Genomic DNA, 144179 nt, shown 5'->3' with positions numbered 1-144179 from the left:
TGAATTGCTGTTATTTCTGTATTTTGTGTTCTTTTTCGTAAACAAGCATCTGCAGTTCCTTCGTTCTATTGATTGTTGGGTCTTCCCTTGTGGAAATTGGCACGTGTTTTCCACTTCATGACTGCACTTCGCCATCATTTCATTGGTGCATTGGGATGTCATGGGAGGAACTACCCAATTGGAATTTATTTCCGTTCAGTCTGAAGAACGGTTTCGGCCCGAAACGTTGCCTATTTCCTTCGCCCCATAGATGCTGCTGCACCCGCCGAGTTTCTCCAGCACTTTTGTCTGCCTGTAATTTATTTCCTCCTTCCAAGACATGCTATAAAAACCCAATAGTAACTCAGAAGGGCATAACGTACAAGTGACACCCATTCTCCAGCGATTCCTGGGGGCTCTGGGTTCATCGCTGCACTGATTCAGTGGATTATTACATCATTGTAAAACAGTAAACGTGAAGCATTCGCAGCAGAGGAAACAGACCTGACTGGAATCATCTCCACTTCTGTAAATAGGAATAAGCAAGCCAAATATAGCAGTGGCAGATGGCCCAGTTGTCATGAAAACTCTACAATGCAACCGTAGGAAATGGAGCAAAATAAGCACCGCAAGGAATGGGTTTCCCTCGACATGATTCAAACCTGCTATTTATATTGTCAAGATGATACAACTGAGAACTCGGGGTAAGAGTGGGCCATATGGTAATTGCATAGTTTCAACAATAAGATTGTGATTGACAGGAGAAGCAATCTTTCAGGAGAAATGAATTTTATGAAACAACGTTAGCTATAAAAGATCTCGAAGCACTAATGCATATTCCAGATGCCATTAGAATAATTGTCGTGAATGAGTTTGACGTGATTCAACACGAACAATATCTATAACTATTTGCTCAGAAAAACACTTAAGTGCAGACGTGCATACAAGATCCCTGCTGGAAGAGCACAGTAGGCCCATTATTCCTTTCAATTCATGTTCTTTTGGCATTTAATGGAAGATAATCATTTGATAAATTAACAGCTTGTATATCACGATTTTAATGCTATGGTGAGCATAATTTATCGGCACTGGACCTTCTGCTGATATGATTGATAGTTATAGGCCACAGGATGTTATTGATCAGTTGATAAAATAAACATAGCAATGACAGGTGAAATTCAATGCTGGTCAGCATGAAGATACATTCTGGGAGTACTGTCATAGGTAGACAATCCAAGCTCCATCCAAGACCACAAGAAATTGCAGAGAGTTGTGACATCACATTAAGAAGGGTCTCGACCCGAAACGTCGCCTATTCCTTCACTCCATTGATGCTGCCTCATCCGCTGAGTTTCTCCAGCATTTTTATCTACCTTCACATTAACCAATGACCCTTCTAGTCAAGTCAAGTCAAGTCAAGTTTATTCGTCACATAAACATACGAGATGAGCAGTGAAATGAAAAGTGGCAATGCTCGCGGACTTTTGTGCAAAAAGACAAACAAACAAACAACCAAACAAACAATAAACACAATCATAAACACACACATATTCTTTTACATATTAAATATTGGAAGGAAAAACGTTCAGTAGAGTTAGTCCCTGGTGAGATAGGCGTTTACAGTCCGAATGGCCTCTGGGAAGAAACTCCTTCTCAACCTCTCCGTTCTCACAGCATGGCAACGGAGGCGTTTGCCTGACCGTAGCAGCTGGAACAGTCCGTTGCATGGGTGGAAGGGGTCTCCCATGATTTTATTGGCTCTGGAGTTGCACCTCCTGATGTATAGTTCCTGCAGGGGGGCGAGTGAAGTTCCCATAGTGCGTTCAGCCGAACGCACTACTCTCTGCAGAGCCTTCTTGTCCTGGGCAGAGCAATTCCCAAACCAGATGGTAATATTTCCGGACAAGATGCTTTCCACAGCCTCTGCGTAGAAGCACTGGAGGATCCTCGGAGACACTCTGAATTTCCTCAATTGCCTAAGGTGGTAAAGGCGCTGCCGTGCCTTACTCACGAGTGCTGCGGTGTGTGATGACCATGTCATATCCTCAGAGATGTGGACTCACAGACATTTAAAACAGTTCACCCTATCCACAGGATCCCCATTTATCCTCAATGGAGTGTACGTCCTCAGATGATGTGCCCTCCTAAAGTCCATGATCAGCTCCTTCGTTTTTTTGATGTTCAAGAGGAGGCTGTTATCCTGGCACCAGAGTGCTAGATCAGCCACCTCCTCCCGGTAGGCCTTCTCATCATTGTCTGAGATCAGGCCCACCACCACAGTGTCATCAGCAAACTTAATTATTGAGTTGGAGCTGAACCTAGCCACACAGTCATGTGTGTACAGGGAGTACAATAGGGGGCTGAGGACGCAACCCTGGGGCGATCCTGTGCTCAGGGTGAGGGACTTCGATGTATTCCCTCCCATCTTGACTACCTGGTGCCTGGCGGTGAGAAAGTCCAGGACCCAGGCACACAGGGAGGTGTTGAGCCCCAATTCCAGTAGCTTCCCGGCCAGTCTGGTGGGGACTATCGTGTTGAAGGCTGAACTGAAGTCTATGAACAGCATCCTCACGTAGCCCCCCTTCTGGCTGTCCAGATGGGAGAGAGCGGTGTGCAAGACCTGGGAGACCGCATCGTCCGTGGACCTGTTCGGACGGTATGCGAACTGCAACGGGTCCATGTTCCGAGGGAGGAAGGCGCAGATGTGATTCTTCACCAGCCTCTCAAAGCATTTCATGACTACCGAGGTAAGGGCCACTGGACGGTAGTCATTCAGACAGGTTGGGGAGGCATTTTTTGATACCGGTACAATGATGGATTTTTTTAAGCAGGCAGGGCCCACGGATTTGTCCAGGGAGAGGTTGAATAATGTAGTGAGCACTGGAGCTAGCTGCGTAGCACAGGACTTGAGTACTCGCCCCAAAATGCCATCGGGGCCTGGAGCTTTTCTCGTGTTCACCCGTGTCAGAGCCGTTCTCACGTCGTGCTCGGACAGCGAGAATGTGTGCACATTCCTCCCTTCAGCTTCGGTAGCCAGCCCGCTGTCGGTATTGTCGATAGTCGGCAGACCTGGGGTGGTGTTGCCCCTCTCGAAACGAGCGTAAAAGGAGTTCAGGTCATCAGCTAGGGAGGTGCCGGCACTTGCGGATGAGGAAGGGGTGCTCCGGTAGTTGGTTACAATCCGTAGCCCCTGCCACAGGCTTCTGGTGTCCTGCTGCTCTATCTGTGACTCCATCTTGTCCCTGTACCTCCTTTTTGCGTCCTTCACCGCCCTTCGCAGTCGGTAGGACTCTGCCTTGTAGACGTCCATGTTTCCTGTTGCCAGGCCCAAGTTGTAGGCAGCGGTGCGAGCATTCAGGGCTACACAAACAGACCTGTCTACCCAGGGTTTTTGGTTCGGAAAGGTGCTTATCCTTACCGTGGGGATGATGTTGTCGGTTATTGTTGCGATGAAGTCCATGACTGCTTCCGCGAACTCACTGACGTCACTGGAACTTGCTTCAAACATATTCCAGTCGACATCGCTCAGTGCATCTTCCAGCATGGCCTCTGACTGGTCAGACCACCGCTTTACGTCCCTCGTCTCTACCGCTTCCCGAACTATCCTCTGTTTATACTCCGGCAGCAGGAAAATGGCAGCGTGGTCATATTTTCCTAGGGCAGGTAGTGAAACGGGCTTGTAGCCTTTCCTGAACGGTGTGTAGCAGTGGTCCAAAGTTCTATTGACTCCATCTATACTCCACGCTGCCTCAGCAAGGCAACCAGTGTAATCAAGGATGAGTCTCACCCCGTACACACCCTCGTCTCCGTTCCCCCATAAGGCAAAAGGTACAGAAGTTTGAAAATGAGCATCTGCAGAATCAGGGAGAGTTTCTATGCTGAATACCTGTATGATAACGAGAGTGAGTTTGAGTATTGTGTGCAATATTAGTCTCCATGACAGAGATTTGGAAATAATGTAACATTAATGCACTTGGAAGCAGCCTAATTTGAGACCGCAAATATGAAAGTGGAATTTAATATAAAATGTGGGTCTTTTTGTGTTATGAGGTGCCGTGAGGGAGCAGCTGTACTAATTGCACCACTGCGCCATTATTACATTATGTTCATGGCAACCACTCAGACTGGCATGAAGGAATCGGATATCTTCTTCTTTAGGATTGGTCCTACAATGATTCATGTTTACAACTTAGATTAACAACTTGATCTCAAGAATCGGAATTTCAACACCTACTGACTGACAAATGGAAGTGCGGTTCAGAAAGGAAAAATGTGGAAAAATACAGCTGGAAAATTAACAAATACGGAACAGGCGCATTATTGACAAATACAAACATTTGAGACTTCGATTAGGAGCAGAGGATTGTGGCCTCACAACTGTGCATTCCCACGTATTCCTGTTAACCTTTCCGCTTCTCGCTTATCAACAATTCAGTGATCTCGTCCTTAAAAATATTCAACATCTCTGCTCTTTCAGAAAGCAACTTTGAAAGGTTTGCAACCCCCTGAGAGAAATAATTTTTCTTCATCCGCGGCTCTGACAGAGTGACCCCTTATTTTTAAGCAATGACCCCGTGTGCATTATCCTCCAGCAATTGAGTAATGCCCTATCAAGACCCCCTGAGGACACTTGCCGATTTATTCAAGTCCCTTTCCAAAGTTGTAAACATTAGCAGAAACAACATCCATAATTTGGCTACTTTTCTATTCATTTCCCACAGCAATAAATGATAACATTTTCTAATTAGTGTCTGATTTATCTAATTACTTGCTACACCTGCACACTAGCATTTAGCAGCTCGTGCAGTTGGGTACATAGTTTACATTCCAGAGGTGTGTTATCTCTCAGCGTTATAACCATATAACATATAACCATATAACCATATAACAATTACAGCACGGAAACAGGCCATCTCGGCCCTACAAGTCCGTGCCGAACAATTATTTTCCCTTAGTCCCACCTGCCTGCACTCAGACCATAACCCTCCATTCCCTTCTCATCCATATGCCTATCCAATTTATTTTTAAATGATACCAACGAACCTGCCCCACCACTTCCACTGGAAGCTCATTCCACACCGCCACCACTCTCTGAGTAAAGAAGTTCCCCCTCATGTTACCCCTAAACTTCTGTCCCTTAATTCTGAAGTCATGTCCTCTGGTTTGAATCTTCCCTATTCTCAAAGGGAAAAGCTTGTCCACATCAACTCTGTCTATCCCTCTCATCATTTTAAAGATCTCTATCAAGTCCCCCCTTAACCTTCTGCGCTCCAGAGAATAAAGACCTGGTGTGGGTCTCTGATGATGCTGGCGGCCTTTTTGAGGCAGCGACTCCGATAAATCCCTTCGATGATGGGGAGATCAGAGCCGGTGATGGACTGGGCACTGATCACAATTTTTTGCAGTTGACTGCAAAATACTCACTGCAAATATCAGCCTGAATAACACAGTTTCACCTCCCGCACTCCTGCCCAGCATTGGCCTTGGAGACTTTACAAAACACAGTTGAAATTGATGTAAGGATAAAAATTGATAAATTTATTTTTAACTGAAAATTGATCAAAAATATTGATATCCAAAAGAGAAAAATCAACAAGTCTTATCTAACGTTACCTTTTCAATTAAGGTCAGTGAGCACACTGAAATGAATGAAGCTGGGCTAAATACAATAGATACAAGAGTATGGTACACAAACATGCTGGAGAAACTCAGCGGGTGCAGCAGCATCTATGGAGCGAAGGAAATAGGCAACGTTTCGGCCCGAAACCCATCTTCAGACTGAACGAGACTGAAACCCTTCTTCAGACTATTTCCTTCGCTCCATAGATGCTTCTGCACCCGCTGAGTTTCTCCAGCATTTTTGTGTACCTTCGATTTTCCAGCATCTGCAGTTCCTTCTTAAACACAGATACAAGAGTATGTTTGGCATCTCACACCAGGACATTACACAATATCCATGGGTTATTTTTACTTTAGACTTTAAGCTTCAAAGATACAGCACGGAAACAGGCCCTTTGGCCCATCGAGTTCACGCCGGCCAGCAATCACCCTGTATACTACACTATCCTACACACTAGGGACAATGTACAATGTTACCGAAGGCAATTAACCTACAAACCTGTACATGTTTGGAGTGTGGGAGGAAACTGAAGCACCCGGAGAAAACCCATGTGGTCACAGGGAGAACGTACAAACTCCGCACAGACAACACCCATAGTCAGGATCGAACCCAGGTCCCTGGCATTGTAAGGCTGCCGCTCTGCCGCTGCACCACAGTGTCACTGTGCCGCCCCATGCTGACTCGTTGGTGAATACTGGGTTGAGTTTAATAGAGTAGTGCGGGGCAATAAGTTTGTATTTTACACAGAGAGTGGTGGAGGCCTGCAATGCATTGCCAGGGGAGGTGGTGATGGCAGGTACGATCGTGGCACATATAAGGTTTTTAGATAGCCTCATGGAAATGCCGGGAATAGAAGACTGAAGATTCTGATGAAGGCTACCAACCCGAAACATCACCTACCCTTTTTCTTCAGAGATGCTGCTTGGCCCGCTGAGTTACTCCAGCACTTTGTGTCTATCTTTGGTATAAACAGCATCTGCAGTTTCTACTGAACAGTTCAATGTTCTATGAATGAGGGTACAGATGCACCAGAACCTGGTGTCCTGCACACTCTTTATTCACACACTGCAGTGTAGAAGAGTTGAAGTCCAGAACATACTGACTCATGTGCCCCAAAAACTAACTGGCAATTATCGATATAACTTTTTTTTTTTTTTTTAATTTCAAAATACTTTATTCAAATAATAAATATATATAATATGTGTACCGTGCGAAAAAAAATTCATCCGACATTGATGAAGCCGAATTTTAGTTAAAAATATAAGAAGATATTAAATTGGCTTCTGGGCTAGCTTACAGCTTATATTTAGTGTCAAATTAGGCTTTCCTCAGGTTGCGGGGTGTGTGAGATAACATTGTCTCCCAAGTGAAGGAGCTAGAGAGATATCTTTGAAAGTAAGATGCCATAAAACAAATGACCAATGTTTATGGGGGAGGAGGCAATGTAAAGGAAAATCCTAAATAGAGGGAGTCACATCTTTGTAAACAAATGACAAACCTATGTTTTGAGTGAGGGAAGCACCCGGAATGACCAGGGGTCAAGGGAGCGAAAACTCCGCACAGCTAGGGCGGGCGTTGTATTTGGATGATAAAGCAAAGGGCCAATGTTTTTAGTATATCTTGTACCATGTAAATTTTACAAAAGGGTTTGATGTGATGCATTCTGTGGAAACCTTTTCCTGTACCTCTGACCATGGGACTAATGTCTGTGGAATGTGCTAAGGGGGAAAAAAAACCTACCCTTTTTCTTCAAGATGCAATGTAATTCTGTTGTTGTCTAAGAGAAGGCAGTTTCTACTGAGGACAGTCAAGTGTCTGTGTTGGTCACTTGACTGGAGTTCTCCCTCCCTTCCATCGGCCGATGTTAAGTAAAGTTTTGAACTGGTCTACCAAACAGTTTGTGTGGTGTCTGTTTATTAAGAAGCGAACCTGGTTTAGTAGTTAAGATAAGTAGCTTTTTCAACATTTTCGGAGGCTCTACAAATTGTTCAATCGATATAACTATTAGCTGATGTAGGTGGAATTCAGCCCATCAGCATCACAGAAGATGGAAAAGGGTTTATTAACAAGACTGAATGAGTATACTCATTGGGAAAGGCTGAAGAGCTTGGAAGGAAGGAAAAGATGAAGGAATGGCCATACGGCAACATTTAAGATAATGGAAGTGATTGATAAGGTAGACAGAGGGAAACTATTTGCACTTTGGGGAATGTTCCTAAACTGCAAATTAGCATTATTAAATAATAATAGATCCAGCGGGGAATTCAGGAAAAACTTCACCGAAGCAGTGGTAAGTCTGTGGAATGCACCAAGGCAGGAAGTAGATGATGCTAATACTACACACACGTTAATTTAGACTTTAGAGGATACAGGCCTTTCAGCCCACTGAGTCCGTGCCAGCCAGTGATCACCCCGTACACTAGTGCTATCCTACACACTGGGGGCAATTTGCAATTGGAGATTACTATTTACAAAAGGAGATTAGTTTAGTTTAGTTTAGTTTAGTTTAGTTTAGTTTAGTTTAGTTTAGTTTAGTTTAGTTTAGTTTAGAGATAAAGTGCAGCAACAGGTTCTTTGGCCCCCTGACTCCATTGCGACCAGCAATCCCTGTACACTAGCACTATCCTACACACAAGGGACAATTTACAATCTTTACCAAAGCAACATTAACCTATCAACCTGTAAGTTGGCGGAATGTGGGAGGAAGCCGGAGTGCCCAGAGCAAACCCCTCGCGGGTCACAGGGAGAAGGTAAAAACTCAGTTGAGGCAGCACCTGTAGGCAGGATGGAAACCTGGGACTCTGGCGCTGTAAAGCAGCAACTCTACCGCTGCGCCACCGTGCCAGCCTTCTAATCTTAAGATCGTCAGAGAGTGGCATGTGCAAGAAGGGAAAAATAAATGGAAATCACCAGGTAATTTCCTTTCTTTACAGAAAAAGTGATTTCTAAAATCTTCAGGGGGATAAATTGTTTACCCCCAGTAGTGGAATTATGGTGCAGAATTAACCCACATCTATTCTGTTGTTGCTAAATAGATCACCGTCAGCTCATTCATGTGACGTGCTGTAATGTAATGTGATGTGGGCAGCCAGCATCTCTCAGCAGGCAGCCCTAATATTAAGGGCCAATACCAGTCAAATCTGAGTTACTCCAGCAAAAGACAGAGAGACACGGCGAGAGAGGGAGAGGGGGAGAGGGGGCAAGGGCGAGGACGAGGACGAGAGGGAGAGAGAGCAAGAGAACACTAAAATAACGTGGAATAATAAAATAACGTGACTACCTGCGCACCAGAAGAAGCCCAAACTCGCGGTCTGGAGCAATTACATTTACTGAGGAATGTGGGTCGATGTATTGATGACACATTGTATAACTACGTGTTAAATACTGGTTGTTAACAAGTGCTAACAGCGGTAGTTAACAAATCATTTTCATCTCATGGCCGGTGCAGCGTGACTCGTTGTAACGATTATCCATGGTCGTTTTATAAAAAATACATATTTAACAACTCTGACTCCCTTCTTGTACAGAAATTGGACATAAACTGGAAACTGAAAAGTAGGGGAACGCCGTCCCCTGCGTACCCCCCAATTCCATCACTGCTTGTAGGAGAAAGCAACGGCAGATTTGAAAAGGAAATACGAGAGGCAACCTAAACGAAATGATGGCACGCCTGGATGGGGAATGGGGAAGGACTACAGGCAAGAAGATGTAATGATCAGTGGTCTGCAAGGACTAAGCTGGAACTAACTGTGGGTCTCACAGGCAAGATGTCCTTGTGGGAACATGACAGGAGATGGGAGAGAATCCAGATAAGAATATATGTTGTAGGCTGAGGCAGAGGCACTCAGTGAGAGTTGAGTTGGTAGGATATGGGAGTGGTAGAAACCAGCAGAAATAGATAAACTCGTAAACTTTGATTGCATGATACTGATGAACGTGATCTATTCCTTTTCTCCAAAGACGCTGCCTGACCCGCCGAGTTACTCCAGCATTTTTGTGTCTTCCGGCATCTGCGGTTCCTTCCTACACAAGAATAATCCATGGTCTGTCTTAGTGGCAAAATCTTCACAAGTCATCTGCGTTTGTTTGTCACCATTACAGTTTTGTCAAAAAGAGAAGTGTGAAATGACAAAACAAATTAAAAAAAGAGAACAGTTGCTATTTTTACACGGTGCACAAGACAACAGATCTCAGATGAGGTTTCAGTTCACTAACATTACTCAGGGTTAAAGGGACAACAACAAACTGTTTTTGCAATTTGACAATCTGCTCCTAACCCCTGGAGGACTGAAACACATGCATATGTTTTGCCTAGGAAGGAACTGCAGATGCTGGTTTACACCGGAGATAGACTCAAAAAGCTGGAGTAACTCGACGGTTCAAGTAGCGTCTCAGGAGAAAAGGAATAGGTGACGTTTTGGGTTGAGACACTTGCTTCTTGTCTAAAATATAAAAGTGCAATGTTAAATGAGGCTGGTCTTGGTTTGAAATGTGGGTTGGACAATTATTACCCCTGACTATAGTCTATCACATGACTATAAGTACACTTACAGTGCCACTCAAATGATGGCTTCACAGATTAGATATGCCACCTGATCCTGTATTAATTTTCTCCAAATACATACAATATTACCACTCTCTTAATAGTGTTCACTTGATTAATAAACAGTTCAGTATTTCTGGGAAGAAATTTTGTTTGTGCCAGCTAGGAATTTGTGGACAGAGTTTGCGTCAGGCCTATAACGCAGATGTCAGCGGCAACGGAGCAAGGCAGTAGGTGGATTTGGTGGAGAAGAAATAATGTCAATTGGGGCAGAAAGGAAATGTATGCCATGCAGTATGTGTATTTCTTTGTAATTGTAATCTGTGTAAGTGTTTCCGGGTCTTATGCAAGGGTGATATTTGTGGTGTTACAAGCTTAATGATGGATTAGGATCATTTGGAAATAGGATGCAAGTGATTAGCATTTGTGAGGGTGAGTTAATTGGCATCAGCTTCCTTTATTGGGGATGATCAGCCATGATCACATTGAATGGCGGTGCTGGCTCAAAGGGCCGAATGGCCTACTCCTGCACCTATTGTCTATTGTCTGCACATGATAGATATCCATCCATTCCCTGCATATCTAAAAGACTGTAAACTGTCGCAAACATACTTGCTTCCACCACCACCCCTGGCAGTGTGTTCCAGGCACATACCACTCTCTTTGTAATGAAAACCATTCCCACACATCTTCTTTAACACCACCCCTCCAATGTATATATTTCTAGTTTCTCACGACCATAGGAGACCTCTCTCGACCGTGGTGGTGAGAGGTCGCCGATGGTTGTGAGAGGTCTCCAAAGCATCTTTCTGGTCGCCAATGAATTTTCAACATGTGCCAGCAGTCGCCTGTAAAGGTCGTGAAAGAACAACAGAACAACAGAATAGGTGAATATGTGAATGTGTAAACATTGTACATAACGGAAAAGAAAAGGAAAAGTTCAATAAATAACAAGTATAGTGGAAATCACAAATGATAATATAGTCGCTTGCAGTTCAGAGCTCAGAGCTTATTCGTTGATGTGTTTAATAGCCTGATGGCTGTGGGGCAGAAGCTGTTCCTGAACCTGGACATTACAGTTTTCAGGCTCCTGTGCTTTCTTCCTGACGGCAATGGTGATATGAGTGTGTGGCCAGGATGGTGTGGGTCCTTGATGATGTTGGCTGCCATTTTGAGGCAGCAACTACAATAGATCCCTTCGACGGTGGGGAGGTCAATGCCGGTGAAGTGGTCACAACTTTTTGTAGTCTTTTTCACTCCTGGGGGTTCAAGTTGCCAAACCAGGCCACGATGCAACCAGTCAGAATGCTCTCTACCATGCACCTGTAGAAGTTTTGGAGAATCCTCTTCGACATGCCGAATCTCTGTCGGCTTCTCAGGAAGTAGTCGCTGATGTGCCTTCTTCATAATAGCATCGGTGTGCTGGGTCCAGGAAAGGGCTTCTGATATATATCCCTCTGGTCTCTGACTATACCGCAGAAGGTAAAGGCGAGTACAGTTCTATTCATTCGATCAACAGTGGAGAGGTGTTAGAGAAGGATGGAGAGGTGGACAGACAGACAGAACTAGACTACGCTAACCACAAACACAACGTCAAGAATAACTTTGAACAGATTTGTGCCATAGCTGAAATCCAATCAGAGAGATTCACACAAGAAGCACTTGACCAACACTGTCCTTAAGGCGACTAAACATCTTCAGAGTTGCTGCAAAGTGCTTGCGGTTAATATATTTCTATAGTGATGCTGGGAAAGGATTTCCAGGATGTGGATGTTTTCAGTGCAAGAGTGGTGACTTAGTGGTGAACTGTGACATGTTGATGTTCCCATGCATTTGGAGATCTTTACCTCCTGGTTGACAGAGATACAAGTTTAGAATATATTGCCAAAGACAACTTGGGAAGTTGCAGCCGACATTCCCACTGAAAGTACACTCAATGCATTTGCCCAGTCAGAAAATGGAAACATTTCTACTTCATGGCAATAGATATAGATCCGTTTATGATAGCTCTGCTCTTAAAGTCTTCAAGACGGAATGTTATTAGACTTATCGGCGCATTCAAATCAGTGGAGATGATTCAATTTACAAAGCTGGCTTCTCTTCTATAGACAGGGGAAAGGTTTGGGAAGTAAGATGATTGCAGGCCTCCATCTAGTTGTGTTATATCAGTATTTCTGTATCTGCTCTGGTAAGATTTTGGAACAAGGTAACATAACATTTGATAAAGGGATGCTCAGAAGAGGTGGCTATGTTGGTAGCTTGTCAACATGCCACAGGCCGAGCCTGCGTTTACATTCTTCGGGACCCATCCAAATTGCACAGCACAGCCTCTCTTGATGGTGGACATTATAGATTCCAACTCCAGCCACTGTCTGTCTATTTACTGTGTTCAATGCTACAGATTGGGTTCAACTGGAAGGAGTGTTGTTCCATCATTTGTGTCAGGGCTTTAGTACTTGCCTATATTGTCTTTGACATGGGACCTAGAGTCAACACTGAAGATATTGAGTCTGAAGAAGGGTCTCGACCCGAAATATCACCCATTCCTTCTCTTCACAGATGCTGCCTGTCCCGCTGAGTTACTCCAGCATTTATCTTTGGTATAAACCAGCATCTGCAGTTCCTTCCTACACATATTGAGTCAATGTTGTTCTGTCCATGGCATAGAGCAATTCCACAGAAGATGATAGCTGTGACCAAGACATTGCCTAATTCAGCATATATACCAAGTTCCTGCTTTAATATATTTCTGGAACCACCCTCTCAATGTTGGCACATCCCAGGATATTTGTGAGGAGAACTTTATCTTGTCTCGATGTGTCACGGTCATTTCTGAATGAGTGGCGTGACTGGACTATCCACAGTCAGATTTTTTTTTAATATTCTTAGCATGCAATTTGCTTGGGCACTGTAGAATCTACCACATGATGTGGTTTTAGTCATATATATACTAGAATGGGTAAGAATGGGAGATTTCCGTCCCCAAATGTCAGAAGTGGGTTTTTACATCTATCTGGTCACCACTACTGATATTAACGTTAGAATTTTACTGAGCATTCAATTTTACGGGGCACTAAGTTACCCGTGCTAAGTGGAAACTATTGTATCTCGATTGTTAAAGGCGACCTCTGTACGATGGGAGCTATTTCCAAACATCGTTTTGCTTCCTCTGAATTGTTAAGTGCTTTTCATGTCATTATATTACTGTCAATGTTGACATCCATTGTGCTACCCACATTTTGTTACTGCTTCCTAATGTAACAATATGAATTATGGTGAGAGTCTGTGTGTCGCCAAATGTGCGGCAGTAATTATTTTTCTGCTTGTATTTTTGAAGTGGCAAAATTAGGTTATTAGGTCCAAAATGTATGTAGATTAAGGAAACAATCCATTTGCGACTGTATATATTGGTATACTGAAAATAGCTAACGGGGTCAGTTCTATTAGTACATATTTGCTGTCCACATCACAGGGATCACTTCTGGAGGGAGGCTAATCTTCTTCTCCTCAGGATTATGTGTTGCAGGATTTTGTGTGAAATAGAAAATGACAAATGAAGTCTTAATCAAAACTCAACCCAACTTTAACAATCAGCTATGTTACATAATACAAATTAATCAGGTACCTTTAATAAAAATCAATGACCTCGAGAATAGTAACAAATAACAGCACCTACAATAAGAGAGAGAGAGAGCAAGATTAGACATCCAGGTGCAAAGTGTTGGAGTAACTCAGGGGGTCAGGCAGCAGTTCTCAAGAACATAGGTAGGTGATGGTTTTGGGTCAGGACCCTTCTTCAGTCTCATTGTGGTTGGTGACTGAGGGGCTGGACAAAGCCAGGCACATAATATATGAATAGAGACTAAGTGCTGGACTAACTCAGCGGGACAGGCAGCATCTCTGGAGAGAAGGAATGGATGACTTTTCGGGTCGAGACCCTTCTTCAGACTGAGTCAGGCAAAAGGGAAACGAGAGATATAGACGGTGATGTAGAGAGAAATAGAACAAATTCATGAAAGATATGCAAAAAAGTAATGATGATAAAGGAAGCAGGCCATTGTTAGCTGTTTGCTAGGTGAGAACGAGAAGCTGGTGCGATGGGTGGGGAGGGATGGAGAGAGAGGGAATGCAGAGGTTACTTGAAGTTAGAGAAATCAATATTCATACCACTCGAACAAAATATGAGATGCTGTTCCTCCAATTTGCATTTAGCCTCACTCTGACAATGGAGGAGGCCTAGGACAGAAAGGTCAGTGTGGGAATGGGAAGAGAATTAAAGTTTTTGGTCACCGAGAGATCAGGTAGGTCCATGCGGAAAGTGCAAAGGTGTTCCGTGTCACAATCGCCCGGTCTACGTTTGGTCTGCATAAGGGTCCACATTTTGAACAATTACGCACCATTTTTTGCATATCTTTCATTCATTTGTTCTGTATCTCTCTACATCACCGTGTATATCTCTCATTTGCCTTTCCCCCGTCTGAAGAAGGGTCTCGACCCAAACGTCACCCATTCCATCTCTCCAGAGATGCTGCCTGTTCCGCTGAGTAACACCAGCAATTTATGTCTATATTTGGTTTGAAACAGTATCTGCAGTTTCGTCCTACACAAGTAATGGATGAATACAGGTGGGAGGGGGGTGATAGGCAGAGGGGTGGATAAAGCCCAGAGATGAAAGGACAGAAGCCAATAATATAAAGAAGGATAGTAAAAGCTTCTTTAGGCATGTCAAGAGAAAAAGATTAGAAAAGCCAAATGTGGATCCCTTGAAGGCAGAAACAGGTGACATTTTTACAGGGAACAAGGAAATGGCAGAAGAGTTGAACAGGTATTTTGGTTCTGTCTTCACTAAGGAAGACACAAACAATCTTCCAGATGTACTGGAGGACAGAGGATCGAGCGAGACAGAGGAACTGAAAGAAATTTGCATTAGGCGAGAAATAATATTGGGTAGACTGATGGGACTGAAGGCTGATAAAACCCCAGGGCCTGATGGTCTGCACCCCAGGGTACTCAAGGAGGTGGCTCTAGAAATCGTGGACACATTGGTGATCATTTTCCAATGTTCTATAGATTCAGGATCAGTTCCTGTGGACCGGAGGGTAGCTAATGTTATCCCACTTTTCAAGAGCAAGAGAAAAATGAGGAATTGTAGACCAGTTAGCCTGACATTGGTGATGGGGAAGATGCTGGAGTCAATTATTAAAGAGGTAATAACAACGCATTTGGATAGCAGTTAAAGGATTGGTTCAAGTCAGCATGGATTTATGAAGGGGAAATCCTGCTTGACTAATCTTCTGGAATTTTTTGAGGATGTGACAAGTGACATGGATGAAGGAGAGCCAGTGGATGTAGTGCATCTGGACTTTCAGAAAGCCTTTGATAACTTCCCCACAGGAGATTAGTGAGCAAAATTAGAGCACATGTTTTGGGGGGTAGGGTATTGACATGGATAGAGAATTGATTGGCAGACAGGAAACAAAGAGTAGGAATAAACAGGTCCCTGTCAGAATGGCAGGCAGTGGCGAGTGGAGTGCCGCAAGACTCGGTGCTGGGGTCGCAACTATTTACAATATCTATATAACTAAAAGTCTCATCTTGACCACTTCCTGTCTGCGCTGTATATTGATTTTAGAAACAAGGTGTCCTTGTACACCAGTCACTGAAAGTAAACATGCAGGTACAGCAACAGTGAAGAAAGCTAATGGCATGTTGGCCTTCATAACAAGAGGAGTTGAGTATAGGAGTGAAGAGGTCCTTCTGCGTTTGTACAGCGCTGGTGAGACCACATCTGGAATATTGTGTGCAGTTTTGGTCTCCTAATTTGTGGAAGGACATCCTTGCTATGGAGGCAGTGCAGCGTAGGTTCACGAGGTCAATATCTGGGATGGCGGGACTCTGATATGAGGAAAGAGTGGAAAGACTAGGCTTGTATTCACTGGAATTTAGAAGGATGAGGGGATTTCTTATAGAAACATATAAAATTATAAACTACTGGGCAAGCTAGATGCAGGAAATATTTTCCCAATTTTGGGGGAGTCCAGAACCAGGGGCCACAGTCTAAGAATAAAGGGAAGGCCATTTAAAACTGTGATGAGAAAAAAACTTTTTCACCCAGAGAGTTGTGAATTTGTGGAATTCTCTGCCACAGAAGGCCAATTAACTGGATGAATTTTAAAGAGAGTTAGATAGAGCTCTGGGGGCTAGCGGAATCAAGTGGTATGGGGAGAAGGCAGGTACGGGTTACTGCTTGTAGATGATCAGCCACGATCACAATGAATGGCAGTGCTGGCTCAAAGGGCCAAATGGCCTGCTCCTGCACCTATTTTCTATGCTGCTATGTTTCTAAGGTGTGAGACAAAAGGATTGAAGAGTAGCAAATTGTGAAGTTACAGGAGGAATGTAGGAAAGAGAGAAGGAGGGGGGAAATAGGTGGGTCATTGGGGAGAGAGCACCCCTACTTCAGTGTGAAATATCATTTGTTTCACTCGGTGGATTTCCTCTCTGCTACAGATGCACTTTGCAAACATGCATTCAAGTAAGCAGTCTTTATCTCAAGAAATATGGTGGAATGACAAAGGGACGCCATTTCTCCTTCAACCCTGACGACATGCAGCTAGTTTCTGTTCAGCCACACCCAGGAGGAATGCAGAAAGTTCTTGTTCGTTAGGAAACTGTTGCTGTTGTGTGCTGACACCTTGGGTTCAAATTGCGACAGTGCAAACTCATTCGACTGACTAGGACACCATCTCCTTTAACCAATTCAACATCTTTGAAGATACGACTGTGTGCACGGGTTGAATTGTAATGGGTGCAATGAATGTGATTGTTTGGACATGTCCTGTAAGCTATTTTACAGAAGATTTACAGCAAAATAAAAATGATTGGTATGTCCATCGTGCCTAGAAAATCACAATAGGCAGGCACTAAGGTATTAAAGGTACACAAAAAAAGCTGGAGAAACTCAGCGGGTGCAGCAGCATCTATGGAGTGAAGGAAATGGGCAACGTTTCGGGCCGAAACCCTTCACGGCCCGAAACGTTGCCCATTTCCTTCGCTCCATAGATGCCGCTGCACCCGCTGAGTTTCTCCAGCTTTTTTGTGTACCTTCGATTTTCCAGCATCTGCAGTTCCTTCTTGAACACTAAAGTATTAAGTCTGAATAGCATTGGGGGGGGGCTGGGAGTGATGTATCCCAGGGTTTAGCACTAGAACCATCAGTGTTCTGCGCATGTACAAAAATGTTATCTTATAAAAGGTCACACCTAATTATTTTCTACAACACAAAGTCATCTTTTGTCACACAGGAAGGAGACTAATGCACACAATAAGCCGGGCCAGCTTCTCAAGGGCATCTTAGAAGAAAAAAGCATTCAATAGCTTCCTAGAAGACCAAACTTGAAGATGCAAAGTGACAAAAGATGAATAATATTTTGATTGTTTAAATAAGCCCACATACTACAATAAACATAGGTATACAGTAAACTCATGAGTAATATGATACAACTTTAGTAAATTATACCAAGTGTGATACAATTGTGATAATATAGAGGTGGCCACAAAAATGGTAGTCGTGAATGATAGTCCCATCGAGCTGTGGACATGGTCTAGGAGGAATACAAAGGCTACACATGAAGGATCCTGACCCAATACATCAGAAGGGTCCCAACCCGAAACGTTACCTATCCATATTCTTCAGCGATGCTGCCTGCCCCATTGAGTTACTCCACCACTTTGTATCCTTTTTTGTCTAAATGTGAATATTTTGTTCAGACGAACAAGCCTGGCAGATAATGAGACAAGTGCAAATAAGCCCACAAGAATCAGATTCAGATTCAGATTCAGATTATTTAATGACCACACAGTCAAGCTGGTGGAATTCATGTTCAGTACAGGATGTTACACAATAGGCTGATTCCCGTCAAACATAACATAAAACACAACAACATACAGTATACAGTACATGCACGAGGTGGCTATGTGATGTTGTCATAGAGTGTTCAGAGTTCGAATTGCACGTGGGTAGAATGTTTTTAAATCGCGATGTTTTGGCGGGCAGTGAGCTGTAGCGCCTCCCTGACGGCAGCAGGTGGAAGATGTGGTGAGCTGGGAGGGAGGGATCAGAAATGGTTTTCTTCACCCTTGACACGGCCCGTTTGAGATTGAGTGATTCTATTGATGGGAGGGGAGTGCTGATCATTTTGGATACTTTGTTGACAATGCGCTGTAGTTTATTACGGGAGTGAGTGTCTAAACTTCTGTACCAAACTGTTATTGATGAAGTGAGCATGCTTTGGATGATGGCTGTGTAAAATCGGATTAGGAGATGTTTCCTCACTCTGTAAATCTTGAGCTGACGGAGAACGAAAAGTCTTTGGTTGGCTTTTTTATAAATGTGACCTGAATTGATTTTCCATTTGAGGTTATTGCTTATGTGAGTGCCAAGAAATTTGAATGAGTCAGTGGTGGATATGGGTTCGCCTGAGATGAGTAGGGGGGTCTTGGGTTGTGCCTTACATCTGAGATCAATGATATGTTCATGTGTTTTTGATGTGTTGAGTAAGAGGTTATTGTCTGTGCACCAAGTGACTACTTTGTGTGTTTGAGTGCGGTATTCTGTTTTGTTGTTGTTAGAGATGAGACCTATGATGGTTGTGTCATCTGCGTATTTATATATTTTAACTGAACTATACCTATTCCTTCGCTCCATAGTGGCTGCCTCACCCCCTGAGTTTCTCCAGCATTTATGTCCACCTACAATAGTAATGTGCTCTGGCAGTTCATTCCATATGTCCACCACACCCTGCTTCCCCTTGTTGTTCCTATTAAAACTTTCCACTCTCAACTTAAACATAGTAACATAGGAAATAAGCGCAGGAGTAGACCATTCGGCCCTTCGAGCAAGCACCGCCATTCAATATGATCATGGCTGATCATCTAAAATCAGTACCCCGTTCCTGCTTTTTCCCCATATCCCTTGATTCTAGCCCTAAGAGCTAACTCTAACTCTCTCTTGAAAACATCCAGTGAATTGGCCTCCATTGTATTCGGTGGCAGAGAATTCCACAGATTCACAACTAGAGACTGGAATACACTGGAATACAGACTCTACACATACATCCTATCAATTCACATCATTATTTTATATACCTCTATAATATCTCTACACAGCCTCCTGTGTTCTAAGGAATAAAATCCTTGCCTGTTCATTTAGAATGTAGGCATCTACCTGACAATGCGAAAAATTGCATAATTTCCCTGTCCCCTTAAAAGAAAACTAGACTATTCCAATTTAGGTAACTGTTGCCCTAACAGCCAGGTTTTAATCATCACTAAAGTGAAGGAAGATGCCATCGACAGTGCTGTCAAGGGTTAGTTCATAAGTTCATAAGTCATAGGAACAGAATTAGGCCATTCAGCCCATCAAGTCTACTCAACCATTCAACCATTGCTGATCCAGCTTTCCCTCTCAACCCCATTCTCCTGCCTTCTCCCCATAACACCAAACACCCTTACTAATCAAGAATCTGTCAATCTCTGTCGTAAAAATATCCATTGACTTGGCCTCCGCAGCTGTCTGTGGTAATGAATTCCACAGAATCACCACACTCTGATAAATAAATTACTCATCTCTTTTCTAAAGCTCAGTGGATAATTTTAAGGCAGAGATAGATAGATTCTTGATTTGTACGGGTGTCAGAGGTTATGGGGAGAAGGCAGGAGAATAGGGTTGGGAGGGAGAGATAGATCAGCCATGATTGAATGGCGGAGTAGACTTGATAGGTTGAATGACCTAATACTCTTATTCCTTCTGACCTTATGTCCTTTCATTCTGAGGCCGTGTCCTCTAGTCCGAGTCTCTCCCACTAGTGGAAACATCCTCTCCACGTTCACTATATCCAGGCCTTTCACTAATTAGTTCGGCACGCACACACTATTGCCCAGGTCCACTCAGCTATAGATTTGATCACCCAGAAGTCAAGACAAAGAGCTGAATTTCATAGGTGAAAGTGACCAGCCTTGATCGAGTGTAGTATCAAGGAGGTCTGATGAAGCTGAATATAATGGGCATCAAGGGCGAATGCTTGGAGTTTTATATTTGCACGAGGGCAAATATTTGCGATTATTGTCCAGGCCCAGGATAGTGCCATGGCAGACACAAGAGACTGCAGATGCTGGAATCGTGAGCAAAACACAAAGCGCTAGAGGAACTCGGCGGGTCAGGCAGCATCCATGGAGAGAAGTGGACAGACAATGTTTTGGGTCGGGACCCTTCTTCAGACTGAGGATACAGCTCAGTTCAGTTTATTGTCACGTGTACTGATGGTACGGCTTAAAGCTTTTTTGGTGCATGCTAACGAGTCAGCAGAAAGACAATACGCGCATACAATCGATCCATTTACAATGTACATGGATACATGATAGTAGAATAATATTTAGTGGAAGGTAAAACCAACATGTCCGATCATGGATCGTCCGAGGGTCATCAAAGAGGTAGATAGTAGTAGGACAAAGTCTGAATAAGGATTCTTATCCCAAAACGTTATCTGTCTATTTCCTCTCCACAGATGCTGCCTGACCTGATGATCTTTCCAGCACTTTGTATGTTGAGGCAGTGCCCAATGCACAGCCATCTTCACGGAGGACTTTTCTTCTCCCAGAAGGTCAGAAGAGGAGTGTTTTAGTGATGATTGCACCCTGATCAATTACATTCATGACCATGCAGCAAGTCTCAAGTGTGTGCGGACATGGCCTGATAAGTGGCAGCTGACATTTGTGCCATGGAAGTGCCAGGCAATGAGCATGCTTGTCCAATAAGACAATTGCCAACCTTATGCCCGTGATGTTCAATGATAACATGTTTCACATTCATTAACCACTGGATGACCATTGATCAGCAATTCAACAGAACCCACCACATCAATACAGAGGCGATGGACACAAAGTGCTGGAGTAACTCAGCAGGTCAGGCAGCATCTCTGGAGAAAAGGAATAGGTGACGTTTTGGGTCGAGACCCTTCCTCAGACTGAGAGTCAGGGGAGAGGGAAAAGAAAGATATAAAAAGGTACAGAACAGATCAGAACTGGCATCGACTGCCAAAGAGCCCACAACGATCCATTGTTGGCTTGTAGGAGGTGACGACGAGAGGATATGAACCGTAAAGCTAGCAGGATGACTAGGAAGGGGAAGGGACAGAGAGAGAGAGGAAATTTGCATTTGCATCAGAGTTACTTGAAAATAGAGAAATCAACATTCATACCGCTGGTAAAACTGGGGCTGCAAGAGGAGGCTAGGAGCTGGATATATTGCTTCATGACAAATGTCATGACATCCAATGCTTTTTCAGCATCTGCTAAGTATAGGTTGGAAGATTGCTAGACTCCTCTCCACTTGTCTGAATGAATGCTGATCCAACAATAAGGAAGTTCTCTTCATTCATGACAAATCAGCCCACATCATTGGCACCACAATCAGCTCTGGTAAGGAAATGTTATTTCAACATCAGCACCCGACAGCTCTAGACCATCTACAACATGCAGTGCAGATGTCCTAGCCTACAATGAGAATTTCCCAAATATGCAACCTCTATCACCAAGAACAAAGAACATTCAGCACAGGATCAGGCCTTTCAGCCCACAGGGTGAACGTGCTGAACATGATGCCAAGATGTTTTATTTAGCGAATGCAAAGTCCTTTAGCCAAGCAGTTGCCTCTTGGTTTGCTGTATGAAGGGTGACAAGTCCTCCTTTGAGTCTTTGTTGAGGGCATGCTTCAATGATGTGTTGCATTGTTTGCTGCTCTCCACAAGCACACCGTGGGGTTGGACTGCTGCCCCATTTGTGAAGGCTGGCCAAGCAGGGGCCATGTCCAGTCCTGAATCTATTCAGCGTCGTCCACTGCTTGCTTGGGAGATTGGTGCCAGGGACCAGTAGGGTGGGGTCTGACACCAGATGTTTATTTGGGACGTCCTTGGACTCCCATTCCTTTTTCCAAGCTGATTGGATGGTGAAATCAGCTGGTGGTAGGTTCTTCCAAATTGGTCGTCTAGATGGAAGTCGAGCAGTGGGTGGGTTGAAGATGTCCATGTGAATTGGCAGGTGAGGGGAGTTTTTGGTCTTTTGGAGCATCCTTTGAGTGAGGACTACTCGCCGGATGTGTGGAGGGGCTATGTTGGATAGGACAGGGAGCCAGGGGAGTGGTGTTGAGCGGATTGTTCCTGTGATGATCCTCATTGTTGGGTTCAATTGGGTGTCCACATGGTGTGTGTGGGATGACCTGGACCAAACAGGGGCACAATATTTGGCTGAAGAAAATGCAAGGGCTAGTGCTGAAATGCGCAGTGTGGGGGCTGCTGCCCCCCACTTTGAGCCAGCAAGCTTACTGAGGAGATTGTTTCTGGACTTCACCTTAGCTGCCAAGATAAACTTATCTCATCTACCTGCACATGATCCATATCCACCCATTCCCTGCATATCCACAAACCTAATTGAAAGCCTCTTAAACTCCACAATCAAATCTGTCTCTACCATCTGACCTGGCAGCACATTCCAGTGCTGGAGCAACTGGACAGGTCAGAAAACATCTGTGGAGGGAATGGACAGATGACATTTTGGGTCCAAACCCTCCTTCAGATTTCCACTTAACAGTTCTTCTGGCACTTCCAACAATACACCAACAATGTATTTTTTTATTAGAGGTAAAGGTGCAACCAACTGGGTCCTTAAAGCAACTATAAAACAAAAATAAGTAATTTTAAAGAAAGAGGTCCAATTCCTGACGATTTCATCCAAGATGGTGCACAACCCAGGTGATTCTTTGTGTGCTGGTCAGAGAAGTGGATCTGCAATCATGCATTACAATTGCTCCACTCTTTTAAATCTCTATTCCTACAGCAACATTTCTTATCAATACACTGTGAATGGCTCGTTTGTAATTGTGTATTGTCTTTCTGCTATCCGGTTAGCACGCAACAAAAGCTTTTCATCGTACAAGTTGGGAAAAGGGGAAGTACAATGGGATCTGGGGGTCCGTGTACATCAGTCTAATAAAGTAAGCATACGGGTACAGCAGGCAGTGAAGAAAGCAAATGGCATGTTGGCCTTTATTACAAGAATAATCGAATATAGGAGCAAAGAGGTCCTTCTGCAGTTGTACAGAGCCCTAGTGAGACCACACCTGGAGTATTGTCTACAGTTTTGGTCCCCTAATTTGAGGAAGGACATTCTTGCTATTGAGGGAGTACAGCGTAGATTTACAAGGTTAATTCCCGGGATGGTGGGACTGTCATATGCTGAGAGAATGGAGCAGTTGGGCTTATACACTCTGGAGTTTAGAAGGATGAGAGGGAATCTCATTGAAACATATAAGATTGTTAAGGGCTTGGACACGCTCGAGGCAGGAAACATGTTCCCGATGTTGGGGGAGTCCAGAACCAGGGACCACAGTTTAAGAATAAGGAGTAAGCCATTTAGAACGGAGACGAGGAAACACTTTTTCTCACAGTGAGTGGTGAGTCTGTGAAATTCTCTGCCTCAGAGGGAGGTGGAGGCGGGTTCTCTGGATGCTTTCAAGAGAGAGCTAGATAGGGCTCTTAAAATTAGGAGAATTAGGGGATATGGGGAGAAGGCAGGAATGGGGTACTGATTGGAGATGATCAGCCATGATCACATTGAATGGCGGTGCTGGCTTGAAGGGCCGAATGGCCTACTCCTGCACCTATTGTCTATTGTCTATTATTGTCTGCCTCGGTACATGTGACAATAAACTAAACTAAAATGACAGATGTTGAAAGTTGAAAAATCCAAATGAACATGCGGTGTTAATTGTCCGATAACCATCCTGTTAGAATCATCGAGTGTCAAATACTGGCACAACTTCATCATCTTCTTCTTCTTGCGAATGAAACATAAACCAAAGGAATAGTTGGATCTCAAGCCGGGTGTTGAGCAGCCAGGTTGTTGTCTCTGTGTCAATGCCTGCCAGGCTCTCAGCTCCATTTGGTGGGTGGTAGAGCGGGCACCCAGAGATGACTCAGATTCAGTTTCAGATTCATATTCAGATTCAATCTTTATTGTCATTGTGCGGTGTACAGTACAGAGACAACGAAATGCAGTTAGTATCTCCCCAGAAGAGCAAACATAGAATAATGAGCAATATATATATATATATATACGTAGCAATAGATATATATATGTAGCATATATATAGACATGGTAGGCTGTCTGTTGACTAATATGCTCTGTTGTGCTGAAGCAAAGCAAGAATTTCATTGTTCTATCAGGGACACATGACAATAAACTCTCTTGACTTGACTCTTCTCAAGAAGAAGAAGAGGATTGGGTGTAAAATACCGGTGCAACACAAACACAACTATCCATGGGATATAAATTGATGGTCTTGGTGCTGTACCTTTCCTCTCAGGAGTACTCCCATCTCTGAAGGGCAAATGTGTTCTCCCCATTGTGGAAAGCAAAATAATTCAGCACTTCCGATGACAGACACAAAACGTTGGAGTAACTCAGTGGGTCAGATGGCATCTATGGAGAAAAGGAATAGGTGGCGTTCGGGTCGAGACGCTTCTTCACTCTGAAAGTCATGGGAAAGGGAAACAAGAGATATAGGAGGTGATTAACGCAGTGCTTCCTAAAATGGTGAATGGCTCACCCAAGGGTGAATGAAATTATTTTGGGGTGAATGAGTTAATTTATGTTTTTTGCTCATGTGACTAAATAAATTATATATATTATACACAAGATAGAATAAGACGAAAATTACCAAAAAACATAAGAAAATTTAGTCGAGGGTGAATGAAATGTTTGTGATAAAGACTCAAGGGTCTTCTTCTTGCATGTGGTGTGTAAGGACAACTTGTTCTATTTGATCTTATTTGATTGTGCACGCTGGGTTGATTGCATTCGTCGAAACACATGAAGGTTGCAATCTTCCACCCAAGACTCAAGGGTGAATAACACTGAAATAGTTTAACAAGCACTGATATAGAGAGATATAGGACAAATTAATGAAAGATTTGCCAAAAAGTAACGATGATCAAGGGAACAGGTTAGCTGTGGCCTAGGTGACAATGAGTTACAGACAATGAGATAGCAACAAGACGGCTTTGAAGCTAGTTTAACGACTTGGGTGGGGGATTTTCAGAACGAAAAATGTTCAATTTATTACCTGTGTAGGAAGGAACTGCCCAAACTGGTTTAACCCGAAGTTAGACACAAAACGCTGGAGTAACTCAGCGGGACAGGCAGCATCTCTGGGGAGAAGGAATGGGTGATGTTTCGGGTCAAGACCCTTCTTCAGACAGAAGAAATGTCTCGTCCCGAAACGTCACCCATTCCTTCTCTCCAGAGATGCTCCCTGTCCCACTGAGTTACTCCAGCGTTTTGTGTCTAACTTCAATGAATTAAGTAGTTTAGAATGGGTGGGGTGTTTGTTTTTTAAATTATAAACACGTTGTTGTAAAGATATTAGTTTCTTGGCGGTGGGGTTGGTTTGGGGAATCCATTATTTGTTGTGTTTTTCTTTGATAACCATTAGAAGGAAACTAGTAATGTCAATGAAGGACCATTTCCCCATTGATGAGCGCTTGTAACTTTACCACAAAGCCGTTTTGGGGACGTGATTTTGAGCCGCCAATGAAAATTGACACATATTTAAAAGGAAACTTCGAAACGGGCATTTTATGAGCGTCTTCTTAGAAAGTGCGGCGGGTTCTGATGCGTGTGTGTGTCTCTCCAGCGTGGCGTGAACTTTGTAAACTCACGTCCTCTCCCCGTGAATCTCTCTCTCTCTCTCTCTCTGTGCCGCCCACTGTGCGAAACTTCGGCGGAGTTTTCCTGCCGTTTCCCTGAAATAAGGACCAGGCGAATGGAGCGGAATGTGGGAATTGAGCCGGCGGCGAAGCGAGGGCCAAGGGGAACGGAAAGAGTAGAACTGAAGGGAAACTGAAGAACGGTGGAGGCTGAAATTAAAAAGGGGAGGTGGAGCGAAAGCGAAAAACAACACACACAGGACAGAACGAAAGATGACAAGGCGTGCAGGAGTAAGTGCATTTCCACACGTGTTTTCGCCGGCTACATGTTCATCAATCCACCTTGAAAATGCCGGGAGTGGGTGGGAGGGGGATCCCCCCCGCACTGCCTATAAAGTGTATAGTGAATGCAATGAGAGGCATCCTTGGTCTCAGTCACACAGTGCCGTTCAACTTCCAAGTTGTATCAACTTCTCTCGTTCGCTGAACATCGCGATGAGCCGACCAGTCGCCGCCGGTTAGTTCGGATATGTTGAGAATATTTTATGTTCATTTTATATCAACATTTTTTTTTAAAGTATCATTAGAAAATCTGTATCCAGCGTTACAAAACTCGATTGCACCTCGACGTGTGCATTATAGTGGCGCAGCGGTACAGCGCCTTGCCTGAACAAGGGTCTCGACCCGAAAAGTCACCCATTATAACATTGTAAACTGTCCCTAGCGTGGGTGGTGATCGGTGGTCGTCGCGGACGCTGTGTCTCTAAACTAAAACAAAATTAGAGGGGGAAAATGTCAGGAGAGCGATTTAAACGGCACAGAACTTTGAATTGATTTTAATTACAGGTTTGGCTCCCAAGCAATGGAAAGTTGCAATCCTGGCCATCCTTCATCTCTTCTGCTTCTCCGTCGGGAATCCGATTGAACGACAGCATAACATAGATGTGGGGAAATGCCTGACTATCTCTAGACACCTACTTGAAGAGGTGAAGGAGTGTCTGGTCCATGTAAGTCATTGATAACTTCTTGCAAAGTGGGCGCTTCAAGCTGCGAGTTTTGTGTTTAAAGAAGAAAGGAAGAGGTGGGCTGAGGGAGAGCTGAGAAGGGGAGGAGAAAGTAGGGATTGCCTGAAATTAGAGAAGTCAATGTTTATGCCGCTGGGGTGTAAACTGCCCAAGCGGAATATCAGGTGCTGCTCCTCCAAGTTAAAGTGGTCCTCACTCCAGCCATGGAGGAGGCCCAGGACAGAAAGGTCGGATTCGGAATGGGAGGGGGAGTTGAAGTGCTGAGCCACCGGGAGATTGGTTATTATGAACCGAGCGGAGGTGTTCGGCGAAGCGATCGCCAAGCCTGCGCTTGGTCTCACCGATGTAAAGCTGCTGACACCTAGAGCAGCGGATACAATAGATGAGGTTGGAGGAGGTGCAGGTGAACCTCTGCCGCACCTGGAAAGACTGTTGGGTCCTTGAATGGAGTCAATGGGGGTGGGGGTGGGGGGGAGGCAGTGACAAGTGTAGCATTTCCTGCGGTTGCAAGGAAAAGTGCCCGGAGAGGGGGGTGGTGAATCTGAAGAGGTGCGTTTTCACACTTCTATGCCTCTTGCCTGATGAGAGATGGAAGAGAGTGGCCAAGATGAAACGTAATTACGCTGGTGGCTTTGCCGAGGCAGCATGGTGTAATGGAGTCAATGGAAGGGAGGTTGGTTCTTCGTTTTCTTTAGTGTGGCGTGCACAGCCTAAAGTTGTTGGACAACTTGTTCTATTTGATCTTCCGTTTGTGCAGTGGAGTTGGTTGCGATGGGACGACAGATGGCACAATGGGCTAAGTGTTCGGCTGGCGACCGGTAGGTAGCCGGTTCGAATCCCGCTTGGACTGCATGCATACTGTTGTTGTGTCCTTGGGGCAAGACACTTCACACACCTTTGCCTGTGTGTAATGTAATTATGTGAAGCACTTTGGGGTCAATGCAAGTTGACTGAAAATGTGCTATATAAATAAGAATATTAGTCAAAACAGGGCGGACCACGTGAAGGTTGCAATCTTCCACCCCGGAGGTTGGTTCGAAATGTAGAAAATCTATATTGCATAAATGTACAAACAAGAAACTGCAGATGCTGATAAATACAGAAGGACACTAGGTGCTTGAGATAGCATCAGGTCAGATAGCATGAAGGATCCCGACTCAAAACGTCACCTACCCATGTTGCCCAGAGATACTGCCTGACCTGTTGAGTTACTCCAGCACTTTGTGTCATTTTTTTTCTAAAGAGTATTTTAAAAATCATTACAGAGAAAAGGTGACCAGAAGAAGGCCAGGTCACTCATTCATTTATCAGTTTTCTTAATTCCCGCTTTGGTGCCTATATCCTCTTCTGTTTTATCCGTGGCTTATTCGATCACACCGAGAAAACACGTGGAATTTATCCCGCACAGTGGATTCTGGTGGACCTTTGGTTTCGGGTCGAGACCCTTCTTCAGACTCGACCCGAAACGTCACCAGTTCCTTCTGTCCAGTGTCGATCTTCGGTTTGAACCAGCATCTGCAGTTCATTCACTTTTAATAGCTGCTGGTGTTAATATCTGCTGTTGTTTTTTACTAGCCGGACGTGACTGATGGGTTTAACTGCAGCGACACTGACATGGTGTTGGAAGATATCACGGCGAGTAAGACCGACACCGTCCTGGCTTGTTCCCCGGAGCAGGTAAAAGAAAGCAAGCGCGTTGTGACATTAGAGACAATTTTTGTCCCCCCCCCCCCCCCCCCCCCCCTCCCTCCCCCTTGGTCAAACAATTCCAAACGTGTTTTTTTCTCCGTGAATCTGCAGGAATCGGCCAGGTGCAAAGAAAGCCCGCAGAACTGCCTCCGCTCCAGCCAGGTAGGTCAAAGCAGATTTTAATTCACCCAACTCGCAGTTCAGTCGCTGAATTAATTTGAGTCCGGCATCACACCGTGTTTTTTGGTTTTTTTATCCACAGTGCTACCAAAATATCACCGCGGATCTGCTGATCTACGAGGGTAAACTGCAGAACTTCACACAAGTCACCAATAACGTGCGCAAGGGCATAGCCAGTCTCCTAAAGGTAAAAGTGCAATTCTACTCAAACTAAAGTTATGTGTCTTTAAAATAAATGAGTGAACGGTGAAACTCCGCGGAGGGAGAAAAACTACATGCCCCGGAAAATCCAGCCTTTATTTTGGTGGATTCCTTGAAGTACAGGGCGGGATCCATGTTTAAGTGAAGGAAAAATGATGGTATTTATTCTGGTGCAGAATGGGGCATGTCGCAAGGCATAACTCGTAGACGAGCTCCAGCGTCACTGCTCAAGCCCCATTCCTGGTTACAGTCGAACAAGTCACAGACGTCGTTAATATCTCCCTTTATTCAGCCAATCTGTCTTTCCAAAGAAAACAAACCCGCACTACCTTGCTCCTTATCCAGCATCACTCTTCAAGACGGCTCAAAGCATCGCTGACTCCAACATCCGCGCCCACACCTGCACTTCCCGACGAAATCTGGTATCTGCCTCTAACTTAAAGGAAACACTGAAGGCGGATCCGGACCCGAAACATCACCGCTACACGTTCTCTAGAGATGCTGCCTGACGTAGAAACATAGAAAACAGGTGCAAGAGGAGGCCATTCGGCCCTTCGAGCCAGCACCGCCATTCATTGTGACCATGGCTATCAATAACCCATGCCTGCCTTCTCCCCATATCCCTCGACTCCACTAGCCCCTAAGTTCTATCTAACTCTCTCTTAAATCCATCCAGTGACTTGGCCTCCACTGCCCTCAGTGGCAGGGAATTCCATAAATTCACAACTCTCTGGGTGAAAAAGTATTTTCTCGCCTCAGTCTTAAATGACCTCCCCTTTATTCTAAAATACCGACCTACCGAGTTACTCCAGCACTTTGGGGGGTTTTTGTGTGAATCTGCAGCTGCAGTTTCTTGTTTCTACATGAATGAAGCGCTCTGAGATTTATACTATCTCTTATACCCGGCATCACCAACACATTGCTCCGCATTTGTTTCTGCAGTTACTCATTTTACTATTGTTGACATGTCCCCACTAATGGCTTCTATTCCCATTCCAAACTGTACTGTTTCCACAAGCTGTAGAAATGCTCCAGGAATTACCTTCGTCCCACACTTTATATGCCATCATCATTCAATGGCAAAGCATCCATAGAACAGTACAGTACAGGAACAGGCCCTTCAGCCCACAATGGGTGCAGAATATGATGCTAAATTAAATCTCCTCTGCTTGCATGTGATCCAAATTCCTTCATTCACTGCATATCCATGTGCCTATAGCCAAAAGCCTCTTAAATGCCTCCCATATCCTAGCAAATGTGTGTCCGCATATAACATCTTAACACCAGCACCACCCAAGCATCCTATCTCGAAACAAATACATTTCGCACCAACTAGTGCTTTGGCATTCGGTGTTGGAAAAATGAAATGTCCTCAACATATATTAAGAACAACACAATCATCTTCATCCATCAAAGTCTGTAACCTCACAGAAGTATTAGAGAAGACTTTAGCATCCCTGAAAATGGAGAAGCAAGGGAAAATACAGTTGATAGACACAAAAGCTGGAGCAAGTCAGCGGGACAGGCAGCATCTCTGGTGAGAAGAAATGGGCGACGTTTCGGGTCGAGACCCTCCAAATATTGTTGAGGTTTTTTTTCAAACCTCTCTAGTTATAGGACAGGTACCAAGGAATGGAAAGCTGCCAACATTGTAATGTTAGTTTTGAATGGGTCGAGTCTGCAGTAGGGTCCCGACCCAAAATGTCAGTCATCCTTGTTCTCCAGAGATACTGCATGGTTGGCTGAGCTACTCTGGCACATTGTGTCTGACATTGCTGCATTATCCACTTTGAAACCTAGATTTTTTTATGCCTCGCAACACCGGAAATCCAGCTTTGCAACTACCTCCACACTGATAACTGTTCCTTTACGTTCAGTCTTCCTGCGGCTTCTGCTTATTTCACCTCAGAATTGTCTGCTCTGCCTTTAGCCACCTACATTCCAATGTCTGGGGAATCCTTTCATCACCATCCTGCAGATAATGTCACCTTCCTTGCATTCCTCTGAACTCGAGCATAGGATCTCACATAATCGATCCATGTCAAGACTCAAACTCCACGGGCTAGCACCTTGTGGCGAATTGTTTCCCTACAAAGTCCAGTACCTGTGATTTGTTACGTTCGTTAACTTCATATTGATGGAAGTATTAACGGCATGTTTACTGAATTATTGCCCAGGGAATGTTTGACGGCTTGTTTACTGGTCATTATTTGCCCAGGGAAGCAGCAAGGAGCAACAGAGTGGTGCAGTGATAGAGTAACTGCCTTACAATGCCAGAGACCCGGGTTCGATCCCGACTATGGGTGCTGTCTGTACGGAGTTTATATGTTCTCTCTGTGACCGCATGGGTTTTCTCCGGGTGCTCCGGTTTCCTCCCACACTCCAAAGATAGAAACATAGAAAATAGGTGCAGGAGTAGGCCATTCGGCCCTTTGAGCCTGCACCGCCATTCAATATGATCATGGCTGATCATCCAACTCAGTATCCTGTACCTGCCTTCTCTCCATACCCCCTGATCCCTTTAGCCACAAGGGCCACATCTAACTCCCTCATAAATATAGCCAATGAACTGGCCTCAACTACCTTCTGTGGCAGAGAATTCCACAGATTCACCACTCACTGTGTAAAAAATGATTTTCTCATCTCGGTCCTAAAAGACTTCCCCCTTATCCTTAAATTGTGACCCCCTGTTCTGGACTTCCCCAACATCAGGAATAATCTTCCTGCATCTAGCCTGTCCAACCCCTTAAGAATTTTGTACGTTTCTATAAGATGTACAGGTTTTGTAGGTTAATTGGCTTTGATAAAATTGTACATTGTCCCTAGTGTGATCGCTGGTTGGTGCAGTATCATTGGGCCGAAGGGCCTGATTCTGCACTGTAACTGTAAAGTCTAAAATCAACATATTACTCCAGCAGATGAGCAGTATGATTCCAGTGTACAAGTAAGGACACAGCAAATTAAAACAGTTAAAGGAGTTAAAACAGTTATAATGGGTGACTTCAATCTACATATAAATTGGGTGAATCAAATTGGCAAGGGTGCTGAGGAAGAGGATTTCTTGGAATGTATGCGGGATAGTTTTCTAAACCAACATGTAGAGGAACCAACGAGAGAGCAGGCTATTCTATATTGGGTATTGAGTAATGAGGAAGGGTTAGTTAGCAGTCTTGTTGTGCGTGGCCCCTTGGGCAAGAGTGAACATAATATGGTTGAGTTCTTCATTAGGATGGAGAGTGACATTGCTAATTCAGAAACAGGGGTCCTGAACTTAAAGAAAGGTAACTTTGAGGGTATGAGATGTGAATTGGCCAAGATAGACTGGCAATTGATTCTTAATGGGTTGACGGTGGATATGCAATGGAAGGCATTTAAACACTGCATGGATGAACTACAACAATTGTTCATCCCAGTTTGGCAAAAAAAAAAATCAGGGAAGGTAGTGCATCCATGGATAACAAGGGAAATCAGGGATAGTATCAAAACAAAAGATGAAGCGTACAAATTAGCCATAAAAAGCAGCCTACCAGAGAACTGGGAGAAATTCAGAGTCCAGCAGAGGAGGACAAAGGGCTTAATTAGGAAAGGGAAAATAGATTATGAAAGAAAACTGGCAGGGAACATAAAAACTGACTGCAAAAGCTTTTATAGATATGTGAAGAGAAAAAGATTAGTTAAAACAAATGTAGGTCCCTTGCAGTCAGAAACAGGTGAATTGATCATGGGGAACAAGGACATGGCAGACCAATTGAATAACTACTTTGGTTCTGTCTTCACTAAGGAAGACATAAATAATCTGCCGGAAATAGCAGGGGACCAGGGGTCAAATGAGATGGAGGAACTGAGTGAAATCCAGGTTAGCCGGGAAGTGGTGTTAGGTAAATTGAATGGATTAAAGGCCGATAAATCCCCAGGGCCAGATAGGCTGCATCCCAGAATACTTAAGGAAGTAGCCCCAGAAATAGTGGATGCATTAGTGATAATTTTTCAAAACTCTTTAGATTCTGGAGTAGTTCCTGAGGATTGGAGGGTAGCTAATGTAACCCCACTTTTTAAAAAGGGAGGGAGAGAGAAAACGGGGAATTACAGACCAGTTAGTCTAACATCGGTAGTGGGGAAACTGCTAGAATCAGTTATTAAAGATGGGATAGCAGCACATTTGGAAAGTGGTGAAATCATTGGACAAAGTCAGCATGGATTTATGAAAGGTAAATCATGTCTGATGAATCTTATAGAATTTTTCGAGGATGTAACTAGTAGAGTGGATAAGGGAGAACCAGTGGATGTGTTATATCTGGACTTTCAGAAGGCTTTCGACAAAGTCCCACATAAGAGATTAGTATACAAACTTAAAGCACACGGTATTGAGGGTTCAGTATTGATGTGGATAGAGAACTGGCTGGCAGACAGGAAGCAAAGAGTAGGAGTAAACAGGTCCTTTTCACAATGGCAGGCAGTGACTAGTGGGGTACCGCAAGGCTCAGTGCTGGGACCCAGCTATTTACGAGATATATTAATGATTTGGACGAGGGAATTGAATGCAACATCTCCAAGTTTGCGGATGACACTAAGCTGGGGGGCAGTGTTAGGTGTGAGGAGGATGCTAGGAGGCTGCAAGGTGACTTGGATAGGCTGGGTGAGTGGGCAAATGTTTGGCAGATGCAGTATAATGTGGATAAATGTGAGGTTATCCACTGGTGGCAAAAAACAGGAAAGTAGACTATTATCTGAATGGTGGCCGATTAGGAAAGGTGGAGATGCAAAGAGATCTGGGTGTCATGGTACACCATTCATTGAAAGTAGGCATGCAGGTGCGGCAGGCAGTGAAGAAGGCGAATGGTATGTTAGCATTCATAGCAAAAGGATTTGAGTATATGAGCAGAGAGGTTCTACTGCAGTCGTACAGGGTCCTGGTGAGACTGCACCCGGAGTATTGTGTACAATTTTGGTCTCCGAATCTGAGGAAGGACATTCTTGCCATAGAGGGAGTACAGAGAAGGTTCACCAGACTGATTCCTGGGATGTCAGGACTTTCATATGAAGAAAGACTGGATAGACTCGGTTTGTACTCACTAGAATTTAGAAGATTGAGGGGGGATCTTATAGAAACTTACAAAATTCTTAAGGGGTTGGACAGGCTACATGCAGGAAAATTATTCCCGATGTTGGGGAAGTCCAGAACAAGGGGTCACAGTTTAAGGATAAGGGGGAAATCTTTTAGGACCGAGATGAGGAAAACGCTTTTCACACAGAGAGTGGTGAATCTCTGGAATTCTCTGCCACAGAAGGTAGTTGAGGCCAGTTCATTGGCCATATTTAAGAGGGAGTTAGATTTGGCCCTTGTGGCTAAGGGGATCAGGGGGTATGGAGAGAAGGCAGGTACAAGATACCGAGTTGGATGATCAGCCATGTTCATATTGAATGGCGGTGCAGGCTCGAAGGGCCGAATGGCCTACTCCTGCACCTATTTTCTATGTTTCTAAGTATAGGGTGCAAAAAGAATGATGATAATTTGAGAATGTCGCATGTGTCGCAAGACCAAGGAACGTTTATGAAAATCCAAAAACTGCAGATACTGAAAAATCAGAAACAAAAAAACAGAGAGAATGCTGGAAAGATGGAACAGGTCAAGCAACAACTGTGGAAAGAGAAGGTAGACAAAAATGCTGGAGAAACTCAGCATCTATGGAGCGAAGGAGATAGGAAACGTTTCGGGCCAAAACCGTTCTACAGACGTTTCGGCCCGAAACGTTGCCTATCTCCTTCGCTCCATAGATGCTGCTGCACCTGCTGAGTTTCTCCAGCATTTCTGTGTACCTCTAGAATATTGTTTGTTTTATCAATTCAAATCTTTACTGTAATCCCATCCAATCTACCGTTACTGCTTAATCCTGTTTTTTTATCCTCCTATTTTTAACAATATATCCTTTTTTTAAATTTCCCATTACATTTCTCAGTTGCATTTCTACTTTCTCTGAATTTCCTTCTTTAACAATCCTCCCTTGTTTTCTCAGCTTTGCGACACACTTGTCCTCCGGCAGGTTCTGTTTAATCAAAGATGTACACAATAAGAAATCAATATTTATATCCGGAATTTTGTCGCCTTCCACCTATTTCTTTTGCCAAGAGGAAAACCAACTAATTTTCAATGCAGATTTAATTTCAGTTTACGTAAATATGCTAATCATGTCTCAAGAAATTAACTATTTATGACCCAAAATCTGATTCCTAATTATTGTCATTTCTTTTTTCATAGGCCCTGAATTCTGATCTGACCCATGAAGATGTTTATACTGAGGGTGGCTCAACAGATGAAGAAGAGAGAGTCAACAACTTTCCCCAGAGGATGGCTTTGTGCAAATTACTCCAGTCCTTCAAATTACGTACCATCACAATCAACAGAGTGATGAGCTATCTTAGCCAAGCTGAAAAGTAGCTGTGAAAAGTATACATGGTCTGGCCAACTGTGTTGCCTTAACTTTTTATTTGCACTATTTATATCAAATATTTGCCTTGACACTCCCATTGGAACAATTAATTTATTTAAATATTTATTTATTATTTATCTGTTTATGTGGGATAACTGTTATATTATATTGTCGACCACTGGGTCTGCTAACGTGTAAAGATGATTCATATTTAAGAAACTAGTTTCTTCATACGTAACTGTCAAATAAATGTCCATCCTTGGGCGATTTTACATTAAAGTGTTGTGGTGGTCACTCTGATGCATTTAAATATTCAAAAGCAAGAAAAATGCCTGCAAAAAAGTGCTTTACATTCAAGATCTTATCGAGTCCACATCACAAGATTAAATATTGTTCATTCAGAGCTGAACACACTTCTCAGCATTTTCATTATCGGCAGCGAAATCGGCAGCTGTGCATTGGTTTACCAGGTGAGGGCATTTATGCAGGTGTTCAAGTCAGTACTTGTTGGCTTGAGACAACCTGTGACAAGTCTGCAGAAAGCATTGAGGGCTGGGTCCAGCTTCCTGGCATGAGCCAAGACAAGAATGGTTTATAAATTCACACTATAGACCTATGTAATGGTTGGTCTGCACAACTACACAGTGACAGGCAGCAGCAGAATTCAATGGGAAATATTAGTGAAACATTTCCACAATGGTAAATGCTAACAGCACGGTTAACTTGAACAAAATGCCGAGAGAATTTTTCTCGGGAAGCATACTTTGTAGGTATGATGTAGATGCATCATGTAGGTACATTTAAGGTGAACGGGGAAAAGATTTAACAGGAATCCGAGGGGTAACTTTTTCACACCAAGGGTGGTGGGTGTATGGAACAAGCAGCCAGAGGAGGCAGGGACTATCCCAACATTTAGAAAAACAGCATCTCAACTTTAGAATGCAGTCTGCAATCTTGACAAATCCTGGAAACAACTTCAGGATTTCCGTATTTGAAGATGCCCGTCTGGAAATGTTGTTTTCTCAGTCAAGAGCGGGCATTTATAGCCTATCCCTGCACATTGCTGTAATTCTTCTGATGTCCTAAGATTGTTATTGGATTCACAGAAAAATCATGACAAATGATGGGCAGTCACGGTGGCACAGCGGTAGAGTTGCTGTCTTACAGCGAATGGAGCGCCGGGGACCCGGGTTCGATCCCGACTACAGGTGCTGTCTGTACGGAGTTTGTACGTTCTCCCCGTGACCTGCATGGGTTTTCTCTGAGATCTTCAGTTTCCTCCCACACTCCAAAGACATACAGGTTTGTAGGTTAATTGGCTTGGTAAATGTAAACATTGTCAGTAGGATAGTGTTAATGTGCGAGGATCGCTGGTCGGCACAGACCCAGTGGGCCGAAGGGCCTGGTTCCGTGCTGTATCTCTAAACTACACTCAATCTAAACCATTCGTTTCACTGCCATTTCTTTTGCAAAAATTCAGGCCAACATGAACGGCTCTGTTTACACAGCATATTGTCTGCACAGATTACATCATATTTACATTGAGAGTGCATAAACCTGTCTGCTCATATGTAAAGATGATTCATATATAAGAAACAATTTTCTTCATACATAACTATCAAATACATTTATATCCTTGGGGGATTTTACATTAAAGTGTTGTGGTGGTCACTCTGATGCATTTTAATATTCAAAAGCAAGAAAAGTGCCTGCAAAAAAAAGTGCTTTACATTCAAGATCTTATCGAGTCCACATCACAAGATTAAATATTGTTTATTCAGAGCTGAATGCACTTCACAGCATTGTCATTATCAGCAGGTGTTCAAGTCAGTACTTGTTGGCTTGAGACAACCTGTGACAAGTCTGCAGGAAGCATTTAGGGCTGGGTCCAGCTTCCTGGCATGATGCAAGACAAGAATGGTTTATATATTCACACTATAGGCCCATGTAATGGTTGGTCTGCACCATTACACAGTGACAGGCAGCAGCAGAATTCAATGGGAAATATTAATGAATCATTTCACAATGGTAAATGCTAACAGCACGGGTAACTTAAACAGGAATAGATTGGCAGATGCACAGAGAACCCGTTGTATATAGTTTATCCTGTCTGTAGACAGTGTGTGTGGGTGCAGCCTGCAGCCATTTTGAGTTGTCCTGCTGCCAGCATTGAGTAAAGCATTAAAGACTTCTGTTGTAAATTGAAGACTCTCAAGTTCTGGCAGACCTAGAAAACGAACACGAAATTCGCTTGAATATTTTGCAAAAGAAATGGCAGTGAAACTCATAGCTTAGATTTAGTTTAGTTTAGAGATACAGCACGGAACCAGGCCCTCCGTGTGCTCACCAGCAATCCTCACACATTAACACTATCCTCGGAACAATTCTCCCACCCCACACAGTCCACCAAACATCACAGCCAACATGATCAGCTCTATTTACACAGCATATTGTCTGCACAGATTACATCACATTTAAATGGAGAGTGCAATAAACCTGTGGAATTATAGGATAATGTAATAATGCAGCGTGGATAGGGGATTCTACCCATCAACATTACCAAATATTGGATCTTTGAAAGAGCCAATCAATTATCCTGCTGTCTGACCATCACTACAGAGCTGTAAAAAAAAAATATCCTTCAAACATTTATCTAACTTCTTTTTGAAAGTTACCTCAGTATCTTCTTCCATCACCTTTCAACCACTTTCTGGATCACCACAACTCACTGCATTTAAAACAAAATTATGTTCCTTCTAGTTCATCTGCAATCAGCTTTATCATTGTTTTCTGTTTACTGATATCTTTGTCAGCTGAAACATTTTGTATTGTATTGTATTGTATTGTATATCTTTATTGTCATTTTCCCGAGTACTCACATACCCAGAGGAAACAAAAAAACGTTGCTCAACCAGTGTCCATTCAGTGTGCAGTAAAAATAAATAGAAATAAAAATACATATATCATGAACAAATTAACACTCTACTCTCTACTAAACATCAACAGGCGTTCCGATCGGCAGCTGCAGTGTGTCAGTGTGTCCAGGTTGGTGGTTGGTGCGCGATACTTTGGCAGGGGGGCAAAGTCCGTTTATCAGTCTTATAGCCTGCGGGAAGAAGCTGAGGAGCATCCTGCTGGTTTTGTAGCTAATGCTCCTGTACCTCTTCCCAGATGGCAGGATGGAGAATATGTCATGCGATGGGTGGTAGGGATCTTTGATGATGGAGATGGCTCTGCTGATACATCCCTTCCTGTATATGTCCAGCAGGAAAGGGAGTGGAGCACTAATAATCCTGCTGGCGGTCTTCACTATCCTGTCTAGTTGGTGCCGTTTGTACGCTTGCAGCTCCCGAACCAGGAAGTGATGCCATAGGTCAATGTGCTCTCGAATGTCCCCCTATAAAAAGTCCGTAGGTGTGTAGTGGGGAGACCTGCTTTACGTAGTCTTCGGAGAGGGCGTAGTCACTGCTGGGCTCTCTTGACCAGTGCTGTGGTGTTGGTCGTGGACGTCAGATCATCTGACAGGTGGAGTCCTAGGAACTTCACGCTGCTGACCCTTTCCACATCAGCTCCATCGATGTGCAGAGGTGCATGGTGATGTTTCCCCGCCCTCCTGAAGTCAACCACCATCTCCTTAGTTTTTCCCACGTTGAGAATGAGGTTGTGGGATTTGCACCAACCTGTGAGCAGCTCCACCTCCATCCTGTACGCCGACTCATCATTGTCACTGTTGAGACCCACCACTGTTGTGTCATCAGCGAACTTGTTGATGAAGTTGTTGTTGAGTCTAGCAGTACAGTCGTGTGTCTAAACAGCAGGGGGCTTAGGACACAGCCTTGGGGTGAGCCAGTGCTCACGGCTATAGTTTTTGATGTCCTACTGCCCACCCTGACTGTCTGCTGCCGTTGCGATAGAAAGTTCAGGACCTAGTTGCATGTGCCAGCATCAACCCCCAATAGCTCCAACTTCTCCACCAGCTGCTGCGGAATGATTGTATTAAAAGCAGAGCTGAAGTCTATGAAGAGGATCCTGGCATAAGTATTTTTCCGATTAAGGTGTGACAGTACGAGGTTCAGTGTTGTTGAGACTGCGTCCTCTGTGGATCGGTTGGCTCTGTAGGCGAACTGCAGTGGGTCTAGGTCGGCAGGTAGACTATTTTTGATGTGTTGCATAACCAGTCGCTCAAAACACTTAATTACTATGGGTGTTAGAGCCACTGGTCGAAAGTAATTATGGCAGGCTGGGTTTGGTTTCTTCGGGACAGGGACGATGGTGGCACTCTTAAGACAGTTGGGCACTACTGCCTGGCTGAATGAGATGTAAAAAATGTCTGTGAAGACATCTTTCAGTTGCTCGGCACAGTCTCTTAAAACGCATCCAGGAATGTTGTCCGGCCCTGCAGCTTTGCGTGGACTGATGCTGGCAAAGGCCTTTTTAACTCCGGCTGCGGACAGCCTGAGCGACTGGTCACTGGGAGATGGCAGTAGTGCACGTGTCTGGGTGCTGTTTTTAACCTCAAACCGTGCGTAGAACTCGTTCAGTTCATCTGGTAGAGAGGGGTTGTTTTGGCATATCCGCAGCGGGGGGGGGGGCTTGTAGTCAGTGATGGTATGAAATCCCTGCCACAAGCGACGTGTGTCTTTGTCATTTGCGAAGTGGCTATTAAGTTTTTGTCCATACAGCCTCTTCGCTTCCCTGATCCCCCGGGATAGGTTACCCCTTGCCAGTTTGTATGCTGCGTTGTCCCCAGATTTGAATGCAGCATTCCGGATTCTCAGTAGGGAACACACTTCCCCAGTTAGCCAAGGTTTCTGATTGGCACGCCTCCTGACGGTTTTTACCACCGTTACATCCTCAATACATTTATTGATGTATCCGATGACGGATTCTGTATATTCTTGGAGGTTGATGCCACTGTCATCTGTTGCTGCCTCTCTGAAAATGGCCCACTGTGTGGTTTCAAAACAGTCTTGTAGTGCTGCCGTAGCTCCCTGTGGCCATGTTCTGACTTCTTTGACCGTTGGCCTGTCCTGTTTCACCCTGGGTCTGTATGCAGGTGTGATCATAACCGCTAGGTGGTCAGAGTTGCCGATATGGGGGAGGGGGGCTGCTTTATATGCATCTTTAATGTTGGTGTACACCAGATCTAGTTTGTTCTTCCCCCTGGTTGCAATGTTCACATGCTGGTAGAATTTAGGCAGAACAGATGTAAGACTTGCCTGGTTGAAACCCCCAGCTGCCATGAAGAAAGCATCTGGATGTTCCCTCTGCTGCTCACTGATGTTGTTGTAGAGCTCTGTCATAGCATCCTTCACGTCTGCGCTCGGTGGTACATAGACGGCCATTATGAAGACTGTCGTTAGCTCCCTGGGTAAGTAGAAGGGTCGGCATTTCACAGTCATTAGCTCCACGTGGGGTGAGCAGTAAGTGGGTATTCAATTTTCCTCTAACTTAGTCAATTCAAGATATGGGTTCAATTCAGGAAATGTTTTGGGTTGCATAACTTTTCTCTACTGAGCCCTATTGCATCAAACCACCTTTTTAAACCATCAACTCAGGACCCTGGCTTTAAAGAATGGCATAGGAAGGGTATTGTGCGCTTCAAGGATGTGCTTATGGGTAACACTGTAGCATCATTTGAACAATTAAGCAACAAATTCAATCTTCCAAAGTCAGATTTTTTCCGATACTTGCAAACAAGACATTATGTGTTCCATAAACTGCCCAGCTCTTCTATATCAACAGACACACCCCTTGTTGATACAGTTCTTTCTTTAAACCCATCTGAGAATAGACCCATCTCAGCTTTATATGGCAGGATGTTGGACCTAAGGTGGACAAGCTCAAGGCAACATGGGAGGAAGACTTGGGCTCCTCTCTCTCAGAAGATACATGGAGTTCCATTCTTAAACTGGTTAATTCCACCTCTCTATGTGCTCGTCACTGTCTGATTCAATTCAAAATGGTACATAGGGCCCATATCTCAAAAGCCAAATTATCTACTTTTTACCCTGAGGTTAGTCCATTCTGTGTAAAATTTAAAATTTCTGAAGCCTTTCTTATCCATATGTATTGGTCATGCCCCAGCCTTAACAAGTTCTGGCTAGAGGTCTTTCATACATTATCTCAGGTGTTAAACATCAAATCGGAAACAAAGCCTCTAATCGCTCTATTGGGGGTCACTGGTGAGGAGGTTAGATTAACTACAGATAAACACCGCACTATATCGTTTGCTTCTCTTCTGGCTCGGTGAACATTCCTGCTCAGGTGGGCGGAACCTACCCCGCCCACTCATACACAATGGCTGACAGATATTATGTCCTGCCTAAAACTCGAGAAAATCAGGTACTCGCTTCAACATTCAAATAGAAGGTTTCAGAAAGAGTGGGGACCTCTTTTAAATGCATTCCAGACTTTGTAAATGCTTGATCATCGAGCACAGTTTAACATTAACAGTCTACCCATTCATTTATCGGGGATTATTGCTGTGACAGGCTGATATTTGCAAATGCTCACTGGCAGTGACTGGGGACGGATTATTTTTGGTAACTTATTTTTCTTTTATTGTCGTTTTCTTGTTATATGTTGGCATGTTGTTTTTTATTTATTCTTTTCATATACTCTGTCTGTAACAAATGGACAACTTTGCACCTTGTTAGGTCTTAAAAAGATTTTGATTAAAAAATATATATATATTTGATTATATCAGCCTTCCCTCAGCAGATTGTTTCTCACTCATTTGAGATGTAACAAAGTTTTAATAAAACATGTTTGCATCATCCTGGAATATTAGTTCCAGTGTCTACATACCATTAGAAGACTATTTGATTGATCGAGAGACTCTGGAATTAAATTCAGCTTCATTGTACATTAATACTTCAATACGGATCTCAGTACAGAGAAGTGGCTTATAAAGTCATCAGTGTAGTGGTTTATAAAGTCATCAGTGTATATACTGCTCTTCAACACAAAGCAATTAGAAGTTATATAGCGCTTAAATGTTTTATCTTCAAATGGAAAGGGAACAGCTAAGGTAGCACTGCCAAATTTGTGTACAGTTAAATATATTAATGGTAAGTATTTTCTGCCACAGAATGTAATTGCGGCCAGTTCATTGGCTATATTTAAGAGGGAGTTAGATGTGGCCCTTGTGGCTAAGGGGATCAGGGGGTATGGAGAGAAGGCAGGTACAGGATACCGAGTTGGATGATCAGCCATGATCATATTGAATAGCGGTGCAGGTTCGAAGGGCCGAATGGCCTACTCCTGCACCTGTTTTCTATGTTTCTATGTATACGAATTCATGATTAAAAATGTAGCTGACTGTAGTATGCATAAAATTGCTAACTTTCCGATTTATCAGAATTACTTTGTGTTCCAGTAACAGTTTGCTGAGAAACTCCCCAGTGAAACAGGCAGCTTCTGTAATATTTAGACGTCAACTGATCTGAAGGATCTGAAGACCAGAAATGCACAAATGTGGAAGAACACACAGAAATTATTTTGCACGTTGTTTTACTTTTTGGAGGTACAGCATAGAAACAGCCCCTTTGCCCACTGTGTCCATGCCAACCATCCCATACTCACTAGTTCTACGGTATCCCACTTTCTCATCCACTAACCACATCATCAGGGGCAATTTTACAGAGGCCAATTAACCTACAAACCCGCATGTCATTGGAATGTGGGAGGAAACGGGAACACCTGGTGGAAAGCCACACAGTCACAGGGAGAAGGTGCAAACTCCACACAGACAGCAACTGAGGTCAGGATCGAACCCGTCTCTGGTGCTGTGAGGCAGTGGCTCTACCAGCTGTGCCACTGTGCCATCCACCTGGTGCATGAATTGAGATATAATGGATGCAATGGTTGTGTTGGTGACAACTCTCATTATGACTATTTAGTAGCCAGGCAAAACCAAGTAAAAAGCATCAGAGATCCAATCTGAACATTCAGTTTCAAGATATTTCAGAAAATTAAAGTAATCATAATCAAGATCAGCTCTGGCATTTGCTTTATCTAATACAGCAAGTAAAAAGTTGTATGTTGGTGAAATAATCTGTTGACTGTAGCATAACAAACAATACTTGCAGCATCCACATATAAATTATCCACAAGAATGAACAGAAAAAGATGTACTTACCCCATTGTTAAATCTAGAACGGCCAGTGCTTGCATGTTTTTCCGTGAAACACATCCACGAGTTTACTCTAAGAAGTTGAAATAAATGACAGATTTAATTTATAACAGAAAACCTGAGCTTGCGTTCTGAAAGAACTGTCCTTTATCATATTCTTGTAATGATCTAACAATATGCCAAAGACCATCAACCCTTCCCCCACCCTTAATCATTAAAGATTTATTCAAGGTAATTCTGGTCCCATATCTGTGGAAGTCTCGACCCGAGATGTTGCCTATCCATGTTCTCCAGAGACGCTGCCTGACCCGCTGAGTTACTCCAGCACCGTGTCATTCTTTCTACAGTTTCCCAGAACCCTCACAGTTCATCTTTATCCTTCACTGACCCTAATTCAGCTTCTTAGACAATACCCTTTAAAAACAAACTGCTGAAGAGGCAAATAAATCTAAAATAAAAGCTGGTAACATTGGAAATATTCAGTGTGTCAGGCAGCAGCTGAGTGCAAAAACGGAGACTACATTTTAAGATCCTGACCTCTTAGTATAAGTAGGGATAATTAGACACAAAGTGCTGGAGTAACTTGGCGGCAGGTCAGGAAGCATCACTGGAGGACATGAATAGGTAACGTTTCAGGTCGGGACCTGTCTTCAGACATGAAACGTCACCTATCCATCTTTTCCACAGATGCTGCCCAACCTGCTGCGTTACTCTAGCACTTTCATATTATACAACGTTTTTCATTTTGCATTATGTTAATTTGCGAATTATCTAACTCTGGATGCCTGAAGCAATGAAAAATGGTTTAAGAGGCACAGCGTGCCAATGATATAATGCAGATATGTGTGCAACCACAATGCAAAATCATTACAGGGTTTATTCTACAAGGTCAGGAACATTGTGACGTCTAATAGCAACTTTCATAAGTTTGCAGCTGTAGGGAAAGGCTGGGCTTATTCATGGATGGATATATTTATTAGATATCCAGGTCAAACAACTCTAAAAGGACACTTAGGCCTGACTTAGAATAACAGAGGAAATGGTTAGAAAGGAGTATGAGTAACGACTTTCCCCTCCCGCCAACACCAAATAATCAATGAACACATTAGAAATGTGCAGTTTGCATGAATTGCACCCTCAGAAAGTAACTCTCACAAAGCAAACAAATGCAAATTAATTTAGATTAATATAGTGTGGAAACAGGCCCTTCGGCACAACTCCGACCACACCGACCAACAATGTCCCAGCTACCCGAGACCCACTTGCCTGCGCTTGGTCCATAACCCACCAACCCTGTCCTCTCCATGTACCTGTCCAACTGTTTCTTAAACGATGGGGTAGTCCCAGCCCCAACTACCTCCTCTGGCAGCTTGTTCCACACACCCACAACCCTTTGTGTAAAAAGGTTACCTCTCGGATTCCTATTAAATCTTTTCCCCTTCACCTTGAACCCATGTCCTCAGGTCCTCGATTCCCCTACTCTGGGCAAGAGACTCTGTGCATCTGCCAATCTATTCCTCGCATGATTTTGTATACCTCTATAAGATCTCCCCTCATCCTCCTGCGCTCCATGGAATAGAGACCCAGCCTACTCAACCTCTCCCTATAGCTCACACCCTCTAGTCCTGTTCAACATCCTCGTAAATCTTTTCTGAACCCTTTCAAGCTTGACAATATCTTTCCTATAACATGGTGCCCATAACTGAACACAATATTCTAAATGCGGTCTCACCAACGTCTTATACAACTGAAACATGACCTCCCAACTTCTATACTCAATACTCTGACTGTTGAAGGCCAAAGTGCCAAAAGCCTTTTTGACCACCTTATCTATGTGCGACAGGACCTTCATGGAACCATGCACCTGTACTCCTAGATCCCTCTGCTCTACAATACTACCCAGAGGCCGACCATTTACTGCATAGGTCCTGCCCTTGTTCGACTTCCCAAATTGCAACATCTCACTATTCTCCGTTTTAAATTCCATCAACCATTCCCCCGCCTACCTGGCCAATTGATCCAGATCCTGCTACAATCATTCACAACCATCTTCACTATCTGCAAAACCACTAACTGTGGGAAAGGAGTGTGACGTTTGGTGGACTGTGTGTGGTGGGAGGACCCGTTGCTCCTCACGTGCTGCACAGGACAAAGGGAGATGTCTTGTATATAGTTTATCCTGTAGGCAGACAGCATTGTCTTGCTGCCAGCATTGAGTGAAACATTAAAGATTTCTGTTGTAAATTAGAAACTCAGTTTTGTGCACACCTAGAAAACGAACACGGAAAGAAGTTCCGTGGGAAAGAAGTCCTGTGTGTAGAAAACTAAATTTAGGTACGGAAAAGCAAGTTATCCATAATGTGAGCTTTCTCCCATGCAAAGCTGACAGTGAGATCATGTATGGTCTGTATGGATCATCTAGGAATTTTAGGAAGAGAGCTTAGAGAAACAAACAGAAGTTAAAGCTTCTATTCAGTAAACATGTATTTGGAAATTAACCTAAATTTGACAAAATTAACTCAAAAAGCCTCAAACTGATAGAGTTGTCGAGAACTTTAACAAATAATTGTAGAATGACATGCAAGACAGAATGCAGTTCTAGATGTTACAAATGGGCAATATTAAGGTCAAATAATTTCAGTTATTCCATTGACATGAAGTATTTGAAGAGCAGATTTTTTTTGAAAATCCTTCAAATTTGCCCATTTCTGATTTAACACAGAATACATTTCTTTGCCAGGTGTTAAAGATATTAAAGATACAACTGTTTATCAGGTTCCTATTTACTTTCGTCCTCTCTTTTTAAACATAAAATTGCTGAGCAGAGAATTTATTTTAAAAAAACCTATTACAACTGTGACAAAATATAAAATTGCAAAAATTAAGGGAAATCCCACTGAAAATTAACTATGCTGAATAATTTTAAGCACAATTTTCTAAAAATTCCAGGGAGGGTATACGACTTTCTGTCGCTGATTTTGCGCTGTATTCCATTGCAGAACATGCATTTTGTTAGCCAGCACGATACACACACGTTAGAACAGAAACAGAAAATGCTCCAAATACTCGGCAGGTCAGGCAGCATCTGTACAAAGGGAAACAACGTTAGCGTGTCAAATCAAAGACCCTTCATCAACTCTGTTCCTCTTTCCACAAATGCTGCCTGGCCTGTTGAGTGTTTCCTGCATTTCCAGTACCACTTTGTCTTTAAATAATTCAGAATTACCAGCACCTGCAACTGGGAATATTTGGTAGGAACAACAAACTATAGATGGCGATTAATAGGCAAAAGGACAGAAAGTGCTGAAGTAACTCAACAAGTCAGGAAGCATCTCTGGAGAACGTGGATAGGTGAAGTTTCGGGTTAAGACCCTTCTTCAGACACCAATTCATGTTCTCCAAAGATGCTACCAGACCTGTCGGATTACTCCAGCAATTTGTGTCCTTCTGTCCTTCCTTTGGTGAACTCTTAGTTTTGGTGATTGATTGCAGTTGGCTTTGGTTTAAAACTTGAAAATATTAGGATGCCAGACATTCATTAATATATACTTAAGTTGTTCACCACAGTTACCAATTACCACCAATAATGTTCTCTTGCTAAAAGTACATTGCATTGCAATAAGGAGTCACAGTCTCGCAGCAGTAGAGTTGCTGCCTTACAGCGCTTACAACACCGGAGACCCGGGTTCGATCACTACTAATGGGTGCTGTCTGGACGGAGTTTGTACGTTCTCCCCCTGACCACGTGGGTATTCGCCAAGATTTTCAGTTTCCTCCCAGGCTCCAAAGACGTACAGGTATGTAGGTAAATTGGCTTGGTAAATGTAAGAATTGTCCTTAGTGTGTGTAGGACAGTGTTAATATGCGGGGATCACAGGTCAGCATGAACCCTGTGGGCTGAAGGCCTGTTTCCATGTTGTATCTCTAAACTAAACAAGGAACTGAGAAGTGCCCCAACTCGATCGCAGGTCTCGGTCGGCCAAAGGGCCTGTTTCCATGCAGTATCTCTAAAACTAAAAACTGCCAGGAGAAAACCAGCCAAGCCAAAAAAAATGCCAAGCCAGATAAATTAAAAAAATGGTAGTAAATTGTCACAGGCCATAGGATGGGGTTATTCAGCTATGGTTGAAAAATAGTGTGTAGGCTCCTAAGGGTCGTCCAATACTGCCCCCTCGGCACAGGAGGGTGCAGTCCGGAGGCGGCCCTTGAGAAGGGTTTAAAAGGCAGGGTTTGGGTGCCATCTTAACCTGGTTTCGTCTTCCCTTGAACCGGGAGGAATAAAATAAAAGTGCTTCTCAAACTTTGGACTACTTGCCTCATTTTGAGACCCACGCACTACAATAGACTCAATGGGCTGAATGGCCTAATTCTGCTCCCATGACTCACAATGAGACGTGGGAATCATTGCTTGACAATTTAGATTTAGAGCAATTCATTCTACATTGAAGGGTTAAAACATTGTACTTGTATTCAAGGCCCCCGCCAGCTTTTCAGAATGTCGTAAGGTGCATTGCTGCAAATGAAGGACTTAGTTTGTTTGAAAGCAGAGACTGTTGTGATATGGGGTGCACGGCAGGCAGCTCTCACAAAGACTGCCCTGAGAGTCAATTTGTACAAGTGTTGATTGAGTTTAAATATTGGCCCATTCATCAGGATGACTCCTCCAATCTTGGGCGGGTGGGGAGAGAGGTAGCTTTGGTAACTACCCCAGAGTTTAACTCTGGAACGCATCCCAAAACTGGGATGTACACAGGAGTGCTTCAAGGATTTTGGTCCAGCATTTCTACTCAAGCACAGGAGGATGATGGAGGATCTACACATGAAGTGTACAATGAGGAATAGATCGGGGAGACACACAAAGTCTCTTGCCCAGAGTAGGGGAAATCCAGAACCAGAGGACAGAGGTTTTCATAACAAGAGGATTTCTGTATAGGAGTAAAGAGGGCTCTGGTGAGATGTGGAGTATTGTGTACAGTTTTGGTCTCCTAATTTGAGGAAGGACATCCTTGTGATTGAGGCAGTGCAGCGTAGGTTCACGAGAATGCTCCCTGGGATGGCGGGACTGTCATGTGAGAAAAGATTGAAAAGACTAGCCTTGTATTCACTGGAGTTTAGTAGGATGAGGGGGAATCTTATAGAAACATATAAAATTATAAAAGGACTGAACAAGCTAGATACAGGAAAAATGTTCCCAATGTTGGGCGATTCCAGAACCAGGAGCCACAGTCTTAGAGAGAAAGGGGATGTCATTTAAGACTGAGGTGAGAAAAACTTTTTCACCCAGAGAGTTGTGAATTTATGGAATTCCCTGCCACGGAGGGCAGTGGAGGCCAAGTCAATGGATGGATTTAAGAGAGAGTTAGATAGAGCTCTAGGAGCAAGTGGAATCAAGGGATATGGGGAGAAGGCAGGCACGGGTTATTGAAAGGGGATGATCAGCCATGATCACAATGAATGGCGGTGCTGGCTCGAAGTTGCTGAATGGCCTCCTCCTGCACCTATTTTCTATGTTTCTATGTTTCTATGAAGGGCAGTGTCTTTCTGTACTGACACATCTAAAATGTTAAAAACTAGATTTCCCAGTTTTTTGTATTTTAATGTTATGCTTTTTAGTTTATTAAATTGGAAGTTGATTAGCCACTAAAACAAAACAAGTGGGGTTTATTAATGGAGAAAATTATTGATAAATATAGTCTAATTTTTAATTTATCTGCGCACAAGCGCCTTTTTAAATGTCTTTTCTTCTCAAGGGGTAACTTTTCTTCTTTACACAAAATGTGGTGGGTGGATGGAATGAGATGCTGAAGGAGGTAGTTGAAACAACATTTAGACAGGCACGTGGATGGGATAGGTGTAGGGTCAAATCCAGGCAGGTGGGACTAGCATAGATGGGGCACGTTGGTTGGTGTGGGAAAGTTGTGCTGAAGGGCATGCCTCCACGCTGTAAGACTATGACTAAGCTGTTGGAGCGAGACTTTGAACCCAAGAACCTTATATCTTAAAAAGGACGGCACTTCGCTTTCTGAATGGTTTTGGAAAGTTGTACAACTCGAAAGCATGACAAACAGCCTGTGGCAAGAGGGTGGGGTGAGGTAGCGAGTCGTGAGTTGCCACCTCAGCTGGCGGTGAGCCCGCTCGCCACAACTCTAGTGTGGGAAGGAACTGCAGCTGCTGGTTTAAACCAAAGATAAGACACAAAATGCTGGAGTAACTCATGCAGGTCGGGCAGCATCTCTGGAGGAATGGAAGAGGTCACGTTGCGGGTCGGGACCTTTCTTCGGTTCCTTCTCCCCTAACTTTATGTGAAGAAGGGTCTGGACTCGAAAAGTCACCTATCCCTTCTCTCCAGAGATGCTGCCCGTCCCGCTGAGTTGTTCCAATATTTATTGTCTAACTTCGCTGCAACTCTTTTTATTCCTAAAGGATGAACGGAGATCTCGCCAGCAACGCCGGGGGAGCATGGGCCCAGGTCATCTTGGCAATGCGTTGTATTTTTATTTGGTTAGCTCGGAAATCCCATTTAACTTGGCAGCGACTCCACAGTCCACGAATTGAAACGTGCTTAAAATATACTTTGAGGTTGAAGCGAGTTACACCCTTCAAATTACACAGGAATCCACATCTACGCGCATGGAACTTGGAAACATTTTCAGATTATTTCCTGGAACCACCAACACATCGCGAGAAACAGCCAGGCAGAAGTTGATGTCTGAAACAGCAACACAGTTGGTTTCGCCTGCTCGAGTTTGACTCGTGCAGTTATTCCCAAACGCCGACTCGAAACCGACTTCACACTTAACCTCGAGTAATTTCACCGGGGGAGGAGGAGGAGAAGGAGGAGGGGGAGGGGATTCCCTGGGTATTCTTTTGCAACGGGGAAATCAAAACTGTTTTAGATTAGAACCGTCTTTGTCGAAGAGAATCTTCCGCACTGCGCATCATTGTCGCGGAAAGGGAGAAGGGATTTCAAGAGTGTCTATTGTCAATAGACACAAAATGCTGGAGTAACTCAGCGGGTCAGGCAGCATCTCTGGAGGAAAGGAAATGGGTGACGTTTCGGGTCGAGACCCTTCTTCAGACTAAAGATCTTATTGCTCTAAGATCTTTGCTTCAGACCATTGCCATACGCCCCAGATAAAACAATGAAATTCTTACTTGCAGCAGCACATCAGAATATGTAAACATAGTGCACTGTAAACAATAATTGGTCCCTGGGATGGCGGGACTGTCATATGAGGAAAGATTGAAAAGACTAGGCTTGTAGTCACTGGAGAAACATATAAAATCATAAAAGGACTGGACAAACTAGATGCAGGAAAAAATGTTCCCAATGTCGGGCTAGTCCAGAACCAGGGGCCACAGTCTTAGAATAAAGGGGAGGTCATTTAAGACTGAGAAAAAAAAAATTCACGCAGAGAGTTTATGGAATTCCCTGCCACAGTGGGCAGTGGAGGCCAAGTCATTGGATGGATTTAAGAGAGAGTTAGATAGAGCTCTAGGGGCTAGTGGAGTCAAGGGATATGGGGAGAAGGCAGGCACGGGTTATTGATAGGGGACGATCAGCCATGACCACAATGAATGGCGTTGCTGGCTCGAAGGGCAGAATGGCCTGCTCCTGCACCTATTTTCTATGTTTCCATATAACCATATAACCATTACAGCACGGAAACAGGCTATCTCGGCCCTACAAGTCCGTGCCGAACAAATTTTTTTCTCTTAGTCCCACCTGCCTGCACTCATACCATAACCCTCCATTCTTCTCATCCATATGCCTATCCAATTTATTTTTAAATGATACCAATGAACCTGCCTCCACCACTCCCACTGGAAGCTCATTCCACACCGCTACCACTCTCTGAGTAAAGAAGTTCCCCCTCATGTTACCCCTAAACTTCTGTCCCTTAATTCTGAAGTCATGTCCTCTTGTTTGAATCTTCCCTATTCTCAAAGGGAAAAGCTTGTCCACATCAACTCTGTCTATCCCTCTCATCATTTTAAAGACCTCTATCAAGTCCCCCCTTAACCTTCTGCGCTCCAGAGAATAAAGACCTAACTTATTCAACCTATCTCTGTAACTTAGTTGTTGAAACCCAGGCAACATTCTAGTAAATCTCCTCTGTACTCTCTCTATTTTGTTGACATCCTTCCTATAATTGGGCGACCAAAATTGTACCCCATACTCCAGATTTGGTCTCACCAATGCCTTGTACAATTTTAACATTACATCCCAGCTTCTATACTCAATGCTCTGATTTATAAAGGCTAGCATACCAAAAGCTTTATTTACCACCCTATCTATATGAGATTCCACCTTCAAGGAACTATGCATGGTTATACCCAGATCCCTCTGTTCAACTGTATTCTTCAATTCCCTACCATTTACCATGTACGTCCTATTTTGATTTGTCCTGCCAAGGTGTAGCACCTCACATTTATCAGCATTAAACTCCATCTGCCATCTTTCAGCCCATTTTTCCAAATGGCCTAAATCACTCTGTAGACTTTGGAAATCCTCTTCATTATCCACAACACCCCCTATCCTGGTATCATCTGCATACTTACTAATCCAATTTACCACACCTTCATCCAGATCATTGATGTACATGACAAACAACAAAGGACCCAACACAGATCCCTGAGGCACCCCACTAGTCACCTGCCTCCAACCCGATAAATAGCCATCCACCATTACCCTCTGGCTTCTCCCATTCAGCCACTGTTGAATCCATCTTGCTATCCTGCATTTATACCCAACAGTTGAACTTTCTTAACCAACCTTCCATGAGGAACCTTGTCAAAGGCCTTACTAAAGTCCATATAGACAACATCCACTGCTTTACCCTCGTCAATTTCCCTAGTAACCTCTTCAAAAAATTCAAGAAGATTAGTCAAACATGACCTTCCAGGCACAAATCCATGTTGACTGTTCCTAATCAGACCCTGTTTATCCAGATGCTTATATATATTATCTCTAAGTATCTTTTCCATTAATTTGCCCACCACTGAAGTCAAACTAACAGGTCTATAATTGCTAGGTTTACTCTTAGAACCCTTTTTAAACAATGGAACAACATACGCAGTACGCCAATCCTCGGGGACTATTCCCGTTTCTAATGACATTTGAAATATTTCTGTCATAGCCCCGGCTATTTCTACACTAACTTCCCTCAATGTCCTAGGGAATATCCTGTCAGGACCAGGAGACTTGTCCACTTTTATATTTTTCAAAAGTGTCAGTACTTCTTTTACTTTGAACCTCATAGTATCCATAGCTACTCTACTAGTTTCCCATACCTCACATAATTCAATATCCTTCTCCTTGGTGAATACCGAAGAAAAAAAATTGTTCAATATCTCCCACATCTCTTTTGGCTCTGCAGATAGCTGTCCACTCTGTCTCTCCAATGGACCAATTTTATCCCTCGTTATACTTTTGCTATTAATATAGCTGTAGAAACCCTTTGGATTTACTTTCACCTTACTTGCCAAAGCAACCTCATATCTTCTTTTAGCTTTTCTAATTTCTTTAAGATTCTTTTTACATTCCTTATACTCCTCAAGCACCTCGTTTACTTCATGCTGCCTATAATTATTGTAGATCTCCCTCTTTTTCCGAACAAGATCTCCAATTTCCCTTGAAAACCAGGGCTCTTTCCAATTTTTACTGTTTCCTTTCAACCGAACAGGAACATAAAGATTCTGTACTCTTAAAATTTCCCCTTTAAATGTCCTCCATTTCTCTTCTACGTTTCGATATTAATAATGGAGAAAAGAAACTTATGTGTATCTATAGTAGACAAAAATGCTGGAGAAACTCAGCGGGTGGCAGCATCTATGGAGCGAAGGAAATAGGCAACGCTTCGGTCGAGACCCTTCTTCAGACTCATACATACATGGATCTATACACATGCACATACATATATACACACGCACACATATATACATACATACCCATATACACACACTCAAAAAAACGAACAATAATAGTGCAAAAAGACAAAACCAACTCAAGTCTACGTAGTTCAAAATTGATTAAAATGATCCAGTGTCTGTTTCATGGTTGCGAGGTTCACGTTTTGTGCCAGTAACTCATCCTCGATGGGAAACTGGGGATTGGCAAAGTTCGGTAAACCCCAAAGGGTGAAAACTACAATTTCTAAAGTCGCAAAGTCACTTTCTGGCCGGGCCGCTGTAATATCACAAGGTGACATAGAATAACGTGGAAACTGCTCTATTCATGGAAAGTAAAGAGAAAGCTAGCGTCCGCTGTAGTGGAGAGGATAGCTGGAGACCCACTCACATCTCCATGTCAGAGCCAGCAAGAAGCTTTGGAAAACCCAGCGCAATAAGAGAGAGAAAAATGATTTCAAAGCCTCCACCTTTGCGAGAGAGGGGAGATTAAAACACCATATTACATTAAAAATGTGCCGCTTCTATCATTTTCGTCTTCTGAAATACATATCAACAAAAAGATGCAAGCCAAGCCTCTCGCCCCATTCTGTGCCCTCAGGGTGTGGGATCTTAACACTGTGAGCGACCCGAATGTATGAAGACGGAACTGCTGGAATCTTGAACAAAACACAAGGTTATGGAGGAACTCGGTCGGCATGGTTCGTGCTAGGCAGCATGGAGGGAGTGGTAACGAGGTGGAAGTATTGAGCAGAGATAATTTGGGGTTAGAATCCTTCTTACTGATGAACGGTCTGAGGAAGGGTCCCTAACCCGAAACAATCAGTTTCTCCTGTCAAAGAAAGTGCTGGAGTAACACAGGTTGCGGGTCAGGCAGCATCCCTGGGGAACATATGATATAGGTGACGTTTCGGGTTAGGACTCTTCCAGGAATATCCCGAGCTATGTTCCACATAGATGCCGGGAGACCCGAGGTGTTACTCCAGCACTTTGTGTGTGTGTGTGTGTGTTTTTTTTTTGTCGAGTAGCATACGCGGTTCCTTGTGTCTTCGATTTCCATAATCGCAGATATCGCATGGAAAATATGTGTAGGACATTCGGCCCTTCGAGCCAGCACCGCCATGCAACGTGGTCATTGCGTGGCGCTGTGAACGCGTTTTTGCTTTATTTCTATAAACCGGCCTGTGCTCGAAATGTACGAAAAGCAAACAATCCAACACCGGATTTCAGGGTGAACTTAGCAACAAAGTAAAACGGGTTAGTTACCTCGTTAGGAACCACACAGGGTAAGAGCTGACCAACCTCTCACTCACTCACATACATGCAATTAACACAACGGCAGGCGTGTCAGCAATCAGTAAAACCATGAGCCAACAGCATCTAATCAAAGCTGATTGTTGTCAGATGCTCGCTCCAGGCAGTGCTGATCATCGTGACTAGAGAACAACTGGGAATTTCCACAGGCCCCATGCCTGTATTTCCTGGGATGTGATGCTTCTTACCAAGAAGCAGTTAGAAAATCAACTCAAGTCGAGAGACAATCAAGAGATAGTCAAGTGTGATTGTGATATGCACCGATAACAGAATGATGAAATACTGGCTGCCGCTCAACAGACCTGTCAATACAATAACACACTAATGATACATAATAATCAAAAATACAATAAATGAATAGCTGTAATACTGGGCAACCACAATGGTGCAAAAAACACACACACACACACACACATCTGTAAAGCAACCAAAGATGAAGTCCATAGAAAATAATTGATGTTGACATTAGTGTTGCATCGTGTTCAACAGCTTGGTAGCTGGGAAGCTGATCTTGAAACTGGTGGTCATGGCTTTCAGATTCCCGTAGTTTCTTCTTGATGGTAGCAGTGAAACGAGAGTGTGGCCAAGGTGGTGTAGCTTTGATGATGTCAGATGCCTTTTGAAGGTAACACCTCCTTTGTGGGATTTGCCTGTGATGGACAGGCAGTGTCTACCACCCTCTTCCGATAACGGACGAGACTCCCACATGCTAATTAGCATTTGCCAATCTATCACTATTTAGTCTTTCTGTTTTCCCCTCAATGTGGTAACTTAACCTGTCATGTATTCATGTTGAATGCATCACCATGCACTTGCCCACCAACTCTACTCAATATGTTTTTGAATTGCCTTGAAGTTTCTTTACAGCCTCAGGCCCCACAACCCCATGAGTTATATGCTGAAGGCAAACTCAGAAGAATGGTCCCAACCTGAATGTCACCCATCCTTGTTCTCCAGGGATGCTGCCTGACCCACTGACCCACTCCGGCATTGCTGTCTTTCCTTGGTAAACGAGCAGCTGCCGTTCCTTTTCTCCTCTCTATCTTCAGAAGTATTACATTTGGGTTATCTGATGCAAATCATCACAGTATATTGCGAATAGTCAGGGACGGAGCACTTATCCCTGTGGTAATACCACCATCACCACCACCTCTCACCCTTGAGAAAGTCCAGTTTACTCATAATCTCTGGTTGACTGGCAGAATATTTCGACATGTTTTAATTTTGGGCACTAACTCTTAATTTGGGACTTTTACCAAAGAACTTCTGAAACCCCAAGTGCATCACATCTACTAGTTCTTCTTTATCTATTCTCCCAGTCCATCCTCGAAAAACTCCAGGAGGGTTGTCAAAGACCATTTCCTTTTCATAAATCCGTGTGGTCATTATTCATCCAGAAACTTGAAAAGATTTGTGAGCCAGAAATAGATTGAACAGAGGCAAAATCTTTCTTGGCACGTGTGTAAACATGAGATCATGTCAAAGTCCAACAGAGTGGATGTGTAGAAAAAAGATGTCCACAATTCAGCACTCACTGTCTGACTGACATAAGAGGGCAAAAGAATGGACAGGGGATATGGAAGAGGTTATTTAGATGCGATGGTGCATTCGCTGCAAGATAATGCAGCAGAGAGGAGGTGTGCAGTGTATGGCGTGGTAGTTACTGAGGTGGATACTGTGGAAAAATATGCCATGCTCAATCAATGATCAGATTCATTATCTGAAGTACTTAAAGACATTATAAAACAGTGCAAACCATTAACAATTGCATAGCCCAGCAAGGATGGTGGATACCAGCATGAACATTGCCTAATTTAGTTTATGTGTAAATTATTACATCAAGAGAAACAAAACACTATTTTGCATCAACAGGTTTGTTTCAGTCCCCAAAAATCTTCATAATCAGAAAATGTAGAGACAAAAAGCAACAAACACCCAGTGCGGGTTTATGGGGGAAGTACAAGGATACATCGACCAGAGAAACAGAATATGCTAAAATAATTCCATGAAACATTTGCCCTGCCATCAGAAGAGAAAAACTTTATGCAAAATAATACCAAAGATAGAAATATAAAATACACATTTATCAGGGAAGTTGTGATAAACTTACTTCTTCACTGAGGCTACTTTTTGGAAGGGAAAACAATATTTGTTAATGGATGACATCATCTGTATTACGGATAGGTTTTTACCCTGCACTGAGCACAGTGGTAGAGTTGCTGCCTTACTGCGCTAGAGACCCGGGTTCGATCCTGACTACAGGTGCAAACTGTAGTTTGTAGCGGAGGAAACTGGAGCACCCACAAGGAACCCACCTGGTCCCAGGGGAAACATGCAAGCTCCACACAGAAAGCACTTGAGGTCAGGATCAAAACTGTGGTCGTCTCTGGCACTGTGACGCAGCAACTCTACCAGCTGCACCACTGTGCTAGTACTTACTAAAGAGTTATCAACAGAATCTATTCAACATATCATAATTTATCAATATTGTAAAACAATCCACAACATCAACTGTTGTATCCACTCTCTGATTTCTTTAGGCTTTGTCTGTTGCCATAGTTTCTTACCTTTGGGCATATAGTATTTGTGCAGCATTTAAATCTTGCCATGCGAATGATTCAAATGAACCTGTGGAGGTGAGGAATTCTAATCTAATTAAAAGAAACCAATTCTTATAAAACTGCTTTTTATTTTAATCCGTTCAAAATAAATCGATGAATTACAAAATTTCCAGCAATCAGATCCCTCTGTACATTTGCTACCATTTTAAAAAATAATTATTTCCATTAGGGTATTGGCTTGATGTTTAAAAATCTATACATATTTATGTACAATGAACTATGTTTTTAAAAGAAACAATATATACACATTTTTGAGGAATGCGTTCACACCATGTGGTTTTGTAACTAACCTTTCAATTTAAAGATCCACAAAGACAATTTCTCTTGAATATTTTGTTTTTTACAAAATGGACCTTTTGGAAAATGTAAGCCACGATATTCACAAATAATCTTGCAGGAAGAGAATGTGCTGGGCCTGCCCATTGGACCTAAATGTGAGTCCAAATCACTGTCAACGTGACTGTTCTTTCAATTGACTTTGCAACCAATTGGTTCTATTAAATCTGCATGATATTTATATTAATACAATTCATTTGGATCACTGGGAGTTGGCATTGTAAACACAGTGGTAGATGGTGAGAGAACCAAATGAAGGGAAAGTCCAATTGACCTCATGTAAAAAAAAATCATGGCAGTGTTGAATGGGCCATTGTTACCCGTATCGTTCGAGAGCAAACTCCAGTCTTTACAAACTCCACACTATTCCGTGGTGCCATCATTCCTTCATGAGATAAACCTCAAAAGATCCACAAGATGCTGAAAGTCATCAATATCAATAGAACTGAATTCTACCACATTCTGAAAATTAATAAATCCGTGCAGTCCCGTCTCTTTACCACTAAGCCTTGGGACCATTCCCAGTTGAACAAGGAGTGTTGAAGAACAATCCCAGGGCTCCACCAGCTGTACCTAAAATGAGGTACAGTACTTGGTGAAGCTGCAGTCGAAGACAAACTATATTCTAAACAGAAAAAGCAGCATTCTATTGAAGCTATTCTAAGCGGTCTCATGTCCAATGGATAAACTCAAAGGACTACAGTTCTATCGCTGAAATAAAACAGCTGAGATCACCAACCCAAATGATAGGGAAGCCAAATTGTGCTTGCAAAAGATGAGAGTGAAGTATTGGAGCAGTGTACAACCTGTCTTAAGGGCCTGTCCCACTTTCACGACCTAATTCCCGACCTCTGCCGAGTTTGCCCTTGACTCGTACTCGCAGCATGGTCGTCACAAGGTCGTAGGAGGGTGTAGGTAGGTCGTAGCAGGCCGTGATGCTAGTCGTGGTTACTCGTGGCATCAAGTAGGTCGGGGCGTTTTTTCTAGCATGATGAAAAATGTCCACGAGTAAAAAAGGTTGTGAATTAGGTCGTGAAAGTGGGACAGCCCTCTAGGTTCTTTTTGAAGTCCTCTCCCGCACAGAAGAAAGCCTTCCATTTTTATGTGTCACTCAAAATGCAATGAGCCCATGATGTTATAGAGCATGTCGCCCGGACGACATTGAATTTGTATAGCTGAAGACTGAGGCTCCAGGTCCTGTCACACCTCAAGTTTAGCTGCTCCAGCAAAACCGGCATTCACTGAAAGAATGTAATCTGGCATTTCAATGCACAAACGGAGAGACATTGCAGAGCAAACCTCCACTGTGGTCCACAAGATAATGGAAGGTGTCATTAAAGGTGAAATCAATCACCTCCCCTTGACGTTCCATGAAATTATCATGGTCAGATCTACCACCATCACCATCATTGAGGAATAAAAAACAGGTACATAAGTGCTGGAGTAACTCAGGGGCCAACCAGCATTGCTGGTGAACATGGATAGATGACATTTTGGGCCAGGATCCTTCTTCAGACTTTGTGTCCCTTTTTGTAAACCAGCATCTGCAGTTCCTTGTATCTCACAGGGGGATGATATTGAGTGGAGTTTTAACTGATTCAGCTATAAGAGTAAATCTGAAGCAATATATTCTGCAACGATTCCTCACTTCCATCAAAAAACCCTATTCAGGAAGAGTGTGATGGGATGCAGCCACAACAACGCACAAGAGGTTCTAAGCAATTTGATTGTTTCTTAAATAGTCCCTCAAACACTGGTTCACGGCAGCTGGAGTTATACCATCCCCAATGCACTAAAGCAAGGTTTGTTCAGCAGTATTTCGTAAAATCTGTTTTCGACCAGCTTGATATAGTACTGTTTTTTTGGGATCGCCACTCTTCTCCAGGCCAATTGCGAATGTAATGAGGAAACATTTACAGCTTCTCCATCATTGCTGGGTCACAATCTTGGCCGTCCCAATCACACAAACTACCTGGACTGTAGTGGTTCAAGAAGTCATTTTGCCAAAACCACCTCATGGATAGGTCGGGATGGACAATAAACCTTTGCCTTTCTAGCATCATCAACATCTCAGATGTGTATTCCAAAATGGTGAACTGTGAATAATTGAGTCATAGATCACATTATTGACCCTGAAGGTTTTGCCTCTGCTCCTGGGGTTCTTTGTCATTCTTTTCTTGATAACAAAAACCTGTTGAAAGACAGAAAAAATAGATATTTCTGATTAGTAAAGGTGTCAAAGGTTATGGGGAGAAGGGGAGTGGATGAGCTTGAGAGAGAAAAATAAATAGCAGGTGACCCGATGGACCCAATGGCCTAATTCTGTTGGTTAGACCTGTCAACTTATACAGAACGGTTTTCAAAATTCTATCCATTTTCCAGCCTTACAGTGATTTCAAAGATAATTATAGAAATTTGGCTTAGATTACTAGCATCAGTGGGAGTTCAGTTTAGTTTATTGTCACGTGTATCGAGGTACAGTGAAAAGCTTTTGTTGCGTGCTATCCAGTCAGCAAAAAGACCACACATGATTATGATCACGTCATTTACAGTGTATAGTAACACGATAAGGGAATAACGTTTAGTGCAAGGTAAAGCCAGCACAGGGAGACCATTGACCACCATCTCCTGATATTCAGTTCCCATGAAGTCAATTAGAGTGAGTGTGCAAAGTATCACCCAGGGAGGTTGTACTTGCATGTTTTTGGTGCAGGTGAACAAAGATCATCTCCCATAGCTGTGGATTTCTGTCGGGGTTTTCCCTGCCTTCCGCTTTCACTTTAGCAGGAGATAAATTTCCAGGTGAAATGGCATCAACGTTTGGAATGCAAATATTAATGTAGTTTCACTAATTGCTTATTAAAATTACTTCAGGAAATTGGAATAATCCCCTTGAAAATACTCCTGTTCAGGAATTATTCAACACATAATGAACAATTGCAGTACACAGCTACATCTTTACTTGATTTGAATATAGTGAAGTCAATTAACAAGGTATTCGCGTGCTAATTTTGTGCTCAGTTGGAATTAGAATTAGATTACTGCAAATCATCACACTGAAGTTAAATAAATATTAGCATGTAATTCAAATATCAAAGTTATAAATGATGTAGGTTTATTAGTGGATGGAGTTCTGCTTTGGGCACATTGTGGATCGCGGTGACCCTCAGACTATCCTTGATCGGTCTTTGCTGGCTTTACCTTGCACTAAACGTTATTCCCCTCATCATACACTGTAAATGGATTGATTGTCATCATGTATTATCTTTCTGCTGACTGGTTAGCATGCAACAAAAGCTTTCCACTGTACCTCAGTGACAGTAAACTAAACTCAACTGAATTGAACTTCAGGGAGAGACCAATATTTTGCCAGAAAAATTGTGAACATGTTCTTCACAAACAGACTTATGATTTTATTACAAAAGGCACCAGAGAAAAGTACCTTGGTACATGTGACAATAAACTAAACTGAAACCACCTACCACCATGTTTCCTAATTTTCAACTCAAATCTATTGCAAAGCACGAAACATAAAAGCCTTCCATGAACAAAGTCAAACAGGCAATTTGTTAAATATTTCATTTTTAAATTTTGCATGAAATATTACTCAATATATTTATGTGCAATGACTGTGCCATTTCATTAATACACTAAAATTGTTTTGTTCATCATAAAAAATAAGCGTTTTAATCAGTACCTACTCCTCCAGCTGTACACAGTATGAATTTAATTATCTGATTAATTATACAGAAGCTCTTCCTCATTAGCAAAAAATAATTATTTAGAATGTTTTTTTAAATGTAACCAAGTGCTTTCAAAACATGCCTATTTGTGTTGATGCATCTACGAGTTCCAGATTTAAAAAAATCACAAATGTGTATAACTAAAATGATGATCACATTGAATTGTAAGCAGGGTCGGTATGCAAGTGGGCCAACTTACCGCACAATATATTTTAAATGAGCACAAATTATTACATAAACTCGAGTTGCTCGCATTGTAATTTGTGCTTGAAATGTTGTGATCTTTTAAGCTAATTTCAAAGAATTTCATCAAAATAGATGCAAAGAAACAGAAACTCCTGGTGTGTACAACATCACATAATACTCAGCTCAGGGTTTTTTTTTTTGACCACATTTGTACCGACTTCAATCACCACCAGGCTTTCAAATAAGTAGACTGCTGGAGAAAGACGCATAGGTTTGTAGGTTAATTGGCTTGGTATTAGTATAAATTGTCCCTCATGTGTGTGTAGGATAGCGTTAATGTGCGGGGATTGCTGGTCGGTGCGGACTCGGTGAGCCTGATGGGCCTGTTTCCGTGCTGTATCTCCAAACTAAACTTTAAAAAAAAATATATAGTCTAAGCAAACTGCCCTTCTGGATCTGTGTCTCATGCAGTAAATCCGCAGTGTAAGTCAAAAACATTATGCTTCCCTACGCATTATTGTTCTGTTTTCCTGCAATGGCTCCCCAATGTAAATTATATGTTAATAAGTAACAGGAGCAGAATTAGGCCATTTGGCCCATCGTCAACTCCGCCATTCAATCATAGCTGATCTATGTCTCCCTACTAACCCCGTTCTCCGGCCTTCTTCCTGACAACCGTACTAATCAAGAATCTCTCTATCTCTGCCTTAAAAAATATCCATTGACTTGGCCTCCACAGCACTCTGTTGCAATCAATCCAAAAGATCCACCACCTTTATCAACACAGTTGGCTTTTCATTTTTTAATCAAATACATTCCCCCATTTATTTCCTATTTGAAATTCTACCATTTTTTCCCATTGGTGGACCGACACTGTAGGGAATCCAACTTGCTGACATGCTACTTAATTAGGATCTGCCTACAATAATACTAATTTCATGATAAATAGTTAAACTTCTTGACAAAGAGTGATTAAGGTCTGTAATGGAGCCCTGTACAATGGGGAGCAACAAAGCTTTTCAAAGCGTCCACATTATACAGCTTGATTAATTGCCTTAACCCTTTCTGGACGTTGATGCAATGATTTAAAGAGCCATCAAATTAGAAGAGATGTACTTGCTCTTAATGTAAGCAATTTCTCAGTTTTAACATTTAAAATTTTCTTTGTAGAAAAGGGAATTGTCAAAATAATTACTGCGCAGGGCTTTTCAGCAGTTTTTTCTTATTTCCACCAGCGATGCTGATGACTACACTGCCTTTGGAGCATGGTAATTTAGGGAGGTCATAATGGTTTGTGGAACCCTTTCTGCAGGCAGCCTTTTCCCAAAATAGGCCGAATGACTTGATATAACAACTGCACCAATATCACTGTCGCCCAGTGCTTGATGCTTATGGATTAAGGGAGCAAAAGATTAAGGGAAGTTTTTCAAAAAATATTTTACTTTAGATTTCTGTTTGTAACTATTTCTAAATATTTATTCATGACTTTAAATATTTTTAAATGTTTTATGTTTGAATTTAATTAATACTTTTACATGGTCTTTAAATGTTTCGGCAGGTCACTGTTCATTGATGACTCAAGGGTATGGAGGGCCAGGGGGATTGGATCAGCTCAGCTACCGCAGGGAGGTGAATAAATCCAAAGCAAAGGGTGCAGCTGGTGGAGCTGCTGCCTCACTAATCCAGCTACCCGGTTCAATCCTCACCTCTGGTGATGTCGGTGTGGAGTTTGCATGCTCTCTTGTGAATGCACGGATTTCAACCGAGTGCTCCAGTTTCCACTCACACCCCAAAGATATGCAATAGGTTAACTGCCCACTGTAAATTGTCCCTAGTGTGCAGTCAAGTCAAGTCAAGTTTATTTGTCACATACACATACGGGATGTGCAGTGAAATGAAAGTGGCAATGCTCGCGGACTTTTGTGCAAAACACAAACACCAAAACAACCAAACAAATTATAAACACAATCATAACACACATATTCTTTTACATAATAAATAATGGAAGGAAAAACGTTCTGTAGTTAGTCCCTGGTGAGATAGGCGTTTACAGGTGAGAGCTGATGGAAATATATATATACAATAAAGTGGGATTAGTGGAGGATTAGTGCAAAGTAGTGTTTGACCGTCTACATGGTGGTGAAATGCTTGCTTCCATGCTGTGTGATTCTTCGATTTGTCCCTTCACACTGAAATGCTCCCAGTGGGTTTTATTGGTCCATTGCTGAACCAATTCCAATTAAAAGAGATAACCCCCATGTGCATTTGCAAGTTCATGGATAAGGGAATAAAAACAAGTCCATGCTGAATGCCATTTTTATGAGCCTCAATGTGATATTTTTGTACAGAAAAATAAGAGAAAATTAATAAAAAGACCTCCCAAATTGTTGACCAATTCTGTTGCCCATTGCAGTAATTTCTTAAGATCACTGACTGTCAGAAGTACAGCAAACCCTCGTTTTAACAGATCTTTTTATAACTGATTTTGGTTACAGCGGCCGATCGGTCATAACCAACATATTCGCCCGTGTGATCCATTATAGCGAAGGTTTACCATATTAGCCAGTACATATTTTTAAGGATGTTTCTCTGATTTCACTAGAATGCACATTCATACGAACCTTCTAGAATGACCCGGGCATCACATGCGATGTCGGCTTGGGAGAGCTTTTCGTGGAGATTTGTTGGAGTTGCATTGTTCAATTCTTTATTCCTCCATGTTTGCAACATGGTAAATATCTGCATTGTAAGTATTTCATTTTCATTTTTAATTGTCACAACATCTTGGTACTCGAGGTCGAGGCAGCTTATGGCGATAATCTGCCAGTTCTTTCCCAGTTTTGCCGCCAATTGCATTAACTGTTTATCAGTCATATAATTATTCCTTTTGCACGTTAATCCATCTGCTGCAAAAATAAAGTAGATAGGAATGAATTAGCGATAATAGAGTTGTTTGTGAGGCGGTAATGAATTGTTAAATATCTTCATCAGTGCACAGCATGTAATTGTAGGTCTTATTGTTGCTATTTCACCAGGATTAATGCAATTTAGATTTTAGATCAGCGCCACATTATGGAGAAATTAACAAACGTGTTATCTCACTGGGCTACTGTGTTTCAATACTGCACAATATGCTGGGGGATAGTTTTCCACAACAGTAATGTACACAGGGGCAAAATACTGGCATGAATTGAGAAATGATTATTGGAGAGAAAGCAAAGTGTGGGAGTAAAGGGATAGTGTCATAGAGTGATACAGTGTGGAAACAGTCCCTTCGGGCCAACTTGCCCACACCAGCCAACATGTCCCATCTACACTAGTCCCACCTCCCTGCGTATTGGCCCACATCCTTCCAAACCTGTCCTATCCATGTACCTGTCTAACTGCTTCTTAAACGTTGGGATAGTTCCAGTCTCAACTACCTCCTCTGGCAGCTTGTTCCATCAACCCACCACCCTTTGTGTAAAAAGGTTACCCCTCAGGTTCCTATTAAATCTTTTCCCCTTCACCTTAAACTTATGTCCTCTGGTCCTCGATTCACCTAGTCTGGGCAAGAGATTCTACCCGATCTATTCCTCTCATGATCTTTTTCAGGATGACAGGGTCTAACTATCGGGTGCTTGGGCTCCAGCTAATTCACAATCAAAATAAATGATTTGACCAAGTGAACCAAACGACATGGATGTGAAAATGAGCAGATGAGAATATGCAAGACATTTTTTGTAAGTTTGCGGATGACACTAAAGTTGGTGGTATTATAGACAGTGAAGATGGACACTAAAGATGTTCCTCCTCATCTCCTCTCTAGAAGAGCGCCCGTTAATTTTGAGGGTGTGACCTCTGGTCCTGGACTTTCCCACCAGTGGAAACATCCTCTCCACATCCACTCTATCAATGCCTTTCATTGTTCTGTCAGTTTCAATGAGGTCCCCCCTCAACCTTCTAAACTCCAGCGAGTAGAGGCCCAGTGCTGTGAATCGCTCATCATATGCTATCTCACTCATTCCTGGAATCATTCTTGTAAACCTCCTCTAAATCCTCTCCAGAGCCAGCTCATCCATCCTCAGATATCGGGCCCACATCGGCTCACAATTCTCCAAATGCGGCCTTATAGAGCCTCAGCATTACATCTCTGAAAGTGATGAATTATTGAAATGTTCTACTGCAGGAGAGCTGATGAGTTCAGACACGGAATTAATTCAGAGTAAAGATTAATACATTTTTGGATGCTAAGGGAATCAGGGGATATGGAGACGTTGAGGGAAAATTCAAACAGAATGGAAGATCCATTAAGAACTGCAGAGCAGACTCGAAGGACTGAATGTCCTAATGCTGCTCTTGTTTCATGTGTTCTTCACACTCACTTTTTAGCAACGATACTAGAGTGGAGCGAGATAGACCACACCTGCAAAATCCAATGGACTGATGTGTAGATGTTTTAACATTAAAAAAAGGGGGAGCTGGCGATCGCTCCGTGTCCGTGTCGGAGGGATGGGGGACGGGGGGGGGGGGGGGGGGGGGGGGGGGGGGGGGGGGGGGGGCTTGAGATCCTCTTTCCTCCGACTCAGTCTGAAGAAGGGTCTCAACCCGAAATGTCACCTATTCCTTTTGTCCAGAAATGCCACCGATTCGATTTGAGGATGCCATGACGGAAGCCGGTTACGGAAATGGCGGTGAAGATTACCCATCGCCTACTACGGCTTTTTCGCAGAGTGGACTATCTTGCTCCGCTATAGTATCGTTGCTTTTTAGCAACAGCCCAAGAACTAGGTCCGCATTGATGCACTGAAAATGATAAATCTCGGATTGCTTCCCAATTATACTTTGTGGAAACAGGTTCAGGTCGTTACATTCTTGCCTCTGATCAGAAGCTCCCTCTGCCCCCCCCGCCCCCCAAAAGCCATCCTGTTGAAAACTGGTTCAGTACAAAATAACACACCTTTTGGCACATACCTTTGCATGCAGCAGTTAATGATTTACTATTTTGCGATAGGATTTTTGTTCCCACCCCAGCAGTATCTTTTGGCAAACTGTTTCCATGAATTAAGCAAGTCATGTTTCATATAACACCTGTAACAAGGGTTTAGTCCTCAGCTGTCTGAAACATACCATAACAGTACATCCCAAATACGCAGCCAGAATCCCTTGATCAGGGGCATTAGTCAGCCTGCCTGCTTTATCCTCAATGTTATGTGTGACCTCCTCAGATCTCAAAATACAAACACCCATGCATGCCTGGACTGCTTTGACTGTGGAGGTCAGCGGTGTGTTCATTCTCAGCTTAATGCTCTTTGCTGCAACAGTGAGGTCTTGCAGATTCCATTGTCAACTTACGAAAGCAGGCAAAGCACAAAGTGCTGGAGCAACTCAGCAGGTCAGGCAATGTCTGTAGAGTGAATGGATAGGCAATGTTTCAGGTCAGGACCCTTCTTCTGAGTTACTCCAGCATGTTGCGTTTTTTTCTCAAGATTCCAACACCTGCAGTTCCTTGTGCCTCCCACAAGCACCAGGCACCGTTCCGTCCCAGTCTTTCTTCTCAGATTCATCCACCAGATGGCGCTCCACTGACATTTCTGCACGCGCTCCATCGAAACGATGTCAGGTCTATTTACCAAGATGTATGGAACCAATATTTTCTTTCCCCTCTCCCTCGCTCAACAAAACTTTATCCAATTGAAGAATTCCTATCTTAAATCGTCCAACACAGGTGGACCATCGACTTGTGGAATCGTATCCATTTAGCTCATCCTGGTAGTTTTTGTAATATCCACTCTTGCCAAGTCCTTTCAGTTGTTTCAGCAGGTTTACAGGCTGTTGGAATGTGTGCTGGGGCATTCAGGGAAGCACATTCACTTTAAGCATCCGATAAATAGCTTTCTGCTGTATATTCAAATGATCGGTACGACAGATTAAAGACCTCTGGCATCACTGCCTCAGGCTCACAGGTAAATCAAACCCAATTGATCTCACTGCTCAAAAGCAGCTATTCAGTGCAGAATTTAGTAGAGCAATTACATTTATATATCTGGATACTCGTTTGTAGAACCTAGTTATAAACTCGTGTTATTTTGGTGCTTTGTACGTTCTTTACCTCACAAATAATTTAATTAAAAGGCACTGCAGATGCTGGTTTGTACCAAAGGTAGGCACAAAATGCTGGAGTATCTCAGCGGGTTCAGTCTGAAGAAGGGTCCTGACCCGAAACGTCACATCCATTTTCTCTCGAGAAGAGTATAGCACGGGTATGGGCCCTTTCGGCCAACATTGTTTGTGCCAGACATGATGTCAAGTTAAACTGATTTCATCTGCCTATATATGAACAATATCCCTCTTTTCCTCGCATTTCTATGCACCTAATAGCCTCTTAAACGTCACAATTGTATCTGCCTTCACCACCACCCCTAGCCTCCACCACCACCCCTAGCCTCCACCACCACCCCTGGCCTCCACCACCACCCCTGGCCCCACCACCACCCCTAGCCAACCCTTCAACCCTGGGGAAAAAAGTTCTAAATGTCTACCCGACCTATGCCTCTCATAATTTTATACACTTCGATCAAGTCTCCCCTCAACCTCTGACGTTCCAGAGAAAACAATCCAAGCTTATCCAACCCCTCCTTGTGGATGAAACCGTCTAATCCAGGTCGCATCAGTAAATCTCCTCTGCACTTTCTCCAAAGCCTCCACATCCTTCTTGTAATGGGGCGACCAGAACTGGGTGCAATACGCTAAATGCATCTAACCAAAGTCTTAGAGAGCTGCATTATTTGATAACATTGAATTACGAAGTACAGTACCAGTATTATCCACACGTGGCTTTTTGACATTGGTATCTTCCGCCAAGATTTCAGAGCTTGATCTTCTCCTCCTATTTTCTGAAGGAAAAAAATAATAATTCAGTGAAAGGTTGTGTAGCGGCAGATTTTTCAAATCTTTCAGGAAATTAACTCCCTAGCCACTAATTGGGTGAGACGGGAGAAGGGGAATATCTTCGGTACGCATGCAAGCTGCCTCAGAGACCTTCAAAGCTTCTCCTTTCATAAAGCTTCAGCACACAGTCTTTTAATGAATATTTTCATTATTGAAGATATAAAACAGTAAGATACATCCAAGGTTTTTCCGACTTGTTCCAGCAATCTTCTTCAAACTCCAGCTCATTACTTCAGATACTAGAAAACTCCTCGTGTCTCCATGCTACACATGATCTTGACATATGGCTTGACATGCTCGACATGTGGCTTGACATGGTCGACATGTGGCTTGGCATGGTCAAAGGATTAACCTTCTCCCTCTTCACTCCAAAACGAATCTAACCAACTAAACTACCACGCAAGCAGTTAAGCTGCATAAACACGCCCAAAGGCACGTCATTAATCACACCCACATTATAACGGGCAGTCTAAAATTTAAAGGAACATGCCATCCACAATGACAGGCCAAATGGCCACTACATACCGGCCCCTAATTGTTCCGAATACATAATGAGGCAATTACCAATAAACATCGAAAAAGTGGCCATAAAGGCTTAACATACATCAAAATCAAAATCAAAATATCAGGGAATAGAACCCTGTAGCTCCTCGTCGGGAAATCAAACCCCGATCACCCGCATGCTAGGCGTGGATATTAACCACTATACTAACGAGGAAAAAATAGCATGCACTATATATCTGCAATTACAATTCTTTCTCGACTCTTCCATCTTCGCTTTCGCCTTCTAGAAGCAAGCACAACTTAGTTATTGGTCTTATTAAAACATTGTTTTTTGTTTTCAGTCGCACCATACGTACCAAACCCTGAACATCAGGCATGATTTCCAGTATTCTACCCATTAACCAAGAACCTCGAGATGCTGTAGAGTCAGCCACCAACACAATGTCGCCTGGAACAAAGTTCCTTTTAATCCTTAGCCATCGTTGTCGTTCTTGGATTAAAGGCAAATACTCTTGTATCCATCTCCTCCAAAAAAGATTTGCCATATATTGTACTTGCTTCCATCTACGTCTCATATACAAATCTTCTTTTACAAAAAGCCCAGGTGGAAGTGTTGGATTGGTTTTCAGCAGAAGAATATGATTTGGTGTGAGTACTTCCAGGTCATTAGGATCATCAGAACCTTTCGTAATAGGTCGATCGTTTAAAATCGCCTCAATTTCACAAAACAGTGTTTGTAACCCTTCATCATCCAAAATTTGTTGTCTAAGAACGGAGCGCAGCACATTTCGTACTATACGAATTAATCGTTCCCAAATACCGCCATGATGGGAACCCATTGGAGGATTAAAGTTCCATTTTATGCCTTGTTGAAGCATAGTATATTGGATTTTATCCTGATTTAAGTCTTTGAGTGCCTTTTTTAGTTCCCTATCCGCTCCAACGAAATTCGAACCATTATCCGATCTTAACAAAGTAACTTGACCCCATCGACAAATAAATCTCCTTAATGCTTGAATACATGAGTCCGTGTCGAGTGTAGATGCAACTTCAAGATGTACCGCTCCACTTGCCATACAAGTGAAGATCGCACCATATCTTTTCACGAGGCTACGTCCTCTCTTAACCTCCACAGGACCAAAATAATCCACCCCACATCCGTGAACGGAGGTTTGTCTAGAGTGATCCTCCCCACAGGCAAGTCTGCCATCTTCTGTAGACCAAGTTTCCCACGCTCTCCCGTGCATATGATGCAATTTTTTATTATCTTTCTTGCTGCTGAATTAGCCTTGGTAACCCAATATTTTTTACGAAGTTGGGATAGCATGTAATTTCTTCCTCCATGCCCAATTTGTTCATGAATATGCCGTAATAATAATGTCGTTATGTAAAAGTCCTTAGCGAGAATGATAGGACGTTTCATTTCTTCAGGCATTGCCAATCTGTTTAGGCATCCACCCATCCGCAGAAGATCTCCTTCCCAGATTGGGTCGAGCTTATACAATTGACTACTTCTTTTTACCCCCTCTCCACCAGCTTGCAATGTTAATATCTCTTCTTTGTATTTCTGTCTTTGACAGAAAGAAATGATCGCATTTCCTGCTTTGAGGAGATCATCAAGACATAGGCACTGTTGACTATGTGAAACTTCAAAAACTTACATCTGGACTTTGATCACCTTTTCCCTTTCCTCAGGATTCTCCTCCAAGATACTTTCTGTTATTTGTTTCTTTTCCCGAATCTTCATCAACAATCTTGTTTTTATTTTAAGAAACCAGGCTACCGATGTTATCAGTTTATTCCATGATGAAAAGTGGGTAATTAACTTATTCACGGTGTCATATGAGTTTTTTTTCAATCACATTCACCGAAATGTTTTGTTTAATTTCCGGAGCTTTTGTAGAGATTTCAAATCCGAGTTCAAGCTTTGGCCATTCTCTACTTGGCTTACTAAGAAACTTTGGCCCATTGATCCATCTCTTGTTATTAAGAAAGCAATTTGCTGTTTGTCCCCTAGAGGCTTCATCCGCAGGATTTTCCTTTGTATTAACATATCTCCATTGAGAAACATTAGTAGCTCCTAGTACAAAGGAGACTCTATTTGCAACAAATGTCATAAAACGTTAGTTTTCATTGTTAATGTATTTCAAAACCGTAGTGCCATCGGTCCAGAAGGTAGATTCTTTCAGTTGAAATTGCAGTTCCTTTCTCAGCATTATGTCAATTTTAACAGCTAAGACTGCTGCTGTAAGTTCCATTCTGGGAATCGTTCAATGGTGCTACTCTGGCTTTTCCCATTACGAATGCAACATGCACTCTTTTGTTTACATTTTGTAGTCTTAAGTATGAAACAGTCCCATGACCACTTTCGCTGGCATCCGAAAAGTGATGCAGTTGTGCATTTCCGATTTTACCAAAGGTTTTAGGCTTTATACACCGATCTACCTTAAACGTTGACATTTTGTGGAGGTCTTTTAACCATTCTGTCCAACTGTGCGAGGGTGTTTGAGTTATACTCTCATCCCAACCAAGTTTTTCTCTACACAGATTCTGTAAAATTAACTTGGCTAGCAGTGTAAATGGTGCAAGAAATCCCAAAGGATCGTATACTGAACCAATCACAGATAAGATACCCCTTCTTGTGCATGGTCGTTCCTGAATCGACAATTTAAACTTAAACACATCCGTTTCCACGCACCAGTGCAGTCCCAGTGCCCTTTCCATTGGCAAGTTGTCTTTGTCTAAATCCAACTCCTTGGTTTCTTCCGCTCTGTCATCTGGTGGAATGCTTTCCAAAACAGCACGACTGTTGCTGACCCACTTGGTAAGTACAAATCCTCCCTTATTGCAGAGAGAGGTTAGGTGTTTCACCATTTGAATTGCCTCTAACTCAGTAGATATGGATTTTAGGCAATCGTCCACGTAAAAATTATTTATCAAAGTGGAAATTACCTCCTCTGGGAAATAATCTTTATTATCCTCTGCGGTTTTCCTCAAAGCGAAATTCGCACAACTTGGAGATGACACTGCTCCGAAAAGATGTACTTTCATTCGGTAATCAACAAGGTCTTGTTGCACATCCCCTTCAGGCCACCATAAGAATCGCAGATAATCAATATGTTTACCAGTTACTTTCACTTGATGAAACATTGATCTGATATCAGCCATCAAAGCTATCGGTTCTTGCCTAAACTTGATGAGAACTCCAATGAGCGAGTTAGTAAGGTCTGGACCTTGCAGTAGTTCAATGTTAAGCGTTGCCCCTTTAAAGACTGCCGCGCAGTCAAAGACCACCCCTCAATGTCCCTTTCTTCGAGTGGTACACCCCATGGTGCGGAATATACCAGATCTCTCCATCATCTCGATATAGTTGATTCGTTGGTATCCTTTCGGCATAATCATTATTAATCATATTCTGTAAGAAGGATGTATATTTTTCTTGAAATTTCGTGTTCTTAACAAACTTACGTTTCAAACCTTGAATACGCTGTTCAGCCATATAACGATTATTCGGTAAATTAACACTTTCTTGCTTGAAAGGTAAATCCAAACAATAATGTCCATTTTTCATCTTAACTGAATGGTTCATAATATCTAAGAATTTTAATTCTTCTCTAGACATTTCTTCATGTTCCTGGCTGGTACTTTCATTGAAGTCATGGTTATATTGCTTCATTAACAGCTTTTCCAATTTACCTGTAGATATTTGGTTAATAGCAACAGCACGGCAATTCATTTTGCTGGTGCTTTCCTTATTCTTACACAAGGAGCCATAGATAACCCATCCTAGTAGGGTCTTCATAGCATACGGTCCATCCCCTTGGCTCCTAATTATCTGTACAGGTTCTAATGCTCTCAGAGCATTTGTTCCAATAAGTAAGTCAATATCAGAATTTATCTTTGATATTTTGACATCTTTCAGGTAAGGCCATTGCTGTAAGTCTTCACATCTGGGTACATTTTGACGACCAACAGGCATTGTTTCATGTGTGAAAACCTCTGAAATTGGAATAAAATTATCTTCATCCAAACTGGATATCTCCATATTTGTTCTATAATAACTATGGTAATCCTTTTCTTTATTCATGGTATGCATTTGAATTTTAACTTTCTCTCCAGTTATGTCCAACCTTCTCATCAAATTCTCTGTGCAAAAAGTAGCTGAACTTCCATGATCCAGAAATGCGTATGTTTGCAACACTACATTAGTTTTCCTATTTCTCACTTGTACTGGTAAAATAGAGAAAATGCATGCTTTCTCTCCGCCGGCCCCAATATGTGCAGTTACTTGAGACGAGGTGTTAGCATTAACATCCGCTGACTCCTTTTTCTGCTCAGTAAGATCTGGCTCTTTCTTTACAGTATGAAGCACATCAGGATGATTCTGCTTACATTTGTCACAAATTATTGGGCACTTACAGTCTTTTACCATGTGCCCCTTCTTTAAACATCCATAGCAGATTCCATTCCTTTTTAAAAAGCCCATCTTTTTTTTCATATTTCTTGTCTTTAACACCATAGAAACATAGAAAATAGGTGCAGGAGTAGGCCATTCGGCCCTTCGAGCCTGCACCGCCATTCAATATGATCATGGCTGATCATCCAACTCAGTATCCTGTACCTGCCTTCTCTCCATACCCCCTGATCCCTTTAGCCACAAGGGCCACATCTAACTCCCTCTTAAATATAGCCAATGAACTGGCCTCAACTACCTTCTGCGGGAGAGAATTCCAGAGATTCACCACTCTCTGTGTGAAAAAAGTTTTCCTCATCTCGGTCCTAAAAGATTTCCCCTTTATCCTTAAACTGTGACCCCTTGTTCTGGACTTCCCCAACATCGGGAGCAATCTTCCTGCATCTAGCCTGTCCAACCCCTTAAGAATTTTGTAAGTTTCTATAAGATCCCCCCTCGATCTTCTAACCATCTTATGGTGTGACCTACTTCATCACAAAATGGACAAAATTCATTCTTTCTGGTCGGTGCATCCTCTTTGGCACCACCCAACACCTTCTCAGGTATTATATTGGTAGCAACATTGCTTTTCTTAGGCCCTGTCTTTTGTTTAGTTTTGACATAGGTAGAACCCTTATAAATTGCAAGTGGCTTGGCTTCTTCAATAATCCCGTTGCATGAATCTGACATGTACCGTACTTCTCTTTCTAAAAATTCCACCAGATCTGGTAGTCTGGCTACTTGTTTGCTCTTATCTCGTAATTTACCAGCCCTATCTCTCCACTTTTCTCTCATTCTTCTGGGCAACTTGTTAATGATGATTCTCATATTACTTGAAAGATTAATTTCCTCCATGTAGCCAAGATTTTTCATCGAGCTGCAACATCTTCTCAGAAATATTGCATAGTCACTCAATTTATCCACATCTTCTGGCTTGATTTCTTTCCAAGCATGGGCCTTTTCAATGTATGCATTCGCAATCCTCTGTTCATCACCAAAACGTCCCTTTAGTAATCTTCTCGCCTTATAATAGCCCTGGTTGCCTGGCTCCGTCTGACAATTTTCCACAAGCACCTTCATACTTCCTTTTGTGTACCTCACCAGAAATCGTAAGCGCTCCTTTTCATCCTTAACTTTTGTCTCTAATACCTCTTCTATGGCTCTTATGAAAGTTTCATACCCCAAAGGATCTCCACCATACATAGGAATTTCAACTGGTGGCAGAATGAGAGAGGTATTTTGTCGAGCTATAATCTCGTTGAATTCAGATTGCTTATTCAGCAGTGTCAATAGACCAACCTGATTCCCTTCTCCTTGGTCCACTGGTCCATCTCGAGTTTGTACGGATGTTCCCATCGTAGCTAGTTTCGGTCTAGCACCCATTTGCTGAGCTGAAGGTTCACTCAACCTATTTAGGTTTTCCAATCCAAGGTATCCTGTGGACTTTGACCGTGGAATCGATCCAACTGCCAATTCACTCTGAGCAGTTTTGGCTCTCTGTCTAGTGCTCATCGTCTTTGACGATCTAGAGCTGCATCTAGACCCATCACTTTCCAGTATGTCCTTTCTGGCTTTAGCCACCTTCAACTTTGTATCTAATTCCAGTTGTTCCTGACATCGCGCCATCTCATCTTGCTGTCGGGCCAATTCATGTTTTTTCTTCATAGCATCCGCTTCTATTGAGAGCGCTGCTAAATCAGCTTCTGCTCCCAATTGAGCAGAAGCCCTCGCAAACCGAACTGGCTGAGCAACCAGATCTGCGGCCTGATCTTCGTGAAGATACATTTGAGATACTATCTCCCGTTTCTATTTCATCACCACGTGGCTCTTCTGGCATAGCTCTGCCCTCATCTTCATCTTTATTCATGATTTAAAAGAGGTCTTGGCAGATTGCCAAGTCTTTAAATTAGTCGAAAAAGTCTCTGCTTCTAAGTGACTTTGTTATTATCAACAATTTCTTCCAAAACTAAACCATACCGATAATGTAGAGAACCTCTCTCTAATTCCAGGGTGCAAAATAAATGATGCTAATTCAAATGGAATGCGCTTTATCATAAGAGATTCAAAACAATCTAAGGTCGGTCTGCCTTTCCCAGACACGCTGGAGAAAACAGCATCTTGAGCTCTGTAACAGAATTCTTTTAATTAAAACTGTGATTTTAATTCAAAAGATAATAATCGATTCGTACTCACAAATCCAGTGATACGTCTTCAGATATGTTCCGATGCTGATGATAGACCTCAAGGCTCTTTCTGGCCGAGATCTTCTTCAGTTCCACGATTGGAACCAATCTTCTATGGCTGCGCCTCTCCAAGGTCTTAGCCTTTGCACTTCGATCTTCTGTCCCTATCTCAGGGACTGGTATTTACCCCCGCCGGAGGTTCGCTTCTACTTATCTTCTGTCCCACTCTCTGGGACTGGCAATTACCCCCCTGCCGGAGGTATCCTTCGACTTAACGTAGCGGCAGATTTTTCAAATCTTTCTGGAAATTAACTCCCTAGCCACTAATTGGGTGAGACGGGATAAGGGGAATATCTTCGGTACGCATGCAAGATGCCCCAGAGACCTTCAGAGCTTCTCCTTTCATAAAGCTTCAGCACACAGTCTTTGAATGAATATTTTCATTATTGTAGATATAAAACAGTAAGATACATCCAAGGTTTTTCCGACTTGTTCGGCAATCTTCTTCGAACTCCAGCTCATTACTTCAGATACTAGAAAACTCCTCGTGTCTCCATGCTTCACATGATCTTGACATGTGGCTTGACATGGTCGAGGGATTAACCTTCTCTCTCTTCACTCCAAAACAAATCTAACCAACTAAACTACCACGCAAGCAGTTAAGCTGCATAAACACGCCCAAAGACACGTCATAAATCCCACCCACATTATAACGGGCAGTCTAAAATTTAAAGGAACATGCCATCCACAATGACATGCAAAACAGGTCAAATGGCCACTACAGGTTGATCGGCAAGTTTAGTTTCAAAAGAACATGGAAATATTTCCTAAAGTCTCAAGGCACTTCACAGGATCATTATCGATTAAAATCAATATTAAATGCAATCTCACAGGATCCCACAATTTGCTTTCAAATCAACCTCTTTTTAAATAATTCCAAGCCTTAATTCCCCTGAAATCCATTCCCTGCATTGGTTGCACAAAGTGGAAATTTTCTTACTGTACAACTGCATGTCCATTATTGTAGTCCCCCTCCCATTACGAATCCGACCTTTCTGTCCTGGGTCTCCTCCATGGCCAGAGTGAGCACCACCGGAAATTGGAGGAGCAGCACCTCATATGGGCAGTTTGCACCCCAGTGGCTTGAACATTGACTTCTCCAATTTCTGGTAGCCCTTGCTGTCTCCTCCCCTTCTCAGCTCCCCCTCAGCCCTCGGGCTCCTCCTTTTCCTTTCTTCTTCCCGCCACCCCCCACCCTGCATCAGTCGGGTTTCGGCCCGAAACTTTGCCTATTTCCTTCGCTCCATAGATGCTGCCGCACCCGCTGAGTTTCTCCAGCACTTTTGTCTACATTCTTTGAAGCACCTTAGTCCAAAGGCATGTTCCTTCTCTATCATGTACCATTGTGTAAAACTTGGTAAAGAATCATATCCTCATGCAGTGATCTGCTCAGTCACATTTCCTGTCCACACCTCTAACTCATTGCAGGCTCGAGGGTGGGATTGGTGGCATCATGTCTAAACGCAAGATCTAACCCCGCTTTTGCTTAACATATGCACACATGCATTTCCCCAGCAGATGACAAAGTGTAGGAAATTAGCTTGGAGGGCATGCACCATCTTTGTTCAAGGTCTAATTTAACACAATACTTTAATTTTCAGAAGTTCCTTCTAAATCCTTTGGAGGTTTCTATTAGAACCATGTATCGTCAACACTCTGATACCAATACAACAATCCGTTTTCAGGGATTTTTTGAGACATTTTTTTGTGCCACAGAAACAAAGACACCTGCAATTGTGTGCCTTAAAAGTTATCCAAAAAAACTGTACCAAATGGTCTTTTGCTAGATTAAGCAATCTTTATATCTTGTTTTAAGTAAATGCCATAGTAAAAACATACTGTTAATGTTTCTTTCTTTTGCTGGTTCATTCTGCTTATTGATCGGCCAGTCACCTGAAACATCACAGAAAGATACTCTTCTGATTAAAAGGAAAAGGCATGACAATGCAAACTGGATGAATACGCAGATTTAATAAAATCCACAACTCTGGACTGATGAACAATGTTAAATATAGTATAAAAATGCATAATAAATAATTTTACAACCTAATTCAATGTAATCCTTTTAAAAAACATATCATCAGGATTGAAAAGAGAAAAATATATGATACAGGTCTTTAAAATGATGAGAGGGATAGACAGAGTTGACGTGGATAAGCTTTTTCCATTGAGAGTAGGGAAGATTCAACTAAGAGGACATGATTTGAGAATTAAGGGACAGAGTTTAGGGGAACTTCTTTACTCAGAGAGTGGTAGCTGTGTGGAATGAGCTTCCAGTGGAAGTGGTGGAGGCAGGTTGGATTTTGTCATTTAAAAATAAATTGGATAGGTATATGGACGGGAAAGGAATGGAGGGTTATGGTCTGAGTGCAGGTAGATGGGACTAGGTGAGAGTAGGACTAGAAGGGCTGAGATGGCCTGTTTCCGTGCTGTAATTGTTATATGGTTATATGCATCAAACATTCTGATTTTGTACTGTAACATTAAATTGGGTTGAGATTAAAACGTGACTGGATACAAAATGAATGATGTCAATTATTGGGATTCTTGCAAAGACTGAATTGGATTAGGATTGAATATGAGTTGGATTGGTTAGAGTACAATGAACTGAGTTTGGAAATAATGGGAATATTTTGGAGTGAAAAGAGTCCAATGAGTAGTGATTTCAGCTGTGAAGATGCAGATGAAGGTGCATATTATGGCAGATTAGAGGGAAATAAATGAGAGGAGTAATTATCTTTATCATTGATAAAACAGATGGAGTCAAAGATTACTAAATGGAAAACAGATGGGTCATATGTGTGATAACAATCAAAATATCAAAATCTGGTGAATTTCTTATCTGGGCATTTTATGTAAAGTTCACTGGAGAACTGGCAAGTAAATCATCCCCTCCCTCTCTGTCCCTCCCCCACCCTAGTCTTTGTACTAATTTTACTATCGTCCTGTTAAGTTCCTCTGTCCATATTATCTCCTTGTTACCTATCCCACAGCCAACAATGGCCTATTATGTGCCCCACATTTCCTTGTTTATCATTGTTTTTAGCATTCCTTCCATTAAATTCTCGTAAGTACTGTCTAGGTCTCTCGTTCCCCTTTCCTGACTCTCAAGTCTGAAGAAGGGTCTCGACCCAAAATGTCACCCATTCCTTTTCTCCTGAGATGCTGCCTGACCCACTGAGTTACTCCAGCCTTTTGTGTCTATCTTCACACACTACATGTCAGCTATCAATTTCAGTGAAAGGCAATACCAGCAGTGACTATCATTGAATTAAATCAGCTTCGAAAATGGATGCAAGTTAAATGTTTTTGTCGCAAGCAAGCTGAGATCATAATTAAAATTATCTAAGGGTATGTTTGCATTTGGTAGGTACTTACACTCCCGCAGTTTGGATGTCCATATGACTTCATCTGACTCTTTGTCCATCAGTTTCAGCTGAAGATCTTCTCCTTGTTCTAAATATACTTCAAAGTAACTTTTACATTTAAAAGATGTCATGTCCATGAATTCAATCTCCTAATGAGACATAAATAACATATTATAATATTTTATTCAATGGAAAGAAAATGGCACCATCTCAGACTTCACAGTGGCATAGCTAGTCGAGCTGCTGCCTCACAGTGCCATGGACGCACGGTCGATCCTGATCTCTGATGCTTTCTGTGTGGAGTTTGCCCATTTGGGTTTCCTCCGGGTGCTCTAGTTTCCTCCCACATCCCAAGGACATGCAGGTTAGTAGGTTGCCCTTAATGTGTGGCGAGTGGATGCAAACGTGCAATAGTATAGAACTAGCGTGAACGGGTGATCGATGGTGGGTGTGGGCTCATTGGGCTGGAGGGCCTGTTGCCATGCTGTATCTTTCTGTCAATTAACGATCGAGTACATGCACTTGACAATAAACACGCGTTTTCAATGGTGCAATATCCTCTTTGCCTACAGAGAGACCAATAGTTTGTCAGAAAATTGTGAACAAGTTCTTCATAGACAGACTTATGATTTTTTATTACAAAGGGCACAATAGAAAAGGTAAGAGTGCTTGGGATTTCTGAATGAATATTAATGATAACTTAAAGGGGCTGTCTCACTAGAGCGACCTAATTGGCGAGTTTAGAAGCGTTTAGGAGAGTTTGAAAAAATGTCATGTTGAAGACCTCCTTCGACCTCCCTCGACTATGTTGAAGACTATCTAGAGAATGGAGCGGCTGGGCTTGTACCCTCTGGAGTTTAGGAGGATGAGAGGATATCTTATTGAAACATATAAGATTGTTAAGGGTTTGGACACGCTAGAGGCAGAAAACATGTTCCCGAAGTTGGGGGAGTCCAGAACCAAGGGCCACAGTTTAAGAATAAGGGGTAAGCCATTTAGAACGGAGACGAGGAAACACTTTTTCTCACAGAGTTGTGAGTCTGTGGAATTCTCTGCCTCAGAGGGCGGTGGAGGCCGGTTCTCTGGATATTTTCAAGAGAGAGTTAGATAGGGCTCTTAAAGGTAGCGGAGTCAGGGGGATATGGGGAGAAGGCAGGAACGGGGTACTGATTGGGGACGATCACATTGAATGGCGGTGCTGGCTCGAAGGACCTAATGGCCTACTCCTGCACCTATTGTCTATATCTACGACTACCTTCGACTACCCTCGATTACCTACGACTAACATGCCGACCTACTATGACCTATTATGACTAAACCTAGTAAAAAAAAGTATAGATTTTTTCCATGGCGCCCTTTTATTACTCGCGGGCATTTTTCAACATATTGAAAAATACGCCGTGACCCAGCTGAGGCCTCGAGTACACGCTACACACGGGCCAAATCTGCCACTACACACGGGTACTACTCTCGAGCATGAAGGAGAGTTACAAAGACCTCCTACGACCTTGTGTCGACCGTGCTGTGTGTATGTCGAGGGCAAACTCGCCAGAACTCGCAGATTAGGTCACCCAAGTGGGACAGCCCCTTCAGACAAACCCCAACAAAACCATACTGCATAGAACCTAATTTCATTTGACCTTAATGAAGAGGAAAGAAAGATGCTTGATTCTGAACTCTTAAGCCTTGGTCATATTAATATGCCTAATCAACTGTTAAAATACTTCAGGCAAGCACCAGGCATCGTAATGCCTCTAATTGGATGCTTGAGGGTGAGAAATGGTAAATCACCGCAGGAGTTAAGAGCACAAAGCAATTTAAAGGACTGGGCATCAACAGATTTGTATTTGCTGCAATCAAGCAATTTATTTTGTTAGAAAGCTCCTTGCGACTGGCTGCAGGGTGAAGAACAATTGTATCTTTCCTAAGGCAGAGTAAGTGCTGCAGAGAATGGTCCCAATTATTGGCCACTGGCAGAATAGAAGTCGGGAGCACATCTGTTTTCATTAACATTGAAGCAGGGTCCTATAATCTGAGGAAGGATATTTCTGGCACTGGGGAGGGTACAGATGAGGTTTACCAGAAGGATTCCTGGGGATGATTAGGTTAACAAATGAGAATCGTTTGATGGTTCTAGTCCTGTATTCCCTGGAGTTTATAAAGATGAGAGGTGGGGGGATGATCTCATTTAAACCTACCGAATAATGAAAGGCCTAGATAGAATGGATGTGGAGACAGTTTCCAGTAGCAGGGGAATCTGGGACAGGAAGGCTCAGCCTCTGAATAAAAGGATGAACCTTTAGAATGGAGATGAGGAGGAATTTATTTAGCCAGAGGAAGGTGTATCTATGGAGTTCATTACCACAGATGGTGGTGGAGGCGAAGTTATTGGGTATTTTCAAAGCAGGATTGACAGGGGCGGCATGGTGGCAGAGAATTAGAGTTGCTGCCCCAGAGACCCAGGTTCAATTCTAACTACGGGTGCTGTCTGCACGGAGTTTGCACGTTCTCCCCGTGACCAGCGTGAGTTTTCTACAGGAGCTCCAGTTTCCTCCCACACTCCAAAGACGTACAGGTTTGCCGGCTTATCGGCATAATAAAATTGTAAATTGTCCCTAGTGTGTGTAGGATAGTGTTAGTGTGCGGGGAACGCTGGTCGGGGTGGACTCAGTGGGCCGAAGGGCCTGTTCCCCCCCCCCGCTGTATCTTTAAACTTTCAACTAAACTAATTGATAGGTTCTTGATTAGTAAGGATGCCAAAGGTTGTGGAGAGGAGGCAGGAGAATGGGTTTGAGAGGGAAAGATAGATCAGCCATGATCGAATGGTGGAGCAGATTCGGTGGGCCGAATGGCCTAATTCTGCTCCTATGTCTTATGGTCCCGACCCAAAACATGTTCTTCAGATGCTGCTCTAATGCTCCACTACTGGAGGTGATGAGCATGTGAATGAAAATTAGTTGCAGGGCCACTGGGAAAAATGATGCAGAGGAATGGGAGTACCTTGCTGAGAGCCAGCATGGACCCGATGGGCCAAATGCCCTCTTTCCTTCCATAAGTCATTTCCCATCCCGGAAGACCAGCAGGTGCAGAAGCTCCTAACATGAACAACAAGGAACCTCTAGAAACAGGAGCCCCTTCTTCAGGACCATGAAGGAGTAGAGCTGTGAACACATCAGCTTGCTCTGCAATACAATGTGACTGGACCAGGCATGTGAAGTAGATGCAACTTGAAACAAGAGTGGGGGACATTGCCATTTAACTCTCCATCAAAGACTAACTGTGTGCAAATACAGCCGAAGCCAGAATAAACAATGAAACATGGATCAGATGAACGAATGGCTCTTTCATTCCCATTCTCCAAAATCAACAGTCCTCTGACACATTCTCGCAGCCACGGAGAATAGTAAAATTGTACTCAGCATCCTTGCAATTCCCTCCTCAGTTGATGTACAATGAAGAACTGATGACTTGTCTGCTATTAAAGATACCGTTATCTTTAGTAGTTCCTTTTTTGCAACATTTATTCCAACCAACATTTCACATTCATCTTTCTTTACTACTTTGCAGAACTGTGATGACAGCTGCAAAGTAATCATAAAGCACATTTCCCACATAGTTTATCTCTGCACTTCAGTTTTCTTGCAGCCTCCAAAGAGCTGTGATGGCCCCTTGGCCATTCTTTTGCTCTTGGTTCAGAAAAAGTGCTTCATTTGGTTTCCTCAGTATAGCCCACTGAGGCTTTTCCCTGGGGCCATCAAAGCCATCCATCTAGTAACCGACACTGTCCTGGCCTGGATGTCTACCCTTGCTCTACAACTTTAGGCTGTGCACGCCATACGCAAAAAGAAGAAGAAACGCTGCATTGGAAATGACATCAACAATTTCAGCTCAGAGTTCTCCACCGATGCGATGCAAGTTCCCACACTTGTGACAATATAACCTAACAATCTTTACGGGCAAGATGCTGGAGTAACATAGAAAATAGTTGCAGGAGTAGGCCATTCGGCCCTTCGAGCCTGCACCGCCATTCAATATGATCATGGCTGATCATCCAACTCAGTATCCTGAACCTGCCTTCTCTCCATACCCCCGATCCCTTTAGCCACAAGGGCCACATCTAACTCCCTCTTAAATATAGCCAATGAACTGGCCTCAACTACCTTCTGTGGCAGAGAATTCCACAGATTCACCGCTCTCTGTGTGAAAAATGTTTTTCTCATCTCGGTCCTAAAAGATTTTCCCCTTATCCTTAAACTGTGACCCCTTGTTCTGGACTTCCCCAACATCGGGAACAATCTTCCTGCATCTAGCCTGTCCAACCCCTTAAGAATTTTGTAAGTTTCTATAAGGTCCCCTCTCAATCTTCTAAATTCAAGCGAGTACAAGCCGAGTCTATCCAGTCTTTCTTCATATGAAAGTCCTGAGATCCCAGGAATCAGTCTGGTGAACCTTCTCTGATGGCAAGAATGCCTTTCCTCAGATTAGGAGACCAAAACTGTACGCAATACTCCAGGTGTGGTCTCACCAAGACCCTGTAACTCAGCAGGTCAGGCAGCATCTTCGGAGGAAAAGAATAGGCGACGTTTCGGATCAGAACCCTTCTTCAGACTCAGGGGGGCGGGAAACTAGAGATATGAACAGGTTCAGAAGGTTCTGGTTCTGATTAGTCTGGACATTTTCATACCTCCAGCTTCCCTCCGTCCTGGCTCCCAGTCTGAAGAAAGGTCTCGTCCCGAAATGTCATCTATTCCTTTTCTCCAGCGATGCTGCCTGACCCAGCCGAGTTACTCCAACATTTTCTGTCTATCTTTGGTGTAAACCAGCATCTGCAGTTCCTTCCAACAAAATCTTTACCGGCTGTTCTCAAAGGAACATACTGCATGCAGTCTTGCGGTTACAGGGAGTGTTGCTGCAGAATGAATGGATGCATTTAAGATGGGGCTGGCCGGGGGAGGCGCTAATCTGGAAAATATTCCCAGGAAGTCACAAGTGCCTGGTCTGTACCTGACTAATCCTGGTCAGGCTGATGAGGTGAGTGTTTGCAAGCGGCATGTTCTTTCTTCAGTATGGAGTTAATGGGACCTTCCTAACACAGCAGTGCACAGAAAATTGTGAGATGGAGCAGATATCAGCATCAGCAGCCTTGGATTGTCTTAAATTTGGAATATTGTGGGCAATTGTGGGTCCCATATCTGAGGAAGCATGTGCTGGTGCTGGAGAGGGTCCAGAGGAGGTTGATTAGAATGATCCCAGTAATGAGTGGGTTAACATATGATGAGCGTTTGATGGCACTGGGCTTGTACTCGCTGGAGTTTAGAAGGATGAGGGGGAACTTACACCGAATAGTGAAAGGCCTGGATAGAGTGGATGTGGAGAGGATGTTTCCACTAGTGGGACAGTCTAGGACTAGAGGTCATAGCATCAGAATGAAAGGACATTCCTTTAGGAAGGAGATGAGGAGGAATCGCTTTAGTCAGAGGGAGGTGAATCTGTGGAATTCATTGCCACAGAAGGCTGTGGAGGCAGAGATAGATAGATTGTTGATTAGTACAGTTGTCAGGGGTTATGGGGAAGGTAGGAGAATTGGATTGAGAGGGAAAGATAGATTGGCCATGATTGAATGGCGGAGTAGACTAGATGGGCCGAATGGCCTAATTCTGCTCCTATCACTTATAAACAGAGGAGAGTGGTTTGAGCTGGGACGTTCACCATCCACGATACAACTTGCCTGAAACTCACTTCTGTTGAAGTCAATGTGACCACTCAGCCCATGTTGTCTAATTCAACCCTCCCATATCTTAAATATCAGGGCAAAAACACGGCAAACAAACATACTATGTTCTCCTGTTTCAGCATTATTAATTCTAGTCTTTAGTGTCCTTTCACTAATTTAATACATACATACGGGCAGCACGGTGGCGCAGCGGTAGAGTTGCTGCCTTTAGCGCTTGCAGCGCCAGAGACCTGGGTTCGATCCCAACTGCGGGTGCTGAGTTTGTACGTTCTCTACGGAGTTTGTACGTTCACCCACGTGGGTTTTCCCTGAGATCTTGTTTCCTCCCACATTTCAAAGGCGTACAGATTTGTAGGTTAATTGGCTTGGTATAAGTGAAAATTGTCCCTGGTGTGTGTAGGATAGTGTTAATGTGTGTGGATCGCTGGTCGGTACAGACTCGGTGGGCCGAAGGGCCTGTTTCCGCACTGTATCTCTAAAACTAAATCAAAGGTTCCCAGAGTTTGCCTACGTTAAAGAGATAATCACAGCTCACAAGTTGGCAGCAATCGGTGAGGGGAAGTATGGATGTAAAGAGACTATTATTGTTCTGCGTGTAGCAAGTTATAGGCCAAGGAGAAAGCTGAAGATTAAACATGTAAGCACCACATAATGCAGAGTTGGAATATAATGAGTAAGCTATCTAAATCAACATATGGACAATCTGACTTAAAAACCTTAAACACAAGGGACTTTTAATACAAGATCTGAAAAAACTCATGCAAGTATGGGCTTTCAGAAAGCTTCAAAGAACCGCTGACACGTTTAAAAAATGCAAACTTTGTTATGAACAGCATATTTGTAGGGAAGTGAGTTTCACAGGCAATATGCAGCTGATCTTTGCTTCTGCAGCCCCAAGTTCGAAAACATCTGATGTACAGAATGCTGAAGAATCATCCCAGGTTAGTCATAGCTCAGGTGTAACAGACCCGTTTTATTAATATTATTATTAATAAGCATTCATAGTTGAAGGTTCAGCACTTATGTAAATAATCTAGACTGACACTTAATTCGAGAGAGGGAATCTTCTCAGAGATGCTGGGATCTCTTTATACATTCTCATTCTGAAACCAAGGGTGGCAGAAAATCGGTGCTGGATCTATAGTATATTTCCCAAGCACAGCAATTATTTAATTGCAGCCCAAATTTAGAAATTTAGATGCGCATGTGCAGTACTTTTGCTTACTTGCTTTTTTACAGACAAAAAACATACATGATTTCAGTATATTTTAGATCATAATTCTGGAAAACAGCTGCATTTTGAAATGGTGTATTGTGTTTGTATAATGAAGGAACTGCAGATGCTGGTTTACACCAAAGATAGACACAAAATGTCGGGGTAACTCAGCGGGACGGGCAGCATATCCGGAGAGAAGGAATGGGTGATGTTTCAGGTCGAGACCCTTCTTCAGACTGAGAGTCAGGGAAGAGGGAGGCTAAAGATAGATGCAAAATGCTGGAGTAACTCAGCGGGTCAGACAGCACCTCTGGAGAAAAAGAATAGAAACATAGAAAATAGGCGCAGGAGTAAGCCATTCAGCCCTTCGAGCCTGCACCGCCATTCAATATGATCATGGCTGATCATCCAACTCAGTATCCTGTACCTGCCTTCTCTCCATACCCCCTGATCCCTTTAGCCACAAGGGCCACATCTAACTCCCTCTTAAATATAGCCAATGAACTGGCCTCAACTACCTTCTGTGGCAGAGAATTCCACAGATTCACCACTCTTTGTGTAAAAAATGATTTTCTCATCTCGGTCCTAAAAGACTTCCCCCTTATCCTTAAACTGCGACCCCTTGTTCTGGACTTCCCCAACATCGGGAACAATCTTCCTCGGTGATGTTTCGGTTAGAGACCTTTCTTCCGACCAGAGATATGGAAGAGTAATGTGTGAAAATGGCAGATCAAAGCAGACGATGATCTAGGAAATGTAGACTGGTTCATTGTTAGCTGTGGGGAAGGTCGCAACGAGCAGCTGTATAAGTATACCGTATAGATACAGGAAGCTCTGAATGCAAGTTATTTGAAAGAAGTCTGTAATTATTTGCTGCGACGTACCTCAGGGATTATCTCTGCGGACGGTTCGCTCAGGAGTCGATATGTTTTGCCGCTGGTCAGCTTTTTGTAGCAAGCTGTGGGCTTATCGATTTTCACAGATTTTTGTTTTGTGTGTTTCTCTGCCTTTATGATGTCCTGAAAAATGATTGTGAGTAGTCAGTCACACTTTTTAATTCTTTTATATTTCCATCAATTATTAACTAATTGATGCACTCGATTATGGATGAAATATTATTGATACTTAATGCAAGATGCACATATCAAAAAGCAGAAATACTCTCGCTATAATAGACCACAAGGGGGGGGGGGAAGATGGTGTCGTTTATTACCGAATGTCTGCTACAACTGAAGAAGAGGGTTAATATGTACAGGAGTAATGGAAAAACAGCCAATAAATATACAATATGCCATAAACAGCAAAAAGGACGCAAAATACACAAGACCTTGGGATGGCAGAGTGGTACAGCAAAAGAGTTGCTACCTTACAGAGACCTGGGTTCGATCCTGACCTCGGGCGCTCCCAGTGTCAGCGTGGGTTTCCTTCGGTTGCTCAGGGTCCCTGTTGCGTGACGGAGATGTGCAGGTTTGCGGTTTGGTTGGCTGGTACGGGTCGCTGGTTCTATCCTGCGCACCGTGAGTTGGCCCCTGTGTGTGGGGGAGCTGGGGTGAGCGTGGACACCCGGGGGGGTGGGGAAGCCACGTTGTCACAACGAGGGTATCTGTCTTTGCAATGTGGGAGGAACCACTGTGCTAGCTCTATTCTATACACTGTGACTTGTCCCTAGTGCAGAGGATAGAACTAGTGTACGGGGTGTTCACTGGTCAGCGTGCACTCTGTGTTCCCATGCTGTGTCTTTAAACTAAACTAAGCTAACATGGTTCAAAAACACTATTCAAATGGGTAGTTCTCTGAAGTATTCAAAACAGTTTCTAGATGTTATTTTATAGATACTGTATGAGAATAGGTCCATCGGCCCACCAAATCCACGCCGACCAGCGATTACCCCATACACAACACTATCCCACACATTAGGGACAATTTTTGTCAAAGCCAATTAACCTACAAACCTGCACGTCTTTGAAATGTGGGAGGAAACTGGAGCACCCGGAGGAAAGTACGCGGTCACAGAGAGAAGGTACAAACTCCGTACAGGCACCACCCTTAGTCAGGATCGAACCTGGGTCTCTGGTACTGTAAGGCAGCAGCTCCACCGTTGCGCCACTGTGCTTTGTAGTTGTATACACTATATTAGTACAGTAGTAAGGAAGGCCAGTAGAAGAAACAGAGCAATGACAATGTACAGTGGACAAAATGTGTAGGAAGGAACTGCAGATGCTGGTTTAAACCGAAGATAAGACACAAAAAACTGGAGGAATTCAGCGATTTCGGAATCATCTCCGGAGAAAGGGAATAAGTGACGTTTCGGGTCGAGACCTTTCTTCAGACAGTCTGAAGAAGGGTCTCTACCTGAGACCCTGTACCTGTATTTGTAAAACAAAACTCAACCAAGAATCACTCCATCCATCCACCTAGTGGCCATTCCGTGAAACAACAAACTCGGTTTGCAACAGAAGATAGATACAGAAAGCTGGAATAACTCAGCGGGACAGGCAGCATCTCTGGAGAGAAGGAAAGGGTGACATTTCGAGCTGAGACCCTTCTTCAGACGAGTCAGGGAAAAGGGAAACGAGAGATATAGACGATGATGTAGAGAGATAAAGATTCGGTCGGCTGTACCCAAAATCTGTTATTATGCATCGATAATCATGTATTAATTATCTTGTCGCTGACTGATGGGCACGCCACAAAAGCTTTTTACTGTACCTCTTTGCACGTGACAATAAACTAAACTAAACTAACGAGGTCTGTTATTGCGAGGGTTTAATGTAATAAGGTTGACGCTGAATAAAGAGATTTAGAAGTGTTCCATCAGAAAGGAAATGCCACCAAATGTTCAACAGTGGCAGGAAAGATTGAAAAACGTATACTTGATGGAAAGTATAACGGCTAAACTCCAGTTGAGGACTGATGCCTTCAATATTATATGGAAACCAGTACTATTACAAATGCCAGGATTGAGTAAGGATATGAATGGATGAGTTTGCTCTGGTGCCTGTGAATAAGATGCTTTTACGATAGAATGTTAAGAGGATTTGATGCGATGCCAATAGGGGTTAGGTGATTTGTATTTTGTCATTCTGCGACTGTCTTTTGCGTTTCTTTGTTTTGTCTGTATGTGTATTTTGTTATGTCAATAAATGTTGAGCTCAAAAATAAATAAATAAATAAATACATAAATAAATAAATAAATTAATAGATGGATAGATTTAAAAAAAAAATAAATAAAAAATAAGTGTTCCTACCTTAATTACAGAATCATTGTTTGCTGCTATGTACACATGAAACAGTAAGGACTGATGGTCATTAATGACTTTGTAAATCAGCACCGCTCCGTGATGTTGCACATCCTGGGAAGAGCTCTGGAATATTGGTCCAACAGGCGACAAAGAACTCACATTCCACTGAACATGTGACGTTGAATGATCGGTAACTGGCTCTATTTCAGCATCCTTGTCCTTTATGTGTAAAATTTTAAATTTTAAATCAGATGAGCTATCTGTGAAAAAAAAAATTATTATTATAAAGATAAAACATTTTTTAGTCATCGTTCCACAAGTACAGTATCAGGAATGTGGTGGTTTGATGCCAGCTCTTGGTTTATACAGGAGAAGCAGGCATCCTAGAAAATAAAGATCTGAAAATCATTACTAGTTGTCATTCCATGCCCATGTATCAATGGCTATAGAGTTCCCGGTCCCTACCCATTTTCACTCGCCCTCACATTCCCTACCCAATCTCTCTGACCTTAGCCTCATCCATTGACAGAGTGAGGCCACACACACAGTGAAGGAACAGAGCCTTATATTCCGCTTATAACTCGATGGCACGAACATTGAATTCTCCAACTTCAAGTAATTCCCCCTTGCCCATCAACTCCCTCTTTCTTTCCCGGACTCCCATTTCTTCCACCACTCCACCATCTCAAGCCCTGGCAACATCCTCCTAAATCTTCTCTGCACCCTTTCCAGCCTGGCAACATCTTTCCTATAACACGGTGATCAAAAACTGAACACAACACTCTGAACGTGGCCTCACCAGTGGCCTCACCAATGCTGCAACATGACCTCCCAACTTCTAAACTCAATACTGAGCGATGAAGGCCAATGTGCCTAAAGCCTGTTTTGACCACCCTATCTAACTGTGATGCTATTTTCAATGAACTATGTACCCGCATTCCCAGATCCCTCTGCTCTACAACACTACCCAGAGCCCTACCATTCAATGTGTAGCCTTGTCAGACTTCCCAAAAGGCAACACCTCACATTTCTCTGAATTAAATTCCATCAACCATTCCCCAGTCCACCTGCCCAACCGATCAAGATCCTGCTGCAATTCATAACCCCATCTTCGTTATCTGTGAAGTTCCTCCAGCATTTTAAGCTTTCCTGCAAACATGTCGTTGCATTGTAATACAGGAGCCATAAAAGTGTTGGTGAGGGAACATAAAACTCTAATTTATAGACGTGTGTTGGAGGATTCTTGCAGACTTTGTAAGTCTATAAAAGGAAACCAGTGAGGGCTACGATCAAACTCATGGATGCATTATTGGTGTTTGCCATACAAAATATTGTCACTCCAAACTGGGTTTATTCTGCCACCTAGTGGAGGACAATGTGGCGTTCAGCGGCAAAGTCTACAAGTAACAAAATTAAGAAAATGCACAATTTATTATATGCAACAAAAAAAATCTCCTTACTTGCTAAGCAGAGAGAGTGAGGGAAGTAAATGCTTTTTAGTCTGGTGGGGTCACTCTTCACATCAAACAGTGGGCCACAGAGTTTCCAGTTGTCTTTCAGAAAGGTGTCATATTTACACCAGGACAGAATTGAGTAAATAATGTCAACTTTATCTGTCACTTCAAATACCAGGCCGGTGGCAACACATTGATAGCTTCCTTCGTGCTGCAACTTCAAACTGTATGTAAAGATATAAAGGAAGATTAATTAAAATTGTCTTCATGCTAACACTCTGCACTCATAAGTGATAGGAGCAGAATTAGGCCATTCAGCCCATCAAGTCTACTCCACCATTCAATCATGACAGGTCTATCTTTCCCTCTCAACCCCATTCTCCTGCCTTCTCCCCATAAACCCCTGACACCTGTTTGTTCAGTCTGGAAAGGGTTTCGGCCCGAAACGTTGCTTATTTCCTTCGCTCCATAGATGCTGCTGCACTCGCTGAGTTTCTCCAGCACTTTTGTCTACCTTTGATTTTCCAGCATCTGCAGTTCCTTCTTAAACACCTGTACTAATCAATTGATTATGTGTACAAAGTTTGTGAAAAATGCCTACCAGAAACGCTCCTCCGAGATGTGTCTTGGTGTTACTTGTTCAAAGTTTTGATTCTGTATTTTAAAGGAAAATTCATTGGAATTGGTCACAACATTTCGCACAGATGCTCGCTCATATTGCAATTCTCATTTTGCCCCTCAATTCATTTTGGAAATTTATAGCATAGAAGTAAATTAAAAATGTTTCTCACCTGATGTCTGTCACAGAATGGACATGGTGACTTGATGTAGAAGCCTATGAGAGAAAAAACAGATTTTTGTTTGTAAAGAAAATAGTTGTATGTAAAATATTGAACGTAAGAATATGAAACGATTGTAACTGAAATGTAAGATTATCTGTTACTTCACAATGTTTACTATAAAAACTGTTACTGTTACTGTAAAGTGTTACTTTAAAAGGCACTTCGACAGGTACATGGATAGGAAAGGTTGAGTGAGATATGGGCCAGATGCAGATAGGTGGAGATAGTGCAGATGGGGCATCTTTGTCGGCATGGGCATGTTGGGCCGAAGGGCCTGTTTCCGTGCTGTATGACTTTATGACATAAGTTACCACGGCAATGCCTCAGGCAGAAATGCATTGGTTTGTCTAATCTCTCTCCTCAAATCTATACAGCGGTAGAATTTCATATCTTTCAGGTAATTAGCACCATAGCCACTATTTGGATGAGAATGGTTGAAGGGGGTGTCTTCTAAATGCATGCGAGCTCACTCACAGAGACCTTCAGAGTTTCTTCTGAGATATGGCTTCAAAACACATTATTTTGATGACTAAATGCTTTATTGTTGATAGAAAACAGTAAGATACATCCGACTCGTTACTACAATCTTCTTCGAACTCCAGCTTATTACTTTAGACATTAGTAAACTCCTCGTGTCTCCGTAACACTGGCATGATCTCCTTTAGATCTTCTACCATGATCACCTTCCCCATCGTCTCTTCAAACACTATCTAAAAACTAAACTTCTGCGCAAGCATCTAAGGTAAAAACACGTCATAAATCCCACCCACAATATAACGGGCAGTCTAAAATTTAAAGGCACATGCCATCATCAAAGACATGCAAAACAGGCCAAATGGCCACTACAACCTATTCTTCCTTCCCTTTGAGAGATCTAATTTTAATCTCTGTGTGATTAAGGTATTAAATCCAACACCCAACAGAAAGATGTTTTTTTATCAAAATTATTTTGCTGAAAATCCCTTTGCCTTTGGGTGGTTTGATATAGCATAGCTCCTGGAGCTACATAAATGGCTAACCTCCTTCGATAACATGTGCCCTGGCACTCTAGATACAAGGCTCTATCAGGCTAGATGCCAATCATACCGGATCATTGTAAAAGCAGATATTTTATTTCAATCAATGTGCCAGTCGTGGAATTGTCTGCTAATACTCGTTCTGCAAATTCCCGTATAAAATATGAGCGCTTAGGATAAGGGATGAGCAACCTATGGAACTGAATCTAATATTTCTCAAGAAAGAACTGTCACCATCGAGAGGTAAGAGGAAAACTGGTTGGAAAACAACGGACAACATCACATGGAGATGTTTGATGGCAACTGTGAACTAATATATGGCATCAACAAACCTCTCACCTGCTGAGGATTATGGGCATTGTTGGAAAAACAGCCCAACCCAAAATCTAAATTCTCCAGTGGAATAAATGATGTGAAAATACATTGAGTTTTAAATAGGAGTCAACAAAAGGATCTGCCTGCAACGTAACATTTCTGCCACCAGTAAATAAAAAATAACAAATAACAATTTTCCAAAGATAATTTTTTAGCTATTCAGGCCATTGGTATATGTTCTATACTATTACTAAAACTCTCATCTTGTCCTCTTCCGGTTTGCGTTGTTCTTAAATTTGTGCAAAAATGGTAGCCTATATCGCTAGGATTTTTCCGCCACCATGCTCACCGTTCTCCACTGCTCCATGCGCAGCAGGTTTTGTTCCGACCGCTGGAATATTGCAAAAGTTATGAAACCTTAAAAAATTGATCTTCTCGCCTGTCATTCACCATGAAGGTAATGCCCCTTCCGGCACCCGCTGTCAATCATCGGGGCGAGGAGAATAAAGCCCCAGAGGTGGGGCGGAGTCCACAAGCCGTGCGGGCAGAGAGCAGCGTGCGGGCTGCCTCTACAGCGACAGCACGATAAGCCGGGAGCTGTTATGTGGAACCAGAAGCCTCTGAGTAAAGTCGTAGTGGGACCAGGAGCTGCAGCGTGAGGCCGAAAGCTGAAGGTGTGGGATGAGCAGTGTGCGAGCTGCATCTGCTGCGACCACCCCTCCTCCCCCCTCCCACGCCCCCCCCCCCACCCCCCCCCCCCCCCCTCCCCCCCCCCCCCCCCACACTCCCCCCCCTCCCCACCACACCCCCCTTCCTCCACATCCCTCCTCCCCCCCCACACACAACCCCTTCATCCACACCCCCCCTTCCCCCACCACCCCCCTTCCCCCCTCCCCTCACCCCACCCCCCCCCCCCTTTCCCCCTCCCCCCTTCCCCCACACTCCCCCTCTTCCCCACCCCACCCCATTCCCCACCCCCCCCCCCCCCACACACCCCCCCCTCCCCCATCCCCCCCCTCCCACCCCCCCCCCCCCCCACCACCCCCACCCCCCCCTTCCCCAACACCCTCCCATTACCCACATCTCCCCCATTCCCCCCCTCCCCAACTCCCTCCCTCACCCCTCCCCCCTCACCACCTCTCCCCCCCCCCCCCCCCCCCCCCACCTCAACAGGTCCCACTTAGTCTAGAATATATATATTAATCATTAAAATAAATTGACCTGGGTGTGGATTTGTGGTTGCTGTCTCATCAGTGCTGCAGTTTTCTGTAAAATATAATGTCATAATTAGCTCTCCTGTGTGTCCATAGAGGAAGGAAGATCAAAACTTTGCATAGCAAAATGTCCTCTAACCAGCTTTAGTTTAGTTTTGGCCTTCTCCAATGGATATGCAGGGAATGGAGGGATATGGATCAAGTGCAGGCAGATGAGATTAGTTTATCGAGGCATCATGTTCAGCACACACATTAAAAAACGCTGCCACTTACGGCTGTGATATTTGGCCATCTTACTCAGTTCCCCTCCGCTGCGCAGGACAAGAGGATTTTTCCCATCGATGAAAAATAAAAGAGTTATTAGTGTTTAAAAAATGTTAAGATTCTCTCTCCTGAAGGCCACGCCCCTTCCGGAGGGACTATAAAACCTGGAAGTGTTGAGTGCATCAGTCAGTCTCTGCTAGATGGGGGACGCGAGAGGGTCCCGTCTCTCATTCTGAGCTGTGAATAACACTGACAACATGTCTACTAAACTGTGAGTGTGGTTTTACTGACCTTCAGTGCCCTGAATGTGGTTTGAAAATGAAAATGTGGTTGGTTTGAAATAAAGCGCAGCAAATGGTTGTTGGTGGTTGGTTAGAAAAAAAGCACAGCAAATGGTTGGTGGTCTAAATTTGACCACTTCCTGTTTGCACTGTATATTGATTTTAGATAAAACGCTACCACTTATGGCTGTGATTTTTGGATATCTTATTCAGTCCCCCTCTGCTCATCAGGTGCAGAGCATTCTTCCCATCAATTAAAAATAATAGCGTTATTAGTGTTTAAAAAATGTTGAGAATCTCTCTCATGTCAATCACGCCATGAAGGCCACTCTCCTGCCGGTGGGAGGGGGAGGGTTTATAAAACCCGGAAGTGTGGATGTGGCTCAGTCTCTGCAAGATGGGGGAGGGAGAGGTCACAAATCTGTGTGAGCTGTGAATCAATTGAACACACTGAATGTCTACTGAACTCTGAGTGTGGTGTTTATGTGGTATTTTGTATGGTTTTATGGTGGTTACACCCTGCATGAAATGGTATGAAACTGCACTTGAATTTGGTTGTCTTGCACCCTGCTTGAAGTGGTCGGAAACTGCACTTGAATTTAGTGGCCTTGTACCCTGCTTGAAGTGGTATGAAACTGCACTTGAATTTGTTGGCCTTGCATTCTGCTTGAAATGGAATTTCAAGGAATAGCCGTGAGTCAGCTGCCAGCCCACCAGCCATGAGTGAGCTGCCAGCACATCAGGCTTGAGTGACTGAGCTGAGAATCCATTTGGCCCACAATGTCCATACTAGCCCTCTGGAAATCAGTCCCTTCAGCCCACAACACCCATACTAGAGCACCAGAACACCTCCCCTCCTCACTGGCCACCAATATTGGAATTGGTGGAGGTGGAATATTGCGTTGGGGGACCAGCCCTCCCATGTGAACATGGGACCCAACGGGGCCCACTTAGTCTAGTATATATATATATATATATATATATATATATTGGTGTGTGTGTATGTATAGATTCACAAAGTGATACAATGTGGAAACAGGCCCCTCGGCCCAACTTGTCCACACTGGCCAACATGTCCCAGCTACATTAGTCCCACCTGTCCACATTTGTTCCAAATCCCTCCAACCCTGTCCTATCTATGTACCTGCCTAACTGTTTCTTAAATGTTGGGATAGTCCCTGCTTCAACTACCTCCTCTGGCAGATTGTTGCATACACCTACCACCCTTTGTGTGAAAAGTTACATCTCAGAGGGTAGCTATGCCTCCGATCCTCGATTCACCTACTCTGGGCAAGAGGCTCTGTGCACCTACCCGATTTATTCCACTTCTGATTTTATACACCTCAATAAGATCACCCATCATCCTCGTGCGCTCCAAGGAATAGAAATAGAGACCCAGCCTACCTAACCTCCCCCGACAGCTCAGACCCTCAAGTCTTGGCAACATCCTTGTAAATCTTCTCTGTACCCATTTCAGCTTGACATGGTGCTCGGAACTGAAGAAGGGTCTCAACCCAATACATCGGCGATTCCTTCTCTCCATTGATGCTGCCTCACTCGCTGAGTTTCTCCAGCGTTGTCTACTTTTGATTTTTCCAGCATCTGCAGGTCTTTCTTAAACACAATACTCTAAATGCAGCCTCACCACTATGTACATATAAATATATATGTATATATGTGTGTATATATATATATACACACACACACACACATAACTACTTTTCATTTGTTATATTGTGTACAGAGTGCTATGTACATATTCTGTCATGCTGCTGCCAGTACGAATGTCTTTGTTCTTTTTGGGATATGTGACAATAAAACACTTGGCTCTGCTGCTGCCCTCCTGCACACTGCAGAATGTGCCCATCAACGCTCGCCTGCCGAGACTGAGTTAAGGGAGGACAGATTTACAGGACAGCCAGATGATGGCACTCACCAATGGCAGGAGGAACCTGATAGAAAGGAGCCACACATCCCTCACCCTGGACATGAGGAGACTGTACCAAGCTCTGTGCTAATGACAAAACAACGTGCAAAAATTCTCAAATGCCCCATAACATTCACTCTTTCTTTCACATTCTTAAAACACACTCATTCACAGTGTCATTTTAGCCAATACAGTATCTTCAGAATAGACCTCGCTCAATGTGCTAATCCAGTTATTTGAGTCAGGCTACAACTAATAATGATTTCCAGAAGCTAGAAATGTTGTCTTGTTTCTCAGTCAAAAGTTGCAACAAGAGCTTTTCCAGAACCTTAGACCTGATCAATGAAATCAATTTGTCACTGCTGTCCAGCCTTGCTCAATCCTCATCGTTAATCCTCACTGTAGCCACTGCCTTCACATTAATAAACCTGACACCTGCTTCATCTTGTATCAGTCGCAGAGGCTGAATACCATCAGGGCAAGCTGCTTTCCCCATTTATAAACCATACAAATGGCCCACTTAAGAACACTTTGCGGTCAAGTGTGCTAATGGATCTTTGGATCAAAGCATCACAAAGTACCAGGGCTCCTCGATAAGGTCAGAGGGGTACTTAATAATCTCTTGACTGAATAGAGCACTTAGAGAGCAGCCACATTTAGTGTTCACGCCACTTGATCAAGACATACAGTCAGTGGCCGCTTGGTCTCATTTCAAATTACATCTGCACTATACCAACACAGCCCATTTGGAATATCGATCTATTCAGTTACTGGCCTCATTTATTGATTTGACAGCCAAACGTGATCCTGGTGATCCCATGGAGATTCTGCAAAGGAAACAGAGGAGTCTCAGTTCACAGGGTGATGGCTCTGCCAATGGGATCTAAACTCAACATGGGTAGGAATGAGCTGCAGATGCTGGTTTACACCGAAGATAGATATAAAATGCTGGAGTAACTCAGTGGGTCAGGCAGCATCTCCGGAGAGAACTCATCATAGTGTCGTTCTAGCTACCAGCTGTTATCAGGTAACGGAATCATCCTACCACAGCTAGAGAGCAGTCCTGAACTACAATCAGCCCCTCGGACTACCTTTGAGCGGACTTTACTGGCTTAACCTGCCGATAAATGTTATTCCCTTATCATGTAACTGTACACTGTAAATGGCTCAATTGTAATCATGTATTGTCTTTCCACTGACTGGTTAGCACGGAACAAAAGATTTTTGCTGTATTTCGGTACATAGAAACATAGAAAATAGGTGCAGGAGTAGGCCATTCGGCTCTTCGAGCCTGCACCGCCATTCAATATGATCATGGCTGATCATCCAACTCAGTATCCTGTACCTGCCTTCTCTCCATACCCCCTGATCCCTTTAGCCACAAGGGCCACATCTAACTCCCTCTTAAATATAGCCAATGAACTGGCCTCAACTACCTTCTGTGGCAGAGAGTTCCAGAGATTCACCACTCTCTGTGTGAAAAAATGTTTTTCTCATCTCGGTCCTAAAGGATTTTCCCCTTTATCCTTAAACTGTGACCCCTTGTCCTGGACTTCCCCAACATCGGGAACAATCTTCCTGCATCCAGCCTGTCCAACCCCTTAAGAATTTTGTAAGTTTCTATAAGATCCCCCCTCAATCTTCTAAATTCTAGCGAGTACAAACCGAGTCTATTCAGTCTTTCTTCATATGAAAGTCCTGACATCCCAGGTACACTTGACAAAAACTAAACTAAGGAACTGGAGACGCACTGTTACTAGTATCTGTGGAGTGCATAATGATTGCAGTCTTGGGAGCATCATGCTGTAAGGAGGTTTGCCCAAAGCGAATTCTCGTTTCAGCATTTAAGAGGGAACTGCAGATGCTGGAGAATCGAAGGTTACACAAAAAAGCTGGAGAAACTCAGCGGGTGCAACAGCATCTATGGAGCGAAGGAAATAGGCAACGTTTCGGGCCGAAACCCTTCTTCGAAGGGTTTCGGCCCGAAACGTTGCCTATTTCCTTCGCTCCATAGATGCTGTTGCACCCGCTGAGTTTCTCCAGCTTTTTTGTGTAACTCTCGTTTCAGCATTGTTTGATTTCTCCAAAGCCGCCGAGCTCGGCCCTGAAGACCAGAGAGTCGAGGAGGAGGGAGCCGCTGGCGATGACGGACGCGAGGAGTGGGCGTAGGAGAGGGACCAGGGTATTGCCTTCCAGGTCGGCTGCAGGAGGTGCCCCCGAGACACAGAGGCGGCCGGGCAAGGAGAGGCGGACCGAACTGGTCGAAGGCGACGGCTTATCTGGATCGGGGGCACCCCAGTACATCCAGCATGTTGAAACATATAAGATTGTTAAGGGCTTGGACACGCTAGAGGCAGGACACATGTTCCCGATGTTGGGGGAGTCCAGAACCAGGGGCCACAGTTTAAGAATAAGGAGTAAGCCATTTAGAACGGAGACGAGGAAACACTTTTTCGCACAGAGAGTGGTGAGACTGTGGAATTCTCTGCCTCAGAGGGCGGTGGAGGCAGGTTCTCTGGATGCGTTCAAGAGAGAGTTAGATAGGGCTCTTAAAATTAGCGGAGTCAGGGGATATGGGGAGAAGGCAAGAACGGGGTACTGATTGCGGATGATCAGCCATGATCATATTGAATGGCGGTGCTGGCTTGAAGGGCCGAATGGCGTACTCCTGCACCTATTGTCTATTGACCGGACTTTAGAATATGGTGACGGGTGCAAGAATTTCACAGTGTCTTGCATACGTGGCAATAAAGAACCATTAAACCATTGATTGGGTACCTACATGTGGCCTCATGACATGGCTGCCTACATCCCCGCAAATGGACAGGCTTACAGCCCTCCCCTTTGAGTTTAGTTTAGTTTAGAGATTCTGCGTGGAAACAGACTCTTCGGCCCATCGAGTCTGCGCCGACCCATGATTCCCACACACTGGCACATTCCTACACACGCTAGTGACAATTTACATTTAAGCCGAGCCAATCAACCTACAAACCTGTACGTCTTTGGAGTGTGGGAGGAAACCGGAGAAAACCCACGTGGTCACGGGGAGAACGTGCAAACTCCGCACAGACAGCACCCGTAGTCGGGAACAAACACGGGTCTCTGGCGGTGTAAGGCAGCAACTCTACCGCTGCGCCACCGTGCCGCCCTGCAAGAGTGATCATGTCAAACTTATCCAAGGCAAAGGAAAAGGATGTCACGAGAAATAGACTTTGTGCTCTTGCAAAGCATGACGTTAGTATAAGGCACCTCCAATTACATGGAAACAGTACAGCATGGGAACAGGCCCTTCGGCCCACAATGTCCATACTGAAGAACTTTTTCCATGAGAAGAACTTTTTTCACACAGAGAGTGGTGAATCTCTGGAACTCTCTGCCACAGAGGGTAGTTGAGGCCAGTTCATTGGCTATATTTAAGAGGGAGTTAGATGTGGCCCTTGTGGCCAAGGGGATCAGGGGGTATGGAGAGAAGGCAGGTATGGGATACTGAGTTGGATGATCAGCCATGATCATATTGAATGGCGGTGCAGGCTCGAAGGGCCGAATGGCCTACTCCTGCACCTAATTTCTATGTTTCTATGTTTCTATGAACATGACACCAAGTTAAACTAATTCCCTCTGCCTGCACATAGTCCATATCCCTCCATATCCAATAGGCCTATCCAAAGACCTCTTGATTTACACTATTGCATCTGTTTCCACTAGCACGGGTTTCATGCGCCCACCACTCTCTGCATGGAAACTTGTCCCGCTTTATGTCGACATTCACCTTGCACTTTGTGGTGAGTGATTTGTGAACACTCAGTGTGGTCATGAGGTAAGGGGAAGAAATGGAGGGATGAAAGGTGTGAGCAGAACCTGCAGACACTTACATTAAATGGCTTCTCTCAGCATGAGCGGCACAAAGAGATCAGCAAACAACTTCAATGAAATAAAATATAATTACAAGTCCTCATCTCAATGTCTCAGCCAGTTCAAACAATGGTCCCTGACGAGCACTTGGAGCAGTGAACATCACGACTGACTGAACCATAATCTACTTACTAATGTGGCTCTCAGTTTTTGTGCTTTCGAAAGTAGTTTGGAAGCCTAACCATCTTGTTGTAATGCTTCCCCTGGTGCTGCTACCTGACTGCTGGAAGATCAACTCTTTTCATGGCTTTTAAGATACAGTTGCCCATGATGGACTCATGATTAGACATCTGGTTCAAGATTAAATCTGTTCCTGTAGTTGGAAAAGCTGAAGCTAATTAACCCACGATATTGGGCGAAAACTTTGGTTCGCAAATAAAAAGTGAACTTGGGTCAAGTGGCTTCAGTTTGAAATGTCCTTCCTATTACAACCACGGGAACACATTTAATTTCCACCTGAGTTATTAAGTCTTGCATTGTTCAATGGCAAAGAAGTCTTCGGACACAACTGCATAACTATAGATAATGGGCTGGGACATATTCATTGCAAGTTAGCCTCAGGATATTTAAGTAGATTATTGTAGATGGTAACACTCGGTTTCTTTACAAACAACGTCTGTTCCACTGCGATATGTCCTCAAGGTATGCCTACTTTGAAGAAGTTCTCCTTCTCTCTCCAACATCATGTTCTGCAACATCCTCTCTCATAGAAACATGGAAAATCAGTGCAGGAGCAGGCCCTCCAAGCCAGCACTGCCATTCAATATGATCATGGCTGATCATCCAAAATCAGTACCTCGTTCCTGCTTTCTCCCCATATCCCTTGATTCCATTAGTCCCAAGAACTATATCCAACTCTCTCTTCAATACCCTCTCGCTGCTCTCCCTCTGTGATCTCTCATTTCCCTTTCCCCTGACTCTCAGTCTGATGAAGGGTCTCGACCCGAAACGCCACCTATTCTTTATCTCCAGAGATGCTGTCTGACCCGCGGAGTGACTCCAGCTTTTTGTGTCCATCAATGGTTCTTAGCATTGGGACACTGGAACTGACATCTCTTGAAGTTCATTCTGAAGTGTGTGCAGCTGTGCGCTCAAGGAATGTGGTCATTGGACATTGCAAGACCAAAGAGTGTGTTCAGAAAGCACAGGAGCAGCTCTGTAAACAATCCACCAAACTCTCAACAGCGTAGCGATATCAACAATTGAGCAACGTAACCATAAACACTCTGCCTCTCACATGCAAGTACATGTCATGCCTATTTAAAGTATGCAAAATTACAGTCCAGGAGCCAAGAATATCAAAAGCTTTCCGTGTCAGCCATATGTAGTCTCATGTTATGCAATCAAAAATACCACAAGCAGGAAATATAACATTCAAGAACTTAAACTGCAGAGCAAGCAGGAAGTAGCCCTGTGGGTTTGCTCATTCATCCATGTAATTCTCTGCATCAATGTTATCTCCCCCTTTCATGAAATCCAAAAGGGGTTAAAATTGGATTGATCTTATGATAATTTCCCATCAGCAAAAGCATTTGCCTAACAAATAAGTGAAGATAAAACCAGAACTACAAATGCTGGAAATCGAAAAACAAACACACAATGCTGGAAATGTTCAGCTTGCCAGGGAGCATTCTGTGGAAGAGAAACCGAGTTAACATTCCAGGTTACACAAAAAAGCTGGAGAAACTCAGCGGGTGCAGCAGCATCTATGGAGCGAAGGAAATAGGCAACGTTTCGGGCCGAAACCCTTCTTCAGACTGATCGGGGGCGGGGGTGGGTGGGGACAAGAAAGGGAAAAGGAGGAGTAGCCAGAAGGCTGGGGGATGGGAGGAGACAGCAGGGGGGCTGAGGAAGGGGAGGAGACAGCAAGGACTAACAAAATTGGGAGAATTCGATGTTCATGCCCCCGGGGTGCAGACTCCCCAAACGGAATATGAGGTGCTGTTCCTCCAATTTCCGGTGCTGCTCGCTGTGGCCATGGAGGAGACCCAGGACACTAACATTCCAGGTATTTGACTCTTCCTTGGGAGTGCTGGTGCAGGATTCCCAAAAGGTTCATTTGCAGATTGATTCGGTAGGAAGGAAGGCAGATGAATGCAACGTTAGCACACATTTTGGGTGGACTAGAATGTAAAAGCGGGGATGTTGTACCCATACTCATACTTGTATTTGTGCAATGACATTAAAGTTGAATTGAATTGAATTGAATTGAATTGAATGTTATGCTGAGGCTTTATAAGACAATGGTCAGGCCTCATTGGAAGTATTGTGAGCAGTTTTGGGCCCCATATGCGGGAAGGAATTAACTGGTGTTGGAGAGTCCAAAGGAGGTAGATGAGAATTCAGATTCAGATTCAGATTCAGAAAACTTTATTGTCTGTCGTAACTGAAAATCTTCTTTGCCGTGGCTCAACATACAGACAGGACAATGTACTGATAAGCAGTCATACAACACAGATTTCTGAGAGCACACACAGTGTGTATCGATCTTAAAAGCAAATATAAAGATTAAAAACTGTAAAAATAGACAAGATAAAAGTTGTGGATACGTGTAAAGTGACAATGCGTCAGGGTTAATTTGTCCATTGTTCATTTTTTATTTAAGCTGTTTATGGCAATGGGTATGAATGAGTTTTTGTGGATGTTTTTCTTGGGTAGGGGGACTTTATATCGGCGGCCTAATGGCAGAAGTTGGAAAGACTTGTGCAGGGGGTGGGTGGGATCCTGTGTAATGAGATTGGCTTTCCTTTTAACTGCCTGGGTGTGGAGTACTGATAATTGATCTCAGGGATGACTGGGTTAATGTATGATGAGCATTTGACGACTCTGGGCCTGTACTCGTTGGAGGTTAGAAGGATGAGGGCAGATCACATTGAAATGTACTAGTGGGAGAGTTCACGTTCATAAGTTATAGGAGTAGAATGAGGCCATTCGGCCCATCGAGTCTACTCCGCCATTCAATCATGGCTGATCTCTGCCTCCTCGTCCCATTTCCAGCCTCCCCTCTGCCTGTCCTGCTATGAAATTCCTCAAAGAACTCCAGCAGATTCATCAGGCTAGATCTTCCCTTCACAAAACCATGCTGACTGGCCTATTTTATCATGAACTTCTAAGTATGGCGTAACCTCATCCTTTATAATTGACTCTAAAATCTTACCAAACACCAAAGTCGACAAACGAGCCTATAGTTTCTGCTACTCTGCTTTGCTCCCTTCTTGTACAGCGGGGTGAGATTCACAATTTTCCAATCTTCACGAACCATGCCTCAACTCCCAACTCTAGTGATTCTTCAAATACCACAACTAATGTCTCCACAATCTCTGAGGTCCCCCTCCTTCAGAACCCCGGACTGCAGTCCATCTAGTCCAGGTGACTTATCCACCCTCAGACCTTTCAGTTTTCCTAGTGTTAATCCTGGCTAAATTGAAGCAGATAGGACATTAAAATTGAGTAAAGGCTTCTGTGCTGCTAGGCCATTTTGGTCAAATGAAATGTGCCTTTTGCAGAACTGGGACAAGCTGCTGAATGATGCCAGTTTGTCTGTGGCCTAGATAAGAGCTGCAGGGAAAGAATGGGACATCTGCAGATTATTACAATAAGGTGTTAATTGCATGGAACTGATTGGGTCAATCATGCAACCAGATGTACATAATGTAAATAATGTTGCGAAGCCTTATTTGGATAGTTGTTGATTGGTTAAGGTGTTGTGCTTTGTCTGGGTTATCTGAATCCCAGGGCACATGTTGCATAACTCATCTCTGTTAACTTCCATCTAGAAGCTTCTTCAAATAAATTGTATTAGTTACTGTGTTATTTGGTTAGGGAACTGTCTATCATGTACTGTGTTAATCGCTATGTGTTATTAGATTGTATAGAAACCACCCCTTTGTGGTTCGGCCCCTCAAGGTTCGGGGACCTATAAAAGGTAGCTCCCACGAGGTCCGATATCGATCTTCTGGAAGAACGCTTGGGACTGTGTGACCTTTTGGAGTGTCTCTGCTTGCACGAGGCTAGAAGTGCTTGGCCAAGCAGATACAAGGATCGAACCCGCGGTGGTTGGATATTGTATAGGGGAATTTGTGTTGTGTTATCCCAAATAAAGTTTAGTTGCTCAAGTGCTTGATTCAGTATTTATTTTATTGACTGAAACTAGACTGGGATGAGGTTAGAACGAGCTATTTACACTAGCACCTTCTCCATAGTAATCACCACTCCACTAACTTCCACCCCCTGACTCGCAGGGATTGCAGGCACATTGCTGGTGTCTTCCACTGTGAAGACTGATGCAAAAAAGCGATTCAATTCCTTTGCCATTTCTTGATTTCCTGCTATCCCTTCTCCTGCAGTATTCTCCAGAGACCCAACGTCCACTCTTGCCTCTTGATATATCCATAGAAACTCTTGCTATCCTCTTTTCTATTATAGGCTAGCTTATATTCACACTTCACCTCTCCTCTTCCTATTGTCCTTTTAGTTACCTTTTGTTGTTCTTTAAAAACATCCCTAGAGTCAGGCTTCCCACTAATCTTTGCAATGTTATATGACTTCTCTGGGACCAGAGGGCAGAGCCTCAGATTAAAAAAGATGCACCTTTAGAAAGGAGGTGAGGAGGAATATCTTCAGCCAGAGGGTGGTGAATCTGCAGGAGTCACTGCAACAGACAGCTGTGGAGGGTAAGTAATTGGGTATTTTTATAGATTGATAGGTCCTTGATTAGTAAGGGTGTTAAAGCTTACCAGGAGAAGGCGGGAAAATGGGGTTGAGAGCAAAAGATAGATTAGCCATGATAGAATGGCAGAATAGACTCGATGGGCTGAATGGCCCAATTCTGGTCCTATGACTTATGGAGGAATGGAAAAGGAGACAAAAGGAGCTGCAGCGTTGGAAGGGGGGGATTGTCTATGATAGGGTGAAACCAGGGTGGCCATAGGGCTCAGCTACAAACTAGGTTATCGGGTCAATGAAAGGGTGCAGTTTGAGAGTGTGAACTTAGTCAAATGCAGCGGGGATTGTGAAATGTGGTGCCAGAGGACTTGCCCAGTAGGTCAGGCAGGGTATATTCTGGAGGGCTGCAACATGCCCAGGCAGAAGATGAGGTGATGTTCCTCAACCTTGCATTGTGCCTCTCTGCAGTACTTCAGGAGGTCACAGTGAGAGTGGGATGGTGATTAAAGTGGCAGAAAAGGAGGTCAGGGTCACCCCTGTGCACTGAATACAGGGGCAGCATGGTGGCCCAACGGTAGAGTTGCTGTCTTAGCACCAGAGATCTGGGTTCGATCCTGACTGCAGCCTGTACGGAGTTTGTACGTTCTCCCTGTGACCTTGTGGCTTTTCTCTGGGTGCTCCGGTTTCCTCCCACACTCCAAAGACATATTGGTTTGTAGGTTAATTGGCTTCAGTAAAATTGTAAATTGTCCCTAGTGTGTAGGATAGTGCTAGTGATCACTGGTTGGTGCTGTATCTCTAAAGTCCCTAGTCTAAGCCGTGGCTCAATCTGCATTTGGTTTATTCAGTCAGAGGAGACCAGACTACGTACACTGAATGCAGTCCAAAGAAAGATCCTGACACAAAACAGTATCTGTCCATTCCCCCCACAGATACTGCTTGATCCTCTTAGTTCCTCCAGCACTTTATGTTTTGGCTACGTGCAGTAGTCTAGTTGAGAAGAACTGCAAGTGAAGTGTGATGCACCTGGAAAAACTGTTTGGGCCACTGGATGGTGTGAAGGGACCATCGTTTTGCTGAACACCTACAATTAGTCTGCCTTGGCCTACATGATCCACCAGTTGTCAAACACTTTAACTCTCCCTCCCATTCCCATATTGACCTTTCTGTCCTGGGCCTCCTCCACTGTCAGAGTGAGGCCACAGGCAAATTGGAGGAACAGCACCTCATATTTTGCATGGCCAGCTTACAACCCAGCGGTATGAACATTGAATGACCACATTGCCCCTCTCTCTGCCCCCACCATAGTTGCCCTGCTAGTTCCATTCATATATATTCCATACAGTTGCATCCATATATCCCTCCGTTGTCATCTCTTCCACAGCCAACAATTGACCAATGTGGGCTCCACCTTTCCTTGGTCATCTGTGCCAATTCTGATTTAGAAACATAGAAAATAGGTGCAGGATGAGGCCATTCGGCCCTTCGAGCCAACATCGCCATTCATGGCTGATCGTCCCCAATCAATAACCCGTGCCTGCCTTCTCCCCATATCCCTTGATTCCACTAGCCCCTAGAGCTCTATCTAACTCTCTCTTAATAGTTCTGAACCTTTTTATACCTCAAGTTTCCCCCCAACCCCCCCCCCCGACTCCCAGTCTGAAGAAGGGTCTTGACCCGAAACATCACCTGTACCCTTTCTTCAGAAATGCTCCCTGATCTGCTGAGTTACTCCAGCATTTTTTGTCTATCATCTCTAATATTAGCTCGGCTTGTACGTATTTCCCCTTTGTTTGTGTCTGGGAGTAGAGAGCAGGCCAAGACATGCTGGGTACGTTCTCCTGCCTTGCATTTCACAACCACAACATTCATGTTTTGAGGTTCTTTCGTCTATGTTCCTTACTCTCTGGTGATTCCTATTAAGCATTAACTAGATAATCCCCATAATCATCCTGATTTCACTCCAACAGAGGCATTTCCTCCCCACTCCTTCCTTCAACTTTACGAGCTTCTTTGTGTCTCATTTTTGATTCTGGACAAACACCCTCCAACCAGAAGCGCTGGCACTGTCTCTTCCCACAGTTGTGGCCCGACCTGCTGACTATTTCCAGCACTTCCTGTTTTTGTTTTGGCTGTGTTTCATGACGTGTCTTATAATGTTATAACACTTGTGTTATAAAGTGAAAAAGAGTAGGCAAATGGAAAATAACCTTCACGTTCGTTTTTTGTTTAGTTTAGAGATACAGCGCGGAAATAGGTTCTTTAGCCCACGCCGACCAGCGATCCCCGCACACTAACACTATTCTACACACACTTCGGACAATTTACCATTTTACTGAAGTCAATTAACCTACAAACCTGCACGTCTTTGGAGTGTGGGAGGAAACCGGAGATCCCGGAGAAAACCCACGCGGTCACGAAGGGAATGTACAGATAGCACCTACAGGCAGGTTCGAACCCGGGTCTCTGGCGCTACAAGGCAACAGCTCTACCACTACACCACCGTGCCACCACGCTGACAAATATCTAATAACACCTTAGAATCTTACAGTTTAAGAACGAGAGTGTTTACAGGTAAGCTTACTTCTTACTTCTACCAGTAAATTTCATGAAGTGAAACATAATTACCTGGTTCCTGATTTAACAACTGAGGATCTTCTGTGTCTTCTGTGCCTGGATCTGTGTTAAATAAGAATGGTTAATATTAGTTGCACATTCACTCAATTTGAAGGCAATTAGCTGGAACAATTCCAGGGGATACTTTTTAACCTGACATTCAAAATCACCCTCTAGTTGGTTCATTAAAAGCAACATTGTTTCTCGGGAGCCAAAGCCAACTCTACCCTTTATACATTAATTTTCCTTGCGCTAATACTTCTGTACAAGCACTTTTTGTATTGTATTGTATTGTATTGTATTGTATTCAAATTTATTGTCATTGTCTCAATTTGAGACAACGAAATGAATTTCCCTTACAGGCAGTATTATAAAAAAAAACATAAATAAATAAATAAATAAATAAATAATAAACATGTTAAAAATAAAATTGAAATTGAATTAAAAAAAAGCACAAACACAGAAAGTCCACGACACAACATAACATAAATGGCAGCAAGGTGAGGATGGCACCATAGTCCAGTCAGCCTCCCCTCCCTGTTCATCCGTGGTCGGGGCCACGTTTTGGTGTATTTTTCTGCTTTTCAAGGAACACCGATTAAAGAATGAGCAGAGACATTATATCCAAAGTGTATACAATGCCAATGTTAGCAAAAAGGATGTATTTTTGTTGGGGGTTCTCTATTAATTGTATATAGTTCAAGGGAAAATCAGCAGACACCTCAGGGAATCACCATTCAAGGTGGTCCACAGCACAGGGTCTCTAGAGTTCCTGTGGAGGTTGCAACAAACATACAACAAAACTTCACTGTGACTCCACACCACTGTATTTTGTCTTTCAGTGTTTATCTTAGAGACACAGCACAAAAACAGGCTCTTCAGCCCACCGAGTCCAAACCAACCAGCGATCCCCATACACGAGCACTATCCTACACACGCGGGACAATTTACAATTTTTACCGAAGCCAAATTAACCCGACAAACCTGTACGTTTTTGAACTGTGGGAGGAAACCCAGGCCATCCAGGGAAAACCCAAGTGGTCACGGGGAGAACGTACAAACTCTGTACAGACAACATCCATGGTCAGGATTGAACCTGCGTCTCTGGCGCTGTAAGGCAGCAGCTCTACTGTGCACCAAGGTGGCATAGCAGTGGAGTTGCTGCCTTACAGTGCCAGAGACCCGGGTTCGATCCTGGCTTCAGGTGCTGGTCTGTGCAGAGTTTGTACGTTCTCCCCGTGACCTGCGTGGGATTTCTCCGAGATCTTCGGTTTCCTCCGACACTCCAAAGGCGTACAGATATGTGGGTTAATTAACCAGGTATAACTGGGTTTTTTTTGTCCCTAGTCTAGGATAGTGTCAATGTGCGGGGATTGCTGGTCGGTGCAAACCCGATGGGCTGAAGGGCTTGTTTCCGCGCTGTATCTTTAAACTAAACTTAACCAGTAACTAAAAGACATTTAACTAGATGTCCCTCTTCTAACCTCTCCCATCACGCAAAATGTATTGAAGTGTGAAAACGCACACCTCCAGATTCAGGGGCAGTTTCTTCCCAGCTGTTATCAGGCATCTGAACCATCCTACCAAACAACGAAAACCATTGAACTACTATCTATCTCAGGGGTGGGGAACCTATTCATGTTGGAATGCCGCATTAAGTTACATGTAATCTAATCAGGCCGCATCCAAGAAACTTCAATTAGATATACTTCAAAATGTACATTATTTTGTTAAAATAGCCCTCATGACTTACTAATGTTTTAATTGTGGGCGTCTGTTGGGGAGGATTATTTTGTTGAATCTTCTTTTACTCTTTGGTATTTGAAATACGTTCATTTTAAGATTAAAATAAAAAATAATAAAAGACAAACAAAAACATACTAATAAAAATAAAAGGATTTGGTCTACAAAATTTGGATTCATTCAAAAGGCCGCACTTAATGGCCGAGAAGGCCACAGGTTCCCCACCCCTGATCTACCTCATTGCAGACTCTCGGACTATCTCTGACTTTGATCTTGCATATATCATTATTCACGTTATTCCCTTCAGCATGAAACCGTATAATGTGGATGGCTTGATTGTATTGCCTTTCTGCTGACTGGTTAGCACACAACAAAAGCTTTTCACTGCACGTGACAATAAACTAAACTCAAACAAACTAGATTCAACCTCTAAGTACCTAGCATTAATGTCTTCCCAAATATTAAAAAATGAATCCTGCGCATTTGTACCACATTGTGTCACATCCCCAGAGATGGCAGAAGGTGCCTTCTGTTGTAAGTACAGCTTTGAATGGTTAATCCTGTCTCCTATCTGGCAGCTGGCTTCCAGCACAACACAGAAGAGTGACATAATGATCCGGAGGTTAGTCCATACATGAATGCGTGGGCTGCAGATAAACCAGCTGAAGCTGCAGCAACTCAGGGCAGTACGTTACAAAAACATCAAAGTAGATCTGGGATTTTACATGGAAGCAAGACAACCATGCTGACTAACCAGATAGGGAAGGAAGTTGGGATAAACTATATTCAGGAATATCAGGAGCTATGGGGAGAAGGCAGAAGAATGTGTTTGAGAGGCAAAGATAGATCAGCCATGATTGAATGTCAAAGTAGACTTGATAGGCCTAATGGTCTAATTCCGAACCTATCACTGAACTATGAACTAATTTCCCCCATAGTTATCCTTGAAAGAACATCCTACTGGTGCAGCAGGTAGTGATCATCATAAGATCATAAGGCATAGGAGCAGAATTTGGCCATTTGGCCCATTAAGTCTGCCATTCGATCATGGCTGATCCATTTTCCCCTCTCAACCCCATTCAATCTTTGGCACCCTTACTAATCAACAACCTATCAATCTCCATTTTGTAAATACCGAATGACTTGGCCGTCTGTGGCTATGAATTCCGTACATTTATCACCCTCGGGCGAAAGAAAACCCTCTAATCTCCATTCCGAAGGCACGTGCTTTTATTCCTGGTCTCTCCCACTGCTCTCCCACATCCTCTACGCCTCCACTCTATCTAGGCCTTTCGTTATTTGGTGGGTTTCGATGAGATCCCGCCTCCTAAACTTCAGCGATAGGACGCAAACAAATGCTTTTCACTGTTATTTCGGTAAGCCTAACAACAAAAACTAGACTAAAAATCAAATAAGTCGTTGAGTCATACTGCACACAAACAGGCCCTTCAGCCCACCGTATCATGGCAACCATCAAAATCTCTCTGTACCGATTCCACTTCCCAGGATTCGGCCTGTTGCATGCCATGCCATCAACTGCTAGTCTCATTATTTCTTATTGAATTATTTTTCCATGCAGATCACCGTCTTATTGAATTGAATTGAATTGAATACATTTTAGGAGCCAAGTATGTATACATGCAAGGAATTTGCCTTGGTGCTTTGCTCGCGAGTAACAACATGATATACAGTAGACAATTAAAAATAAAACATTATAATCTAAACATGTGAAGACTGAAATAAAATACAAGAGCCAAAGGAGGTTACAGAGCAGAGTTACTGCTCGTGGAAAAAGCTGTTTTTATGTCTGACTGTGGTGGCTTTGACTGTGGACTCGCCTTCCAGAGCGAAGCGCTTCAAAGGAGTTGTGGCCAGGGTGAGAGGGGTCAGAGATGATCTTACCAGTCTGAGATGATCTTATAGTCATCATGCTGTTTGGAGGAGCTAATTGTGTACAGACTGCCCGGCATGATTCCCCTTGTTTATTTCAGAAATCTACCATGGAAACAGGCCCTTCGGCCCACCAGAGTCCTTGCTGATTATTGATCACGCATACACAATAGTTGTCGTTCTTTTGCATCCATTCCCTAAACTTTAGGGGCAACTTTACAGTTGGCCAATTAACCTGTGCAGCTTTGGGATGTGAGAGAAAACTGAAGCAGCCGGAGAAATCCCATGCGGTCACAGGGAGAACATGCAAACTCCACACAGACAGCACCAGAGATCACAATCGAACCCAGGTCTCTGGTGCTGTGTGGAAGCAACTCTGCTAGTTTTGCCACTGTGTTGACTGCACTGCAAAAGTACTTTAGAAGCTTCCTGAGGTAAAGATAGGTGCAATTCTTCATTTTCTTTATTGAAGTAGTTATTATGCACATATATGTGAAATAATCATTCAGTAATCAGATTCTTCATGTTAATGCTAAAATTGAAAGATCAATATAAATAAGTAGAACATTCAGCAAGGTCTCCAAATCTGAGGAAGGACATTATTGCCATAGAGGGAGTGCAGAGACGGTTCACCAGACTGATTCCTGGGATGTCAGGACTGTCTTATGAAGAAAGACAGGATAGACTTGGTTTATACTCTCTAGAATTTAGGAGATTGAGAGGGGATCTTATAGAAACTTACAAAATTCTTAAGGGGTTGGACAGGCTAGATGCAGGAAGATTGTTCCCGATGTTAGGGAAGTCCAGGACAAGGGGTCACAGCTTAAGGATAAGGGGGAAATCCTTTAAAACCGAGATGAGGAGAACTTTTTTCACACAGAGAGAGGTGAATCTCTGGAACTCTCTGCCACAGAGGGTAGTTGAGGCCAGTTCATTGGCTATATTTAAGAGGGAGTTAGATGTGGCCCTTGTGGCTAAGGGGATCAGGGGGTATGGAGAGAAGGCAGGTACGGGTTACTGAGTTGGATGATCAGCCATGATCATATTGAATGGCGGTGCAGGCTCGAAGGGCCGAATGGCCTACTCCTGCACCTAATTTCTATGTTTCTATGTTTCTATGATGGGTTAGTCTAGAGTTAGACATACTTAAATATTATAGACAATAGAAAATTGGTGCAGGAGACGGCCATTCGGCCCTTCGAGCCAGCACTGCCATTCAATGTGATCATGGCTGATCATCCCCAATCAGTACCCTTTCCTGCCTTCTCCCCATATCCCCGGAATCCGCTATTTTTAAGAGCCCTATCTAGCTCTCTCTTGAAAGCATCCAGAGAACCCGCCTCCACCTGAGGCAGAGCATTCCACAGACTCACCACTCTCTGTGAGAAAAAGTGTTTCCTCGTCTCCGTTCTAAATATTAGTTTGTTTATTTTTTATCAATAATGCCAACACATCAATTTATTGAACAATGGAAAAATAAATTACCTGAATCTGCCTCGGATGTGTCCGAATCTTCACATTTTTATTCAACATCATTGAGAATTTTAGGTGTAAAAGAAATAGAAAAAATAATCATGAAATGCACCAATATTAAACGCAAGATAAGCATGCCTTAAAAATTCAAATCTGTGAAAGTAATATTTCAAAGTATTATTTTAATGATTAGTTAAATATTTTGTTGCATTGATGAAGTTAACTCAATTAAATAAGTCCAATAATATTTAGATACAGAGGCACATGAGACTGCAGATGCTGTAATCTGGCGATCCAGTGGCAGCCCACCAGACAGCATCAAACTCCAGGTGAAGGGTCTCGACCTGAAACATGAACTGTCCATTCCCTCTATAGATGATGCCTGACCCAGTAGCTCTCTTTTTTGCTCTGTATTTAGAAACAGCTGTCTGGTGTGCTCAATTCAATTGCCGTTTTATTTTAGTATCAAAAAACAAATATCGAAAGCTGGACTACCTTAACATTATCTAATCAGACATTTATACTGAAATAAATGCACCCTATTGTGTTGGTGTATGTGTATTATTGCTGCAGGATAATCTGAACGTTGATGTGCATGAAACAAAGTGCGTGTTTCAACTTAATAAACCTGCCTTTATCTGATTCTAGTGTTATAAAACATACGTTAATTAGTATCTAATCTAAATATTAGCTGATCACTTTTTGTGCTGAAATACATGCACCCTTTGATTCTGGATACCACTAGGTTCAATAGCTTGAATGCAGAGAAGCGTGAGAAACAGGGAAGGTGTTTCAGCTTACCAGACTCCACCTTTTCAGATTCTGCAGAACTTTCATCGTCAGAACCTGCGCATAAGAAAAGAGAGATAATAAAATATCCATAAAAAAACTACTTTGCTGATCCGGGCCACAAAAAGCTGATAGAACTGAGGGCAGGTGCCATAACATTTAAAAGACATTTGGGCAGGTACATGGATAGGGAAGGTTTAGAGGGATATGGGCTAAAGGCAGCCAGGGGAACGAATGAATAAATACTTTATTGTTACACGACAGGTCACAGTGAAATTCTTTGCTTGCGAACCCTAGGTATGCAAATAGTTGCCACGTAAAGGACGCTGACAACGTGGGACTAGTGTAGGCGGGGTATCTAGCTCAGCATGGGCAAGTTGGGCTGAAGGGCCTGTTTCCATGCTGAATGACTGTATAACTCTAACTGCACCAGGGTGATTAAATGAACCATGGAGCCCCATATCAGCCAATTTGATTGAATGAAGGAATACTTTATTACCACATGCGATGAGTCACAGTGAAATTCTTTGTTTTGCATGCCATACACCAAGCATGCAAAGTGTCACCAAGTATAGGGCGCCGACACAGTTACAAAGTGCTCAATGTAGTCACAATGATCTCCCCTTGTTCTCGCAGTCCACACTAGATCCCTCTATGTTATTGGAGCCGCCCCATGCGGCGTCCATCTTTGTTCTCTCGGCAGCCCCCCCCCCTCATTACCTCCCACCATTACCAGGTCTCGCCATTTGTTGGGAGGAATTAGTTACATAACATAGGCATGGAAAGGAGTCTCTCTTTACAGAAGCCAGGAAATACAAGAAAGCCACGCAGTTCCGACAATAATGGTACTTTATTGTTACATGGATCTAGGTACAGTTTGCATACAGTTCAGTAACAGTCTTACTATACATTTGGAACAATTATACTTAAGTACCAGAGTGCAGGAATGTTTTTTGGGAAGGGCCATGAAGGAGATTAAATGAATACATTTAGTTCAGAGATACAGCATGGATATAAGCCCTGCAGTCCACTGAGTCCATGATGACCCATATATTAGTTCTATATCTACCGAGTCCACGTCAACCATCGATCAATTGTCAACATTAGTTCTATGTTATCCCACTGCCCACACACAAGGAGCAATTTACAGAGGCCAATTAACCTGCAAGCCCACAAGTTATTGCAGTGTGGGAGGAAACAGGAGCACACCAAGGAACCCCAGGCAGTCACAGGGAGAACGTGCAAACTCCACACAGACAACACCCGAGGTCAGGATTGAACCCAGATGTTTGGCACAAAGAAGCAGCAGCTCTGTCGTTGTGCCACTGTCCAAACTGGTTAACCATAGTGTCAATTCTCATACAGATCCTTGGCCACCACTTAAATCCTCCCTTGTTCCTTATTGATCGTTGTTAGATCCTTGTTCATCAGTCACCGAAAGTAAGCATGCAGCTACAGCAGGCAGTGAAGAAAGCTAATGGAATGTTGGCCTTCATAACAAGAGGAGTTGAGTAAAGGAGCAAAGAGGTCCTTCTGCAGTTGTACAGGGCCCTGGTGAGACCACACCTGGAGTATTGTGAGCAGTTTTGGTCTCCAAATTTGAGGAAGAACATTCTTGCTATTGAGGGAATGCAGCGTAGGTTCACAAGGTTAATTCCCGGGTTGGCGGGACTGTCATATGCTGATAGAATGGAGCGACTGGGCTTTTATACACTGGAATTTAGGATGAGAGGGGATCTTATTGAAACATATAAGATTATTATGGGATTGGACATGCTAGAGGCAGGAAACATGTTCCCAATGTTGGGGGAGTCAGAACCAGGGGCCACAGTTTAAGAATAAGGGTTAGGCCATTTAGAACGGAGATGAGGAAAAACGTTTTCACCAAGAGAGTTGTGAATCTGTGGAATTCACTGCCTCAGGCAGTGGAGGCCAATTCTCTGGATGCTTTCAAGAGAGAGTTAGATAGAGCTCTTAAAGATAGTGGAATGAAGGGATATGGGGAGAAGGCAGGAACGGGGTGCTGATTGTGAACGATCAGCCATGATCACAGTGAATGGCGGTGCAGGCTTGAGAGGCCTACTGTCTATTATCTATTGCCTAGTAAATGTTAGGGTCTGGTGACATGATTGACCCTCTAGCCTACATCCTTGGTTTTTGCCATGTTGCTGGTATTGACTGCTCAGCTAGAAGCTGGACAGATGGTCATATTTGGCCCATCATGGACAAAAGTTAAATTTGGGCCTGAGGTATCGAAAGAGTTAGAGAAACTATGGAAACCTTGGAAAATTGTGCAGTTTCATAATTCCACAGAGTACTGATGTAAAATAGAGAGAATTTAAAATAATAACGTGGCACCACATGCAAAATGCAAGCAATCTTTAATGAGACAAGCCAGTGCCTGTGGGCATTGCAGCTCAGAATTCTGATTGCATCATGCTTAAATTCTGCTCAAAATGTAATGCAATTGCCATAATTTCTAGGTCTATTTGCATCCCTTCAGAAATTTAACTGCGTATTTCCCAGAGCAATTTAGTAGTATCACTTGTGCATAATGGGGATAATGCAGATATCAGTGATGCAGCAGTTCATGCTGCACATTTGTTGCTCAAAGGAGCCAGGTTCAGTCCTAACCAACTACCGTCTGTGTTGTGGAAGGAATTGCAGACTCTGGGTTAAACCGAAAATAGATGCAAAATGCTGGAGTGACTCAGCGGGTCAGACAGCATCTCCGGAGAAAAGGAATAAGTGACCTTTCAGGTCGAGATCCTTCTTCAGACTGAGACTCAAGGGAAAGGGACTGACTCTGACTCTCAGTCTGAAGAAGGGACGATCCAAAACGTCACCTGTTCCTTTTCTCCGTAGATGGTGTCTGACCCACTGAGTTACTCTGGCTTTTTGTGTCTTATCTACTGTCTATGTTGAGTTTGCAGGTGGATTCTGATGGGTGCTTCACTTTCCTACCACACCCCAGCAACAGTCACAGGGTAGTTTCTCCTGAGCCGTCATCAGGCAACTGAACCATTCCATCAACTAGAGAGCGATACTGAGCTACTATCAACCTCATTGGAGACCCTCGGACTACCTTTAATCAGACATTACTGGACTTTATCTTGCACTAAATGTTATTCCCTTCATCATGTATCTGTACACTGTGGACAGATTGTAAACGTATATAATCTTTCTGCTGACTGGTTAGCATGCAACAAAATTTTTTTGACCTCGGCACACGTGACAATAAACTAAGCTAAAACATCTTGTTAGGCTAATTAGCTGCTGTAGATCATCAGTAGTGTAGGGTGGGGTGGCAAGAGTATTGGGGTGCGGGGGTGGGGGTGGTGGGGGGTGGGTGGGCATTGGCAGGTATGAGGAGTAATTGGGTGCAGGGAAATAAGAGGAATAATGGGGCAAAATCTCAATGGGCTGAATGGACTTGCACCATATTATGTTAGGAATCTCTCTAAAAAGTGCAATGATGTCATTTTCTGTGCAAAGTTCATTTCTGCAGCACAGTAGGGAAATGAGCCAAATTTGCCCCAGGAACCGCCATCTCCATAGACGTCCAACTAAATGTCAATACAGCAACAGTTTGGGACCTACGGATCCTTGTGACCTGCCCCACACTCAATATTACTGTTCATCCTTGACTCTCCCCCCTATCCCAATGGCCTCAATCCCTTCCAGGCAAGGCTTTGAACTTCTTACTGAAATTCGAAGGTCCCTACCCAGCTCCACGATAGAAACATCCCTCCAAACCAATTTTCCCAGCCACCTAATCCAGCAGCTTCCTCACAACGACCAATTCCTGGAGATCACAACTCCCAGCCTCCAATCTTCTCACCAAAGATCTTATCATCCTTGACCTCCTCATCCAAGTATCGCCCAAATTCCATCGACTTGCACTGCCTTTTACTCCTTTGACAAGGCCTCCGAGCTTCACGTGGACCACATCTTTGGCTTTACTTTTCTTTACACATATTCTCTTAGACCACTTACTGTAGTCTGAAGGATCCTGACCCGAAACGTCACCCATTCTTTTTCTCCAGAGATGCTGCTTGACCCGCTGAGTTACTCCAGCACTTTGTGTCTATCTTCACTATCGGCCAGCGTCTGCAGTTCCTTTCTACATAAGATGCCCATTCACCTGATCTCAGGCCCCAAACAACCCAGAGCTATCTGCCCTACCCCTACCAATGTCCCATCATTAAAAAAAAGTATATGGGGCACAAATAGGGTAGCTAGTAGCAGAGGTGTCTAAAGGAATCAGGGTCAGGCAGCATGGGTTTAGGATAACGGATAAGAGATTCAGACGGTATCTGAGGAAGAGTGTTTTCATCCAGAGCATGTTTGGAGTTTGGAATGCACGGCATGAGCGGGTGAATGAGAGGACAATTGCATTCTCTCAACATTTCCCGTGAGAACCTTGTGAATCGTCAAACACGGAAGGCTACGGACCCAGTGACAGGAATTGGGGTTAATATAAAAGTCTTCTTAATAACCAGCAAGGATGTGGTGGGCTACGAGAGGTTAAGTGTTTAGTTTAGTTTAATTTAGTTTAGAGATGCAGCACGGAAACAGGCCCTTCGGCCCATCGAGCCAGACATTAAACGAACATTAACACTGTCCTACACACACTAGGCACAATTAACTAGGCCAATTAACCAACAGGTCTTTGGAGGGTGGACGGCGAACAGAGATCCCGGGGAAAACCCACGCAGATCACGGGACAGCGTACAAACTCCGTACAGATAAGCAGCCGTAGTCAGGATCGAACCCGGGTCTCTGGCGCTGTATGGCAGCAACACTCCCGCTGCCGCCCTGCTGCTGAAATTTGCAGCAAGGCCCATGTTCTTGGCTGTGGTGACCACCCCATGCACTCATGCATCCCGTGCATGCGTTTCCATGCACGTGTTTACCTCTCTCTATATGTTACGTTAAGAAGTGACGGTGTTGAACAGAGGGCAGACGGACTGTGAGGAATGAACACCACTGACCTGGCTCTGCGTTGTCAACATCATCTCCATTTTCCTCTGTGGAATGAACACAAAGCAACAGTGGTGAGTGATCCAGCAAAAGCAATTAGCAGACCTTGCAACGACAAGCTATGTTGGGTCCCCAGAGCCATCAATGTAAAGTCTATGAACCGTTGGAAGTAAATTGCATGTTCTTCCTGCTCGCCAAACCAAAATCACGATTCATAAAGTTGTGAATTTATGTTGATTGCTCTGAGGAGCAATTGTTTTAAAAATCTTCTGTTCTCATTTGCAGTGAAATCATACATATATTACTTTTCCTCAGTGCTTTCTCAGCAGACATTTAAAAAGGCAGATAAATTAAAAATTAGACTACATTTATCAATAAATTTCTCCATCAATGAACCCCACTGGTTTTGTTTTTGTGGCTAATCAACTTCCAATTAAATAAACTATAAACCATAACATTAAAATACAATAAACTGGGAAATCTAGTTTTTAACTTTTTAGATGTGTCAGTACAGAAAGGCACTGCCCTTCATAGAAACATAGAAAATAGGTGCAGGAGGAGGCCATTCGGCCCTTCGAGCCAGCACCGCCATTCATTGGATCATCCCCTATCAATAACCCGTGCCTGCCTTCTCCCCATATCCCTTGATTCCACTAAGCCCTAGAGCTCTATCTAACTCACTTTTAAATCCATCCAGTGACTTGGCCTCCACTGCCCTCTGTGGCAGGGAATTCCATAACTCCACAACTCTCTGGGTGAATTTTTTTTTTCTCACCTCAGTCTTAAATGACCTCCCCTTTCTCTCTAAGACTGTGGCCCCTGGTTCTGGACTCGCCCAACATTGGGAACATTTTTCCTGCATCTAGCTTGTCCAGTCCTATAAGTCCTATAAGCTTCAACCCAAATCCTCCCAACCTCACTCCTCCTGAACTTGCCCACTGTGTCCCATGCCAATAACTTCACAGACCTGTTAGTTCCATTCCCATCACCCACCTCTGTCAAAACAAGGCACCAAATGCTGGAGAAACTCAGCGGGTCAGGCAGCATCTCTGGAGAACATGGATCAGTGACTTTTCAAATCAGGACCCTTCCTCATACTGATCAACATTTACCTACATCTGTCTACTTGAACCTCCTTTCTCCACAAGGGGAGACAAAACTACAAAGCAAATTAACCACAGATGCACCTTTGTTGCTAAACATCAATTGTGTTGCAAGATTTGGATGACCCGTGACCCATGCAACAAGGTCCATGTAAATTGGAGGAATATTTTACAACTGGACAGCTTATAAGCCAGAGGTATGAACATCGATAGGACAATGAAATTCTTGTTTTGCTTCAGCAGACAGAACATAGTAGGCATTGACTACAAAACAGATCAGTGTGTCCATATACCATTATATAAATATATAAACACATGAATAAATAAACTGATAAAGTGCAAATAACAGATAATGGGCTATTAATGTTCAGAGTTTTGTCCGAGCCAAGTTTAATAGCTTGATGGCTGTGGGGAAGTAGCTATTCCTGAACCTGGTCATTGCAGTCTTCAGGCTCCTGTACCTTCTACCTGAAGGAGGGTCTCGACCCGAAACGTCACCTATTCCTTTTCTCCAGAGATGATGTCTGACCCGCTGAGTTACTCCAGCTTTTTGTGTCTATCTTCAGTTTAAATCTGCATCTGCAGTTCCTTCCTACACACAAGGTCCAATCTTACAAAATGCCTAGGTCGCAACTCTCAACGATCTCAATAGAATCAAAATGCTTTTTTTCCCATGGAAGTTCAGAAGCAAAACACCAAATTGATGGATTTTTCATATTCAAAAGTGAATACTTTGCAAGATAAGGATTCATCCTCATATTTAGGTCGTGAAGATCTCTTTTCACGAGCTTCACAGAAGACTGATTTGCATGGAAACCACAGCCTCTGATTAGTATACTGATATATCAATGGCCAATGATTTTTTTTATTGTTACATGTTCTGACATGTACAGTGAAATTATCTTTGTGGCTTCTAGATCAGTAAAGATTTTCCGTACGTAAACACAATCCCCAAGTAGTGCATAGTGTATAGAAATAGTCCACTGAAACCGCTAATGAAACATACAGCAGCTTCCACTGCTCATAAAAAGCAAGAAATGTTAGTAATAAAATGAAATTACCTTTCACATTCCTTACTGGAGCCCTCTCTTCACTGAAAGAAAATTAAAGAACAGTAATGGGTCATTTATGGCCTTTAAAGTTGAGTGAAACATTTGATACACTGTTGATGTTTTTAACAAATAATAAAATAGGTGTAGGTTAGCTGTGAAAACCGAAGCAATTCCAAATTGAATCTAAGACGGCAGTAAATAGCAAGTCTTATGAATAATGCTGGAAGCACTCACCAGGGAAGACAAACATTTAACATTACATGTCCTTTCTTCATGTTAGTAGTGTTTTGTATTTTCAAAAAACACAAGAGTGCAGAATGTTCAAATTTCCAGCAGCAGAGATGTCTGTGAAAATTCAATATGACTCAACCGACCCACTTTAAATCCATGTTGCAAAACATACTTGGTTAATAGATTATGATTTTGATTATGATGAACCAGCCTACATGTTGATTAAAAGACACTGCGTGGAAACAGACCCTTTGGCCAAGTGAGACCATGCCACCCTTACCGCCAGTTCTATGTTATTACACTTATGCACCCATTGTCTACACATTAACCGCAATTTTACAGAGGGCCAATAAACCTACAAACTACAAACGTCTTCGGGGATGTGGAAGGAAACCGGAGCACCCGGAGGAAACTCAAGTTCAAGTTCAAGTCAGTTTATTGTCACATGTCCCTGATAGGACAATGAAATTCTTGCTTTGCTTCAGCACAACAGAACATAGTAGGCATTTACTACAAAACAGATCAGTGTGTCCATATACCATTATATAAATATATACACACACATGAATAAATAAACTGATAAAAGTGCAAATAACAGATAATGGGTTATTAATGTTCAGAGTTTGGTCCGATCCAGGTTTAATAGCCTGATGGCCGTGGGGAAGTAATGTGTGTGGTGGAAACTCACGAGGTCATAGGGAGAGCGTGCAAACTCCACACAGTCACACAGACAGCACCTGAGGTTAGGACCGAACCTGGGTCACTGATGCTGTGAGGCAGTGGTTCCACCAACTGTGCCACTGTGTGCGAAGATGTGCTGATGACTCCTGTGCGGAGTATTTAGTGAGGAGGAGGATTAATTGAAATTGGGGTCATTGTGTTCTATGGGCCATTCTTTCAGTCTTGATTTTAACTCAGCAGTTGCCCAATTCACATACAGCAAGGTTGCGGCAACCAGACTTAACGTGCCCTTGTTCTCCTCATTGTGAAGCCATCGAGTAACATCACTAGTCTGAAGAAGGGTCTCGACCCGAAATGTCACCCATTCTTTCTCTCCAGAGATGCTGCCTGTCCCGCTGAGTTACTCCAGCTTTTTGTGTCTATCGGTTTAAACCAGCATCTGCAGTTCCCTCCCACACATCAAAGTAGTGATGGCCCATTCCCAGTCAAGTGGTCGCCCAGGGTGCCAATAGCACCTCCTCCCCACTCCTGCCATTCCTTCTTCCCTCTATACCCACTCACCCGGGTACATGCCACCCCTACCTCCCATCCCAATTGCCCCCTCTACCTCGCTTACCTTGACATCAGGGGCTCACGCATCATTTACAGACAACAGGAATGTTGCAGAGCTCCAGGGAGGTACAAGTCCCAAATAGTAGCGCGACCCCAAACAGGCTCGATCCGGGAAACTCTTGCACAACCACAAATTTCAAGGGTGAGATTTGTAAAATTGAGTTTAGTTTAGTTTAATGTCACGTGTACCAATGTACAGTGAAAACCTTAATGTTGCACGCTATCCAGCCAGCTGCGAAAGACTATACATGATTACAATCAGGTTTGTAATTATATGACACCTACGTATGATGATACTGTGGTTATGGGATTGAAGAAAGCAGCTTCACCTTTTCCAGCTGCTCTCCGTATCGTTTTGTTTATCATCACATTTCCTGCATGACTCATTGTTGCAATCAACGATACCTTCACATGATCACGCTTCACAAAATGGCATGGGTGACGGAGAATAGATCTCATGGGTAGACCCAGACGTGACACGGCCATTCCCCGACACCAGGCCCGGCTCTCCCGGAACCTGCTTCTGCTCGCCCCCGAAACCGGAGATGAGGGTGAGGGAGTTGGTGCCGGGCGAGAAAATAATCCAAGTCTATCCAACCTCTCCCTGTAGCCAAAACGCTCGAAACCAGGCTGTGTTCTGGTAAACCTCCTCTGCACCCTCTCCAAAGCCTCCACATCTTTCCTGTAATGGGGCAACCAAAACAGCAGGCAATAGTCCAAATGTGGTTCAGCCAAAGTACCATATACAGCTGCTTCATAACTTCCTGACTCTTATACTCAATGCCCCTCGCAATGAAGGCAAGGATACCATATGCCTTCTTCACCACCCTATCTACTTGTGTTGCCACCTTTTTGGACCAGTCCCACTTAGGCAACTTTTTAGGCGGCTGCAGGAAACTATGCGGTCGCCACATGTTCGCGGGTGGTTGCTGGGTGGTTGCCGGGTGGTTGCCGGGGAGTAGCCTTCATGGTCGTGAGGAGTTCCCGCATTCTGGGAACTAGTCGCGGCCTCATTATGGTCGCCATGGAGAGTGGCGTAGGTGGGTCACCAGGAGGTCCTAGTGGGTTGCCAGGTGGTCGAAGGTTCTCATAGGTTGTAACCGGTGCTGACCGGTGAATTTCATTGGCTCATTGGGAAAAAAACGTAAGCAGTAGTTTTCAGAACCAAGGATAACCGACCGGTAATGTTAATGTCTGCCGAGCTTCACAGCCGTGTATCTCTGGCTTCTTAAATGTTGTTGTCTCCACTCCTTCTCCCCACCCCATCTCCCCCTATCTCCCCCCTCTATTAAAGGACCTATGTGACCCATCAACACTGTACTTTCACCATCTTAATTACAGCACCAACCTTCCTGGTCATCGCAATGTGTGTCTGTATCACATTGGCTTTGCACTGTGTGAATTTCACTCAGACAGCGGTCCCCCCGCTTGCCCTGTCCCCCACCTGCATCATAACGGGCTGGTGAAGGAAGCGGTGTGTGTGTGTGTGTGTGTGTGTGTGTGTGTGTGTGTGTGTGTGTGTGTGTGTGTGTGTGTGTGTGTGTGTGTGTGTGTGTGTGTGTGTGTGTGTGTGTGTGTGTGTGTGTGTGTGTGTGTGTGTGTGTGTGTGTGTGTGTGTGTGTGTGTGTTCCACTGTGACAGTCGCCGTACCAGTCTGCCAGTTTTTTCAGGCGACTTTACCGTCACTGGCAGTCGCCTGAAAGATTGCAGGCAGTGGTACAGGCCCAGTAGTGAGCTATGAACCTGGACTCCTATGCTAGCAGAGCTCCAAAGGTTACATTAGAAGGAGATATTACATACGGTAAATTTGTAATCCCTGGTAAATAGTAAGATGAGGTTTACCTGAGCCTTTTAGGATCTTGAAAGGTATGAAAAAGAATGGAAAGAGAGAAATATTTACAGCTGACGGGTTTTTGGTAATGATAAGTAACCTCCAGAAAAGATATAAACCACACTTCTTCACACAATGGAGTAAGAGAAGTGAAAACACATTCATAAGAAGAGCGAATTACGGGCTCTATTCATATTTGTTTTTAATTTTTAGTTTTTCGCTATCCCATGTTAATGAACGATATGGATCCTGATGTTAAGACATTTAATTTTAATGAATGACATGATAGATTCAAGGGCTAAAATGGGTTACTTAAGGGCCTGTCCCACTTGCCGGCACCCGTCATAGTCACAGCAAGTCGCCAAAACAAATCGGGTGTGGGACAGGCCCTTTATGATCTATGTTTTTATTAAATTGTGCAAAGCAAATGCAAACATTAAATCAACAAGAAACCAGAAGTACCTGTACTTATACATGAATAAAGGCAGTCAATCTGCAAGCCATTAAAAAGTATTTTCCCCAGAGTTGTTTATTTTAAAGCAGGATTTGTTTTCTGTAGGTATGGTAATCATTTTATTAAACTGGCAAGGTTGATAATGTTTTATCTTTGAAAGACCATTCAGCCAGTTCTCTCACTCACAGTTCCCTGTGGGCTTGTGCTATGGCAATAGGCTGGAGAACTTCTCACTGTGGGACACAGTGACACAGTGGTAGAGTTGCTGCCTTACAGCACCAGACACCCAGGTTCGATCCTGACCACAGGTGCTGTCTGTTAGGAGTTTCTGTATTCTCCCTGTGACTGCGTGGGTTTTCTCCGGGTGCTCTGGTTTAAGGTCTAAGGACATAAGGAATAGGAGTTGAATTTGGCCATTCGGCCCATCAAGTCTATTCCACCATTCAATCATGGCTGATCTATCTCTCCCTCCTAACCCCATTCTCCTGCCTTCTCCCCATAATCTCTGACATCTATCCTAATCAAGAATCTATCTATCTCTCCACTGACTTGGCCTGCACAGCCTTCTGTGGCAAAGAATTCCACAGATCACCACCCTCTGACTGTATACCAAAGATGTGCAGGCTTGTAGGTTAATTGGCTTCTGTACATTGTCCCTAGTGTGTAGGGTAGAACCAGTGCCCTTCAGCCCATCGACTCCACTCCGACCAATGATCACCCATTCACACTAGTCTATGATATCCCATTTTCTCATTCACCCCTTACACCCCAGGGGTAATTTACAAAGGCTACAAACACACATGACTTTGCGATGTGGGAGGAAACCGGAGCACCCGGAGAAAACCCACAACCTCACAGGGAGAACGTGCAAACTCCACACAGGCAGCACCCAAGATCAGAATTGAACCTGGGTCACTGGTTCTGTGAGGCAGTAGCTCTACCAGCTGCGGCACTGTGCCGCCCAAAACTCCTGTTAACACTGGTAACGGGAACAATACAGAAATAACCTTTTGTCAAAAATAAGAGGAAGCTGTTCAGTGGAAAGTAGAAAAAAAAGGGAAGAGAGAGAAGGGAAGGTGAGAAAGTTGAATCACAGAAATAGATAATACAGTTTGAAGGGGTAGAACATTTGCTGATTGTAAAATGATTGCTGATCTCTCTGGGCAGTGTAAAGACAATAATAGCTAAAGACCTCGCCAAAACAAACAACACAATGGAAAAGCAGGAAAGGCAGCAATGTGAGAAATTGGATAACAAAAGGAGACAATATACACGGTAGCACGGCGGTAGAGTTGCTGGCCTTCAGCCCCAGAGACACAGGTTTGTTCCTGATGCTGTCTGTACGGAGTTTGTACGTTCTCCGCTTGACCGGCATGGGTTTTCTCCAGGAAGCTCCGGTTTCCTCCCACACTCCAAAGACGTACTGGTTTGTGGGTGTTAATTGGCTTGGTATAAAAGTTTTTGAAATTGTCCCTAGGATAGGTAGGATAGTGTTAGTGTGCGGGGATCACCGGCCGGCATGGACTCAGAAGGGTATCGACCTGAAACGTTACCCATTCCTTCGATCCAGAGATGCTGCCTGTCCCACTGAGTTACTCCAGCATTTTGTGTCCGACTTCAGTTGTCCGAAGGGCCTGTTTCTGCGCTCTATCGCTAAACCAAACTAAAAAAACTAAACTAAAGACCAGAAATGTTGTAAATGACCAAAGAGAAAATGAAACCCCTTCCCTGCTTTGTGATAAGAGAAAGTATTGAGTGGGTACTAAGGTCCAAGGCCCAAGAATAATGGAAGAAATGAACCTTGAAATGGTCTAACTGGTTTTAGTTTGTTGACTCTTCATTTGTATTCTACTGTCATTGGGTGGTGTCGGTGATGGCGTGAGATTGGTGGGGGTGGGACTGGAGATGTTGGCAGATGTGATATTGCACTCGTGTATTTGAATATAAATATTTAAATGATATTTGCATAATAAATATTCCTTGCCGTGCCACAGCTGTTTGTTGCCATAACAATCTCCGGGTGTATTTATGTCCCACTGTTTGTGGCAACGCAAGAGTACATGTTTTTTTGTAAAGTAGACACAAGGAACTGCGGATACTGGTTTGCACAAGAGGACACAAAGTGCTGGAGTAACTCCAGCAAAAGATTGACACAAAGTGCTGGAGTAACTCAGCAGGTCAGGAAGCATCGCTGGAGAACACGGTTAGGTGACATTATAGGGTCTGAAGAAGAGACCCAACCCCAATCCACATTCACCTATCGACATTCTCTGGAGATGCTGCCTGACCGTCTGAGTTACTCCAGCACTTTGCATCTTCAAGACTGGATAGACTTGGTTTATACTCTCTAGAATTTAAGAGATTGAGAGGGGATCTTATAGAAACTTACAAAATTCTTAAGGGGTTGGACAGGCTAGATGCAGGAAGATTGTTCCCGATGTTGGGGAAGTCCAGGACAAGGGGCCACAGCTTAAGGATAAGGGGGAAATCCTTTAAAACCGAGATGAGGAGAACTTTTTTCACACAGAGAGTGGTGAATCTCTGGAACTCTCTGCCACAGAAGGTAGTTGAGGCCAGTTCATTGGCTATATTTAAGAGGGAGTTAGATGTGGCCCTTGTGGCTAAAGGGATCAGGGGGTATGTAGAGAAGGCAGGTACAGGATACTGAGTTGGATGATCAGCCATGATCATATTGAATGGCGGTGCAGGCTCGAAGGGCCGAATGGCCTACTCCTGCACCTAATTTCTATGTTTCTATGTTTCTATGTTTCATTAAAGGGGATGCCTTCCTAACTCGTCAAAGTTTACTGTCTAAAAGGCGAGAGAAATTGATGTAAATACTTAATCTGAACAAGGGTCCCAACCCAAAACATCACCTATCCACGTTCTCTAGAGATGCTGCCCGACCCACTAAGTTACTCCAGCACTTTGTGTACTTTTGGAAAGTACTAATCACTAGTAGCCAGGAACTCCTGATCCTGAGATGAGAGTTTGAATCTCACCAGAGTGACTGCAATTTTTTTATTCAACTAATTTAATAAATTTGGAATTCATTTTTTAATAACATCTCTTTTCAGTACCAGCAATTATGGAATTATTGAACATTATTTTTTTTTTTTAAAGCAGGGAAACAAGGATGCTTAACTCAACAGGTCAGGTAGCATCTTCGGAGAATATGGATAGGTGATGTTTAAGGTCGGGACCTTTCTTCAGATTGATAGTAGTGTGGGAGAAAAAGCTGGAAAATGGTGGGGTGGGACAACTCTTGACAAACGATCGCTGGATACAGGGGAGAAAGGCTTAATTGGCAGATGGGTGGACAAAGGCTCGAGATGAAAAGGAGCCAAAAGGTTGTAAGATATGGAGAGAGGAGAAATGAAATGTGAAGCCAGAGGAAAGGAAGTAGGTAGAAGTGAACGGGGGGGTGGGAAGGAGGTAATGTTAGGGAAAGTGGGGTCTGGAGAATGGAGAGTGGGAGAATTGTGTGCACACTTGGGTGGGGCACAGGGAAGAGACGGGAGGTAAAAAAAGGGGGGAAGGGTACCACCTAAATTTGGAGAATTCAGTATTAATACCATTGGGTTATAAGCTACTCAATGGAATAAGAGGTGCTGTTCCTCCATTTTGTGTGTGGCTTCATTCTGGCAATGGAGAAGACCCAGCACAGAAAGGTCAAAATGAGAACAAGAGTTAAAAAAACCATCTGGTTCACTAATCTGTAACGGGAAAGGAAATCTCCATCTTATTCTGGTCTGGCCTCTGTTGACTCCAGACCTTGCCGTTCTAGTTGACACTTGACTGGCTCCAGTTCGGAGGGAGTATGAAGAGCCAATAAATACCAGCAACACCAACAACACCCCCATCCTTTGAGTGATTTAAAAAAAATAGTTGGACCCAGGTGCTAAGCTGGAAGTGGTTTTTCTTCCAACAATGCCACTACCCTAATTTTTAGTCGCAATTTAGATAAATGGACTTGCATAATACTATGTGTAGAAAGGAACTGCAGATGCTGGTTTATACTGAAGATAGACCCAACATGCTGGATGTTACAAAACTTTGTAACTTACGAAATTCTTAAGGGGTTGGACAGGCTAGATGCAGGAAGATTATTCCCAATGTTTGGGAAGTCCAGAACAAGGGGTCACAGTTTAAGGATAAGGGGGAAATCTTTTAGGACCGAGATGAGAAAAACATTTTTCACACAGAGAGTGGTGAATCTGTGGAATTCTCTGCCACAGAGGGTAGTTGAGGCCAGTTCATTGGCCATATTTAAGAGGGAGTTAGATGTGGCCCTTGTGGCTAAAGGCATCACAGGGGGTATGGAGAGAAGGCAGGTACAGGATACGTAGTTGGATGGTCAGCCATGATCATATTGAATGGCGGTGCAGGCTCAAAGGGCCGAATGGCCTCTACTCCTGCACCTATTTTCTATGTAACTAGCACTATCCTACACACTAGCAACAATTTACAATTTTACCAAAGCCAATTAACCTACAAAACTGTATGTCTTTGGAATGTGGGTGGAAACCAGAGCACCCGGGTCACAGGGAGAACGTGCAACCTCCGTACAGACAGCACCCCGACATAGTCAGGATCGAACCTGCGTCTCTGGCAGAAACTGTACCGCTGCGCCACCGTGCTGCACCAAAAGGAGGAAAGTTCGAAATATAGAAACTAAAATGAGGAAAGTTTGGAAATGTGTAGTTTGGAGCTTTGATATCTACACGCACAGCCATGTATCATGGGATAAGGAGTTGGTATCTGCAGAAATCTGCAGTTGGAGGATTGATATGGGTAAACATAAAATTGCAATTGTAGAAACAATGTTGATAAGGGTGTATGGGACATGCTCTTGTTTAGGTGGGGGGCAGAATGACCTCAAGTAGTTTTTTTAAATGGTTGGGGAGTTAGATAAGCATTTTCGTCAGCAGAATGATGACAGATTATTTGTACTATACAGTCAGGGGGAAAAAATCAGTAACGTATGTCCTTCATCAACGATGCTGAAAATTTTAACGGTTATATAAAAAAGAAAAATAAAGGGATGATTTTGCAAGTGGAAACAGGTCCAAAATTATGGACAGGGTGTCCAGATTTCCTGATGAGCACGGTGACAGATTAGCCTCCCCACTGGGGAGCGTCCATTTGTAAAATCAGCCCTCTGGTGTTTCGATGGAGTGAACACCTAATGTGTCAAACAGCTGGCAACATAGCAAAATAAAATCCTATCATATATACAGACATAATGTAAAGCCAAATCAGATTAAAGTATATTTCAACTGTGCAATGTTCCATCATAATTCTCTTTTAAGATTTGCAGCAGGAGCGCTATGCGAGGTGTACTAGGCCTCGCTGTGGCTGGCACAAACTGCTTTTTTATCAGAGGAGAGGAGGTGTCTGAAGAGTTCAAGTTCAAGTGAGATTATTGTCATGTGTCCCTGATAGGACAATGAAATTCTTGCTTTGCTTCAGCACAATAGAATATAGTAGGCATTTACTACAAAACAGATCAGTGTGTCCATATACCACAATATAAATATATACACACATAAACAAATAAACTGATAAAGTGCAAATAGCAGATAATGGGCCACCAATAATCAGAGTTTTGTCCGAGCCAGGTTTAATAGCCTGATGGCTGTGGGGAAGTAGCTATTTCTGAACCTGGTTGTTGCAGTCTTCAGAAGGGTCTTGATCTGTCACCCATTCCTTCTCTCCAGAGATGCTGCCTCCAGCATTTTGTGTATATCGGAAGAATTGTGAATGTAGCTGAAGAATATAGAATAAAGGGGAGGTCATTTAAGACTGTGTTAGATGTGGCCCTTGTGGCTAAAGGGATCCGGGGGTATGGAGAGAAGGCAGGTATATGATACTGAGTTGGATGATCAGCCATGATCATATTGAATGGCAGTGCAGGCTCGAAGGGCCGAATGGCCTGCTCCTGCACCTATTTACTATGTTTCTATGATGGTCTCATTCTTGTTTCAAGCGACATGAACAGCTTAATCTCAGGTTGAATTTCAAAGCCACAGTGAACCTTGTGTAAATGCAATGGACATATTGTTTTTCATCAAACACATCTCAAAAACATCCAGCTAAGAATGATTTGATCTATGATTTGGAAACAATAGTCTACGTCACGATGTGCAAAATGATAGCTTGTAGAAAACTGGCATGTTGTTGCTGCAGTTTTTTTCCTCCAGCAGGCTATTAATATAATGTTTCATTGTGTGAACAGCTAAAAGCTGGATCCAATGCCAAATTACTTTGGCACTGTAAATCTTTCTCACTAGCTGAGGAAGAAACTTAATCTGGTATAGCCAAGAATTCACACAGGAACAAACAGCCCACTCAAATGCAGTGAACCACTTTCAACAAATGTGTCTGCCATGAATACGAGTCTGAATCTGAATCCATTGTCTAAAGAAATGATGTAGAAAAACCAACCTTAACATGGGATAGACACAAAAAGCTGGAGAAACTCCATGGGTCAGACGACATCTCTGGAGAAAAGGAATATGTGACATTTCAGACTGAAAAAGAGTCTCGACCTGAAATGTCACCTTTTCCTTTTCTCGAGAGATGCTGTCTGACCCACTGAGTTACTCCAGGTTTTTTGTGTCTATCTTCAGTTTAAACCGGCATCTGCAGTTCCTCCTACACCTTTACAATAGGCATGTGGCCCCAAGGAGTTTCACTTGAGTATATTAGACAAGAGTAATGACCAATTCCAAGGAGGTGCTGAATGTATGATTTAACGATAGGTTAAGGAGCCAAGTTAAATGAAGCGCATTAAAAGATGTGACATTGAGATGTGGAATTCTTGAGCTGAGGGACCTACATAATTGAAGACGTGACAAATAGATTCAGATGCAGATTAATTTAATTAATTGCATATACACCAGGGCACAATGAAATTCCTCGCTCGCATGAAGCTCGACTGAACAATGAATATGACAAGTACACGATAAATGCAATGGCGAATGCAAAAACAAAAGAATGGTGCACAGGTTGGAGTTCAAACTGAAGTAGTACATAAAAAACTAGCGTACAACATCAGAATAACGTAATAGAATGGAATACTTTATTGTCACATGAGACAAGGCACAGTGAAATTCTTTGCTTGCCTACCCGATAATATGCAAGTAACGGCCACCAAGTTTCAAAGCACGGCGGCACCTCCTTGCTCCCCCCCCACTCACGCCAGGTCCCCATTGTCCATTGTTCTCCCCCCTCACTCCCCATTGTCCTTCCCGCTCCCTCACACGCCCCCCCACGCCGGGCCCTCCATTGTTATTCCCCTTCCCCCCCCCCCACATGGCGGTGCACGACCGCGGTTCAATCCACGAGGCTTCGCCACCGCCACGAGGCTCCACCGCGGTCGAGGCCCCAGCGCAGCTGCCGCCGAAGCTTCACCACTGTCATAAAATATGATAGAATTAAACTAAGAGTGGGCGGTACACAACAGTGAAGGGAGTGTGAAAGAGGTTCAACAGTCTGACAGCCATGGGGTAGACGCTGCTCTTATGTCTGGACATCCAGGCTTTCAATCTCTTGTAACTTCTTCCTGAAAAGGGAATAACATGGTGGCAGGAATCCTTGACCATTCTTCCAGCCCTCCTGCTGCAACGTACATGGTGAAGATGGACGGGTTTGAAGGAAGCAACGAGCCTGGACGGTGATGGACCGGGCTGTGTTCATCACTCTCTGCAAGTTAACGCAGTCAAGGCGGAAGCAGTTGCCATACCATGCTGAGTTGCATCCACAGATGCTGTCTGACCCACTGAGTTACTCCATCTTCTTGTGTCTATCTTCCATTTTAGTTTAGTTCAGTTTAGTTTCTTGTCACGTGAACCAAGGCACTGTGAAAAGCTTTTTTGTTGCGTGCTGTCCAATCAGCGGAAAGACTATATATAGTTGCAATAGAGCCGTCCACAGTGTGCAACGGTTCCCAACATGGGGTAAATTTACCCCCGGGGGTAGATTTGTTGATTCTGGATTTGTACATATTTTTTCTCATTGACTGACTGTGTTTGGTTCTGGTATACCGGTATTATTCACAGCAAAAGGATTTGAGTATAGGAGCAGGGCGGTTCTACTGCAGTTGTACAGGGTCTTGGTGAGACCACACCTGGAGTATTGCGTACAGTTTTGGTCTCCTAATCTGAGGAAGGACATTCTTGCCATAGAGGGAGTACAGAGAAGGTTCACCAGACTGATTCCTGGGATGTCAGGGCTTTCATATGAAGAAAGACTGGATAGACTTGGCTTGTACTCGCTAGAATCTAGAAGATTGAGGGGGGATCTTACTGAAACCTACAAAATTCTTAAGGGGTTGGACGGGCTAGATGCAGGAAGATTGTTCCCAATGTTAGGGAAGTCCAGAACAAGGGGTCACAATTTAAGGATAAAGAGGAAATCTTTAAGGACTGAGATGAGAAAAACATTTTTTACACAGAGAGTGGTGAATCGCTGGAATTCTCTGCCACAGAATGTAGTTGAGGCCAGTTCATTGGCTATATTTGAGAGGGAGTTAAATGTGGACCTTGTGGCTAAAGGGATCAGGGAGTATGGAGAGAAGGCAGGTACAGGATACTGAGTTAGACGATCAGCCATGATCATATTGAATGGCGGTGCAGGCTCGAAGGGCCGAAAGGCCTACTCCTGCACCTATTGTCTATGTTTCTATGTTTCTATTAGTTGTTTATATCATAACTAAGTGAGATAACGTTGCAATTTCGTTCAGACTTTGGCCTGAATGACAATAAAGGCTATCTTATCTTATCTTATCTTATCTTATGTGCTATTAAAGTTTCCAGGGTTAAACGGGGCAAAAAAGGTTGGGAACCCCTGGTGTACTGATACAGGGTGAAAGGAATAACGTTTAGTGCAAGAGAGAGTCCAGTAAAGCCCGATTAAACATAATCTAAGGGTCTCCAATGAGGTAGATGGTTGCTCTGACCATATCAACCAAGCAGTAGCCGGCCTGAAAATGTCTCTGCTTTAAAAAGATTGTGCACTTTTGTGAGAAAATATGCAATAAGCAAGAAGCGACTCTCAATAAAGAATTTATTGAAGTGTTGACGCAGTTTTGATTGAATGCCTTTAAAGAATTGTTTTTGATGCTTGGTACCGTCTTATATTAAGAACATATGTCAAGGACAATCAGGGAAGGAGCATCTGGTCTGCAGTGCACTCATTGTGCAGTTTCTGCACAAAGTGACTGCCATCCACTCCCACATTCACGTTCTGCAGCCAAGATGCACAATCTCATGGGATGTGCAAAACTACAGAAAGAAAGGAACTGGAAAATTATTCACTGATAACCAAAAAAGTGTGTGGTGAATATCCAAGTGGGATCACAAGGAACTACAGACGCTGGTTTACAAGAAAATTACACAAAGTGGTGGAGTAACTCAGCGGACCAGGCAGCTTCTGTAGGGAACAGTGTTATAGCCCTGTCCCACTTCACGAGTTCATTCCAAGAGCTCTCCCGAGTTTAAAAAAAAATCAAACTCGTGGTAAGCACGGAGAATGATCGTAGCGGGTACGTCGGTGCTCGGGGACGTCTCTTACCAGCTCGTAACGCGAACGGCAATTAATCGGGAAGACTCGCTATCGACAGGTAAACTCGGGAAGACCGGTGAAGATTTTTCAACATGTTGAAAAATGGCCACGCGAGCCCCGAGAACCGACGAGCGGCCATTACCGTAAATCTCCGAGTTCGAATCAGGGCAAACTCGGGAGAGCTCTTGGAATGAACTTGTACCGTGGGACAGGGCTTTTAGGTGATGTCTTGGGTCGGGACCATTCTTTACATCAATCTGTTACTCAACTTTTACATGGGCAACTTCAACCTAGGTTAAGAAGGCATCCCATTCTAATACACATGCAAAGTGCTGAAATAACTCAGCGTGTTGGTCAGTATCTCCAGAAGACATGGATAAGTGACATTTTTGGTTGAGACTCTTCTTAGTCTGAAGGATCTCAATCCGAAACGTCACAAATCAATGTCTTCCAGAGATGCAGCCTGATCCGCTGAGTTACTCCATCACTTTGTGTCCATGTTTGTAAACCAACATCTGCAGTTCTTGTGATCCCATTCCAATAGTTACACCAAATCTGGATGCTGAATTTGAGTTGGCAATTCTGCAAAAAGTACACAACTTACTGATGTCTATTCCATTTCTTTGGTGGTATAATTTATTTTCATATCGTAAGGTCATAAGTAATAGGAGTAGAATTAGGCCATTCGGCCTATCAAGTCCACTCCGCCATTCAATCATGGCTGATCTTTCATTCCTAACTCCAATCTCCTTCATTCACCCCATAACCCTTACAAATCAAGAATCCATCTATCTCTGCCTTAAAAATATCCATCGACGGCCTCCACAGCCTTTTGTGGCAAAGTATTCCACAGATCCACCATCCTCTGACTAAAGAAATTATTCCTCATCTCCTTCCTAAAGGAACTTCTATTAATTCTGAAGTTGGCCTCTGGTGCTAGACTCTTGCATGAGTGGAAACATCTTCTCCACATCCAGACCTTTCACTATTCGGAAAGTTTCAATGAGGTCGCCCCTCATCCTTCTAAACTCCAGCGAGTCGAGGCCAAGTGCCGTTAAATGCTCATTACTGGGATCATTCTTGTAAACCTCCTCTGGACCCTCTCCAGCGCTAGCACATCCTTCCTCAGATATGCTGCCCAACATTGCTCACAATACTCCAAATGTGGCCTGACCAGCGCCTTATAGAGCCTCAGCATTATATCCCTGTTCTGGATTCTCATCCTCTTGAAATAAATGGCAGCATTGCGTTTGCCTTCCTTACTACCTATTTGACTTGCAAATTAACTTTTTGGGAATCCTGCACCAGCACTCCCAAGTCCCTTGTATCAACCTATAACAGTCAACTTATCTATGGAGGCCAAGTCTAACCCTTTCATTATATGGAAGGTCTCAATTAAATCTTCCCAAAGTCTACAATATTACTCAGGAGTTCTATCTGTTATATCTCTTGTTAATTAAGTAAGTAAGTAAGTAAGTAAGTAAGTTTATTGGCCAAGTATTCACATACAAGAAATTTGCCTTGGTGCTCCGCCCACTAGTAACAACATGACATACAATACAAATTTATTATCATTTGAGCCCCAGTGAGACTCAAACGAAATGTTGTTTCCACAGCCATACAAACAAAGACACTGTCTTACAGACATACACATAATTAAATTCACACAAACATCCATCACAGTGAAGCCACTGTGATGGAAGGCAAGTCTTTTCTCTCCCCTGTTCTCCGTGTCTCTCCCGATGTCCAAGCCCCAGGCGGGCGATGATGAGTCCCACGGCCATTTTAGGCCGCGCGGGGCGATTTACGGCCCCGCTCCCGGTCTGAAAGTCCAAGGTTGGAACCCCCACGGGCGATGGTGAGTCCCACGGCCATGAAGCCGTGCCGGGTGATGTACTGTCCCGGTCCGGGTTGTTCCAACCCCGTGACACCGGCTGGAGAAGTCGCGTTGCGGGTGACAGTGACAGTTACAAATGACTCAGAAAACACTAAATATTAATAATAAAACATTAATGATAAAACACATTGATCAAGCATGTGAACCAACAAAATACCAGATCAAAGGGAGGCTACAGATTTTTGGCTGTTGAGTAGAGCAACTACTCGTGGATAAAAACTGTTTTTATGTCTGGCTGTGGCAGCTTTGACAGTCCGGAGTCGCCTTCCAGAGGGGAGTGATTCGAAGAGTTTGTGGCCAGGATGAGAGGGGTCAGAGATGATCTTGCCGGCTCGCTTCCTGGCCCTTGCAGTGTACAGTTCATCAATGGAGGGAAGGTTGCAGCCAATAACCTTTTCTGCTGATCGGATGATTCGCTGCAGCCTCCAGGTGTCGCGCTTGGTGGCTGAGCCAAACCAGACCATGATGGAGAAGGCGAGAACAGACTCTACGATGGCCGTGTAGAATTGGACCATCATTGCCTGTGGCAGATAGTGCTTCCTCAGCTGCCATAGGAAGTACATCCTCTGTTGTGCCTTTTTGACTGTGGAGTCGATGGTAGCCCCCCAATTAAGGTCCTTGGAGATAATGGTTCCCAGGAACTTAAAAGACTCCACAGATGTGACTGTGGTGTTGTTGATGGTGAGTGGGGTGAGGGGAGGGGGAGCTCTCCTAAAGTCTACAATCAATTCCACTGTTAAAGACCATCACACTGTGTACATTGGCAACTCTCTTGCCAAAGAGGCCCAGTGGATATTTTTGCACCAGCAATGTGTTCACAATGTGCACTACTATTGGCTGATAATTTGCCTGTTTTTTAAAAAAATATATACACTGATCTTTTTTTTGTCGTTATTTATGGGTTTTACCGAGTTTCGTGTTTACATATCTGTTGTGCTGCTGCAAGTAAGAAATTTATTGTTCCGTTTTGGGACATATGACAATAAAACACAAGGTACACAAAAATGCCAGAGAAACTCAGCGGGTGCAGCAACATCTATGGAGCGAAGGCAATGTTTCGGGCCGAAACCCTTCTTCCTTTTTTTATTGCGGAGGTAGAGGTCGGGGATGGGGCCCTGGTACGTAGCGAACAAGGACTGTTCGACGTACCCGACAAAGAGGCAGGCGTAGCTGGGGGCCACGGGTGTGCCCATAGCTACGCCTTGTATTTGGAGCAAATCAGAGGAGTCAAACGAGAGGTTATTGAGGGTAAGGACCAGGTCCGCTAGGCGGAGGAGAGTATCAGTGGCTGGGTATAGGTTGCTTCTCCGGTCAAGGAAGAACCGGAGGGCTTTGAGACCATCGTGGTGGGGGATGGAGGTGTAGAGTGACTGGACGTCCATGGTGAAGATGAGGGGGTGAGGGCCTAGAGAATGGAATGCGCGGAGATGACAGAGAGTGTCTGAGGTGTCTTGAACCATAAAACACTCCTTACTCTTGATTAGTTCATGCCTAATTGGATTCCAAGGCAATACATTCAAACAATCAGCCCACCCACACCAGCCCAACCTCCCTGTCTATGCAGAGTTTAGCTTACAATGCTAACGTTGGGTATACAAGCAAAGACTCTCACTGTGCCTTGTCACATGCGACAATAAAGTATTCATCGATTCAGAACCTGTGGATCACACACCAGTGCAGCAGGCAACACAGAAGTGGAGGAAGTCATCCTCAACGCCTGAGAAGACAACATCCTGGTAGAATTAAAATTGAATCTGTAAGAGAGAGACACAAGAAACTGCAGATGGAATTTTGTATAGAACACAGTGGTGCAGCTGGTGGAGCTGCTGCATCACAGCGTCAGAGACCCGGCTTCAACCCTGACCTCGGGCGCTGCCATCTGTGTGGCGTTTGCGCGTTCTCCCTGTGACCACGTGGCTTTCCTCAGGCTGCTCCGGTTTCCTCCCACATCCCAAATACCTGCGAGTAGGTAGATTAACAGGCCTCTGTATATTGTCCCCAGCGTGTGGTGAGTGGATGTGGAAGTGAAATAACATAGAACGAGTGTGATCGGGTGAGCAATCGTGCATGTACTCGGTGGGCCGGAGGGCTCGTTTCCATGTTGAATGAATGAATGAATCTCTTTATTGTCATTGCACATGGTACAATGAAATTTAAAAGTCAATCCCACACTGCAATTCACAAGAGCAATTTTAAATATATAAGAAAAGGTAAAAATATATAGACATATTAAAAAAAAAAATCACAGATAAATAACAATAGCAGCTGAGGTAGACCAATTCAGTTGATTGTGAGTGTTATTTCTTATTTTGCATTGTTAAGTTCACGTATGGCTATGGGGTAGAAGCTGGGTGCTGTCTCTGAGTCTGTTTGTGCGAGTTTTGAAAGACCTGTACCGTCTGCCAGAGGGCAGCAGGTGGAACAGGTTGTGCCCAGGGTGGGAAGGGTCCTTTAGGATGTTGAAGATAGACACAACATTTTGGAGCAATTCAGCAGTCAGGCAACATCTCTGGACAAAAAGAACAGGTTACGTTTGGGTCAGAATCCTTCTTCAGTCTGAAGAAATGCCACCTATTCCGTTTCTCCAGATGCTGCCTGACCTGCTGAGTGACTCCACTATTTTGGGTCTATCATCAGTATAAACCAGCATTTGCAGTTCCTTTCCATGCTGTATCTCTAAACTAAACACAAAGTGCTGGAGTAACTCGGCGGGTCAAGCAACATCTCTGGAGAACTCTGGAGTCTGAAGTGTGTAGGAAGGAACTGCAGATGCTGGTTTAAACCGAAGATAGAGACAAAGTGCTGGAGTAACTCAGTGGGACAGGTAGCATTTCTGGAGAGAAGGAATGGGTGACGAGGTTTCGGGTCGAGACACTTCTTCAGACTGAAATTCACAGGAAAGGGAAACGAGAGATATAGACAATGATATAGAGAGATATAGAACAAATGAATGAAAGACATGCAGAAAAATAACAATGATAAAGGAAACAGGTGATTGTTAGCTGTAGCAGGTGAGAATAAAAAGCTTTCAAGAAGGAACTGCAGATGCTGGAAAATCAAAGGTACACAAAAATGCTGGAGAAACTCAGCGGGTGCAGCAGCATCTATGGAGCGAAGGAAATAGGTAATGTTTCGGGCCGAAACCCTTCTTCAGAATGGGAGTCGGAAGAAGGGTTTCGGCCCAAAACGTTACCTATTTCCTTCCCTCCATAGATGCTGCTGCACCCGCTGAGTTTCTCCAGCATTTTTCAGAATAAAAAGCTGATGTGACTTGAGTGTGGGGAGGGATGGAGGGCGAGGGAATGCAGGGGTTACTTGAAGTTAGAGGAATCAAAAATCATAGCCCTGGGGAGTAAGTTGCCCAAGCGATATATGAGATGCTGTTCCTCCAATTTACATGACACTGAAGAATGGTTTTGACCTGAAATATCACCCATCCATGTCCTCCCAAGATGCTGCCCCACCTGCTGAGTCACTCCAGCAGTTTGTGTTCTGTCCTGGTATTTAATCGATTGTTCTAATGTCTTGCCAATCTTGTAGCGGCCTGTTTGGTCTGAAGATTGGCCTCGACCCGAAACGTCACCTATTCCTTTTACCCGGGGATGCTGTCTGACCCGCTAAGTTACTCCAGTTTTTTGTGTCTATCTTTGGTTTAAAGCAGCATCTGCAGTTCCTTCCTACACTGTTCAGTGATGCTGAAGGCACTTTGGTATTTTTGTCATGAGCTCAATTGGCTGATGAAATGGGAGATGTAGTCATTAACACCTCCCCCTTTTTGCAGAAGGCATCTTTGGTTTTCATTACTGTGACCTTACCGTACAAATTCAGGAACTGAAATTCAGAATTAACCCCAACAAAGATTGGGAAATGAAAAACTGCTTAAGCAAGCGCCTAAATCACAAGCACATGGAATGAACGTCGCAGCAACTCGGCCGGTTTACTTTTGATACTAAATACAACTGTCTATCGCAACCAGACTTAGATGTCAACAGGCATTTGTCTCTGGCTGTGCTTTTGCTCTTTGCTGGCTCGAAGGATGATAAAGAAGCAATTAGAAATGTGCTAGATCCCCATCTCTCCATTGCATTGGCAGTTAATGGAATGACGACAAATGCTTCCTTCTTCTCCCACATTGGGTTCAAACCTGCCTGGATATTTGATACTTTTCTATAGTGATCTACTGGCACGTGTCCACCTGCCCGAGGTCATCGGCCTCCTCCGCAAGCGCCACAACCCCTCAACCAATACAAAAACATCTCCCAGGTTATTGTTGAGCACAAACAACTTCAGAAGACGGGGACTTTGCAAGGAACACATACGTGCACATATAGGGTAGACACAAAGAGCTGGAATAACTTAGCTGGACAGGCAGAATCTCTGGAGAGAAGGAATGAATGGGTGACCCTTCTTCAGACTGAGAGTCAGGGGAGAGGAAGTCTAGAGATATGAAAGGGTAAGGTGTGAAAACGACAGATAAAATAAGATGCGGGAATGTAGAATGGTACATTATTAGCAGAGGGGAAGGTGACACGAGGTATACAATCGGTAAAATTAATCATGACAATGAAACTAGTGGGAGAACTATGTTCATTCGTAAATACTCATTCCTTCTCTCCAGGGATGCTGCCTGTCCCGCTGAGTTACTCCAACATTTTGTGTCTACCCACACACACACAAATACACATACACACACACACACACACACACACACGATACATATACATACACATGAAAACAAACCAAATATAAGTGGTTGTTAAAGACCAAACCAGAGCCCCCACGTCTCTGTAGTTCCGATCTTATCTGGAGGTTGTAAATAACCTGATTACTGTCTTTCTCTCTTCAGAATATAATGCAAACACGCGTCCTTGTTTGAGGCGTCTCGGCATCTCCCTCCACAGAAGCTGCCCGACCCACCGACTTCCTCCAGCACTGGTCTCGAATCCCCAAGAAACAAACCGTTGCGGGGGGACTCAGCGGCTCGGGAGGCAACTGTGGATGGGTGGGGGGTGGACTGAGGGCATCTCGGGTCGGGGAACCTGATGAAACCTCCTGGGTGCAAACAACCAACATCTGTCCATTTCAAACACGGAGTCGCTGCCCGGCCCACTGAGTCCCCCAGCCAGTGCTGTGTTCTGTGTGTTGGTCGCTGCAGCTTCCAGCACCTGAATCCTCCGCTCTCTGCCAACTCCAGTATTCACTACATGTTTCAAACAGGTGGACTTGCATCCACCAGCACGACAATCATTTCGCAGGCAAATAGCCGGGCATGCTTTCTCTCTCAGGTGAAATGTATTAAACCTACACCATGCCTATATAAAAACAACGGCTGCTTCAGATAGAGAGTGCGTTACACCCGTTGATATTGCAGATGTGATAACAACCCTTTGTTCTGCAAACATGGCGCCAAGGAAGGATAGGATACAACGTGCATCGCTCCTCCGATCGCCAAAACAATAACACCAGCTCCTCCACTGCAGGAAGTCACCCACACGGATAAAACAAAGAACAAAACGCCGCGATCCCCACCTTACACATTCATTGCAGCCCACCTTCACTGATATTGTTACTGTAATTAATCAAACTGTAGTAAGTCAATGCACAATTCCACTGAGCGCATGTTGTGATCAGCGCTCAACAACAAACAAACGCATGCACAATCAACCGCGCTGTTTCTTATTTTTTGCGTACAGAAAGCCTATGTTTCCACTGACCTGGCTTGCATTTCTTCAACGGAGAAGTTTGCAACCATTTCTATCCATTGGACGCTTGAGACGCCCCCCTGTCCTTTGCTTCTTTGGGTTTTAAAATTCAAAGGCGGGAATGAAACGTAACTCCCTCTTCCATTGAAAGCATTTGGAAGGGGGGGGGGGGCGTGGGTAGAATAAACACAGGGACAAAGGCGGCGAGAACCGTCCCCTTGGCCTGAAGGGAGGAGGCAGGGATGAGGTGAGAAAAGAGCTACTTCCCACTGGGTCAACGAGCTGAGGTTGATCTAGCGAGGAGGAAGTATCCACCTAAACACTTTCCACCGCGACACAAGAGACCGCAGAAGCTGAAACCTCGTGCAAAAGCCTTGAATTCCTGCAGCATCTTGTTTTAGTTGTGCCTCTCCAGTGTGGACCCTGTTCCCTGTTACCAAACTCTCGGTGAAAAGATATTAAACATTCTCTTGGTTAAATGATGTTTTGCCTTTCTATCTTCAAAGAGAGACACGTTTTATTCTGTGCAAAACTAGTCGTGTTTCAGCATCACATATTAATAGGTCGAAATCGACCGAATTAGTTTCGCAGATGTTTTTCCTCGCGAAGATAGTCTCCCCCACCCCCTTCCTCTCTCTCTCTCGCTTGTCAAAATAACAACTTTGAGAACTGAAATTATTTCCTAATGTTAAGTGTGTTTATTTGTTGTTATGTACTGACAAGGGAACAATGAAGAAAGGCACAAAAAGCTGGAGTAACTCAGCAGGACAGGCAGCATCTCTGGAGGGAAGGAATGGGTGACGTTTCGAGTCGAGACCCTTCTTCAGGCAACAAATGAGATGCTGCCTGTCCCGTTGAGTTACTCCAGCATTTTGTATTTACCTTCGGTTTAAACCAGCATCTGCAGTTCATTCCTACAAGGAACTGCAGATGCTGGTGTAAACAGAAGATAGACACAAATTGCTGGAGTAACTCACTGGGTCTGAAGAAGGGTCTAGAAACATAGAAACATAGAAATTAGGTGCAGGAGTAGGCCATTCGGCCCTTCGAGCCTGCACCGCCATTCAATATGATCATGGCTGATCATCCAACTCAGTATCCCGTACCTGCCTTCTCTCCATACCCTCTGATCCCCCTTGGCCACAAGGACCACATCTAACTCCCTCTTAAATATAGCCAATGAACTGGCCTCAACTACCCTCTGTGGCAGAGAGTTCCAGAGATTCACCACTCTCTGTGTGAAAAAAGTTCTCCTCATCTCGGTTCTAAAGGATTTCCCCCCTTATCCTTAAGCTGTGACCCCTTGTCCTGGACTTCCCCAACATCGGGAACAATCTTCCTGCATCTAGCCTGTCCAACCCCTTAAGAATTTTGTAAGTTTCTATAAGATCCCCTCTCAATCTCCTAAATTCTAGAGAGTATAAACCAAGTCTATCCAGTCTTTCTTCATAAGACAGTCCTGACATCCCAGGAATCAGTCTGGTGAACCTTCTCTGCACTCCCTCTATGGCAATAATGTCCTTCCTCAGATTTGGAGACCAAAACTGCACGCAATACTCCAGGTGTGGTCTCACCAAGACCCTGTACAACTGCAGTAGAACCTCCGTGCTCCTATACTCTGCCACAGAGGGTAGTTGAGGCCAGTTCATTCACTATATTTAAGAGGGAGTTAGATGTGGCCCTTGTGGCTAAGGGGATCAGGGGGTATGGAGAGAAGGCAGGTACGGGATACTGAGTTGGATGATCAGCCATGATCATATTGAATGGCGGTGCAGGCTCGAAGGGCCGAATGGCCTACTCCTGCACCTAATTTCTATGTTTCTATGTTTCTATACTCAAATCCTCTTGCTATGAAAGCCAACATACCATTTGCTTTCTTTACTGCCTGCTGCACCTGCATGCCTACCTTCAATGACTGGTGTACCATGACACCCAGGTCTCGCTGTATCTCCCCCTTTCCCAATCGGCCACCATTTAGATAATAATCTGCTTTCCCGTTTTTGCCACCAAAATGGATAACCTCACATTTATCCACATTATACTGCATCTGCCAAACATTTGCCCACTCACCCAGCCTATCCAAGTCACCTTGCAGTCTCCTAGCATCCTCCTCACACCTAACACTGCCCCCCAGCTTAGTGTCATCCGCAAACTTGGAGATGTTGCCTTCAATTCCCTCATCCAGATCATCGGTCTCCACCCTCATCGGTCTCCACCCGAAACATCACCCATTCCTTCTATCCAGAGATGCTGCCTGTCCCGCTGAGTTACTCCAACATTTTGAGTCTATCTGCAGTTCCTGC

At 43.6% G+C, this 144179-nt stretch overlaps 2 protein-coding genes across 3 annotated transcripts; one reads left to right on the top strand and one right to left on the bottom strand.

Moving 5' to 3' along the window:
• The first annotated feature begins 26226 nt into the window (after nt 1-26226).
• il12a (interleukin 12a) lies at nt 26227-35720 on the top strand. The gene is made up of 6 exons (XM_055646366.1): nt 26227-26420; nt 26750-26910; nt 28504-28605; nt 28729-28779; nt 28880-28984; nt 35255-35720. Exons 1-6 carry the CDS (start codon nt 26399-26401, stop codon nt 35432-35434), a joined length of 621 nt encoding a protein of 206 aa, XP_055502341.1. The 5' UTR covers nt 26227-26398; the 3' UTR covers nt 35435-35720.
• Nucleotides 35721-57670: 21950 nt separating this feature from the next.
• si:dkeyp-97b10.3 (NACHT, LRR and PYD domains-containing protein 1b allele 3) lies at nt 57671-142343 on the bottom strand. Of its 2 annotated transcripts, XM_055646364.1 has the most exons (17): nt 141889-142343; nt 120911-120942; nt 118758-118793; nt 113776-113820; nt 112987-113013; nt 107881-107931; nt 94211-94255; nt 91608-91651; nt 91418-91470; nt 90823-91040; nt 89369-89622; nt 87005-87139; nt 79181-79319; nt 77642-77695; nt 68470-68547; nt 64294-64578; nt 57671-59934 (listed from the first exon to the last, which is right to left on the bottom strand). In XM_055646364.1, the coding sequence occupies exons 1-17, from the start codon at nt 141924-141926 to the stop codon at nt 59867-59869; spliced, it is 1602 nt and encodes a 533-aa protein (XP_055502339.1). In that variant the 5' UTR covers nt 141927-142343; the 3' UTR covers nt 57671-59866. The 2 variants fall into 2 exon arrangements, with proteins under 2 accessions (XP_055502339.1, XP_055502340.1); XM_055646365.1 differs by lacking the exon at nt 68470-68547.
• Nucleotides 142344-144179: the final 1836 nt, after the last annotated feature.

Source organism: Leucoraja erinacea, chromosome 14 (genome assembly GCF_028641065.1).
Source record: "Leucoraja erinacea ecotype New England chromosome 14, Leri_hhj_1, whole genome shotgun sequence".
NCBI lineage: Eukaryota > Metazoa > Chordata > Chondrichthyes > Rajiformes > Rajidae > Leucoraja > Leucoraja erinaceus.
This window is presented reverse-complemented; position numbering and strand designations above follow the sequence as displayed.

What these genes read in the sequence shown, in the direction of transcription:
- il12a (XM_055646366.1), top strand. Translation starts at nt 26,399, where the DNA reads ATGAGCCGACCAGTCGCCGCCG. An exon ending in GAGCCGACCAGTCGCCGCCG is followed by an intron (nt 26,421 to 26,749) that starts GTTAGTTCGGAT and finishes TTTTAATTACAG; the next exon opens with GTTTGGCTCCCAAGCAATGG. An exon ending in TGGCTTGTTCCCCGGAGCAG is followed by an intron (nt 28,606 to 28,728) that starts GTAAAAGAAAGC and finishes GTGAATCTGCAG; the next exon opens with GAATCGGCCAGGTGCAAAGA.
- si:dkeyp-97b10.3 (XM_055646364.1), bottom strand. Translation starts at nt 141,926, where the DNA reads ATGGTTGCAAACTTCTCCGTTGAAGAAATGCAAGCCAG. An exon ending in ACAATGATTCTGTAATTAAG is followed by an intron (nt 87,140 to 89,368) that starts GTAGGAACACTT and finishes ATCATTTTTCAG; the next exon opens with GACATCATAAAGGCAGAGAA. An exon ending in TGCCCGGGTCATTCTAGAAG is followed by an intron (nt 59,935 to 64,293) that starts GTTCGTATGAAT and finishes GTCTTTCAACAG; the next exon opens with GTTTTTGTTATCAAGAAAAG.